Source organism: Scomber japonicus, chromosome 5 (genome assembly GCF_027409825.1).
Source record: "Scomber japonicus isolate fScoJap1 chromosome 5, fScoJap1.pri, whole genome shotgun sequence".
In the NCBI taxonomy this organism is placed as follows: domain Eukaryota; kingdom Metazoa; phylum Chordata; class Actinopteri; order Scombriformes; family Scombridae; genus Scomber; species Scomber japonicus.
Genome location: NC_070582.1, coordinates 13,692,561 through 13,836,739, shown reverse-complemented (window position 1 = coordinate 13,836,739; position 144,179 = coordinate 13,692,561). Strand labels below are relative to the sequence as shown.

The 144,179-nt window shown below is 39.8% G+C and overlaps 6 protein-coding genes across 14 annotated transcripts in view; 2 read left to right on the top strand and 4 right to left on the bottom strand.

Annotated features, from left to right (window-relative positions):
• The window catches only part of LOC128358433 (neuronal cell adhesion molecule-like), a 21,709-nt gene extending 7,927 nt beyond the window's left edge, over positions 1-13,782 (bottom strand). For 3 of the 8 annotated variants that reach the window (XM_053318706.1, XM_053318702.1, XM_053318704.1), the window contains exons 1-21: positions 13,698-13,779; positions 12,123-12,228; positions 11,211-11,404; positions 10,736-10,858; positions 9,667-9,837; positions 8,983-9,039; positions 7,651-7,762; positions 7,351-7,535; positions 7,037-7,171; positions 5,881-6,024; positions 5,657-5,768; positions 5,407-5,573; positions 4,955-5,102; positions 4,603-4,727; positions 3,336-3,437; positions 2,682-2,879; positions 2,172-2,242; positions 1,698-1,923; positions 1,444-1,559; positions 1,146-1,350; positions 94-216 (exon numbers count right to left, since the gene is read on the bottom strand). In XM_053318706.1, the coding sequence (XP_053174681.1) occupies positions 94-216; positions 1,146-1,350; positions 1,444-1,559; positions 1,698-1,923; positions 2,172-2,242; positions 2,682-2,879; positions 3,336-3,437; positions 4,603-4,727; positions 4,955-5,102; positions 5,407-5,573; positions 5,657-5,768; positions 5,881-6,024; positions 7,037-7,171; positions 7,351-7,535; positions 7,651-7,762; positions 8,983-9,039; positions 9,667-9,837; positions 10,736-10,858; positions 11,211-11,404; positions 12,123-12,228; positions 13,698-13,779 (2,902 nt within the window). Of the gene's footprint in view, positions 1-93; positions 217-1,145; positions 1,351-1,443; positions 1,560-1,697; positions 1,924-2,171; positions 2,243-2,681; positions 2,880-3,335; positions 3,438-4,249; positions 4,280-4,602; positions 4,728-4,954; positions 5,103-5,406; positions 5,574-5,656; positions 5,769-5,880; positions 6,025-7,036; positions 7,172-7,350; positions 7,536-7,650; positions 7,763-8,982; positions 9,040-9,648; positions 9,838-10,735; positions 10,859-11,210; positions 11,405-12,122; positions 12,229-12,766; positions 12,779-13,697 lie in introns of all 8 variants that reach the window. The other 5 variants (XM_053318700.1, XM_053318701.1, XM_053318705.1 and 2 more) reach the window with 5 other exon arrangements.
• Positions 13,783-66,305: 52,523 nt separating this feature from the next.
• Positions 66,306-86,467, bottom strand: LOC128358435 (calcium-independent phospholipase A2-gamma-like). Its single transcript, XM_053318710.1, has 10 exons — positions 86,348-86,467; positions 84,795-86,092; positions 83,549-83,698; positions 82,393-82,544; positions 82,045-82,139; positions 80,736-80,907; positions 80,171-80,228; positions 79,489-79,683; positions 70,011-70,206; positions 66,306-67,246 (listed from the first exon to the last, which is right to left on the bottom strand). The coding sequence occupies exons 2-10, from the start codon at positions 86,031-86,033 to the stop codon at positions 66,969-66,971; spliced, it is 2,535 nt and encodes an 844-aa protein (XP_053174685.1). The 5' UTR covers positions 86,034-86,092; positions 86,348-86,467; the 3' UTR covers positions 66,306-66,968.
• A 4,064-nt stretch (positions 86,468-90,531) lies between these two features.
• On the top strand, positions 90,532-93,607 carry dnajb9a (DnaJ heat shock protein family (Hsp40) member B9a). The gene is made up of 3 exons (XM_053318728.1): positions 90,532-90,653; positions 91,344-91,574; positions 91,703-93,607. The coding sequence occupies exons 2-3, from the start codon at positions 91,358-91,360 to the stop codon at positions 92,137-92,139; spliced, it is 654 nt and encodes a 217-aa protein (XP_053174703.1). The 5' UTR covers positions 90,532-90,653; positions 91,344-91,357; the 3' UTR covers positions 92,140-93,607.
• A 1,681-nt stretch (positions 93,608-95,288) lies between these two features.
• Positions 95,289-104,787, top strand: dnm1l (dynamin 1-like). Of its 2 annotated transcripts, XM_053318721.1 has the most exons (19): positions 95,289-95,478; positions 96,738-96,882; positions 98,192-98,238; positions 98,724-98,795; positions 98,921-99,007; positions 99,099-99,261; positions 99,377-99,497; positions 99,629-99,760; positions 99,930-100,136; positions 100,245-100,365; positions 100,451-100,606; positions 100,775-100,864; positions 100,956-101,048; positions 101,237-101,290; positions 101,494-101,565; positions 102,442-102,618; positions 102,970-103,079; positions 103,189-103,348; positions 104,101-104,787. In XM_053318721.1, exons 1-19 carry the CDS (start codon positions 95,377-95,379, stop codon positions 104,155-104,157), a joined length of 2,166 nt encoding a protein of 721 aa, XP_053174696.1. In that variant the 5' UTR covers positions 95,289-95,376; the 3' UTR covers positions 104,158-104,787. The 2 variants fall into 2 exon arrangements, with proteins under 2 accessions (XP_053174696.1, XP_053174695.1); XM_053318720.1 differs by lacking the exon at positions 101,494-101,565.
• Positions 104,788-104,879: 92 nt separating this feature from the next.
• On the bottom strand, positions 104,880-109,023 carry tnnt2d (troponin T2d, cardiac). Its single transcript, XM_053319879.1, has 9 exons — positions 108,986-109,023; positions 108,118-108,175; positions 107,912-108,028; positions 107,755-107,832; positions 107,544-107,654; positions 106,525-106,640; positions 106,315-106,405; positions 105,887-105,924; positions 104,880-105,104 (listed from the first exon to the last, which is right to left on the bottom strand). Exons 1-9 carry the CDS (start codon positions 109,021-109,023, stop codon positions 105,059-105,061), a joined length of 693 nt encoding a protein of 230 aa, XP_053175854.1. The 3' UTR covers positions 104,880-105,058.
• Positions 109,024-112,534: 3,511 nt separating this feature from the next.
• Positions 112,535-132,143, bottom strand: cald1b (caldesmon 1b). Its single transcript, XM_053319878.1, has 17 exons — positions 132,066-132,143; positions 131,583-131,685; positions 126,179-126,304; positions 123,692-124,019; positions 122,881-123,507; positions 122,534-122,569; positions 121,956-122,029; positions 121,080-121,326; positions 120,786-120,911; positions 119,352-119,395; positions 119,146-119,221; positions 118,928-119,062; positions 118,720-118,842; positions 116,244-116,315; positions 116,056-116,080; positions 114,566-114,602; positions 112,535-112,666 (listed from the first exon to the last, which is right to left on the bottom strand). The coding sequence occupies exons 2-15, from the start codon at positions 131,654-131,656 to the stop codon at positions 116,072-116,074; spliced, it is 2,097 nt and encodes a 698-aa protein (XP_053175853.1). The 5' UTR covers positions 131,657-131,685; positions 132,066-132,143; the 3' UTR covers positions 112,535-112,666; positions 114,566-114,602; positions 116,056-116,071.
• Between the last annotated feature and the right edge of the window lie 12,036 nt (positions 132,144-144,179).

Genomic DNA, 144,179 nt, shown 5'->3' with positions numbered 1-144,179 from the left:
CATTCAACACTAGGCAAAGGCATAAAAGTTTAGTTAAACTCAGCACTATGGTTCATTTACTGTCTTCAAGGGAAAAAAACAACAAACACTCACCTGGCTGATATTTGAGGGTATAGCCAGTGATGAGCCCATTGCGGTCACGAGGAGGATTCCATTCGAGGGTTAGAGAGTCCAGTTTGGGGTTGGTGATGACCAAGGAAGAAGGGGCTGCTGGCACTGCACAAAACACAAATAATACATGAAGTTCTCAGCAAAAGAAAATTAATTACAAAGTCACTGTAAACAAATGATTAAAGAGAACAGCATGTAAGTTTATGTCCAATTTTAACAGTTAATGTAGTATTAATTGACTATAATTTGAGGTTTAAAAGAGATTTTATAATGTACTGAATACCAGTCATGATGGATAACATCAACGCCAGTGTTTTATTAGTGAATTGTTAAATTTTAATATTTACTTTGGTAACTCAGCTTAGTATTATCCAGTTTCCTGACCATTTGGTTTTAAGGTACCCAATATGGACATGCATTATGTGTCAAGTGTTTGAGTTACAGGTGGAAAATGAATATATCATGTTCAACCATTCATAATCTAAAATTTACATTTACAATACAGTTACAATACATACTTGTGCATAATTGTTTTGGAGAAGTTTTAATTTTTTGTTTTTTGTCACAGATTGTGGATTTGATACTTGATGATGTGGTCATGGTTGCTGGGTGACAAGCATACAAATAAAATCTTACAGCCCCGCTCTAGTCAAAAACATGTTTTGCTTTTTCTTAATGCACTTCTTTGATGTTTGAGCCTCACTGTACAGACTGGATTAATGAGCAGAGTTTAATACAAGTATAATATAAGTATTATTTTTGCTTTTTTTCTGCTGGAAGTGGAAGGTTTCTCTGTGCTCACCTTAAATGTGAGTTTAAGCAGTGAGTTTCCAGTAGTTACATTTTTGGAATAAAAAATATTTGAATATTCATAAGTAGTAGATGTTATTTTAAGAATGTTTGACAAGATAATTGAAAGTTTTTGTGGAAAAAATATGTCAGACACAATTAATTATTCCAAGCAGAAAATGTTTATGTGTCTTAAAGTCTGCTGATATGAAAGAAAGAGTAAGACAGACAGTTCCTTCTCTTACCTCCTTCATGTGTCTCAAACTGCTGGGTGGGGCTAGCAGGGCCTTCTCCCTTGCCGTTAAAAACCTTGACGTTGAATGAGTAGAGACTGAAAGGATGTAAACCAGGCAGCATGCCGTGGGTGTGGTTTCCACTGAATGTCAGGATCTGCTTCTCTACATGATGGGGGTTATGTTTGTGCAGGCTGCGCTCTCTCCAGTAGTACACCTACAAAACAGAGTTAGTTTACAGTAAATGCTGAGCATGTTTTGACATTGGTGGGATTGCTCTACCTGTCACACCTCATTTGTAAGAAGGTACCTTATATCCTTTGAGATATCCCCGAATCAATTCATGGGGTACAGCATCCCAGTGCACCTCTGCTAGAGTGCTGTTCAGTACAACGGCGTGCACATTTTTCGGAGCTGCGCTTGGTACTGTACAATAGACAAGGAGCACAACACAACAGCTGAGTACAACAGGAAACATACTGAGTAAATGTTAAAGGATACACAGTGCATTTGCAGCCCAAGGCTCTACATTTTGCAAAAGTCTAAAGAGTCAAAATAACTTACAATCCTCTCCTGAGTAGCCGTGGGAAATAGCAGGCTCAGGTCCAGAACCATGGTCATTCACAGCCTGAACTTTTAGCTCATACGGCACAAACGTGGGCGTTTCAGACACCACAAACTTGGAGTTGTTGGCTACGGTCACTGTCGTCCACTCACTGTCTATCGACTTCTGCCTCCACATCACTCTATAGTGAAGTCCTGGACCATTAGATTGGAGGCCTGACAGTGGCTGCAGAAGACAAAGTGTTATATTTAACTAGTTGTTCAATAGCTGCAGAAGATGACTGCTTGCAAATTGTGTTGTATATGTTTTTTAGTGATTAATAAAATCAGAGAGGAAAGCAAGAACAAAAGAACAGTGAATAACAAAATCCTGCTTCACAACAAAAGCATCCTTTCATGTTTCATGGTTCTCCCTGGACAACAGTAAATGCCTCAGGATTAAAACAGATCTCAGGTCTTGTATTGCTTTATTACCTTCCATGAGATTACAAGATTGTTATTTACGGTTCCATGTCCCTGTACACCTGTCGGATTCTCGTCTGGAGCTAAAAATATATTGAGAAAGACAAAATGAAAAGTTATGCCAAGGAACACCTTTCCCTGTGGATCAGATCAACAGTGATTTCCCTCTGATATGGGACATCCAACAACCAACCATCTCCCTTTAAAATGTTTATTTACAACACATAAGACAATTTGCTCTTAGAAAATATCAACAGATTTATATTATTAGTAGTATAGTTTTTTTAAGATTTTGTTGGCATAGACACCTTTATTTAGCAGTAGATAAACAGGAAACATGGGAGAGAGGGGGGTGTGTGACATGCAGGACCTCCAGCCGGGATTTAAACCGGGGTCGGCTGCGTATATGGCATGTGCTCTAACCACTCGACCACCTGCGCGCCCCAGTATTTTTCTTTAAAGGATATAGGCAGACTATAATTATAATATATATATATATATTTATATCAGCTGAGCGACTACCTGCAGGGTCCGTCTTAAACATCCTGGAGGAGAGGCTGGGACGGCTGAAACCCACAGCATTGAGAGCCAAGACTCTGAAGATGTAGTGGACGTAGGGGGACAGTTTGAGGTGAGCTGTAGTCTTGGTTCCAGGGACCTCAGTAAGATTATGCCAGTGACCTCGATGGTGGAGTGAGTCTTCATACTGGATCAGAAATTCTGTGTGGAAAAATATGTGTAAAGATGATCTAACAGTGTATTTGCATGACTGGAATGAATGCTCTCAGGTTTTTTTCTTTAGGACAACTCAAAAATGTCTCCCAAAAAAAAAGCTATTTCCAGCAGTGCTTTGATGCTTCAAAGAAATCATGAATTAAGTCTATAGTATCTAAATGTTTTGTAAAACAGTGAGTATTTACAACATGCTGACCATAGTAATAGACAGTGGAGAAATGGCTTATGCTGAAGAAGTGGTTTGATACAATTCTGTTGATGTTTCGGTGCTCCTCCTGTTAAAACTTACCATAAAAAACTACCATACATTTTGCAGACTATATTATGGATTGATCAAAATGGAGGTTCAAGATTTAAAGATTATTCTGATTTATTCACACTGCCTTCCCAAGCAGAAGGAGAGGCACCCCCCCCACACACACACACACACTAAAGACATACTCTGAATAGGACTGTTATGTTCATCCCCAGGGGTCCAAGTGAGCTGAACGCTCCTCTTTTTCTGGTCTGTCAGCTCTAGGTCAGTTGGGGGGTCGGGTCGCTCTGGGGGAGATACAGCACAGAAAGCAACATGATCAACACACCAGTTTGGGATGACATTCATGCCGTTTTGTATAAGCATTTATAAAATGAGTAAGGTTCATGCCACAAGAACATGTAGCACAAGCACGAGAGGATATGTGGTTACATTTATTTGCGTCTGTGATACTAGAATAACAATAAATGCAAAGTATGTTGGTTCAGCCAAGTACACGTTTCAGTTTCTTAACATGTTCTGTTTGAGGATGTTATTTACCCTATGATACACATGCAGACCCTGCATCATGCATACGAAATGACTGTAACACCCTACTTGAGCATCTTCCGTAATCACTCTGCATGAAATAGAGTCTCAAGCTCACTGGAGAGGCTAAATTGATGCTCACATTTTGGAATTGTTATGATAAAGCGGAATGCATGCTTGGAATATATGAGTGATTAGGAAATGGTGCATTTAAAAAAGTTCCCAAGTGATTCAATGGGGAGATGTCTGCTTTAAAAAAAATCTCTGCATTCAAATGAGAGTGGAATTTGCCTATTTACATCAGTGCTTTAATGCATCCAAACTATGCATTTTTACTAAAATGAATAAACACCACAATTTATTGCAAAAGCTTACATAAAAACACCTGAAACACAAAAGAAATTAATGTTGAAATCAAAGTTGAAAATACAAATGTAAAGACGCTCAGTGATTGTCAAAAACAAACAGTATCTTCAGGCCATAACATGCTTAACTTAACGGAAACATTCAACAAACAACAGAAGCCCATGTCAGCAGAGCACATCTGGATGCTCATGTGCTGCAGGTTTACCGTAGACAACAGCTGGTGTTGGTGTGGCCTCTGCCAGGTGAGAGCACAGGAGCAAAAGAGGGAGTTTAGTGGTCAGTCATCCAGAAGAAAACAAAGAAGATTATCTGGCTTGCTAAGAAGGCAACAATCAAATATTCATGCTGCTGACATGATTGTTGACTAAATCCTCTCCGACGCTCTTAAGTAAACTCTTGCGCAATTAACCTTGAAGGGCTGAAAGGAAATCTGTTGAGTAAGTATTGGATAGATTCACTTTTCTGGGAAGACCTGAGGTAGAGAGAGGTTCCACTTTAATAATTTGTGAGTTTGTTTAATGCATCAGTGAAAATGAGCTCCAGTAAAGTGGTACATACCGATAACAGTGAGCTCAGCACTGGCTGAATCATGGTCCAGAGTGGTGTTCACGATGCATGTGTACACTCCTGCATCATTCTCTGTCACATCAGTGATGGTGAGGCTGTCAGAGTCTAAAACCAATCTGTAGAAACAAAGCATGTATACAGTTCAGGAACATGAGATTCTATGCCGTTATTTAATCCCTGTCAGCACAAAAAAAGAGGCATTACTGATGAAACCCAAACATCATACACAATAACAGTAAGACCTTGTTATATTTCATGCAGAGAATGCAAAAAAGAGCAAAAGCAGGGTTAACGCTATACAAAATCAGACGTCGACGACGAAGAAGTGAGCACCATCTCTGACCTCTCATCATCAGGCAGCTCTCCGTCGTCTTTGAGCCAGTTCATGGTGGGGACGAGCGAGGAGTCGTGTTTCACCTTACACTCAAACACCACAGACCTGCCCCTCTGAATCACTTTGTACTCTGGCTGCTTCAGGATGCGGGTTGGCTCTGATGGGAAGGGATGGAAAAAAAGGTCAGGTGAAGTTTAAACTGTATAACTTTATAGAATGAATATAAAAATATTTAATATTAAAACTTATAACATATCATGATATCATAACATTGTGACTTTTTTTTGGTGATAAAATAGACATAAAATAAACAGAAATATTTGATATTTTTAATTTGAATAGCAGAATTGACATTAATTACTGGTAATTTCCTTTCAATCAAATGATTGAAAGGACTGAACTTGTCAGACATCACACTGTAACATCACTGTGTGTAAATAGCCAGGTGTGTGCACACTCACCTTTGACCTCCAGGTAGACGTGATTCTCAAAGATGCCAAGGATGTTTCTGGCCACGCAGGTGTATTTGCCACTGTTTCGGGCCTGTGCTACACTAATCTCTACAGTCCCGTTGTCGTGCATTTTGTACATGTCTCCATCCAGGGTGCCAGACCGACTGTCTTTGAACCTGAGACAGAGAAGCAGCAGCTTTAATCTTTTGAAGAATCATAAAGCAACACTTAAAGCCCTGTTAAAAGTTCATTAACTCACCATGTAATTTTAGGGATGGGCGACCCGAAGGAAGCGCAGTCCATCAGGACTCGGTGATTTTTGATGACTTTGTAGACTATGTTAGGTGGTGTCAGCACTCTGGGCGGCTCCGCTGCAGTGAGGCAACAGCAATAATTTCAATGTTATTACTACCCAGAAATCAATGTAAATGGAAAACAACATTCAAATATAAATGGATCCCTGCTCATATATGAGAAACTTACAGAGGACATTGACAAAGGCGTTGGACAGGAGGTAGCCGTACTCATTGGAGACATTACACTGGTAGACAGCACTAGATCCAGTCTGTACATCTGTGAATATGATGGTGTCATCCTCCACCTTTCTGCTGAGGTCCTTAGGGGAATCTGTTCATGGACAGTAGAGGGTATAGATGTAACTATCGCTCTGTACATCTTATAGAGAAGCTTCTGTAGGATTAAACATGCTGACAGGGTATCACAACTTTACTACTTTTTCAGTATTGATCACAATTTGCTCACAGAATGGGCTGTTGAAAACGGTCAAGTACCGAAAGCTGGCACTGAATGCTGGGTCAGATTTTTCTGTTTACTTCTTCATTTCAATCATAGTTTTGGTCATATTACATTGTATTTTAAGTTATTTTAACGTTTTTTAAACTCTTGTATTGCATTGTACATTCTTTAATGGTTGCTTTTTATTGAAGCATAAAGCATATAATTTTGGGAAAAGACACCAATTTGCTTTCTTGCCAAGATTTAGAGAGGGAGATTGATATCATTCTCATAGGCCAAATATGAAGCCACAGCCAACAGCTGATTAGCTTAAGCTTTGCATAAAGATTGGCAACAGGGGGAGACAGGTAGCCTTGTTTTACCACAGGTAACAAAATTACTGACCAACATGTTATATCTTCTTTGTTCAATCTGTACAAGAACTGAAGTGTAAAAATGACAAGTTGTGGTTTAACAATGAACCATGGGTGCAGTGACTTGCAGGAGTCTCTCTGTTGGTTGCCTGGCCATCTCATGATGTGTGATGACAAGCTTTTGTGAAGAAAGTGAATAAATATTTCAATTATCAGTGCTTTGAGAGATAATTGACTGACTACTGATGTAGAATTTTTTCTTGTTTTTTGGAGGGAAAAAAAGTTTGGAGAAAAACATCTCAATATTCTTCAGTTTAAAGTATTGAAAAAAGTATTGTCGTAATTATAAAAAAAATATCCAACCCCACAGAGAAGAAAATGCTTTACAGTACCAATGTATATGCAAATCTGTATATGGAAAAAAAACTGTTTCAACTAATGAAATTAAACAATGCTCAGCTTATATGAAAATGAATTAAGCCCTTTAGACTGGAAAATGAGTTTCAGTTAGAGGGACATGGTGCACTTACTCTCTATGGGGATGCCATTCATCGCCCAGGTGATGGAGGGCTTGGGCGTGCCACTGGCCCTGCAGGTCAGCACACCGTTCTCTCCTGGAGCTAGGACAAGGTTTCTGGGAGAACCACTGATCCAATATGGAGAGGCTGAGAATAGAGCAGAGCACAGCAGAAGGCTGGAGAATTAATCACTGAGCACACTGCCCTGTTGGCATCTGTGCATAAATCAATTATGAGATGCAGGAAGAGGGAGAGCGATAAGACAGAAAGAAAGAGTGACTGTGGCCTGATGGGATAGACTACTCTGCGTTTCATCACAAACACACCTTTGACTGTGACACGGATGATGTGGTGAACTGAGCCAAGACGATTCTTGGCCATGCAGCGGTACTCTCCTGCATCCGATTCAGACACATCCACAATACGCAGAGTCTTCTGGTAGTACAGGAAGGATGTGCGCTTGGCAGGGAAATCGCCGCTCACTTTGGTCCAGGATATATTAGGGGTGGGCCTGGATTAAAAGAGGAAGAGAGGGAAGAGACAAATACAAAGAGTGATGATGACAGTCAAGCAGATGGGCACTTGAGGGATTTGGGACTGAAGAAGTGGCGGATTCTTTTACTTACAGTCCTTCGGCAATACACTCCATCTCCAGCACCTGTCCTCTCAACACCATCTTGGAGCTGGAGGGGCCATTTGGGATGAGGAAGGTTGGCCTCCTCTCATCAACTGGGTCTTCTGCAATTACACGCAAGTAAAGTTATTACATCTCCTCTGCTACAGCCCACAACGCAGTGAAGATCCAGGCCTGAACCGGTCCTTTCACATTCACACACCTGCCTTAACTGCATCCTGCAATGGGTTTGCAGCACACAGGCATTAAGCCACATCGTTGCAGATACTATTCTCATATTTTATAGTTAGATGTAAATTTTATAGCTGTGTTGTATTTTATTGCCCTGTTTTCTGTGGGTGTTTATTGCCAATTAACTGCCCTCTGGGATTATAATAGAGACTCAAATGAATATAATGTACAAAGATTTGGGAATCAGAGGAATGAAAATTAGCTTTCTGCCACTAAATTGGCAAATGAGTAATCTGCTAAACTATCTACTCGAGTAGATTTTATGATGATGGTGATGAGGATAAACATCCCTGCGTGCAAACAGTTTGATGGGAATCAGACTGCTTGCTGTTTCAGGTGTGGCATTTTGTGGGTATGCCATTAAGACAAAGAAAAAAAAATTAAGCTCTTTTAAACAACAAGAAATGAAATGAGATGAAAATCATTGGTGACAGGTGACTAACAAGTATGTGCGCTCTAAAACTAGGCGGGGTGGCAGGGAAAGAGTGATTTTGAAAATTAAGACTTCAGCTGAATGTTTGAGAGAGGCAATGGAAATGAAAAAGTATTAATTAAACATTTTAGAAGTAAAAAGTCACGTTTTGATCAAATTAATTGTTAATCGCCAATGAGAATGTAATAATTCCTTTCAATTACAAAGTCATTCATTTTCTTCATAATTTAACCAATTTGTGATTCATTATTTCAAAGCTCTGTTGTCATTTTCAGGATTGTACAGATGTTTTTACATGTTTATTTTACACAATCAGTTTAGTCAGTAATGTAATAATCATGCAGAGCTCATTTAAGTCATTAATAGGAGGAAATTAATAGTTAAGAAAAGGTTTTTGATTGGAAAGAGCAGGAGTGAGAGAGGGATAGAGAATTAACGTGGACTCTTGGGTTTGAGGGTTAGTGCTAGTGGGTAAAGGCTACAGTTTGGAGCTTTAGGTTGGGGTAAACACTAGGGGGTGCCAGATCTCACCGCTAAAGAAATCAGTGAAATTGTGAAAAGCCTTGGATTTCTGGGTTGAAGGGTTGGTGTTAGTGGATAGAAGCTAGGGTTTGGAGCGCTAGGTTGGAGGGGTTAACACTAGGGGATGCCAAAACTCACCACTAAATAAATCAGTGTCATTGTAAAAAGCTGCCATTGTGTCATTGATTGCATCCACTGTAACACAACAGAAAATCAAACACGGCACAAGTTTAAATTAATCAGGCACATGCTTTGACAACTTAACATGAGAATGTTCAAAATTAAAACTGCCAGAAAAAAAACACAACAACAACAAAAAACAAACAAATAATAACAAATAAAACAACAGCAAAAAAATTTCAGATGACTAAAAAGTCACAAATGTGTAACGATCGTCACAAAACTGTAGTGGGAGCAGTCCGCTGTCATGTTTACTGCAAAGGCTAGACTGAATGAGAGCCGTCTTTGTTGTTGGTAGAGAGCGCGTATACAGAACGTCCCATAGAAGTAATAAAATGAACGCATGCTTGGCAGATAGTAGAAAGAGCCTTGAGAGCTCTGACAATATGTCTTTTCAGCTAGATGACAACCACTGGCGTCTCTGAGGATTGAATCAGATATAGGAAATGCCATTTTCCTCCTACACAGTCATACTAGCACATACTACTGTAAATGAACCGTCTCTTGTGCACACCACACACATACACACACACACATACACACACGGACTCAATCACATCATTCTATTTGTCTCAGTTATGCTAGCTGCATTTGCCTTCCATTATCTAATTTTCTTCTGCTGACACACAGAGTCAGACTTACGGTTGAGGACCTTGACGGTGATGGGTTGTTTCTGCTGGATGGTTTGTGTGTGTGGGAAGCGGGCGTAGCAGATGTAGTCATTCCTGGAATCCTCTCGGAGTACATTAGAGAAGTAGAGGTCTCCACTCAGGGACTGGGACACTCTGCTGCTCTGAGGAAGCCTCTGGAAGTCTGAGGTGTACAGCAATTTCAAAAAATGCATGTTAAATGTGCTATAGGCTGCCTTCTTTGAAAGGTGAAGTCATCAGAATAAAGATAACACAGAGTAATGTCCTTAAGTTTTCATTGAAACAACTTTCTATTGAAGACATAGTCTCTAACCGCAGTGTGTTTTGTTGATTATCCAAAACAACAGGGATATAGTTTCTGGAAAGATTTGCTGTAATTGAGGGCCTCAGATAATTATCCAGTCGCCTCTACTGCACTGAGGTGAAAGCATGAACTTCAGAAGCTATCAGAAGACTGAGACTGAAAGTTCATTCTTGATCATGATCATATCTTCCTCAGAAATGTATAAGAGCAACCAAGTGGATCTTGTGGTGAGATTGTTTTGTCATCTGTTGTTTCCAAAGTCAAGAATGAACATTCAGTCTCAACTTTTAAGGCACAATTGACAACAAGTCCTTAAAGTGCTTCCAAGAACCCCATCAAAATAGGGAATCTGCTTAGGGAAAATGAAAATTCTTATCAAAATTGTCCAAATGACTATACAATACACTAGTAGAGGTATTAAAGCTCCTATTCGGGTGAAATGACCCTTTAAAATTCAACACTATTGCCTAAGAAAATCAATAAACAAATGACATTGACATTGGCAGTGGCACAGTTGTGTTTCTCAACATTAAGACCACATTATCCATAATCCCCATGTCACAAATGGTTACAATTATTTACACTTATTAAATTAATATCAAAGTCTAAAAATTAATGTTAATATAATGTGCATATTAAAATACCACACACAGGGCTTTAACTCATTTGACAGCAGACATAACGTTTGTCACACACTGTGTTATAATGTGTACATGTATGCAGCTAAAACATCATTTTCCATGACTGAAGCACTCACTGTTGTCCATCCAGAAAATAATCGGAGGAGGAAGTCCGGCTGGGGGTTGACACAGCAGCACCAAGGACACACCCTCCTGAACAACGATTGGCTTAATCTTCTCCTTTGACCATAAAGGGGACCCTGGAAAGAACACACACATCAATGGATGTAGTAGTCTCATAATTAGACATGAAATATGGGTTGCTAATGGACTGTCGTTGGCATGATGACAGGTGACCAGGCGAGATGAGAGGGATGATGCCTTACTGAATTACAATGTGCAAGAGGAAAAATACAAAAGGGATATTCAGCTCTAGCTCTAGTTTCGTGCTGCTTTCTCCATGCAACCTTTACCTTTCAGCAGTGCTCCAAAGATGGAAAACGCAACTTAATTGTTGAAAAATGAAAATAAATTGATGTCCATATTATGAAAGATATGAATGGCATAAAAAAATGGAAGAAAAGCAAAATGACATGTAGAAAATTAACTTACTGGATTGCCGTACAACAATGTTGTTTGAAACAGCGGCTCCATGCTTGTTCCTTGCTGTGCACTGGTACACCCCTTCATAATCTTCAGCCTTAACTCTGCTGATGTCTATCACCAGAGTCCCAGAGTGGGGCTTCACGGTCACATTAGGGTCCTGCTCTATGTCATAGTGGGTCCCATTTCTCGTCCAGGAGAAACTATGAGAGCAGCCAAAGCAGTGTCACAACATTGTAGCTAATATTCACTGATACCATATTGTGTTATGATAATCTGCTGATGTGCACAACCACCATTCGCAGTGTGCTGTAATATAGGGCTAGGCTTAAGAAGGTAATGAAATATGTTACAAGACTAGTTTAACCTTTGGGAAATGTTGGCTTTTCGGCAGGCAGTTACACGATCAATACCAATCACATGTCTGTCAGTTAATATGAAGCTATGGCCATGGTTAGCTTAGTTTAGCTCAGTTTAAGGAGTGGAAGCAGATAATTAGCTTCAGCCTACCTGGTTCTGTTCAAAGTTAACAAAATCCCCCTACCAGTGCAATAACAACTGGATGTTTATTACACTTTGGTCTTTAAACAGATTCAACAAAAAAGATTTCATGTAATATGTTAATTAAGGAGCTTCGGAGTTGGTGGTAGGTTTTGGACAGTGCCAAGCTAGCTGTATCCATCTGTTTCCAGCCCTTGCTAAGCTAAGTTAACCTGCTCTTGGCTTAACTTTGTATTTACAGTACAGACATGAGCTTAATATGAATCAAGAGAGCTTGTTTCCCAAAATGTCTGTGGCATATAGATATATATATGTATTTGTACTTCTATCCTTTTGAATAGTTTTCTCACATATAGTACACATAGTACAGTATGCAGTACCAGCATCAAGAATGCAAAATAATGGTTCACAGATTCCTACCTGGGATGAGGTTTCCCCTTCGCATCACAGTGGATTATAATGTTCTCCCGTGGGTCGATGATGTAATCCTTGTGGGATTGGTGAGTTATAGTCGGTGGCTGCGGCACTAAAAGCGATCAGAGAGAGGGTGCTATTCAATCATGACCTTTACTGCATATCTAAGCTTTTTTCTGTTGCTGTATTGACCATGCAAGCAGTCATTACCAATCACATGTGGACTTATCACGCTGAATCAAACCAGATGGCTGTTTGCTGACAGACACAAAAAAAGCTCTTACCACATGTGCAACAGCAAAAAGGCATGCAGAACACTCAGGTACATTTCACTTTATTGTAATGAGCCAATGCTTAATGCATTCCCATCAGCGCTGGGGAGATAACTAATGGACTATGACAAAACAAATGAAAGGTGAACTCATGCTGTTTACAATAAGGCTCTATGGAAAATGCTATACCACTGCAGAAACACGCAGAAAAAAACAAGAAAAAAAAGATCACTGCATGCAACACATCCACTGCAAGTCACACTCAGCATTTTGCCAAAATATAATGCAAAAATATGATAAAATATAACCCTTAAAGCACAACAAAAGAGCTACTGTAGCACAACCTCTCGGGTAAATTCACACTACTTTCAGACTTACATCCTTCCAGAACTGATAGTGTTTCCAGCAAGAATCAGCAAACAAGAAAAAAACAATGTGACAGTAAAGAGAACCAGACATTAGTGGTTAAAAATAAATCGTCCTGCATAATTTCTGCTTCAAAACATGGTTTGGACAAGGCTAGTTCCCAGTTGAGGAATGCCAGTCTCCTGTGTTGAATGGCTCCAACCAAACAATATGTAGAAGATCTACAGAGGCGCCACAATGACATCATGCTGTGGAGCTGGAAGTCAAAACAGTCTTTATTTTCCACATCAGTCACATTGAGGAAGACGTTGTTGAACAGTGTTTGCTTTACAAATCCAAGGCAACAAAATATAAACAGTCTCCCATATTAAGGGTTTAGAAACGAGAATCTAACCCTACTAAAGGTAGATACATAGATAGATTATATATCTATGGAGAGAAAGAATGAATGTGATACTGTTGAGCAGTGTTGAATAAGATTATTTTCTGACTTTAAAGCTACTTCAGGAGCAATACAAGGGGAAAAGGAGGAGTTAAAGTCAACTTTTCTCACTGCGAGAAAACTAGGGCTGCAACAAATGGTTATTATCATTATAAACTGTCAATTATTTTCTTAATTAATTTATTAATGGCTGTTTCTATAGAAAATAGTGAAAATATCCATTAACATTTCCTGGACCCTGAGTTTACATATTAAAATCAACAGTCCAAAAATCATACATATTCAGCTTGCTTTCCTTTTTTAACAAAGAAAAACTGCAAATCCTCACATTACAACCAGAAAATGTTGAAATGAAAAAAAATACTGACTGAATGAATGAATTATCTACAATTGACTAATACATTAATCGATTTGTGTTTCAACTATAGATAAAACTGAGACTTGACATCAGCTGATTTGAATATTTGAATGTGTTGTTTGGAGTGTGATCTGTTGCCTTACGGTCTAGTGGCACCTCCAGTGCGCCGGCGAGGTGACCCAAGAACAGGACCAGCAGTGCTGCATCCATCCTCCTCCTCTCCATCATCGGTGTGTGACGCAAAGGTCTGCCCCCAAATACAGCGAAGCGCCGCCTCTCTGCTCAGTCACACTGTCTGAGGACACGTGCACATTCACAACTACAGGGAGGATGGGAAAGAAAGAAAAAGAAAGCGTCAGAGATAAGAGGATAGAAAGGGGAACATAGATTACTGGGTTGAATAGCACGTCCAGTTACTGCGGCTATCAATCATAATACTGAGTTTGTTCTATTTTGTGTTCATCAGCTGGGGAGAGAGAGAGAATGAGAGAATGAGAGAGACATACACATACAGCTCTGGCCACAGATCGATGTTAGTTGCCATGCACTGCATTTTGCTGGAAGCTATCTTCTTGATCTAGAGCTCTCCAATAGAGACCAATGCAGCCCTCATGGGCTCATTTTGCTCAGCTAATCACTGCTGTGGCTATGATGCCATTAGGCCTCTGCCATATCGATCACATCAGTTGGCAGATGACATGCCAAGGGACAAGACAAGGGGACACTCACTTTACTTTCCATTTCACTCTCAGCTTTATCTGTTTGATTGACTGATTGTCTGACTGAGCCAGCAGCAAACTGATCTGTGATGAGGTCAGATTTCCGACACTGAACCATCATTCTTTCATGAGATTGTTTCAGTGGGGAACGTGTGTGATTGGATGAAACTTACATCGCTGACATCTTAGTAGAAACTGCTCAATGACAACAGATGGTAGTTCAGCAGCATGTTCAGGTTCAACTGATGTGACATGTTCACAGGTTTTAGCAAACTGGTGAAAGGCTAACTGAGCGTTGATTAACTGTTAAATACGGATTTTATTTTGTGTTAGATGGTGGCAGTGCTGGGTAAAGATTGGAATCTATGTATTAAACATAACAGGTTTGAAATATTTCCATTATTTCCAGGCAACTCTGTTGCTGTATCAATCCTTCATCCAACTCCAAGTAATTATTATTTAAGACAAAGCTAAAAAGGAATAGCAAAATGCAAATGTTGAAGTAATCACTGTCAGGGACATGAAGACCAGAGTGTGACCTAATCTCCAGAGAATAATAATGAGTAACAAGTCAAAATGACTTTTCTCAATTTAATTCTGTTTTTATTCACATTCAGGTGCATAATTCAGCGCCATCACTAAAACATGATCGGTATAATAATTTTTTTTTGTATGAATATGAACACAACTCAAAAAATCATGAGGAAACAGAACTTAGGAGGAGTCTTGTAACAACTGCAGCATGACCTGCTTTTATCTTGCTTTCGTGCCTGTCTTACCCAAGGCATCCACTGGCACAGTATTAAAATGTCACAGATTAATTTAGAGCTCAGGCAGACTAATTTGCTGTGTTATCTCAAAAGCACAGTATCAATTTTGTGATGTTAATTCTGGTTACTGTGTGAAAGAATCAAATTGAGCCCATTAAAAGTGGAGCTATGGTTACTGCTCTATCTGTGTGCTCTCCTGCCTTTGGGTGTGGAGTGGGTCAGGTGGAGGAAGCTGTGTCTGGGACCAGAGGCTAGACAGCCAGGCAGTCAATTCCTGGTCTGGTCTGGTCTTCCTTGGGGAACTGATGTATTTGTTAGTGCTGCCCTACAGTCATGTTTCACTAGTGGCCCCAGAGCATTAGTCTGGTAGCATGGGAGGAGGCCAAGGCTAACGTCTGCTGCCCTCGGCTTCCACTACACCTCTCTTGGGAAGGTCTGTATTATTCACCTACAGCAGCCAATCACACCACTGTGTGCACCATCAGACAGTTTGGCTTGGGATTTGACATAAAAAGAACTATGGAGGCAATTTCATCAAGCTTATTTGCGGGCTGCAAGAAGGGATGCTGAACTGGTGCCGAGCAGAAAAACCTACAACTTGGCGTCAATGTTTATTTTCAGTGTTCTGTTATTTAGAAATTTATGTTCATACATAATTTAATCCAAATCCATTCACTGTAATTAGTTAAGTGTTATATAGCTATAATGTCTCATTGCCAATCCAATTTTGTTAATGAAAAAAAGCCATTGATGCCAAGATCACCAGAAGTTAAAAATACAGACTGAAATTGGCAGTTTCAGGTGAAGTGACAGAAACAGAAGGACAGGCTATGACAGTGAGACAATAAATGTGTTAATTATACATTTTATGGTGAATCCCAGAAAGCCTGGAGATTCTTATCTGGAAAGGCGCCAGGGCTTTATCCTGGATTTATTTCCCAATTTAATGAGGTGTAGCAGCTCAGCTTCAGCCGGTCAGCATGTGTGTATCAGTGTGTACAAACTGTATGTGTGTGCCTGTGTGCATTTGTGTGCTATAATTATCCCTGTGAGCTGCAGTGATACGGGGCCAACCCCTCACATCCCTCTCACAGTAGGACCACAGTAGAAACTCAAGTGGGGCTCTTAAGATGAGGCTCAAACCACCAGAGCCTGAAACTACATAACTCCTGCCTTACTGAACAGTAAGTAGAAGAAATACTAATCATATACCAGCTTTAATCTACTCTACTTTACATCTTTAAATAAAGTTATGGAGTATTCATGTTCCCAAATGTGTGGCATCTGGCCAAAGCTTGCAGAATAATATTTTGAGCCTAAGGTAGCATAAGCCTTCCCCTTTAAAGGAGAAACTGCAGTTTAAAATCAATTTTGTATTTGAATATGCAATTCTTTGAGGGAACATTTAATCGAAAAATATCCATCACTATTGTGCAGCCTTTCTATGCTTCTTGTGCTGACAGAACAAGAAAAGCCAAAGTCAATAAAGCTCACTTGAGCGCAGACTGCTGAGCATGAGATAAAAGCACAATACTGATGGAAGTGCTGTTCCAAAAGATGTCAGACAGCTGATAAAAATCAAACAGGAAGTGGTCTCTTTGAAAAAACACAAAAGGTTGGTAAGGACACTTGCAGTGAGGATTTCTAGCTATTTTTCAAATGAGATGAAGCAGAAAGAATGATAAAACAATAATTAGTAAAAGCACTAGTTCACAATCACAACTTCCAGAGTACACTAACAGCTATACCATTGTTTTGGCAAGTTTCATGTATGTATATTTTTCATATAGAGTATGTAGAGTTTTTATATTTCTGCAAAGATCATTTCAGGCTGCCATTGGTTTCCTTTCATTTCCACGTGTGCCTAAATAATCCTAATTAAGGATAAGCTAAATAGGCTAAATAAGGACTTATGAGAAGTTAAGTGGTGTTAAAGCCCATTCTGTCTTCTTTTTCCAAATGAAACCAAAAAGATGTTTTTTTGTCAAAGCTGTCATACAGTTCTAACTTAATTAATGACATGTAAACTACAAACATTATCATTATATGATGCTTTTCTTTAAAATGAATCTGCCATTAAAAAGAGCATTACTATGCAACAACAATGTAATGTAAACCATACCAATGCTTACTGTGATGCATTATTCAAATTGAGCAAGTTTTTAGCGTCTTCTAATGGATATTTGTATGGTTCGAAAATGAATTGAAGTCTAGTTGTTAAGAAAAACACATGCAAACTTGAAACACAGCTGCATGATTTGCAAAATGGTTAGCTGTGATTGATTAGTGTATTTGATTAGTATTTAATTGTCTGAAATGTCCAAAACCACAGATAAAGTCCTTTACCATTTTATTGCTCAGCCTCACTAGTCAAGTTTCTTCAGTAAAAAAATTATCTAGCAACGTGAGAGGCTGAAATGTTAATTACTGTCTACAACTACATAAGAACACCTTCATTCTGGACTTGCTTTTCTCTTTCTGTTCATTTTGTCTGTGGAGAAAACACTCAGCTCTTGTGTAAAGGCTGCATTGAGCTGTCTGGCCTCTCATTCAGCCAGCCTCTTCAATTACTCCATTGTCATTTTCCCATGGCCAGCTACTTCACCATCCCAAAACTAATTGGTTTTGTGCACATGTCAGAGATGTAGCATATACGGCTATGCACGCACACACACACACACACACACACACACGCCAAAGACACACATTCATGCACGCAGTCCGGAGAACGTGAGGGTCAGGACATGTCTGAGCTCACAGATGGAGCTGACAGGGGCACGGGCACTGAGAATCGAAGCACACCACGGTGTAAATGAATAGCAGTCAGTAGGGAAAAAGCCCAAATTGAATTTTCCTTACAGCACCAGATAATGCTACACCATATGCTTTATGCCAACTACTAGCAGAGATACTGCTATTGTCTGTGCCAAACAATAGTGATGCAATATTGCAACAATGACAGAATCACTGCTGTTGCATCAGTACTGTACAGTTATAACTTCTATGATGAAAGACGAGCCTTTCTCTCATGCACAGCACCCTAATTAACTCCCATAATCAGTGCTATTGATGGCTCATGCAATCAGGGGTTTGTGAGCCTCAGTATGGCCTTAATGGAGCAGCAGGGATCCCCTACAGACGGCTGAATGCGGGTGTATAATGATGAGAATAGCTGTGCACTCAGGAAGGTGGTGATGAGAAAACGGATACGGTTGGAAGAGTTTATTTTTCCGAGGCTGCCGGGTGCTCCCACCGCAGCTCAGGATGTCACTGGATGGTATTCATGCCCAAGGCGGCGTGCCCATTTCTCTGTGCCATTAAATATCTATGGGGGAGTGGGAGGTTGCTTGAAAGGCCTTGCTGGAATGGCAGAAGAATGCGAGACAGTCCGTCATTTAGTAACACAAGTTTGGAAAGTCACAAGCATGTAGGATTTCAAAGTTATCACCCTGCTGCTATAAATAGTCCTCAGCAGGTCATTTTCAAACAAAAGCTGAAAAGAATATAACAAATGTTCTTTAATTTCTTTGCTTCTATAAACTATAGTATGGATTCAAAGTTACTGTAGAAGGCAGGCATTAGCAGTGATATGAGTTATAGCCATGATGTGAGGTTGATTGTTCAGCGACTTTGACTAATACCTCTCGCAGGGCTTTTATCTGCTACTGCAGGATCACAATGGAAATTCTGCGGGCTGGCTTCAGCGTGCGTTTCCCATAATCTTCTCATTAGCTTTTATAATTGGGGGACGGTATGCAAATAATTGGTGTGGTTAACATATGAATTGGGGTCCTGTTGCTCAGGGAGTCCCCACGGCTCAAAAACACGGCGCAGCCTTTCATCTGCACTGTACAATGCTTGACAATAAAGTGGGATCTTTAATTCATCTGCTCCAATGTAAATATGTTGTTTATCTGCATACACTAATACAAAAACTTGATCTATGACATGTTAAAGGGGCACTGCAACAATTTTCACATCAAGCTCATTAACATACATTTTTAACAGAAAGCCTGTGTTACAAACTGTCAATTTGAGAAATGGTTTTACCAAGCAAGGAAGGTGTAATGAAGAAATGCATCAGGTTCTATCATGGGAAACGTAGGTTCAAGTGTTTTTGGAGCTTGTCCTATAATAGGAAATAAAAGCCAGTACATCTTAGCCTACATGCTGCATCTGTTTTAACCTTAACTGTCACAATCCAGTCCTATGTTTTATGAAAGTGCAATATTAAATTACTGGAGGAGCCCTTCAAAGATGTGTTCATACTTCTCCACCAGCTATCTATCTTCCACAACTCTTAATGCTAATAGGCATCTGCTACTAATGCAACGTGTCCGACAATTTGTTTGGTCCTCCTCCTTTCACAGAGCACCGCACATTGGCATTCACTAAGCTTCCTCCCCCGTACACGCCAAAGCACTCCGGGATTCGCTCTCTGTCCCCTCTGCCCAAATGCTAATCACTGCCGGCGCCGGCACTTCTGAGAGGGGGCTCCTCTTTAGCATGCAGATGGAAGCAACACCGCTAGATGGGACAGCGGTGTTAAAGAGGAAATCCCTGCCTGTCCAACCTGAATGGAGCGGAAACCAGTTTCGCTTTACTCTTATCGTTGCATACCAGCTAAATATAACATATAATCTGTGAGTCACATCCTCACATTAAACAGGTGCTGCTTCTGAGAGGCTTCCTGTGATTGGGATGGTGAATGAAGCCCTCTATTTTTCCTTAGGAGAATTGCCTGTGGCTAATTGCAGGTCTCGCCATCTCCTCATGGCATTAGTCAATAATGTAGCAATGGCAGCAAGGTTGCAAAAGTTAAGTCCCCAAAGTGCATTTATACACTGACACCTGACTAGTACAGTAGCTCATTAACAGAGAATTAAGCAAGCTGAGGCACTTTTAAAATGCAACCATTAAAATGAGATCAGGAGGCTGCACAAGGCTGAATGAGCAACTATGGATCTGAACTTGACCTTTATTTGATAGCTCACACTGTAATTATTACTTAAAAGAGGACATTCTGATATCTTCAACCAGTCCAGCTCATGTGTGTGTGTATTCATACTTGCCTACAATCTATTTGCATATGCATTCTCCTTGTTTATGAGTCCATGGGTCAGTGTGGGGCGTTGGGCATTAAGAATGGCACTTTTGAGTGTGCTTGCCCTGCCACATGAGTGTGTAATGGATGAGGCCATTCATATGCAGCAGAGGTTCAAAACATGAGAATGAGAGGAATGCTTTCTGACTGGCTTCCTCAGTAGCTCTCAAAACCCTTGGCACACAACATCACAAGACGCACTTTAGCAGCAGAAACATAACAGCTTTGAAAAAAAAGACACATCCATCCATACATATGTAGAATCAGAGACAAATGCAGTTATAACTGTTATACAGTATAATCCATATGCCTCATAGTTCAGCACAGGCATAGTTTTTGATAAATGCAGGGAAATGTTTTAAAGCTAAATATAGGGACACTCCATATACTTTTCGGCAGAGCCACTCAAAACTGTGCTCCAGAAGGGCACTCTGTATCCATGGCAATCCCCTAGTGTTGTCAGATCTCCATGCTGACAAAAAGACGTCAGCCCCCATGTCAAACACAGATATATGGGGAAAAAAGAGGCCCAGATCCATTTGACATCTTATAAGTAACCTTGGAGAGAAACTGTATGCTTGACATCTGCTCTGCTAAAAAACACTTCCTCTGAGTTCCACAAAAGAGGTTTGATTAGAATCTCAGTTTGCCTCCATGTCTGCACCGGATGGCTTACTCATGTGAAGGGTTTCACAAGATGGGGCCAATATGTGGAGTTTACTTTAAGCTTAGGGTTGCAACAAAAAGAGTCTGCATGAGAACAGTGGAGGAAAAGACACAGTTGTGATGTTTTGTAGCAAATAAATTCCTATGGGCCATGTCAGCCAGGGGAACACAGAGAAACAGTGTCGATAAATGATTGCTCAACAGTTAATGCAACCAGGCCTTTCTAGAAAAGCACTACCGTATTTCAATAAACACTCTTGTGGTGGAATTTTGCTGATACAGTACAGGCAGTCAGGCAGCGATGGGTCATTTAGAGCTGTCCGTGCTTTGTGTGGTACCATTCAGTCCAGCAAAATCTGCCGACAACATCAGATAACAAAGCATGAACACTGTCTGTGCACTGGAACAATCTGTTACCACTGCGTGTTACCACAACATGTAATTTGCCAGTGAGAAAGTAGCGGTGAGAAAATCCCCAGCAGGTGGACAGAGGCAGTGAGGTCTAGTGTTATTGAGTGCCACCTCTACATTGACCACAATAGACCTCTCCTGCCGCTCCCCTCCTCCTCCTCCTCCTCCTCCTCCTCCTCCTCCAGCTCCTTCCACTTCACCCCACCTGTGTTTGTGAAAGGTCAGCGCAGAGGAGGGTCCTCACCCCCTCCCTGAACCCACAACTCCCACTTTACAATCAGTCCCAACAGTGGAGCACAGTGCCAGGAAACTCAATCAAAGAGGGGCTTCAGAGGACTCCAGACCTCTCAAAACCCTCCATTGTCTCCAGAAGGCTTCCCCACACCGCGGCCGGGTCTATATGTAACACTGTAAGAGGAGTTGCTCATTACTGCCTGTCCCCGGTTCCACTTTGTCTCTTTTGTGCAGCTGATAGAAGAATCCAGTTGCCCAGCCGTGCCAATAAAAGAGAGTGCTGTTACGTAAAAAGCAAAAGAAAGAAAATGAGAAAGGGGATTCATTTTTGCAGGAATGGATGATGACAGGACACATACGTTACGTGTGTGTTCGTGGTGTTTTCATCTAGGCGGTTTGACGTGAACAAAATATAACAATGTAACCTGTTGTGTCACCGCAAGACAATTCTTTAATGGCATCTATTTAAAATCTGCCATTCATCCCTCAAGTGAGAGTGTATTGACTGATAGACACACCACGACACAATATGTTTGAATGTCACTGCAATCCATTATCACATAAAGGAAGCACTATGTAGTAGCCCTTCTCTCTCTCTCTCTCTCACTCTCTCTCTCTCTCACTCAGCCCCTCCTCAGCTCTATTCAGATACGGCAGGTGAATACAAATCATTTCCCCTCCGCTGCTTTCCAAAAGGACTCACCATCCAATTTCAGACACAGAGGACACAAACAATAGTCCTTTCAAAGTGTGAGAAAATCAAATCATGCCCCTTTTTAAAATGACAGAGAATCAGGAGTTAACCCTTCCCAAAAAAAAAGTATTTTTCTTTCCCCCACCAAAAAGGCTGTATCAAAGAATCAATGAGTGAAGCTATTAGAACGTTTTAAAATAGAACTGTAATTAATGATTATTGTCATTATTGATTAAGTGAAAAAAAATCTGCCAGAAGTGTAATATCCTGTATTACTTCAAAATTCTGAGGAAGGTTTATTATTATTGGACAATGGAGGATGCTGATAAGAGCATACATGTGCTGTTCTACAGAATATTTAAGCAATTTTCACATTATCATTGAGCTTTTATTTTACATACATCATAATATTATGTTCATATATTACTTCTTATTTGGTTTAAGTTTTCAACAAATAGTTTTCACGGACTAAATGAATTATAATAAGTAATCTTACTTATAATCCATTGTAAACCAGCTATTTATTCCTCACACAGTTTAGCAATTTATTTTTCTTATCTTTAATGCCTTGTTGCTGTTTTTCTTTCATTTAAAATACAGTGCATCTTTGTTGTCTGAATTGTGTGTGTAATTCCAGCACCTGTGATATCTTATTGTCATGTTTTGATGGTGTTGTGTTTTTATCCTCTTGTGGCATCCTCTATCCTCTTGGACAATAAAAAAAATCTGTATTTGTAAAAAGCTATAACCATCAAACAACTGGCATTTTGATTTATCTGTTATCAGAATTGTTGGCATTTAATGCCCCATCGATGTGCGGATTAATGAACAGTCATTTCAGGGTTGCTTTGAAGTTAAGTACTGGAATATTTCAGTATTTTATCTCTTGTATATTCACTCAAACAGACAAAAGCAGTGACCCAGTAAAACAACGATACATGCAATGGCTCAATCTGTCAGTGTATAAAAACAGAATCTATATGTTTCACATAAGGCACACAGTTCACCAAATTTCAGCATACCACATGCAGAAATGTTGCTTAATGTGAAAATAATGTGTGTACCAGCTGCACGGATCCAAACACTCTCTTTTCAGCCAAGTCTGAATAAGCTTTGATTACACTGACTCGATCTATGGCCACTCTATTTCACGTCAGGTTTTCATATGCTAAACTCAACAAACAAATCAGAGGAGGCAAACAATTCAACAAAGATAGCTAAAAGTAATCTCCTCTGACTGTATTTGAACTCTAAAGCGACACTGGGAATTTTCTTTTTAAATCTTCTCGATCAAATGGACAGAGGCAGTGACTTTTGATGGGATTTGATCTAATTAAATTATGAGAAATGTGTGATATTTTACAAATAAAACTAAATAAATAACATCTCCCATATGTGGATGGAAGTATTTTTTGTCAGCATGTAATTGGGTGGCCTGATTTCATATGAAGCACTGGATTCTGTGAAATGAAAGAGAGAAATTTGGAGATTAATGAATACAACGTTAAGCCCCTGGTGGTGACTGACTGATGGTGACTGTTGGCGCCACACCAAGACTTAGTGTGAACATGTTTCTATCGGTCTCGTGGGTCTGGCTGACTGAAATGTTAGCTAATGAGTCCTAATGAAGGACTTAGCCTTATCATAGAGAAAATCCCTTTATGTGCTGCATAACTCTCTTTGCAAGTTTACAGTGTGAAACACATAAGAGAGACAAACTTAAAAAAAAAGCTTTCCTGGTGTTGTAGCTCAGAGATTTTTCCTATAACATTCATCATTTGGATAGTTTGAGTGTGTTTCGAGTGGGTTTGGTGTTTAGCCCAGAGGGCATCACAGCTCAGGCAAACAGTGTTTCATCCTTACAGATCGTCTGGATCCATCAGAAATAACGACCCTGACAAGAACTGCTCCATCAGCCCTCATTTGTCAAACTGATTCCGGAGGAAACATTGGTCCCATTTAACACTAACAGTCCGCCCGGTTTCCGCTAACAGCCCCTGTCCTGTGTCTGAGTTTGACGGAAAGAGACTGGCGCAGGCCTGGTTGCTAATGCAGGAAAAGTGTCTGCTGAGTGTTGGATAATGGCTGGGAGAGGCTTTAGTGGAGCTTGTGGTTTTTTTTCTGACTGCCGGTATTGCTCAGTGCAGGTACAGGAAAGGTCGACACTGGGAGGTCGAGCAAAGTAGCTGGAAAAGGTGTGTGTAACTCATCAGCGGGGAAGGAAACCGGGGGGGTTTCAGCGTGTTTATGCTCCCGGGGGTTAAACATGACATGACAGAGGAATGAATTACTGCCATAACAGATGATAGTACAGTATCTATGCTGGACCACCTCACCTTCACCCCACCCGTCTACACGCAATGAATGAATAAATGCTTTTCATGGTCACCTACATGTTCCAAAAGTAGCTATATGCATGTTTTACTGTCAATTATGAAAGAGTGATGAATCCCTTTGCCTACTTCTATTTTCAATCTTGCTTGAAGTTGATTAAAATGTGGATTTTCTGGTAAAAGCGTGACAAAAGTCTTTCCCTTACTTGAACATCAATATTAATATTAAAGACTCTGCATACCTGCCCAGATGTTTCCACTTATCACTGCTGATTAGACATGCTCATGGTTGAAGATGGAGGGGGCATGGCTATACTGATAGCTATATGATGTCCTGTGGCTTCCTTTATGCAGTGCATTGTGATATAATAGAGGACATACAGCAGCAACCTCAAAAATCTGGTATTTTGCAGTACACATACTAACTCTTATGCTTAATTTGTCATCATTTCAGTGTCAGCACACTGAATGTTCAAAACCTGAATTAGTATGTAGTCTGGAACTGGGACACAGCTTTTTAATCGTCTTAACTGGAAAAGCACATGTGTAACTACTAACACGAAGGATGGCTCCCTTCTATTTAAGCATCCCATTAAGGCATCCCAGTGTGCTAGCTGCATGCACAATATCATAGCTCTGAACAGGAACATCTAGTTGCTACGCTACACCTCTGCTTTTCCTGCTATGATATATTAAAATGTTTGCAGTGAAAAAGAACTTAAAATAATGATGAAGCTGCACAGTTTGTACAGGAAAAAGTTTGTTGTAGATGTGCACTTCCCAGAAAAAAAACAACTTTAAAACAGGTGCTGGACTAAAGAAACAATGTCTAAAAGAGAAGAAGATCCACACAGTGACACTCCTTTTTTCCTTCAGATGCAGTTTTAATGGGACATCCACAAGTGACTGACGTTTCAAGCTACATGTTCTCCCTCAGACCTGACCATCATAATTAGATCAAGGCTCTGGTCACATGTCAGTAACATGATATGTGTCAGACCCATTCTATATACAAGTGCCAACATATGTGTTTCTTTTCTCTTTTGTACAGGCCCACACAACAAGGAGAGGTCTTATGATTGAAATCACGTGTGAAGGTGATACCAAGGTAGTGTTGGGGATTTTAGCAATTCATAATTTTATTTAAAACCTACTGAACGCTAAACCTAAAGATATTCACTGAAGAATTCAAAAGGTATTCAGATTCAACACGAGAATTGTGGCAGGATTCAGATTCAATTGTATGCACCTACTCAAATCATACATATGCACACAGTCGCATAATGTTTGTCATGTCAATTCAAGACACATCAAATTATATCTGCGATTCCTCAGGGAAATCAAGATGGTTTTGGACTTAAATTGCCCAATCTGTGCTCCAATATATCTCGAAATGAAAATGACTTATTTTTCTAATAACAATAAACTGTACACATAATAGTTGTTGCATGTAAGGAAGGAGCTCTGGAGTTTCCTGGCTGCAGAGATGCACACCAGATGTTTTGTGTTTGAGACTTGACAGCTAGAGATAGTGAGGGGCAGAACACTTTTATTTCCACATTTTGTTGAGTTATCCAAGTTTTTCTGGCACTAAAGACAGTAAATATATTGTTTTGGTTCATGTAAAAGGCACATAGGTGTATTCAGGGTTATAACAGAAACCTAAATGTACAGACAAAAAATGTAAAGGCTATAGTCAACAGTTGAGCAAATGCTGCTAGGTGTCAATTTAAGATACATCAAATTATATCTGGGAATGAGAAAAATAATTCAAAAGAATTAGGAATTGCAGGACTTAATGTAATTCAGCTAGCAGAGCTAGAAATCTACAAACAGTCTTCCTCAGTGTGCTCTCACATTTCGTATTTACTCATTCCGTTACTCTTGCTCTCTGTCTCTGAACATACAGAGAGATTTCTCATTAGAAGTGCCTGAGATGCAGGTGAGCAGGGGGTGACGTCTAAATTCAACCATTTGTATTCCACCGAAACACCCGGGAAGCAGGCTGTTTATATTGATGAGCAGATAGACTTGGCCTTGGACCAGGACCCATGCCTAACAGCCACATAAATCATTTGGTTTCTTAGAGGCACATCCAAACAGCTAGATCCCACCAGCTTGTGACTGTGTGAGGACAATCTTCTCTCTCCTGAAGCCACGTCGATACTTGGAATCTGAAAAAACACACCTTTGGAATTCACCCACGGTGTGCAAAAGGACTCAGAGGCGTCTAAAGCAACTGGGATGAAACAAAGAGGTCTTTAAATCACGCAGTGCTGTTGAAATAGATGAGAGTATAGACATCTATGATATACTGAGAGCAGCTGGAACCATGTTTGGCTACTATAACCTGTAATATATTTAATCGATTGTTTTCCAAATGTCTAAATAAAGAACAAGAACACCAACATCTTGTTTTTCAAGTGAGGGACATCTTTGAAACAAGAAGGCAATCAGTCCATTACGACCAATACATTTAGTGATTATTGTATATTTAAATAAATCCACTGCACTGTAAACAATTAGATGAAAAGAAGGGCTGGAAGGAATGATATTTTATTCCTCAATGAATCTATTGATTGTTTTTAATCAATTGTTAATTTAGTCTATAAAATGGGAGAAAATGGGTCGTCTCAAGCCCATGGTGACATTTTCAAGTTGCTTGTTTGGACAAACTGGAAGATGTCTAATTTACAATGAGATAAAACAGGGAAAAAATGCAAATTCTCTGATTTGAGAAGAGCACATTTTCCTTCATTACTGACTTTTTTTGAATTGATCAAATAATCTTTTCAGCATTTAATACGATTTTGAGACTCAATACTAAAATAATTGCCTCGAGATGATGGATAATAGAGAGATGAATAAAGAGGAATGAACAAATATGCATTCAAGCAGTCCAAATAAGGAACATCTAAACGGCTGCACCAGATAATTGCACAGAGAGGACAGGCAGTGATGGTAATACAAGGCCTGGAGGAAGGTTGTGAAGGTGAAAAAAAGATGGAAATGGAGCACCAGATATAGAACAGCATCTCCCCACACTCTCCAGGCTGTCTACTGAGCAGTTTATGAGTCAGTTGTGCATGAAGCCAACTTACTCCACAACTCTGGAAGATGGAGGAAGAGAAGCTAAAGCCCCTCAGGAGGGGCCTCACCAACCTCTTTCACATCACTCAGCTACTTTCTCTCCCTCAATGTCTTTGTATCCATCTATTCATCTATTTGTTTATTCATGTGCTTCTTACTGACACTTTAGCTGCATGTCTCCGTACCTCCCTGCTTCAGCCTCTCATACAACCAAAGAGACACTGCAAAACACACACATCTATCCAGCCACTCACATCTATACACGGCCTCTTTCTCACATATAGTCCCACTTAAACATAACATGCGCAGACAGGAGTGTTGACACAGAACCGACAGAGGATTGTCAAACTCGTATCAAAGAGACACCTAAGAAATATTTGGGCGCGCTCATCTGAAACAACGTGTGCTGGGAGCAGCCCAGGGGCCCTCTGTGAACGTATGAATCCCTCTTCTCATCTGCAGCCCGTCAGATCTCACAACTGCTGCTGCGTTATATCACTGCTTTCTAACCACATGCCACAGAGCTGATGCTTCCACTCCTAGTAGCCGACTGTGTTCATGCGTACTAGCATTTATGGAGGATCTCTTTGAGAAAGTCAGCAATTTATATTCTGGTTTTTAGTATCTTAATATGGAGAATTCAGTGAATATACAAATGTATCCAGCCACTTTCTAGTACAGCATAGTCAGAAAATACGACAGGGGAACATTTTTTAGCTCTGATTATAAGATTAAAATGCTGACACTCAACTTTAATTTTAAGTTGTTTTCACTCAGGTCAAATGATCTGAGCAAGAATTATAATCCTACACATGCAGTTGCTCAATTTAAGGGAAATTTTAGGCACAACATAATTGGGAAAATTAAAGTTCAAATCTGGATGTGACTTGTTTTGTAGCCTTGGCCATCATTTTTATTGGTAATAATAACACTGTATTCACCATGTTAGCATCAGGAAATAAGAAGACATTGCTAGAAAGAAGTCACACTGGGTTTGAAACATGATGATACAGGTTTTAAACTCAGATTTTTCCACACTATTTTGGAAGAAAACAAAGGTGAGAGTCAAATTCCTGTCTTTTGGTCTTTGTAAAATTAGTGGAGCTAGATAAGCAGGGAAGTTGGCAGGACTACAAAGAGGACCATGGCATTCAGATGAAGCTGCCAATCAAGCTAATGGTTCCAAACAATGTAGGTTAGTCTAAACAGATACAAAGTAGATGGAAAGATGAGTCGCCATGTATCTGCTCTTTGCTTTGATGACGTAGAATTCAAAAGGCAGTTAAAAAGTATGTCAGGTCAGGGTTAGAACATGGTGTCACCTGTCAGAAAGTTCAATAGATGCACCAACTGCAGGGCCTAATGATAGCTCAAAACATCATTTAACATGAATACATAGGACTGCTTATCTAACTGCTGGTACATTTCACCACGAGTAGTGATAACTGTTACTAACATTCACTTCACATTGCAGAGACATCTTCCAGATCTCAGCAATGACTTTGGTGAGATACAATACGAAAGATGTGATTTACAGATAAGAATAATGAAAATACTGAAAAATAAAACCCAAATTGTAATGAACCAGTTTTTTTCAATAATATTCCTTCATTTTTAATATTTGGTGACAAATCCTTAGCAGATGTTGACCAGCTCAAATCTACAACCAAAGACACAGGCCAATATTCTTGCCAGAGCGCTGACGCTGTCAGGCCTGCAGCCATCTGTAGTTCCTGCTTTTGTCTTCATGCTGATATTTTAAGCAAGTGATTAGTTGGACTGAATCAAGTATATTCCAGTGTTTGGTCATAAAAAATCTCTTTTCTGTATGTTTGGATCGTTGTCCTGCTGCACAAAGCTAAGATTATTGATCTAAGGAGGGCTAAAACTGGAGTCCTCCACTGTTCAAATAGTCTGCAACCAAGAGGGGTGTAAACACAATCAAACACACTTGAAACTGAGAGTCAGCACCTTACAGTCAGTAAAGAAAAAAAAAGAAATTATGAAGTGCCTGAACAAATACGTTCTGACTGCACTGAACTGTGTAGGAAAAGTCTGTATTAAGTAATTTCATCACACAGATTTACAATGAAAAGCCTTGTGTACTGTTAACCATAGCATAGCTGTTTCTGAAGAGGCAAACCTCTGGTTGGGTAATCCTGATCTTTTTCCCACCCTCCCTGCTTGGCATCAAAACACACAAACACAAACAATAATACCACACTCCGTGTCCCTGACAGCCACGTGAGGGAAGCTAGTGAAAGACAGCCCTATGGAGGTAAACAGAAACCTCTGCGGCCTCCTATTGAAGGGCCCGGGACCTGAATGCTGCTGCTCACAATGGATGCTTCACGCCTCACTGTGCTTAAAACCGCAAATTCAGTCTGCAGCTCCTAAGTGTGGCCTTCTATGACTCGGCCATTGAAAAATGTGGACTCAGCCTCTCTGGCCTAGAGCACAGCGGTATTGACCACTGTATTCACAGCAACAACTGACCGCCACAGTGCGATGACAAGAGAGAAACGGAAAGAATGAGAGATTCAGACACAAACAGACTGACAGATAGGCAGAGAGAAAGAGAAAGATTGAAATAGGCACATAAATGGATAAACTGGAGAGAGAGAGACCCCCCCAACCCCCCGTAGGTAAAAATAAAACAACCATAGGAACCAACAACAGAGGCAGATGAGCTCAGAGCCGTCAGAGTCCCTTAACTCGCCACTCAGCTGTGCGTGCAGCCTCCCCGCCCGGCTCGGCCTGCTACGAGGCCGAGGTGGGCTACTTTCTTCACACTCCACTGGGCGGTGGGCACACATCACATCATGTCACCTCCACTCACGGAGCATTAGATAAACTCTGCGCTGAATCACAGACACACTTTGAGCACAGCGAAATGGGGAGATGAGCCAAAGGTTGTTGAGGGTCATTTTCAAAACCCGGTATGAGCTGAGAGTCAATTCTCTGGCCTCTAATGCATCCTGATACCTTGTGCTTACGGGAGCTTAATTGTACAACTGCCATTAGGGAACTTTTCTACCTCTGCATGCTCCATTATGACACATTATGTGTCAATAAAGAGAGAGGCACTAGGCACAATTTAGGCTCTAAGTGCTATTTTGTGATTTGTAAGTATTGACGCCCACTGTCACAGCAGCGGGAGAGTGTGAGAGTGTGTGTTACCTTGACAACCATATGCTTCAAACAGACAGTTGGACATTAGAAACCCTGTGTTTTTAATTCCCTGCCAAACTTTGCTGCCAAAATGGGTGCTGACACAAAAACACACTTTGCTAGTGGACAAGTGCCAGTCAAGCAAGTGGTGACCTTTGCTTTACAGCCAGAACAAAAGAGCAGGCATCACAACTGAGACTGTAGCAATGGAAAGGCTGACTAGTCGTTGGGGGACCTATAAACTCTACAGAGTGTTCATACTTAAAGGGATAGTTTGGACTTTTTTGAAGCAGGGTTATTATTAGCATGTTTACAGTTAGGTGAAGTATTGGTATAAAAGCTGAGCAATGTAGTGCTGTGGATGAGGCCAGCAGCAATAATGTATTACTGTATTACGCCGCAGCAGCACTTTCTGACTGAACCCAAAAAGCTGATCTGTGGCGTAATACATTGTGTGCATGTGTAAAAGAATTTCAAATGGTTAAGAAAATGTAGTGCCAAAAAGGAAAGGGTTGTCTGATGGCAGGATAAAGTGGTGAAAATATTCTAAATATAATGTCAACTTACAGTACACTTCCTGCTGGCCACATCCACAGTAGTACATTGTTTAGCTTACATGCCAGTGTCTGCTTGGGAGAGGGGGGATGTTGGCCCAAATCTAAAGCAGGTAATATACTGACAACGGATAACTACCTTATACAACTCCACTTGTAAAAATCCCTTTAATACATTCACATTCTGGCAGTATCATAGATGGTATTTAGACTGGAGACACTTGCCAAGCATGGCAAACAGGATGACATTTGTGTGTGCTCACATCCTGTGGGAGGAGAAATGCCTTTGAAACGAACAAGAACACTTGATTCAGAAAAGTCGGAAGTTCAGACTGTTTTGGAAAATGAAGATGTTGGTGACGAGGGGGAAAAAAGTTGAAAAATTGATTTAAAGTTCCAACTTACCAGATAAACCCAAATCCCCTCTCTCCTCCTCCACCCTGGCAACAGTAGTTGTGTGCCTCTTCTTCTTCTTCTGGGTTTTTCTTCAATCTGGTGTAAAAAAGAAATGGAAGAGAATAACAATTCATTATTCATAATTTGGATTTTTCCACCCTCTCCCTTCACGGAAACAACAGGGACTTTAAACCAACCAGATAAGAAAATCCAGTCTTTCTTAACAAGGTTTCTGGGGAGGAGGTTTTGCACAGCTATTTTCTGACATCCAGTACATCATTTTGACTTCACAATAGGCCTCCTACTCAAGGTTTGGTTTTACTATAATCTGCTAAAATCCTTTTCATATTGGGAGTCTCCTGCTCTGTCACAGTCACACCACCGCTTACACACCAGGATGTTCCCACACAAAATCTCTCCATCTCATCAAACATTTGGATTTATTAACGCATAATCATCCGTGTGTGTGTGCTGACTCTTTAGACATGAACTGTGAAAAGTTTTGGTGGTAAAAAGAAAGCAAACATCCAAGCTGTGTAAACCAAAATGTGGACGTGGATTTTCAGAGTCAACAGTGTGTAATCCAAAGTGATAGACACAAATGCCTGTGGCTGACAGCAGGAGCAGAGACGCATCTCCTCCCCTCTTGTCTTGTCTCATCTCCTTCTTCTGTCATAATCTTCTTGTCTGTCCTTCTTCTCTATTCTTCTCCTTTCCTCATGTCCTGTCCTCTACCCATGTCCTCTTTCCTCTTACTTTGTCTCCTCTTCTGTCTTATCTTCTACTCTTGTTTCATCTCCTGCTTTACTCTATAGTATACTGGATTTCTCAACCTTAAGATCAGGACCTCATGTCGAGTTGCACAATATGCAGGCAGCCTGTAAGGATGATGTAAGGCTGTCTTTTTTTCTTGGACCAGCATGATATAACTCAGGCTCTAAAACCAAGTATGTTTCAGATGAGAGTTTGAGATCTTAACATGGGGTCACAGGCCAGAAAAGGCTGAGACGCTCTCCCTTAATCCTCTTTCCTCCTCATTAATCATCTCCTCACATTACATTTATTCTTCCTATTCTGTGCTTTCCCTTTTTGTTTTGTCCTCTCCTCTCCTCAAACAGTGTCACAGTGACACACCTATTTGAATCGATGGGGAAAATGATTGAAGAAGCCAATCCAATTTACTTCTAGCAAAGGCTTATCGACTTCAGTCTGCTGCTCTAAATAAGAGTGTGGAAACCCCACAGAGAGACGCTGCTGTTTCCACTTGGTTAAATACGAACACTGCTCTCCGCACCACCACGCAGATACAATTGAAGTATAGGTTTACATGAACTCAGTTTCACACAACCACACATGTGGTTTTTGTCAGTTGTTTCACTCAAGATCACTGTATTGTTTCACCACCTGAGGTTTGACTCTGCAGCCTTTTTGCACTGCACGCTTGTCTAAAAACATTTCAGATGTTTGTCATGCTATTTTCCCAAAACCTACAGTCTTCACCTCAGCCTTTTGTACAATTCAAGGATTTCAAAAACTTTGGCACCATAGAGTAGTCAATAACATATCATTTTGTACGGATTATAACAGCAGAAAATCTGATCTTCCCACAGCCCTGAATTTGAAAAGATCCTGACCCAGATTCTGAAAAACACTGACATACCTGCTATTCTTCCACAGCATCACACTGTATTATTGCTGACACCATACCTACGCACAGAACCATCATCTCATTTAGCTCTTTCAGGACAACCTTACAGCACCATAATTTCTGCCTCATTGTGCATTTGTAAGATAGCAGAGAAACAGCTGATTTCAGCTGAGATCCATGAATAAAATACAACAACAAAGTGACCTTTCCACATCCTGTTTGAATGAGCTGAAGGCTGATCCCATCAAAAGCGGCCTCCCCCCATGACATCAAGCCAGCCATCCTTCTACCCCACCTCTGCCCTTAGACACCACAGAGTTGAGCCGAGCTCAGGCCAGCTCGGCTGCCATGGTGATACACAGAGGGATGGAGGACCGAGACTGAAAATAGCCTGAGATAGGATGTTGACAGTGGGCAGCAAGCAGCACTACAAAACACCTCACAGCAAGGGAAACACAATGTCCTCAATACCTCAGGGAGTGCTCTCGTGCCATGAGTGCTGACAAACAAAACACCTACAGACAGCTGAATGTTTAATAGATGGAGATAGCACAATAACATTTTACAACAAGCAGAAAGGATTAGCGGTAAATAGAAATTAAAACATAAGATATGTGTGTCATAATCATCAATATTTTTATATTAACAATGTGACAAAAAACTATACTGCTCATAGTGAAGAAACCACGGATAATCATCATTTTCGTGTCTTTCAGGTTTTCAGGCCTACAACTTCACTGTTTGGGTTCAGTCTCACTGCTCTCACCAGTGGAGAGCTGGAGTTGTTTCCAGCTACAATAGGCAGACGTTTTTAGCAAATAATATGTTTTTTTAATATCTATATTTATATTTATAAACTCACTGTACACAACCTCCCCAGCAACAAACAGCAGAAACAGACATATTTAATGACTCAGTGCGTGAACAGAGTTGAGCATTTAAAAGCTGAAGGGTCAAATATTTTCCCTCAGGATTTGGTGGATTAAAAAACTAAAGTAGGGCTGCAACTAATGATTATTTTCATCATCGACTAATCTCCTGATTATTTTCTCAATTAAACGATTAGTTGTTTGGTCTATAAAATGTTGAGAAATGCGGAAAAATGTCACTATTTCTCAAAGCCCAATGTCTTTTTGTCCTTGTCAACACTCCGCAACCTAACAGTATTCAGTTTACTATCATAGAGGACTAAAAAAGCCAGAACATATTCACATTTGGGAAGCTTCAACCAGAGAATACATAATCTTGGGTGATGGAATTATTACAATATTTGTGACCATACATATCAATATCAATACAAATATATGCTGCCTAAATACACTGATAAATTAACGCTCTGTTCATTTCATTTAGCTGCAATAGTATATTCAGCTCAGGAAAGTATGTCACTTAACTGTAATTCAGCTTTTATTACTAAAAAAACACAAATTTAACCATCATGCCCAACAAAATCCAGTCATGGGATATTTTTGCTTCTCCTTTGTGCGTGAGCGTTGTGCATGAGTAAAACCTGCCTCCAAGATACTTTACATCTCCATTTGTCACATCATGCTGTTTTACAAAGGTTTATGCCATAATATGACACAAAAAGTGAGATGTCCACAGGTTGAATCAGCATGGCTCGCTGCATGGCTCACTGCAGATAATGCCAAGTATCGAGGTGTTACACAATTCAGTAATGAGTTTGTTCGTTCGGCTCCAGGCTGTGATGTTTTGATGTGTGTTTTTTAACAGGGGAAAGGGGTCTCAGCATCAGCATAGCGGCCTGTGGGTTTAATTCTGCCTAATGAGAGGCAGAATGTGGCTGTAGATGATACCGCTCTCGCGATGAAGCATCATTATCACCAAAGAGGGGAGAAATAATTAGACCCGGAACTCACTCCTCCCCCGTGATGAGTTTACATTAGGGGATATGGTTCGCAGAGACGGAGATGCACTTTTATGCCGTTACACTGAAGACGAGCTGAGATTCAGCAGAGTAAACAACAGAATTAAAATGATATGTTGCTATGATAATACAGAGAAAAGAGCAAGAAATCTAAGAAAATGTTAATGACACAGGGAAAACCAGCTTTCATAGACATTCCACTGCAGAGGAGATTTTACCACACACTGCAAGAATGACCTAACTCTAAAAAAGGAACCTGTCAATGCATCAAAGGCTCAAGCTACAAGTCAAAGCTCACAAAAGTAGTCTTGTTAAAGAAACCATTAGTTTGGTAAAAACAGCAAGTTCAGTTGAGTTTGACTCTATAGTTTTGGATATCTTATCATTTGGATGCATCACAGGCTATAGCTTCTAAACAACAGGTTACTAATGTAAGATGTGATTAATAAATATACATCACCTTTATTCCTGTGTGTCTCAATAAAAATAAGTCCACTCAGTGTGCGCATCCGTTGCCTGAGAGCATGGTTCAGTTGTCATAATCCCAGTGGCTGTGTATTCCTCAGTCAGTGTGCTGTCACTGAGTGACAGTAAAGAGGGAAGAGCTGATTCTCTCACAAAATCACCCCCTCCCCGCCCCCCACCCCCTCCAACACACCCACACCCCTCCTCCCATGTCCCTCCCCTGACCCTCCCTCCTCGCTCCCTGCCTCTCACAGTGGGATTAAAACAACCTTTTGTCTCTCTACAATAGGGGTTAAACATTTCCTGGTATCACATGAACAGCTACTAGAATCCACAAAGTTACCGGGTGGGTTTTTAGAAACATTTTGTACAAGGGCATTAAATATTTAAAAAGTTATTTGTTTTGTATCACACACAACTGTCAGCAGCATGACGAGATGACAGAGCGTAACATCCTGCAATATGAATTTGGCAGAGCATAAAAGCAAAATCGACACTATAATTGCATGCTACATCAAACGCCACAGAGTGTACACTAAAATAACTGTCAGCTGCACTGATTGTCCCTGAGTCAATGCAGCTGTCTGGATGTTCAGTAGAGGGTGGAGGTGGAGCAACATCAGCAAAGCTACAGGAATAAAAGGAAAAGGCCTCAAGGCATATACTAAGGACTTCCTTTCCCATAAAGTGAGAAGGCAGAGGAAAGTGCCTACCTACACTCAACAGATGTCCCCATGCAATCTAATCTAGTTGACTCAGTGTGGGGAAGCTTATTTATGGCCGACTCCTCACCGGTATTATTGCGATCTGTTTTAAAAGAATAGATTTGAGAAAGGCCTTTTGACGTTCGTTAGCTATGGTTGCAGAGGGTAACAATGGTAGGAGCTACCCCTTTGAAAGAGTTGCTATTCTCTAGGCCCAGCCCTAAATAATGCTCCTCTCACTACAAAAGCACAGAAAATGTAACATAATCTCCCTCAAAGCACATTGTCTATCAAACAGAACAATGATTTAGCCTCCAGCATCCAACAAGGAAAACATTTTTTTACACTTCATTTTCTTTTCTTTCAATTCTCTCCACTGGTTTAGTGTTCCTTGTGGGTTTGGGCAATAGCCACTTAATATTCCTACAAAGGCATATGAATTCTGTCTGCACCAGTGGGACATGCTCAATGGCTTCACAACATGATCATTGTTGCATGCTACTGCAAGTATATCATTTCCACCCACTTACCATGATGAAATCATCAGCCTACACACTGTCAGAGCTTCATTGGTGGTCAAAGAGACTTGAAAGTTCTGTGCTGGAATTTTACCTTAATTCACTAATGAAAATCTCTAGTCGTCTTCTGTGTAAACATAATTCAGCACGTTGAGCTTTCTCAGCATCAAGTGTCACCACATGAGGAGCCATTAATTTAAAAAATGTGTCATAAATAAATGTATTCATAGTGGCAGACATCTTTCAGAGAGATGATGGATAGTGGTGAGGTGTATGGATTATGCTATGAAATGAGTCAAAGGGCCATATTTCATGGGGCGTGGGGCGTGATCGACCAAGTCTAATGGGCATTATTTCTGCACACTGACTCTGTTGACGACAGACACTGGGTGATCTCCGCCAGCCCATTGCTCCTTCAGACTCACACTGAGACAGGGCCGGCGCCCTCCCTGCTCTTTGTCACGACACCAATAGAAGAACAATATTTCAATGGCAACTGCATATTTCAATAGCAACTTTTAACTGAACAAAGTTCATGCTGCGGTCTAGACCGAGCCTTCATAACCAGAACTACATGCTGCCGTATGTGTGTATGTTTCTGTGTGTGTGTGTGTGTGTGTGTGTTTGTGTGTGTGCTTGTGTGTGTGTGCTTGTGTGTGTCCTATCAGTGGGTGTGTGTGGCAAGGACTCCTTTGGAGTTTTCTATTCAGAAATGTGAATGGGAGTGAAATATGATTGGCTTGGGGAGAGAATAAGGGGCTGGGTTCACAAGGCTATCGAGGCAGGGTGGGGGGGCACTTCACTGCTGAAAGGACAAGTGTGGATGATTTAGGCTTCTAAAATTTGCTCCTAACATATTCCTACATGGGATTTTCAACACTTGTTTATTTGAATACTCCCAACAATATTGTTTTCAGGTCATGTTGGATCAATAAACTGTTTAGATTTGCTTCTCTATCAAGTAATAAACCATGACAATGAGCTATAAGATAAGACAGAGCAGTGCTGTCCTCTGGCAGTAATTTCACTCTGTCTTCATTCCAAGTGTGTTTTAATTTTATCCTTGTTAACTCTGGCTGAACTCGTTACAACACAATAAAAGCGAGGAGTCTTGTGTCAGAGGTGTCATATAGCAAGACTACTGTGATAACTTTGTTAGCTATCAGAAGAACCAGGTAAATGAATATCACATTTAAAAAAAAAACATTTAGTGTCAAGTTTTATTGATGATGCAGGCGTTGGATTCAAGTCGGTGGACAATGAGGAAAACAAAAGGGGCCGGGGTCTTAAGGGAATTTACATGAATTACAGCAAGAGGCCCGAAGGAACGACCACGACCTCTCCTCAGCTTTTTTGAAACTAAACAAGACCCTGATCCCGCCCATCAACATACAAGCACACACACACATACACACATACATGCAAACACAAAGCTGGCACAATTACACACTGCCACACACACACACACACACACACACACACATGCACACACTGGTGAAGAATGGTGTGACTGGTTTCCATGGTTCCATGAGGCTCACTGACAGGACTGGAGTGTTAACACGCTCACAGACAACAGAGAGGATGATGGAGAGAAAAAGAAAAAGACAGAAGGAGAGAGAGAGAGGCAGAGGGAGCGCAGTAAAACAACAAAGAACTTGTAGAATAGGAGAGATTTACCACACACAGGCAGCAGACCATCCCTGAGGTTAAGGACCTGTGGTTGTGTATCGTATTTCTTTTTAACTGAAAGACCCTTACTGACACAATTCAATACATACAATAGTCCAACCTAAGAGAAACAAGCGCAACACTAGTTCCTTTTATTCTATCCACAATCTGCACTACATTTTATTAAAATTTGGGGCTTTATATTGGATTGTCCTCATCAACTGAATCACTGAGATCAAGGAAAGCAGACATCGCTAAGAATAGCCAGATAAGTTTTAAACAGCTCCAGCGCCAAAGGCAAATGGTAAAATTAGTATGCAGACTTCATTAGCTAATAAAATCTTAAAATCCTAGATCCTGATATCTGTGTGCAATCATATTTGATAAATAAATGGACAAATGCTATTTTTCATATATGTAGCCAGGAGTGCTCACTGCTAAGGCAAGTAAGGTAGGTCGAAGTCAAACCGGTGAGTCACTTCACAAGCTGGTAAACTGTTGTGGATGTTCACAGTGAACAAACAGACAGATACAGGTAATAATTACAACCTGTTGACCCACTGGATGTATTTTTTGCAATGACATTGTGATTACAGATCTCAGTAATGACTTTTTGGTGTGAATACTATGTTAACATGACCAAAAGAATATCCATAATAATTTAATGTAATGTAATAAACCATAGTTTTCTTTTAACGGTAGACATCATAAACTTTAGATATATGCTTGTCAAAGACAATGATGAGCTCACAATCTACATTATTTTAGCTTGACTGTACTGTTCTCGAATGTTGCGTGTGTGTTATTATCACTCTCTTTAGGTTGTTGGTATTGTCTGTTGCCTTCTTATTTGTTTATCTTACAAATCTTTTTGTGTATTAGGGAATTATTAATGATATTTTAGGTGCACACACATTCAGTTACCTCCAAATAAAGTGGTTTTGATTAAACTTGTGAATTGTTTATATCTTGTCTAATCATGTTTCTTGCCCCATTACACTTTGCTCCCATATTTCAGCAATTCATGTTAACATAACTTTAGATATAATGGCCAAAACTGCAAGAAAATAAGTCCCATGTTATAATAAATTTCCCTTTAAGGATATGCACCATCAATGCTTTGCAACCAACATTAACAGGCATCCTTCCTCCCTCTGCTATTGTTAGCTCACCAAGAACGAGCCAATAACTTTGAGTGACTTGCCAACAATAGCGATACAGTATATGACAATATGGCAACCATTCATGTGGAAATGAAGCAGGAGAGGAAGCTCTATAGCCTGGTTTGATACAGAGTGTGTGTGGGGCCTGCCTCCAACTGTAGAGAGCACCAGCTGAGGACATGAGGGGTGGTGGAAGAGATCCAAGTGTTTGCCGCTGCGAGGAGGGAGAGGGGCCCACGGAGCAGGTCTCCTCCTCTATATGCTCCATACTGTCACCAGTAAGAAGATCATCCTTGGTCCAGTGAGCATGTCAACAAACATACAGCGCCACACACACACTCAGACACACACTCTCTCCCAGTATGTACGTGAGCTGATCCGTGCATCCATATGTGTCTACAGAAGGTGTAGGCATGTGTGCACCTCCTTTGCTTCCCCACCAGGACCAATTTCCATCCGCCGTCTGTGTGAGAGTGTGCGATCGATGCTGCACGGGGCGCGTCATCCAGCCTGTTCATTACTGTTGGCAACACCGCGGCCATAAGCACAAACAACCTGCCCCACTGACGCATTAAACTCCAGCCACGCCAGATGAATAGACGATAGTTTCATTTTCAGAATCAGAAAAAAGCAGGACTTTGAGTTTGCTGCTCAGCTGTCACTCCTGATTAACATTTGATTACTTTTCATTAGTTTCATTAGCTAACCACAACAACAGCTGAGGGAGCTTCATGTCTCTAGAAGCCATCTTTGAAGTGCATGTTTGTGGCAGCAGGAGGGGAATGAGATTTCTCTTCTTCCCTCCTTCTCCAGCTCTTCTTCATCCTCACCCATGCTGTGTGTCCAGCTCTCACACCACCTGTCTCCTCAATACAACCCGAGCCTCCAAGCAGTCTACACACGCGTACGTATAGTAAAGCACAAAAACAAAAGTAACATACAGTACTGCTATGTATGGAAAAAGGGTATAATATTCTGGAAACTAAGCTTTTAAGCAATGGTAAACATGAAAAAAAACTATCTATATTACTATATAATAGGTGTGTAAACCAACATTATTTCGAAATATGCAGCCTTTCTGGCCTTGAGATTACATCAGTGCACCAACCTGCAGTTTACTGAATGAGCAGAGAAAGGTAATATATGAGTTGCTTTCCAGATGCTGAATAAAAGTGTGACCTTGAAGGAGAGATATTTTGCTTTCTGTGATGTTTTATCATTTATATAACTTTATTATGTCAGATATCTATGCTATGCATGGTCAAAGATCCAACACTTACAGTAGGCTAAATGTATGTAGAAATGTTCCATGCAAGTCCAGCCTTTCCTTACGAGAAAAACGACAGTATATGTCTAAAATTCAAGACAGCAAAAACAACAATATAATTAAGTTTGCTCCATCGAGCATCTATAGTAATTGACCTGAGGAAATTAGCCGCAGTTCACATGATGTCAATATAAGGTTATTACTGAGATGATTTAGTTTTATTAAGAGGAAGCTGGTTGGGTGGATGGCTAGATAGTAACATGACAAAATGTGGACCTTTCTGCAGGGGACCAGCATTTGCCATGAATCAAGACCTTGTTTAAAAACAATGTTGCTACTGTATGTTTACTGTTGCCATGGCAATAAAAGTTGCATAACTTTAAAGTAGCTGTATGTAACAAATATATTCCAAGTAATCATAAAATGGCCCTAAATGTCACCAGACATTAAGGAATCATGTTCATTTCAAACACTGATATCACTGACAGTAGTAGTCCAGCCAGAATATTCACATTTGAAAAGCTCAGTTGCAGCCCTCAAGTAATGTTTATGTTGTCATTCTGTGTTTTGGCCTGATACGCCACCCACCACCAATCTACCAATCACCAAGTCAATAGTGTTTCAGCAGCCAGGTTGCCAGTTGCCACTGAGCTGCAGCTAGGAACACTGCAAATAATGTCTGATGTTACAAAACCAAAAAGCATCGTTATGACTCTCAAATACCTCATGACAATCTGAGAAACAAAACAAGGGTATGTACAGGGGATGCCTTTGAAACAAGTTGGGATGTCTGACTGTGGGTCACTTCGCATTGTGTATGTTGCACTCGACTCGTGTGCCTGCAGGATCACGTCCAACAACTGGCAACCCGCGCGAGTAACAGCTCTCTCCAGTGTTTTGAACGTGGGCCATAGTACCATTTCTAAACGCTTGGTGTCAGAGTTACATACTTCAACTTTAAGGAAGTATAAATCACGTTTCAAGTGATCATTTGAACCTAAATCATAATCTTTCCTTAACCCTAACCAAGTTTATTACAACCTGTAGATATTATTATTCCAGCCTGAATATTAGACCCATACTAATGTCTTGAGCATCTGTGGGCAAGTCAACAGCCCAGGCTTAAACCTGCTCTGAACACTTTGTTTGCAAGGATTTTTTCTACCTTGCCAACGAGCTGACGTCAGCTTGCTGTGACTGCCCATAAACAGCTGGTGGCAGCCTTTGTTTTTGTTGTTTGTTTTTCCATTTTCCATATATTAGAGAAGTTTACATTTTGAGTAAAGAAAAAGTAGTGTAATCCTATGACTATAGTTCATAGCATGGTTTGTGGAAATCTCCTGAGTGACATCTTCCAGGAGCTGGCCAATCAGAACAGAGTGGGCTCATTGGCAGGGAGCCTTAGACAGAGATGACCTACTGTAAAACAACCTGTTTCAGACAGAAACAGGCCTGCATAAAGGGTCATTATGAGTTAAATAAGGAGGCTTTATTTCAACTGTAAATCATGCAAAAATATTCCAGTAGAGCCCCAGATTAAAATATAGGCCTGTAAATGTGCATGTGTCCTTTTTAAACACACAACAGATGTCTTTTCTGGGATGAAACAGATGGCAAAGCGAAAGCCAAGACAAACACCTTAAACCACCTGCATCACAGAAACACATCACATAAAGTACTTTTCTTTTTTCACAAGCACAGAGACATAATTATGAGCTTTTTTCGGTGAGTCCAAAAACTGACAATCTGATCTTTCGTCTCCTCCTCCAGCTCTGATGTGAAATCCATATAAAGCTCAATGACTCGACAGCAAAAAAACACAAAGGGTGAGTAAAAAGAATGACTTCTACTCCCTCAATCAAAGCACACACTGGAGACAGATATTCCTATAAAATAAATAACTTTCATAGAAGTGAAGCAAGCCACAGATAGCTGGCGGGGTGCGAGTGTCAGTGTTGTGACGTTATGTTGAGGTGTGCTGTGCCAGTGGTGAACCAGACAGCGCTGAAGGGTTTAATCAGCCTGTCTAGAGCCGACTGATGCCTTCACTCGCACACACACGCACACATCATGTTGCTGCAGGTGCTGAGATAAAAATGCAGTGGGGGGGGGGAGAGATGTGAAATATAAGAGAGGAAGAAGGTAGGCCAAAGGCAGGAGCAAATGAGAGGAGCAGACATGAAAAGGCCAGTGAAGGTGCGGAGGTGTTGGCCAGTTAGCTGCTGTGTGTGTCTCCTGAACAATGCAGTATATGTGTGCCTTTGTAGGAAGAGGAGAGTGGGTACATTCCTGCAACAGGAATCCACAAATGTTTGTGTTTGTATGTGTCCGAGTGTGAGGTTACATGTCTGTTTGGCATAAGAGTATGTCACTGAAACACTAATCTGCTGTGTGTGATTGAGCTTGTGTGTACTGAATGGCACGAATCAATTAAGGCCAAGGTTTAAAAAAAAAAAAAAAAAAAAAACATTAAAGGGATGATGAAACACCTGTGTACTGGCTCATGTGGTAAATTCAGCATCATGTACTTTTCCACAGTGTTAGCCCCTTCATCACAATAACAGTCCTGCCATACTCACCGCCAGTATCACTTTGTCATAGAACTGCAGTTTCACTCACAAATTAAAATAAATTAAAGAAACTGTTCAACATTTAGAGTTTATAGAACAACTTTATTTTTAGGCTGTGCTTCGGCTTGTGGCCTTCATCAGGTTCATCCAAGTATGGAGTTACAGAGCCAAGAGGTCATTAGCCTAGCTTGTCAGTGAACTGACATTTCTGTCTCCAACATTCAAAACTTACCAGTACCAGCAACTCTTAAATTCACAAATGAACACACTAAATCTCACTTTATCTGTACAAAAACTAAAACAGTGAACTGCTTTTATGCTAGCTGTATTCCCCTTGCTTTCCAATCTGTATGCTGAGCTACGCTAATTTCATCCTTTTCATAGCTGCACACTTAACACACAAAGAAAGGAGACTGAAATATGAATCCTTTTTTTTAACTACTGTCAATCAAACTAGATGTGAGATGTTTGTGCAGTCAGGGTCAAGGTTAATTGACAGTAGCCTAAACAGCAGCTGAAACTGTGAGGTAGCATGGTGCTGGATAATACTGAAATGATGTTGATTGAAAATAGTATTTCTGTTGTAAAAAGAAAAAAACTTGGAACAGCAGACTGGTGAGTATGACATAACTATGAATTTGTGTTCGGTAAACATTCCTGAATAGAATTTGCCCACAGCTACAGTAAATATGGAGGAAGTGTTGATTTTGTCATACGAGCAAAGAGCACCAGAAGCAAATGTTTTTAGATAAGAATGCAGCAAAGCTTCTTACTGAATTGTGATCAAATATGCTCATTGAACTGATGAAATAATGAATGCAAGCCTGTTTGCTTCAACCTAGTGGCATCAGTGCAGAGGCTGGTCCTTTCTCCTGACCCAGTGGAGAGAGACCACACAGTGCTGCGTCCCTCACAACTTCTCCATCTCTCCCTCACCCTCTGCCTCTTTTTTCCTCCTCCCTTTTTTCCTTCCACCTCTCTTCCCGGACTCCAGGCTCCCTGGTGCAGGTGACAGCACAGGAACAATGGGATGATATCATTGGTCGGCTCCTAGCAGCTTGTCAGCATGCTGCACAATAGCAGGCTGCTGCAGCTCGAGTGTGGCATATTGTGAAGTTCGTGAGAGCAAGAGAGAGAAAAAAAGAAGACAAAGAGTAAAAAAGAGGCTGTGAAAAAGATGGAGAGAAAGAAAGAAAAACAAAATGTACTTCTCAACAGAGATAGAAAGAGGGATGAGGAAATAATAATTTTCCTGTGTAGCGTACTGTAAGTGAAAGTGGACGCTGATGACCATGTGTATACAAAGTACACTAAAGCTATAGCCTGTATGCCTATAGCTGAATCTGTGTGGGCTGTACTGCAAACTACTGCCTTTTAATTATAGCACTGCTCCTTCCTCCTCTCTGACAATATCTAACACACATACAAACACACACACACACACACACACACACACACACACACACACACACACACACACACACACAGCAAACAGCACATGGCGCACCTGCCATGAGGCAGATTGGATTTACACTGCATCAATAATTCACCCTCACACATACATCCCAAAGCACACACAGATACACACAAGAACACACACTCATCACAGGTTGCCTTTCAGTAACCCATCCTATGAAGAGGAGGAGGAAGTGGTCACACACAGCAATAACAAGAATAACTGCGGTTAGAGGCATGTGCCACATGTGTCCCATTGATTGATCCTGCCAAATTACAGCACAAATGACCTCTGTTATTAAACTAATTATGAGCTCTGTAAACACCGTAAACACTGACTCAAGCCATACTTTTCTTAGAAACACCTGAATAAAAGCATACCTGGGCTTCCTATTCTCAAGATCCACCATTACACTTCATCTGAGACAGGGTGAGTACCAGCCTCACTCTCACACATGCAGCTTTCATCTCCTCCAGTGTGTTGTGCATTAGGCAGAGTTTCAGTTGCCCTTGTTTCCAGCAGCTGAGTACAGGATGCAAATTTGATTCTGTTATTGTTGTTTTTGTCTGTTGCTACCCACATTATGCCACTTCCTTATTATATCTCAATTCAGGTGGTGAAAAGTGCACACAAGACTTTGATGATCCAGTGACTTTTCATGCGGCATCACCATGAAATCGACATTTGTGGTTTTGAGTGACATGTCTCAACCAACCCAGTCTCACAGCAAAACGTTGGCTACATTGGTCCACAGTGCAAGACGTAGCCATCTCACAACTTGGGCTCATAAATTGTGAGATGGCTACGTTTTTTTGCCCTATTCTTTTCTATAGGACTGCATTCACATCACGTGACATTCAAGTTTTTGTCTGCGAAAACAAATAATGGCTGCCATTCATTTAATTCTCAGTGTAAAATGTAACATTTTAAGATAGTTTCTGCATTAAAATGTGTTGATGACATTTCTAGTGAGAAATATGCTTTTTGTTTTCACAGTCTCTGTTCAGTGAATGCATATGATGTCTAGTTTATCACTTATTACCAAGTATTTTTTCAAGTGCCCCACATAATTGTGAATGCAGTCCTACAGAAAAGAATAGGTCAGAAAAAACGTAGCCGTCTCACAATTTATGAGCCCAAATTGTGAGATGGTTACGTTTTGCACTGTGGACCAATGTAGCTGTGATACGTTTTGTTGTGAGACTGGGTTGGTCTCAACAACTATTACAACTATGGATTACCATGAACTGGAGTACACACATTCATTTTCCTGTCAGGATGAAATGAAATCACTTTTGTGCCTTGACCATGTCCAATACTAAGAGCAGTTAACTTATCTTCATGCTGATCCAAACCACAGAAGTGCTCAAACTGTGAGTTTGACCTAATGTTAACACTTTTCTGTGAGAAAAATGAATGGGATTCTTACTTGGGGAACCAGCGGTGCCCAAAATAGCACTTTACAAATCTGTTAGCATTCAAGCATGTTAGCATGTGCTCTGACTGAATGAGACTCTACGGTAAAGAATACATCTGCATAATATGATATAAACCCAGAGTGCAACATCCATAAACATCTTACTACAGTTCAAATGGTCCCTCGATTCAAGTCAACACTTAATGGATTTCAGTGCTCTCCTGGAAATGTTTTATCACTTTTGATATTTGCAGTGGAAAAGCTCATGTATTGATCAAATGAACCATTAGCACTTTGAACCCAGGCCTTTATTGGAAACACTTAGAATGGATTCCTTGGAAATGTTTAGTGAAAATGGATCCGCAGTACTACAGGCATGGGTTAATGCACTCACAATGAATACATGCTTCCATTAGGGTGAAGACTATTTGAAGAAAACATAAACTAGAATGCTTCACCTTGGATGGCCCAATCTTAATATTCCTACTCAAAGTAGTGCACTGTTGTTCCAAGTGGAACCTGAAGAGGGACATTTCTTGGTTGTAGTAATTTATTCACTTGGATGTCAAGCACAGGAGGGGGCAGGAATTTTGAGGAGTGTGTAACAATTGGGCTTTTCTTTCCCCAAATCTGCATAATTATTGAGGTTAATTCAACTCAGAGCTTGTGCACCATTGTCTTTGAATGTGGCTGCCACTGCTTAAATGAATAAATTAGCTACAAAACGAGGCTGACAGACAAGCTCTGCCTGAATGCACAGTGTCAGAGAAAGTGGCTCCGAGGATAAGAAGATGCTGCAAGAAAAAGCCTTCACTTGATTTACAGGAGACAACAGTCTTGTCATTTGCAGACATTTGGGATTGAGTTTTCTCAGTCATATGATGTTCGCTGGTATCTGTGCTACACACTTAGTTATTCAAGCCAGATTTCACACTGCTGCCACTGTATGTGTTTTGTCTCTGTGGTCTGTGTTTCCCTCTGCCTCATTCATGATAAGCAAAACTAACATTGCTGCAGTTGTGACAAGACACCTTGTACTCTTCAGGGAAATGATACAACAAAATAGGACAGATGCTCACTGCTGAAATAACTCAGATGACAGCATAGACAGCAGCATAATAAGAAAAGAGATGAAAGGGATTTTTTGGGTGAATAGATCTTTTTTTTTAACTTAAAAAATTCACTGGAGGGGATTTGTGATGATATGAATGTATTGACAGCATGCTTAAAGTTATTACTCAATTATTTATCCACACCAGATGTTTTTTATACGCAGATTAGGCAGAAAACAGATAATTGGTATGCAAGATCATGTTCTCAGAGATCCTGTGTAGCAAGTAGAGTGAAAAGGAATGCATTGCAACTAGATGCTTGACACAAATTTCCATGTTTCTGCAGTAGGTCAAGGTGCAAGGTGCAATAAGTTTCAAGATATCGCAGTCTGGACTAAACTAGTAATTTGACCGAAATACAAACTGGCAGACCACTATAAAAGTGTTGTGTAAAACAGCTGTGTGTACTAAAAAAGAAGCTCTGTGCAAACTCTTTTAACTCGGCCAAGTTGCACTGTTTCTCTGTGAGTTCAGCTACACATTTGTCCAACTGCAGCACTATCAACCCTCTGCAGAGGCAAAAGGAAATCACATTATACAATTGGTTTATACACCCACACTAACATCCTTATTTCCCATAGTGCCATCCCTTTTCTCTGTAGCCGGACCAGAACAGGGTTAATGCACTTAAACGTGTCCCTGTCTGAGCTTTTATGTGCAGTGCGGCTGTTATTTCTCCAGAATCTTGACATGACAGATGTGTGTCCTTGACATGACTGATGACCAGTCTGGAGTCTTCAGAGAGCTCTTGTCAGGGAGGATAAGCCCTCTGAGTGCTGCTGGAGGACCAAAGGGACCTAAGCTACAGGACGAGGCCTGAGTGCTGCCTGTCTACAGCAGGTCCTTCTAGACCCTGAATTCCTGTTTGGGTTGAGGAAGAGCCAGACTTTGAAGGGTGTCTGACTGACTGGTCAAGGCTCCTCTCTGCTTGAGTGCCTGACAGACTACCAGTAAGTCCAACAGCAGTGCTGATTCACTACTGTTTTAATTGGTTTATAGAAGAGAGGAGGGGGGGGGGTCTACATTATACAACAAACCCTGAGGGTAGAGAACTCAGAACAAGGGGAACCTCTTCAACTCACCCACAACAAACAGAGAGACAAGAGAACACAGGTACTGCTATTCACACAAAGCAAACTAATCACTTAACTGCAGGGCTTTTCTGTTCCGCCAGTTAAGCCTCTGCAGTCAAGCTGTTTTCACTTCACTTCTTAGTTCTTGATTTGATGACTTTCTGAGCAAGTGGTCGAAAAAGATCAGTGCCCTCATCCAAGAGAACACCTGCCACAGAAACATCAAGCTGTATCCATTTAATTATTTTTTATAGCATTTAATCATTTAGAGGATCATCTATCTGAGATGGACAAACACTTAAACTGCATGTTTCCTGCCTATTAAAGTGTTGTGGGTGTAACTGCTGACAAGCTCATTTGATGTCACAGTAATCTTTATATTCTAGCATGTATAAAAAGTCCGGCTTTGGAAGAATAGCCTGGATCAGCACTTTATACTGCATTTCCTCTCTCTATGCAGTGATCACAATGCCAGATAAAGCTGCCTGCTCCTTTTCCTTCCAGTGTGTACTCATTATAGAGTGGCAAGTCAAAAAGCCCCACACAGTGGTAGGCATCCTGATCCCGGTGTGCCTTTCACATGGTAAACAGTTTCAGATGGGCCTAGCATTGTGCTATTATAATACAGCATCTGCTTTATGGCATGGAAAAAATGCATTGTCACCCAGCAGCAGTGAAAGAGCCATTGAAGGACAGCCAGGGCTTCTCCCCACTGCTGAGGCTTTGACCGTGACACAGGCTGGTGGGTGGTGGCCAAACGACCTGCATACTACCGTAACGCTGGCCCTGTAGTTGTGAGGAAGGAGGCCAAGCCAAAAAAAATACACAAGAGTCAAGTGACAAAGGACCTTTACAGTCTGGTTGAGTTTAAGAACAGAAGATGGTGCAAAAACTAGTCAATACATTGCATAACTTCGATGGAGCTAAAAGTCTTAAATGAGCCTTTGTATCCGGTCTCAGTGTAGCAGCAGAGTGGGTCAGAATGCTGCAGTGAGCACTGGAGCTCGGCCAGGTGGGAACGAGACACTATGCAGACAGAGAGACAGAAGATGCCCCTTATCCCTTAACTCTCCATTAAACATTTAGAGCAGCACTCCTGCACTGGGCACAATTTTCAGCTGCTACTGTGTGAATCTATGTGGGAAAACTTCTCAGTGTCACAGAAGTGTTCATTTATGCCACATCTACCAACAATATCGTAAATCATCCAGCACAATGCACTACTCTGTGGGATGTTTTGCTGCATTATTTTTGTCTTTTTCTCCAAGAAAGTTTTGAGTAGGAGATGAGCTGAAGGAAGGCGATGGAGGTGAAACAGAGTATTACCATGGCAGAAGCTATTTAAATTAGTCCATGGGGATTATTATTAAGAATAAGATTTCATCTCATCTTACACACACTAGCACACACATAGCTGGGCTCAGAGTGGCTAAGTTAATCATAGTGATTCTTGTTTAAAGCCGAGCTGAGTCTGACTGTCCCAATGTTACAATCATTTAATCAGTTCATTGATACTCCAAGAGCAGAATAGTCCCACATACATAAAACTAACTTTTTGACAGTTGGGCGATATTACGATATATAACATGACACATTATACCATAACTGTGTCTTTCATCAGAGATTTCAACACCCCATTCATACCATGGTAGCTATATTAAATATCTTAATATCTTAACTAACATTGATCAACGTCACTGTAAATGTGCCAGAGTTAGCCAAAAGGCTTATTTTAAATTGATGTCCCTTAACCAAATGTTAAATTATGCATTTATGCAACAATAAAGCAAGCAACATAAAATCAGAACAAGAGACGGTGCAATGCAAGCAATGAAAACAAAACTAAAACATGTTAAGGGGATAATCAACACAGGTAAACAACAACAACATATATTCACATTACACAACAAAGTAAGGGACACCATCAAGACAGTAGTATAAAACCAACAACAAACTAGAGACACAACCTAACACATGAAGACAGGAAGCCAAGCAAATGAGAACAGCCAAGGCAAACATGCAGCGACTATAACCAGTCTATTTATTTATAAGTTATGTTGTGTTTTGTATATTTGATAACAGATGGTTGTACTGTTATCATGAGAAAACAACTAGACCTTATCCATGACAAGTTAGCAAAGTCCATCAGCTGATGGGCACAAGATGCGGCTGACAGTGCCGGGAAAACCCACAGAGTGGAGCCTGTGATAAGACTTTTTTGTCAAACTGCTATTTCGATAGTCAGGAATGAACCTTCATGCTCAAGTTTCTCTACTGTTTTACCAGAAAAAGCACTACGTAACAACATATATTGAAATTCAAATATAAAATTGATATCATGATGTTATATATATTGCCCGTTACAATTTTGCATACTGATTTTCCGACTTTGCAGAATTTCTGGCATTTTTCCAAAAATGAAAACACAAATGCAATTTGCCTGCCTCATTACCATATCAAGCACATGCCTCAGATTCTGCTAATTTTAGCATTACAAAACACAGATATGTTGAGGTTGCTCTAGTTTGAATTCACAGAGGCCCAGTGGTGAATGAAGGAGGTTAGGCATGCAATTGTCCAATGTTATGTAAAAGAGTCACTTTTATACCATTTTACCATGTCTGATGTGAAAGAAGAAGAGCCGTGTCAATCAAACTGAAGTGCTATGACTAGCTGTCCTGGGTGGTTTCTCTGTAGCTACCTACTCCATTATGCTTCAGTTCCACACAATATAAGTCACAGGGATAAAAAAGGCTGGTTTCACAAGACATTATGGGTAAAAATGGACCTCCGTCATAGTGGCGCATTAGATCTGTAGTAGGTATTATTCATTCTTCTTCTTTTCATTCTTTAAACCAGCCATTTGGAAGGAATTAATTCAGTAGTGCTGTCAAGGACGCATCCCTGCCACTGCTGCCAAAACTACGCTTCCCCTCGAAATTCATATCCCAAGTGCCATTTCGGCTGGATAAACAGACCAAGTGAAACAAATTCGAGCGCTTTTGTTTTGAGGCCAAAGGAGCATTTTCAGCTCTCACTTAAGCTGCATTTTGATTCTGGAAAAAAAACAAGTCAAAAACAAGCCTTTGAGAAGATGACAAGTCTTTGCAACTTTTAACTTTTGTGGTGATACAGAAAAAAAAGATATTTTCCATGTAGGGGCTCTCATATGATAACAATGGAATAGCAGAGCCCTGATTCACTTGTGTGTAGATCAGTGATACTTTGGAGACATGGGAAAGGTCACACTGGCAGAGGACATATCCTCAGGCCTCCAGCAGGTACTTTCTTTCCAGAATCAAAAGAAAGCAGCCATATTTCAGATTTGGCTGTATCCTGGTGAGAGAGAAAACATGTCCTGGTCTTTCCTGTCTCTTAGCCCCATCCTGACCCCTCACCCTCCTCACCTCTTCCTCACTTCAACTCTACTTCCTTTAGACAAGACACCTGATCAATAGGGGACTCCTGCTGTGAGTGCTTCTCTTCAGAAACAGACCATTAAAAATCTATGACCACAGTAAACATGTACTTTCACTGAAGGGACACAAACAAAAGAGTGACTGAAAAGCAAACCCTAAAATTCAGAGCGTACAGCCAACCCACATCCTAAACTTGGAACAATAGGGAAGATACTTTGCTGGGTTTTATTTTGTCTCAAAAGGCAGATTTGAGGTGGAGGAGGGAGGGGGTTAAATGCTCTTTGAAAGCATTTTTTTCCCCTGTTCTCTAATCTGTCTGTCGTTTCCACCCATACAGACACACTTCTAATTTGACTTCAAAGTGTGGGGGATTGTGAACGATACGGCTGAAACTCTGCATGAAATCAGTTTTTCTATCATTATCTCCCCAAAACACACTGATGGTACTGTAGCTGTATGCACTTTTTCCTGATATAGCCTCAAACATTAATATAGAATCCACTTTGGTATCTCAAGCTGGGATGTTTGATTTGAACTTAATTTACCTGTTTGATTGCTTTCAGATGACGTGACCGAAATACTACAGATCCCGTGTGCTGATGTCAGTCATTGCCTGCAGTTGGTTTAGTGGATTCAGTTGGATTTCATCATCAGCCCCCTCTGCTCTACTCTCGCTTCAGATTATGGGAGTCTAGTTATCACTCTCTCCCAGGGTTGGGTTTTGGGTGCAGGGCCAGGGTAATCCTGGGGAGTTTGACTTGGGACGCCTAAGGCTTAATTAGATTTTTTTTCACTGCTGATGGCCGTGGAGAATCCAATCAGTCCGACCTCCATGTAGTACCCTTATTCGGGTCTGATTAGGCACTATATCAGTGAACAACGCCTACATTTAAAGGCAATGTGGGAAAAAGGGAATCTATAAATTCATAAAATATGCATGGATGAAATGAATACTAGTTTGCCTAAGGCTTTACCACTCGTTAAAACAATGTAAACATGTACGTTCCCTGAATTTTAATTACCTAACTTAGACCCACATGATTGTATGCAATACGGACTTTTTTGGGGAAACCATAATAGTTGTGTTACCTTACAGTGTGTTACCTTACACACAAACCGAGCAATGGAAAATAGCTAGTGCAGCCCAGTACTGGTTCATGTAGTCAACAGCAGTAAATGCACATATGAAATACACTCTGAAAGAGATATAGAGAGAAGAGGGACAGAAAGGAAAGGAAATAATCTGGGGAACAAAGAGAGGCAGAGCATCAGTGGTAGAGATCAGTGCATAATCTGCTCTCAGGGCAGTGATTGCTCCTTTATTTAAATCACGTGGCTACAAGCTGAGATTATAAAACAAGCATTAATAATTCCATAAGCATCGTGCATATTAGGATCCCCACGGCTGGCTTTGAAAATGAAACTCCAAGTTTAAAAATTATCATTTAATGAGGGAAAACTGAGATTTTTACTGTGATAGAGATTATAACCATGATGAAAAAGCCTCAGATGTGCACTTACATTTAGCTTAAATGACATGATGCATACACAGAAGTAACAGAAATGACCACAGCAGTACACTGCAGTCCCTCGGGACTCAGTAACAATTTCATGTATTATTCCAAACCATTCATATTTGATGAAAGAGTGCCCCTGAACTCTAAGCGGAGCCTTCTACATACTCCGAAATGTCAACTACAATCATGATCCTGACTTCAAAACCAGGAGCTATATGAATTCCACCTCAGTGACACGTCGCAAATGACCAATGAGTGAAAGTGTCCTATTTTCCTCTCACAGGATCTGTAGAGGCGTGCGCTCTGTCACGCAGTAACTCCTTTGAGTAACACGTCCACCATGGCTCCGTTCATAGAGAGATGTGGTCATTGTGCCTTGAGCCCTGAGAGGCCCTAAAGCAGCCAACCTTGAAGACCCGAGCATTAGGTCTGCTTCAAGACAGAGTCTTTTGAACCTCTGCCAGCACAATACCAACAAAAACCAATATAAGGAATGCCATTCATTGCCAAGTTCTAAATATACAATGGTGTAATTGTGTGTTCAAATATAGAGAAAATGAAATACATGAAAAAGACAACTTCTGCTGCTAAAAATGACCAGAAACCTGAAGATTATCATTTGTGGCTTTTTCTTTGAGACTTTGCATTAGGTTCTTAACACCAAAGAGCTTTGGCTATAAACCATGGCACACTGACAAAGACTCATTGATATTTTCACATAGACAGAGAGGCAAACACAGTGCTGAAAAGCCCAGTGTTGGCCCTGCCAGCTTTTAACCACCACACTAGACATTTGATTGGGTTATCAGGCTAGCCAGCCTCAGAGGGGACCCTGATAAATGAAGTTGCCATTTGTCCATCCTCGCCTCCTCTCAACCAGGCCCAGCTAGCCCCTAGCAAGGAATTATCTTAGTGACAATTATTCTTCCAGCTCCTAAAGATGCTTGGCTCTGAGAATCTAACAAAGGACTGACCGTGAGGAGATTATACTGATTGCTGCTCCATTGCTAGCATTTGATCCTAAATTGCTCTGGATCACACCCTGAGCACAGTCAACTCCAAGCAATTGTCTTCTCATAGTGGTTGAAAAATTATATCCTTGATGTAAAGGGGATTGTGAAAAATGCTCATGTCTCTGTTTGTGATCTGCATTGTGGTTATTACAGGGAAAGGATGTCCTGTTGTCTGACATACTGTACAGTAAATCTGTACATTATTTTTAGGATTAGTTTAGTCTATAAAATATCAGACTTGAGATTTTTTAAGGTTTACATGATTGTCAATATAGAACATTAATCTTCTGTTGACTGACTAAAGATAAAAAATATCCAATTGGGCTAAAAAGCCCTTCAGATTTGGAAAAAGACTCAACTGTTCCTGTGTCTTCTGACGCTCTTTATTCTCAGCTTTAACTACATATCAACACATGTACACATCAGCATGGCAGCCTTGAGAAGAAGAATTTTCCATACAGAAGCTGCCCAGCAGTGACGCAGTCTGCTGGCAAACGTCTGATGCTCATTGTTGTATCAATGGATATAATGGCCTGTTTGAACTTCCTTTAACTTGTGACGTCTGGATGGCTCAGCTGACTGGTGCAAGGGAAGGAAAAAGGGGATTGGTTTGACAGCGGCACTAAATTTTATGATTCGAATGTTTTTTTGACCTCAATCTTCCCTAATCATTCTGAAGCCCGGACAAAGATTATCCGGGTATAGATTATGTTTTATACACAACACGTGGCACCGGGACAATAAAAACCAAAACAAAATGGCTTTGTTCTTTGCTTTTGATATCTCAAAGGACATGCACATTTATCTTTTGCTGAATGGAGGAATCTCAGATATATACTTGGATTTGTTTACCATCCCATTCCTTTGTCTCCCCCTGGAGAATTTTTCCCAGGATTCCTGTGGTTGTGTTTGGGGGGGCTTAAGGGATGAAAAAGAGAGAAAGAAAAGCCCATTGGTCTCAGCGCCACAGAAACAGCATCTAGAGCCAAGCTGTCATCCCACTTGGATTAAGGGCCCTTCAGTGGTGGCTGCTGGGCTGCTAACATGGTGTCTTACCCTCGGCTGGGGTGTGGGAGGGGGTAGAGGGTGGGGCAGAGGGTAAGGGCATTAGAAGGCCTGGCCTAAATAAGACCTCGAGGTCAGCAAGCCTCCTGAAGCATGGCAAAGCCACTTTGTGTTTCTATGTCAACTTTATTCATGGGCTGACAGCTAAGTGTCCCCCTCTTTCCTGTTGATTCAATCACTGTTGCATCATGTGCTGGACTGACAAAGATAATCTACGCCTTCGCTCTGCTTATCTCAGAGGACCCCACTTCTACAAGTTTAAAGGATGTAACATTCAACAACAGCCTGGTAAGAGTGTGGAGGATTGTAGTGGATTTCTTGGCAAGCCTATACTCTGTTATAAGCAGAATAAGGGCTGTGGGGATGTATTTGCTGAGCTATTAGACAACACAAGTGGGCTGCATCACTGTGCCAACAGAGAGTGGGATGTGCGGCCCAGTTTTTCTTAAGCTCTATGCAAATAGGAGGAAGATGGAGGCTTGACAACAGACTAAAAAGCATTCAAGTGCACAATCTTCCTGAATTTTCTGCAATTTTGGCGAACATACACCCTGCTGGTGGAGCAATGCCCACCTACTGTTGTTTTCAGGACAGGAAGGGGAGCACTGGGTCCTTGTTATGTGCTGCCACTGTGCCACCAACTACCTCTCCAACATCTGCTGCCCATCCAAAGTTGGCCAGAGCTTCAGCAGGCCCGAGGCTGCTCTCCCCAATCCTCTTCAGCAGGAACAACAGTGTTCAAACAGGGGCTTCAACACCCAAGTTTCTATTGTGGATCTCCTCATGCCTAACCCTGCATCACCCCCCTACACTGCAAGAAAGAGGCGAGAACAGTCGCCCCGCCAGTAGAGACATAGAAAACAGGCCCCCTTTGTTCCCCCTGCCCCTTCTCAGCGTCAACTGAGGTACATTATCCACCCCTCCTCCTCTCTGCAACCCCCTGAAAGCTTCAAAACCCTCCCGCTTTTCCTTTTTCCCTCCCTCTCACTTGTTCTAGTGGGTGGCAGCACAGTAAAGCATCTTATACGAATTTAGAAAATATACTCTGAGCGTACATCTCTAGTCTTATCTGTAAGTGCTCATATTAAGGTCCTGAACTCGAGGTTGACTGTGAGTGAGACCTAGTGTTATACAGAGCTAGTTAACCTGTCAGGCGCTCTACTGGGGGGTAGAGAGGGAACATGAAACCCACAACATTACATTCCATTATCTCAACCTAACACTTCAAAAGGAAGCTCTATTGCTGTCGGCCCCTGGCAGTTAGTTTGGACAGAAAAGAGCATCTCTAATGCTTTGTTCTCACTAAGGGGTGTAATAACCTGACATGGGCGATAATAGCATTCCCTGGGCAACCTTGAGTGATTGGGCTTGATGACAGTCATGGTGTAAAGCTCTGGTGTAATGATTCGGTCACAGTGGGCCGTCCAGGGACATCCGCACTGACCGCTACTCATTCACCATCTGTCCACAGTACCTATTGCCCAAAAATACAAGCTGATGTAATACTGCAGCACTTTATTTAATAGCATATGTCTAGAATTCAAACTGAAACTGACAGCTTGGGATCAAAAGGAACCTAAAGCAATGAAGATGAGGTCTTTCATTGTTGATTACGAGGTCAATTGCTATTTTCATTATTCTATCCATTATTTAGTCTCTAAAATGTCAGAGTGAAAATGATCTTTCACAAGTGCAGAATCCAAGTTGACATTTTCAAATGACTTTTTTGGTGTGTTTCTCCTCTGTTTTGTCTGAGCAACCGTCCAAAATGGAGAAAAGAAGAACATTTGAGACACTGACACAAAAGAGCGTTTGTCATTTTTGCAAACTGTTATGTCATTTATGATTGGTCATTGTAATTTGTCAAATAACTTGGCTACTTCATAAAACAACTTCAGTAGTTATTCAGCACAGTTCAGTAAGGCTGTGTTGTACAAGGAGATAAAAGGGAAAATAGCTTTTTTTTTACATACAGTAATTACTCTGGAAACCAGTCTGAGTCTGAGACATAAATCATCTATATTCAGTCATCTGTCACCATCCAATCCTGATAATATAATACAGGTCTAGCATGTAAACATCAACAGTTGCAGCTGTGTGCAAGTGGATTCGCAGGAACGTGTCAATCCCCATTAGACCTGCTGCCTAACTGAGTGTGAAACTGTAATTGCACCCACCAGCTTGCAACCATTCAAGGCCCCACTCACAGAGCGGCAGAGAGAAACTGAAACGTGTGTGTGTATGTGTGTGTGTGTTTATAATGAACACGTATGTCCTTCTTCTACTCATCTTCCCCTGTATATGTTTGTCCAAATTACAACCAAAGCCAGTGTGCAGGCAGCCGTGAAGCGAGGGGGGACACCCGTCCCCCTGTGGACATCTAATGAGGCACTCATCAGTCCCAAAATGAGACAAACATACTTTTGACAAGGAGGTCCAGGCGATGTCAGTATGCTGTGTGTTTCCACTGAGGAGAAAGACCCAGACCATGGTGACACTAATGGACAGGCATGGGCCACCGTCAGCCCCCCTGGGATTTAACCCCATCACAGCTGAGCAGCAGAGCACCTCTTGTCCCAACGGCTGCTGGATTGTCTCCACTCAGGGCAAGTACACGTGTCCTTGCTACACACTCAATCATTCAGTCAATCAGCTGCAGTGACCTCTGATGAAGAAATTATTATTGCAGCACTTTATTAAAGGATAATTCCACTTTTATTTCAATTTAGACTCATTTTCTTAGGTTTAATCGTCAACCCTATGGTAACAAGCTTGTACTGATTAATTCAACTGTTGAGATCTGGGAACATGGCAACTAGGGATGCAAGTAACTATGACTTTCTATATCCATTCATCTGTACATGTTTTTCTTGATTGATCGACTATAGTTTTGTCTATAAAGTGTCAGAAGAAAGTGAAAATGCCTGTTATAATTTCTTACAGCTCATTGTGACATCCTCAAATATCTTCTTTTCTTTTCTGATCAATAATTCAAAATCTAAAGATATGCAGTTCACAATCTTTTATGACACAGACAGTAAGACTTCTTTGTAACAATATCAGTGTGTGCTTAAATCTCAGCAATTCATTAGGTGAACGCAATGTTGTTATAACTGATAGAAATAATGGCCAACGCTGCAAAAATAAGACATTGAGGAAGTTGTAATTAGCCAGACATTTCCTTTAGATGTTGGGTCTTTTAAAGCCTCACAGCAGGAAGGACTTTGAGCCTCTTTTCTTAATAACACCTTTTAATGTCTACCACTCTGACTTTAAGTGCAATTTGTTGGGGTCATTGTATTATTCCTGTCTTTAAATTCATAGAATGGAAAATTAAGTATGTCCTTGGTGAAATGAATCACAGAATAGCTCAGGTTCAAATCAGTTCCTCCAAGAAATTATGTCATCACCATCGACACAAGTGACACTAAAACACTTTGTCCGGCGGTTGGCGTTGGTTGGAGTTCACAATGCCACAGACAGCCGTTTACAGAAGGAGCGTTGATCACTTCTTGCGGAATGGTCTGCGTGTTTCACCAGCCCACAGAGTGAAATTTGCGGCATTTTCCCTCCAACACCCAAGCTTTTCCCATAGCCCCCACAGCAGAGCTGCCCGCCACTGGTTTTAGGTCAGCAGTGTGACTGACTGGTGCTCTCACAATAACTCTGGCCAACGTGTGTCATGATAATCCCTTAGTTATGCAAATCTCCCCGCCCAGTACCGTTTGTGCTGAGGGTGAAAGTAAAGATGGCAGCACAATGTAGGTCAGTATCTTGTCCCGATTTTCCACATTGGTCAAATGAGCCTGAAATGTCCTGTCAGTAGAGCTCCAGCAGCAGTGAAGAAGTGGTTCTCTGGGTTCAAACAACATCCTGGCTCATCATATTCAAACATCAGCGGTCACCAAGAGTCTCACAGACAGCACAAACGCATACGTTAAGTGACATCACATGTTTTGCCGCCTGTTTCTGAATTAATGCAAAGTAGACATAAGGCAGGGATAGGAGCGATATTGTTATCTTCTTAAACAGATTAACAATAGTCTGCCTGGCGTGAATAAACATTACTAGAAAGTGTGTCAGCCTTTTCAGGCAGCAGCAAGAACAAGGGCTTCAGACAATAAAGAAGGGGTCATTAGCATTGTATTAATTTGGCTATCTGAGTAGGCAGCGAAAGTGTACAGTCAAGGCATGTGTGTTTGGGTGTGTGTGTGTGTGAGTGAGAGTGTCTGGGGATGAGTGGAGGAAAGGACAAGGGGGAGGGGTGTGTTGTTGCAGGATGGTGAGTTCCCCCTTGACTGTAGCTTTGACCAGGGTGAGACAGAGGGGGGAGGAGGGGGCAGTGAGCAGGGGATTGGGAGGGAATGTGTGTCAGAAAAGCAATGGTTTGGCAAAAAAAAAAAAAGGCATTGGGTATAATTGGTCAATCTCAGATTGAGTCTGATGAAGGAAAATTAGACCAAACAAACTGACTGGTCCATCAAAACAAGACAGAGTTGTGATATGAATATGCAGGGATTTAAACATGTGGGGTTACAAATCAGCTTAAAACACGAGGGATTTATGTGTGAGGACAGCATTTCCATCATCAAAAAACAACTGTCAAATACAATATCTATCTATCTATCTATCTATCCATCTATCTATCCATCTATCTTTCTATCCATCTATCTATCTATCCATCTATCTACCTGCACTTACAGCCTGCAATATGACGACCACCACGATGCAAGGACAGATCATGACAGAGATTGGAAGATAAGGGAATGATTTGTCTCAGCATCTTTTAAGCAACACGCCAGTGTCAAGCCTTGATTTGACAGTGGCGAACCGGAATACAATAGTGCCCCTGCACCTGCTCTCTCTGATGACCAAAAAGCCTTCAGCTACCACAGAATACGTCTTGAAAAGTGCGGTGTAATTTTTTTTCTTTTTTAGAAATTCAGCTTGCAAAGATCCGTCAGCTCTTTGCGTTCAGAAGGCAGTGATTTTATTGACAACCTTTCAGCATCCAACTCAATGTTACAGGCTGCTGTTCTCTCCACAAACTCCTGACAGTAAACTGTAAGCCACACGACACGTGTTTATTATGAATGAAATCATTTAGCTCACCTTATCTCCCTCCTCGGCGGTGCTCTACACGAAGCTTGTCCTGTATCTTCAGTCCCCTGCGACAGAGCGATGCCGTCTGCTGTTTTTATTTACGTGCAGTCCCGTTCAGCGCCGAGCCTCTTGCACTTGTCTCCTCTGCTTCAGTTCAGTCACTGGTCCTCTCATCTCCCACCAGTTCACCGACACACACAGGCGGGGGCGCGCAGCAGCACTCCGGGGCGGGCGCACGCCCATTGCGCGCACTGCAGCGCCGCTGCCGATGTATGGTGGCCTCAAGGCACTGAACCATTCCAGCAAATTGTTATCCAAATAGACACATTAATAGTGCTTTAGCCCCATACAAGCTCAAAACCACAGATGGACAACAGCTGGACGAGTTTAAGGATAAAACAAGCTAAAAGTTGTCTTTTAGTGCTTAACAGTGGCCTTTTCTGTATTTAACAGCAGGGAGTGGCTTTTTAATTTACTTGCTGTGTAATTATTGTTAGATTTAAGCATCAAATGTTATGGGCACAAATAATGTTAAACACTGAAAGCCTTGAAGGCTTAATAATCCTCTACATTTTCATTAAACAGGCCTGCAAAATAAATAACAATCAACTCACATAACAAGCACCTTCATAGACTGCAATTAGTCAAATGTGAATATTTTCACCTTTTAGACAGTAGACTTAATTGCAGCTGTTGTGGAGTCATTTCATGATATACTCCACCATTTTGCCCTGAGAGCACGATTGCTCTAATAATCATACAGTAGCCTGTGGGATCAACCAAGACTCTGGTGTATGAGGTCATGTGACTTTAAAAGGGACATTTCCTCTCAATTCAATCTGCTGCCAGCCAGCCATGAACTCTTCTCTCAGTGTATGTTGCAGAGATGCACTATCCCAGGCTTAGTGGTGGAAGCCATCTGCAGTCACAGAATCAAACTCACCAAGCAGCTGACTCAGTTAATATGAGGATAAGCCTTATTTGGCAAGAAGACAGAGTTTCTTGTTTTGAGTTGCCATCCAGAAGCTGTTTGACTGAGATGAGTTAAATTAGGTTGTGGCACAGATCAGAAGGTGAAGATGGGTTTCAGATAATCACTTAGAATTTAGAACTACAGAAACTATCTTTTCAAAAATTCAGAATCATCCCAGTGCTCATTTACTTTTCAGATCTCCATCTTTATTTGATATTTCTGCTTGACTCAACAGTCTGTGGTAAAAAAAAAAATGTTAAAAAGTGACACAATTTTAGAGAGAGAAAAAGTCACAGATATCCAGCCAAGGTTATCTGTTGGATGTAATACCCTAGTGTCAAGAGTACCAGTTCCCCTCATTGACAATTGGAGGGGGGATTCTTACCCACATCTGCCTTTCCAGTGTCACATTGGGAAGTATTGTAATTGTCCTCGCCTTTCATTTTATACCGCCTCCAGATATGTCTGCATAGCTACTTCTTGAATCTCATTAAAATATTCTCTTAATTTCCCCCATGCATATTATCCAAGATATACTCTGAGGGATTTCCATAAATTCAAGGATATGGCACCATGGAGACAAAGTACTGAACTTTGCAAGTTGCAAAGTGAACCTTGTCAGGTCTTGTCTTTGTGTTGAAATGCTCACAGGAAACCTCAGTGGTATTTCCAATCATTGTGTTTTATAACACAGTAGATCCTTGAAGTCCTTTGCTCACTGAGATGCAAAGCATCACACATGACATGGTTATTGTGCAGGAGAAAAAGGATGTTCACTTGTTTTTTTCACTGATTCCTTGCTATTTTCTTATTATTGTCAGAAGAAACTGAATAACAGATGCAGCATCAGCAAGTCAACCATGAAATGACCTAGCTTCCATCAGAGGTGATGATTAACTAACTAGATTCAACAGAGCACACATCAGAACACAGCAGTCTAATTCAACATCACAGCCATGATATGTGGATTCACATTTTGACATTTTTTAATGAGCCAGAAATTCTGAACACTGTGTATTAATTATGAATCAAAAGAATGAGTATCTGTTAGTTGGAATGTTTGACTTTGTCAAAGACAATAAGTGACATTATACATTATACATTCAATCTGCCACAATTTGGTTTTTTGCCGCCTGTCTTTGTCACTTTTTTCAAATGTGGCCATCATATTTTGGAACGAAACCATTCATATCTTATCTCAATATCAGACACTTGCTGCAAAACCAATTAAGTGCTAAAGAGCTGCATTTATTTGCTCAAGCCAAATGAGAGTTGTAATTGAGGAGCAGCCATCCCAAGGATTAACACTTGTTGTATAACAACAAAGCTGGGAGAACACAGTACCTGTCAAAACGTCCTGAAGATTTGCCTTCAACATGGATTGGACAGAGGTATTTATATGCAGAGTCTGGAGGTTTGGCCAAAGGTGCAAAAGAAATCAAATTACTAATGTGATTACTGCTGGGGGACAAGTTCATGAGTCAGAACTGTTTACATCAGAGGGGGATCCATTTCCTCTCTCTGTCTGCTCTGTAATTACATTATGACTTTTCTATATTGAGTGGGAGCAGCCTTTACTGGCTGTTGAATCGTGTTAACACCCAAGGGGCAAAAGCATGACATGAACCCACTGAATATAGCATAATGACCAGATATGGAACTATTAATTTCAGGTAATATGTTGAATGTAATCATTATTCATGTGAATGCCTGGGAAAGAGTTCATGTTTCTGTATTTCTTTTTTTTTTCCATTTCACATTTTTTAACTATACTAATCAATTTATGGCTGCTTGGAGTCATTTCTTACTATTTTTAAAGTGCTTTAAAATGTTTTTTAAATGATTTCTCTTCACATATGCTGAAAAAATGTAATTATTAAGATTTTTTTTCTCTGTTGACTAGCATGGGTTAAAATGTTACACTCACACCAATCAGTCATTCTGGGAAGTTCAATATGTAATACTGAAAACCAGTTTTAAATGTCATCCTGAGGATCGATGATTTCTCCCTTGCCATATCAGAGTATCAGTTGGTTTTGGAACAATGGGAACAAATTATACAGACTTTATTTTTATATAGTGAACTTTTACCAAAGTGATTTACAATGTACATCTCATTCATGAAAGGCTTTATCATCTGAAGCAACTGAGGTTCAGTGTCTTGCTCAATGACATTTTGTAATTGGGGTCAGGGATCAAACCACAACAGTTAAAACGTGAGAAGGGCAGTTTTGAGGGCAAGTACTGAAAATGCAAGCTATCATGTGACAGGGTAAAGAGGGTAAAGAGGAGCAAAGAGGCTGAATAGTGTGCACTTCAAAACCTAGCTGGGTGCGGATGCAGGACAGGAAGTGAGCAAGGGGAAGAGTTTTTGCTGCTTAGTGCTTTGATTAGGTGTTATGCTGGTGACTGTTTTGGTGAGAGACCAAATGTCTTCACGTAATTTATTTTTATAAAGGAAGTTTGCTATTTTGTGAGCTTTAAAAAGGTGTGGGTAGATTTGTTTTTTTAACCTTTTCGCAGAACCAGGTTAACAGTTTCCCTGATTCCTGTTTTTGTGCTAAACTAAGCCAATAGTCTCCTGTCTGAAGCTTCATACTCAGCACACACAACAATCTTCTCATTTTACTCCCAACATGAAAGTGAAAATGGCTTTCTCCATAATACTGACTTATTCCTTTATATTTGCTAGATAACAAGTTTTTTTTCTGTTAAAACTATTGTTGAGGAACAGCAGTGCCTTTTGATGATCTTCATCACCTCCATCATTGAAAGGGAAAATTGCCTCTTCTTTTTATGTGAAGTCTTCAATGTGCAGTATATTTCTGTGCTTTTATATGCATACTACGAAACAGAACAAATCTCTTTATCCGGCAATGATTATGTTGTTGCCTATTGTTCTGTTATACTCCCTTTAGCCAAATATCCTAATAAGCCATCCAGAATATTGATCACCTTATAAAATATCTTGCTCTTCTCTGCCATCTGTGTAGTTCTATTAGGACTGAAACATATTTATATACAGCCTTTTAATTCTATATTTGGTGAATGTCCACTTACTCTTTTTTATTTGCGAATGGCCTTCATCCTGCTCCATTTGTGCCCCAGACCTATGCTGATACGGTTTTCTGTGTCCATCGCTGTGTTTTCATGCGTGTAAGCATTTGGTGGAGAGCTGTGTCAGTTCGTGGTGTTTATGCTGGAGGGAAATGCGATCTATCACTGGCCAGGGCTGTTACCCAGGTGCCTGAACACAGCCTTGCAGAGTCATCTCATATCACCTTCCTACTTTTTATGATGGGGAGCTCAGGGAAAGGGCCTTCAAACTACCTTCCCCTAAAAAAATACATCACTGACTTTACACACACACACTTAGAAATATAATTGAGGAAAATATACACTCACAGGGGCTAGACATAGTATGTAACTGTAATAGTAGTGATAGAAATCAGAATTCTCTGCTAATAAAGCAAAGCACCTTGGAAATTGAGTAGCAAAGGTGAGGATACATATCAGTGCAGATCTCTGTTGGAATAATTAAGCGGCAGTGTATACAAGTTACCAACCTAATATCCGCATGTCTCTCCCTCCTGAGATGAGTCACAAGCTGTGAAAGAAGCAGCAGCTTTCCTCCGATCACAATCAGCTAATCTTCATATAATTAGGAGGCGAGATGCAGCGAAGCTCTGTGACGGGTTTTAATTACATACAGTCTTTACACAGGACCAACAGGAGAACAGTGGAATTATATTAATCTGGTAATATCTGTGTCCATCTTACCTCTGGTCCTTTAGGAGTGACTGATACATCAGTTATACAGTACTTGACCAGGTTAGGCATGAAAACAAGTGCATTTTTTAGCTGTGCACATAAACACACATGACGATCATTTTCAACCATGACAAATCAATGAGCAGCAGTCAGTTTTAAACTAGTAATTTAACTAAAAACCCGCATGATTTCAACAGACATAGTATAGCAGAGCGGGGAGTGAAACACAGCACTTCAAGGTAAAAGGGGGAAAGAGGTTTTTTGAGAAGCATCAAAGGGAAAGAGGTCACACTGAAGACCCAGCAGAAAATGTGCATAGCCTATAGGGAGTCCATAAAACCAAACAATCAAGCACACAATGATTTAAAAAAGGGCTTTTGATACAAATGAAAATAAAATACTTTGAGGCTAAAATATGAAAGTTACATCCTTATGAAAAAGAAATGTAACTTTGCATTTGGATACTAGTTAAATTGTATTTATAGATATATATATATCTGCTTTACATATTTAATCATTTGAATTTATTATTATATGTATATTAGAATGAAATATTGGAGTAAATCTTTGAAATTTAAACTTCTTCATAGTTTTCCATTAGATCTGGACTTTGTCTTTGTGTGAAATCTTAAATATATCATGCATTTACATACAACGTATACCATTCTGTAACAGTGCAAGTGGGCTTTAATGTACTGACTTCTGTATTACACAGTTGATCAGTGGCTGCACTGCTAAATGTGCAAATTGTAGTGATTACAACTAAGCAATGTCACTTGCATCAGGTACTCAAACCTTTAAAAAAATAGAAAGATTTTTTTGTCTTTTTTTTTTTTACATTATTTTATAGTGTTACATGTTGGCAGCTTAGCTTAACAAATACTACATTTTGATAATGACACAGATCCCATCTACTAATGAAAATACAGGTTTATGAGATGTTGCCTACTGGTTGCTATAACATATCTTTAAAAAGTGCTCACTTGAGTCTTGAGAAATCGTTACTGGCTACTGTCGAACTTATACAGTATTCTGCTTTTTAAAAGTAACAGTTCAACATTTTATTTATACATGCTTTTTCACTTCCTTCTTCCACCTGCTTTCAGACGTTCTATTCCTTTAGGAGTATAAGATACATTTGCTAGGAAAGCTAACAGTGTTTAGCACATCATGACACATCTTTGAATGCAACAGTGTTGAATCAACTGCTACCAACCACAATGCATTTCCACTGCCAAAAACTTAACACATTGACACCAAAATGACTACAAAATGTCTGAATGAGGAGGATGATAGTACTTGGCATGTTGGAAGCATTACCTACCTGTACATTTACACAATGCTCTTCAGAGCTACAGATCTAATAATCAACTATTGACACACCAATCATGGTAGCATGATATTCTTGACAATTTAGAATAACAGGAGTGTCCATGTGAGGTAAAGGTGGTTTGTGTTGGATCTAGAGTTTGGAGGAGTAAAAGGACACACCGTTATACATGTCAGCCTTGAGCTTGACCCACTCTGCCATCCTCTGGACGGAGCTTTTCTCTCGGGTGAGGATGCGAGCGACCTTATTCAGTTTCTCCTCGTTCCTATCCAGGTAGCGCATGCCCTCAGTCTGCAGCAGGTTGAGCTTCTCCTGCCGGTTCTCGTCCATGGAAATGTCTTCACTCATGTGGGGGTTGAAGCGAAAATAAGCATCAGGAGGGAGAAAGGCGTCGAGCATGGCGTGAACCTCTGGAGGGGAAAGGCGTGGGAGAAAGGAAGGGAGGTGAAAGTGAGACCACACATGAAACAAACATGACATTTTATGTACTGAACAAAAATAATAATAAACACACAATTAACTTAGTAATTGCCCCAATATATATAAACATTCAAATATTGTGTTAGGAGTGGGGAATGCCAAAGCTGTCTGTCAGCATTATGACAGGACTACATGTGTTACTGCTTGGGGCTGAAAGTGTGAGGTAATACCAAGTGAAGTGATCTGCCTTGTCTGTCTGAGACATTTAAAATCAACAAAATACAAATGCATACAAACAGGCAGTGGGTCACAATAACAGGGTAAATATGCCCTAAGGATCCAAAAAGGTGATGACAAATTTCCCACACAGCCGGCGTTCCCACAGCAGTTCAGCAGTTCAGCAGTTCAGTCCAAACATGGATTTTATTAAAACAATAGCTGCCTCTGACACCGTGAAGTAAAATCCCTCCAAAAAGTTATTTATCTGAAGGTTGGCTGGAGTTTAAGATACTTGTATTTAATTTATTTTAATAACCAGTCAAAGTACTGTATTAAAACAACACAGTTTGAAAAGTTATACACTAATGAGTTAAAGAAAGATAAGTAAAGCTACAAAAATCCTAAGATAAGATAAATCATTGAATAGATAACACGGGTGTTTAATTCTAGAGGTTAAATATGTTCCCCTATTGTACAATAATTCATGCTGTTTTCAGCATTTACTGTGTTCAATCACAGACTGCGTGTTTCTGCTCCTATCAGCTGCCAGACCTAGCAGCAGAACACTAAATGTTAAAAATGCATAACCATGTGCGTTTTGGGATGTAATTAAAAAATAATCAAACAGTCTTTCATTCATTGTCTGCAGCTGTACAAAATGATCACATCACAGATTTGAGTCCAGGATCTTTACTAGATAGTTTCTAGGGGGGAAAAAATCAATTTACACACTTGACCAGATAAATTACCCTTCCCAATTCTTTTTCCTTTTCTTGATCAGTATTGCCAAGTAAATATTAAGACTACAGAATGATTGTATTTCATTCATTCAAATACAGAGAAGTCTGCATCACTTATATCAGACCCAGGGACAAAATACATTATTGACATACTTTAATTAACATGAATGAGGCTGGTTCAGAATTGTGATTATTTTAATTATTAGTTGTAAATTGTACAGATGGTTAAAGTCCAATATAAAGACGATCATTTTCAGACAATCATTTTCAGTAACACAGGTTTTGATTTACATGACAGGTTGTTGCCCAATGCTATCCACTACAGAGAACCTATAACGTGTTTCACTGGTTGTTCAGTAGTAATAACATCAAATAGTAGTGTGTTCCACGCGCAGCTCTTTAAAGCAACAACACAAGATGTAAACCTGTAAACTGTAGTATTACAGTATTACAACAGCTTTTACTTTCCTTGCCTGTAGGTGGCTACTGTGACATATCTACATTTGCAAAGTCCAAACCTCTGCTGTTGCTTTCCTTTCTTAAGGTGGCACAGGTTGGTAGATGTAGAACTGGTCTCACAATGACCGAAAGGGAAATTTAATCTGCAGCCTACAAAACACGACTGAGTACATTTGTAAGTGAGTAACAAGCCATGTCCATAACAAGTTTTGATGTATCTACAGTTAAACCCCCCTTAGATGAGACCTTCTGTCCACAGCAACAAATGGAGCTCTATTAATACACCTACGACAAAGTAGGAGGTTTGTGAACGCTGGGACAGGAGGGAAGCTTTTGAAAAAGAGAAAATCTGTGATAAAGACTCTTGCTAATCTGCGGTTTTCTAAATAACAAAGCCTACTGAAGAGCTGAGGGGAGTTTAATCCCAAATACAGGAGGAACAAGTGCAGAGTAGCATCTAGGTCACACGCTGCACCACAACTGCAGCAACAAGGAGGGGACTGAGCCAAAATTAGGCACAGCAGAGGTGCCCAATGTCCAGAGGTGATAAGAAGATGGAAGAGGATGCCACGACAGACTGCCACAATGGGATTTATCCACACCAAAGTCAACCTGCAGTGCAGTATTTTCCTTACGGTTGACATCAAAACCCAATTCCTTTACTCGGAAATAAACAGGGAGCACAATACATCCAACTCTTAGAGCATTTTCATTACAGTAAGTAACAATTTAGTCTTCAGGAATAGACCTAAATCAACACTGCAAACAAGTCCAGCTGGTCATCAGTTATCCATCCATCCCTAACCTGTATGTGTATGTCATACTGGTGACTATCAACTTTTGCTTTTCTTTGTTGATGCAGCTGGTCTGTGCTTCACAGGTAACGTCATGATTTCTAGGACTGTCTTTGACACATAAAATAATATTTAGATTTGTTTGGGGCGCGCAGGTGGTCGAGTGGTTCAGCAAGCATGACATATACACAGCGGACCCCGGTTCGAGTCCTGGCAGGCGAACCTTTCTGCATGTCACACCCCCCTGACTCTCCCGTAATTTCCTGTCTTGCTACTGTCAAATAAAGGCGTCTATGCCAAAAACAATCTTTAAAAAAAAAAAGCACACTGCGTAAAATCAAGTGCCTGGGTCACCCGCATGGTTTAGGGGTTAAGATGCTACAACATTCCTGGTTTGACAGAGGACCTTTATTGCATTTCATTCCCCATCTTTTCTCAACCCTCATTTCCTGTTCTTTCTCATAAAAATTGAGCAAAACAATGAAGATTCATCTCTAAATCACACAAGTTACCTTTAAGAGACTGCAATGACCGTCACTTACCCTCAGTGTCTGTAGCACTGCTGATGACATTGGTGAGTTTGGTTTTGAGGCTCGTGTAGGTGGTGCTGTTCTTGCCGGGAGTTTCGTAGCGGCCCGTACCGAGTGAGACCACACACTCCAGAGGTGTGTTGGGCCACAAACACTTACACTCATGGATAGCCAGCGCTGTGGGGTTGTTAATCAGCAGACCTCCATCCTATGCACAAAACAGAAGAAGTGTCATGTTATTCAGGCCATTTACAGGCTTTCAGTCTTGTTTTCTGCCAAGAACACAGTCAGCGAAACCAATTAATTGGCATTTGAAACCCTGGAACCTTTCATGGACAGTCAATACATGACATTTTTGAAGAACATCTGACGAAACAAAAAAAAGTTCCAGAGCTGCCTGTAAGTCTACAGAGCACAAAGCTAAATTGTTGTTTTTTTCCTCCTTTTCTCTCTTTCCTCACAGTTTCAGTCACACTGGCTTTGATATCAAAAAAACTACCCAGGAGTGCTTTCCTTTGGATCCATAGTGTACCCAAGGCAATGGGGGAGTAACTGGAGAGGCTGTGGGGATTGTTGAATAGGCATGAGGCTGAGGGGCTGCGGGGCTGCGGCTGGCAGCAGGATCAAACACACAGGGGCCAGTCCTCATTAAAGAGGCCAGGCTGGGGGGTGGGAGCCTCAGGGCCCCAAGTGTCTTGGGACACACTAGGGGGAAGAACGCCTGTTTATGTGACTGTGGTGTATGTGCACGTTTGATCGAAAGCTCATGCCTGCTTAGAGTCAATGCATATAATAATGTGGGTACATGTCATATGGATTCATACACACTGAGCCTCAGGGGGGAAGGGGGTGGGAACATCCTATCTTTCCAGCACACTCCAGCAGTGTCACAGTCTAACATCAATTCTGTACAAATCTGTGAGAGCACACAGTGTGATGGGGAATATGAGGGCTGCTTTCCAAAGCAAAGGTCTGCTTATCATCTGGGGAGGTGGACTGAGAAATTCATCAATCATCTATCTTAGGAAAGAAAAAGTAGCAGTAGTTAGGGTAAAGTGCAGCAACCAATAGCTCCAATGATTGCAGGTGCTTTGTGAATGACTTGTTGCTGCTTTTAATACAGTCACCCCTTTTTCAAAACTATCAGTAACATTGTGAAATGGAATGAAATAAATCAGCATTAGATAATAGTTTAACAAGACTAACAGTCTGCAGACACACTTGCAGCTCTGAGGCAGTAGCTAAATGCTACCATCAGCATGCCACTATGCTCACAGCATGTAAACAGTGAAACTAATATGCTTATGTTTTGCAAGCATAATGTTTACCGTGTTTACCATATTTCACTGTTTTGTTTGTGAGCATGCAAACACTGACTAATGAGCACTAGACACAAAGTACAGTAAAGTAAAGGCTGACGGGTACATCATACATTCTGTAGGCATTTGATCATAAACCAAAGTATTATAGAGGACAAGTTAAGATACACACAGAGACAGATAAACAGACAGATAAGATAGATATAACTATCTACTAGGTGTTGACATATGTGTTTCACTGAATAGTTGAAAACTTTAACTTACTAATTATGCTAGAGGAAAATTCAGACAATCACCAAAGTTGTTGGGATTTATCCTCTGGGCATCATCAATATCTGAATCAAATGTGAATCCATTAAATAGTTGTCGAGCCATTTTACTAAATAACAAAAATGTCAACCTCATTGTGGCACAAGAGGGACTCAGGTTATCACCAAAGTCATTAGGATTCATCCTTTGGGGACCATAAGTATTTGTTCAAAATTTCAAAGTGTTGGACTGACAACAACAACCAAAGAGCAATTCTTCCAATGTGGCTAAAAATGGGAAAAAAAAAATACCAAAGGCAAATATCTCTAATCCCACTGAGTCACAATGCCGGATAGAAGCCTGTGATCTCAAAGAAATCATCTGACATTGTACAATATGAATCATTTAAAACCTTATAGTTACTTATTAACTGGGAATTTCCTATCCGAGCCAAAGTCTCAGGGAGCATCCATCTCACTAGCCAAGATGGAAGTCACACAAAGAGGGTTTTTCTCTGCCACATAGCACGGAGGAACTGCTGAGGTAGCCGTTTGTCCAAAATGTGCCATTATGCATCAGGAGGGGTGTCTGGCAGACCAAAAAATTAATCACAGAAAAGGGAGAAAGTGCCCGGATTGGAGTTGGTCCTAATGGAGACTTAGAGGGACTTGGGCTGCAGTGAGCACCAGATGAACCCAGCTGGAAACAAAACAACTAAGCAGTTTTGTTATCACTCACACAACTGTGAGTGAGTCCATTTTCTGAACTCAGTGGCAATTATGGCAGTATGGGTCCAGTTATGGGTTCTTTGTGCCGATAGCTGGGGGCGAGTTTCACAGGCACAGTGGCCGTCCTTGCACTCAGAGCCAAGGCACGTAACATTAGAAGCCAACTGCACAATGCTCTTGTGAGCTTGGAGTTGAATGCTATAACTTGTCTCCATTTCAGCGCACCTGCTTGAGCAATTCAGAGCTAGTGAACATAGTCGAGACCTTTAAAAGCAAAGTTTGTTTCTGGCAGTGAAAAAGCTTTGTGTTGCCACTGAAAGGCTGGTGGGTTTTCTTTGTGTGGTGTTGCTCATAACTTTTCGAAGAAGCAATTATTTAGAAGAAGAGTTGCATCTGTCAGCTTCTTCCACAGCTGTCAGGAACAAACAAGTCTCCTTAAAGGTACTGTACCAGGCTCAACCTACAGTGAGGGCAGGTTGGCAGATGCTGGCGGTGTCACTTTAAAGCCACTTTTGGGGTCACACATCTACACTTGGCCCACGTCCACATTCTCAAACAAGACTTTCTTGAGGCCAGGGCATATTGTTTGAAACAATGATCTACTTAGGACAAACTGCAAATGAGCTTTGCACACAAAATGGCCAAACTCAGACTGTCTGTCAAACACAGCATGATGCGAGGCAAAGGTCATTTCCATTTATAAGGATTTAGAGCTGTAATGCTGCTCGTACTTACAATGTCCCAACGTCACTGTGAAAAAGTGCCATGTGGCAACAGATAAATGTCCTTAAAGGGTGCAATCCTGTCAGCTGTGACCATCTGATGGATGTTTAAAAAGAGAGAGTTTAGAGTTTTATAATAGCAAGTTCGAATTCTGCCTTCCTGAATGGCTTAATGATTTCCTCTGACAACGACCCTTGATTCCGGTGGGGCGTGTTTGTTGATACTCGAGAGGATCGTAGCTCCTCTGGCCTTGTTTTTGCCCTTTAGGGACTAATGGCTGGTTCTGAAATCAGCTCTTCATTTTCCTGTAGCTTGAATAAAGCAAATTTGCAACTAATTAGGCTTCCTACACCTTTGGAAGCATGTTTCACATCTTCAGACGGCCAATTAAAGTGAAATCTGGCTTTTAAAAGAATTTGTTCTTACAGCGTATTCCCAAATGAAACTATTCAGATGATATGAGCCACAATAAATAAACAAAAAGAAGACATGCACAATTTATAAGTCCCTTGCATTGCTGTTTGAAATGTCTCGGCTGTCATTAACTTTTAGAAGCTTATCTTCATTGTGCCAGTTTAAGCTGTCTTAGAGGGGGAGTGCTGATTTGAATAGGAAAGAGGTGCTATCGTCAGGATCAGTAAAAGTCATTTCACGCCCCAGTGTATGTCGGCTCCCATTAGCTGGGACAGAAAACTTCATCCTGTGTGCCTCTGTATCTCTCTGCTTCTCTAACCCACGGGTAAGCTTCAATGCTGTCTTGTGAAAGGGTCATTATGAGCAGCCACAACACATAAGAGAGCAGGGTGCTTGCTTAAATCTAAATGATGTGAGCCTTCGACGTACATCTGGTGTAGCAGTCACATCACAGCTCCAATGAGCAGCTGTAGTCACTACAATTCTTTCTTTGGCTTCTTTGACAAGGCTGGACTGAGGGGCACTGAGCTCTCTCATGATTTATTATGTGGCTCTGCCAATGAGGCTCCCTGCCCCCAAAAGACTAATTAGGAAACATTACATAAGTCATGGACATCTGACTATGCCTGTCACAATAACCAGACTGTTTTCCCTAGATGGTCAATCAATTGAAAAAGTAAATAATTAGGCTGCTATAAAAACTTGTGCACTCTCTTGTATACTCTGAATATTTTGCAAAATCAATCCATGATGTTTACATATCAGATAAATAAACTTGCTCACTGAATTCAATCAATTGCCTAGATAGCGTCTAAACCACATAAAAGCCACCACCGTCATTAGCAAGGATGGGAATGACAAAAATGTTACTGTGGTGAGTGCCATTGCTAAATGCTGGCTAGGTCAAGTCAGAGGTCTTCACGCCATATTATGTGATTACGTTGCTCAGTTCTCCTCTTTGCTTTTTTGCTTTATAGGCCCCAGAGGTCACATTGGAGTTCAAGTCATCTTCCCGGGCTGTCAATGGAGGATGGACACATCTGTGTGAGTGCCAACTTTGCCTCAGGCAGAGAGAGCAATTGAGATCTACTGTGCACAATTACCTTTTTCCCACACATTCCAGTGAATACATGACCACACATGTACAACCAGTATTGCAAAAATCAATCATCCCTGCTGACTGTAACCACTGAGATTAAACTGTGACAATTTTTGCAATGATATAAATGGGCACAGAACCCCTTTTCTCATATTTGCTTGGTCCATATTCCCTTGAGGCTTTATGTATATTTGACGACTTCATATTCTGAAGCATAATTTAGCTGTCAATCATGTGTTGGGCAATTTACAGCTAATTTCCCTGCTGTGCAAAGGAGATGTGACTGAACAAAGACTTGCATATCAATACATTGTAATGCATGGCTTAAAGCTGTGACTTATTCCATGAAATCTCATCTGGATTCACTGCAATGTGCTGTGCAGTCAGTTAGGCAGTGCTGTGAGAAGACAAGGGAGTTAGAGACAGTGGAAAAGTCGAGAAGGTTTTCACACAGCAGTCAGTCAATGTAATCAGTGGACAGGCCTAATCCCCAAACAAGTGTGCCAGTGCAATCAAGTGTGTGCCTATGTGAAAACATATGTGTACAACAGAACAAAAAGAGCGTTCAGTAGAGGAAGTAGAAGTAATGTGACAATGAGAGAATCTCTGTGTGTGCGCATTTAGACTCAAGGGACAAAGATCCTGCGTCTGTCTGGGGTGAGGAAGATGTCTGCCTCAGGGCTCAAAAGTCTGAGCTCCATCCTCCAACAGCCTCCAGGCTGAGCTCTCAGGGTTTAACACAGGAGGAGCTAGTTGGGATGAGGAAGTAGCTAAAAGATCAGACTTATCCTTTCTTGTCCCCTCCTTGAATCCACCACCTCTCTCCTCTGTGCTTCATCTGAGTGGCACTGTGGTGCTGAGTGTGTAATTTATGACCAATAACTTCAACTATAGTGGCCTTTATGAAGAAAAAGAAAAAAGTGAGAGAAAAAAAAAGGAAAAAGCTGATCCAAAAGGTTACACTTTCTTGAGCTCCATTTTTGAAAAGGCACTGAATTACTGGATAGCCTCTGCTACTTCTCACATAATTCAAACAGTCTGACCCAAAGCTGCCATGTTTTAATGACTCACTCTCTCTCTTTCTTTCATTAGTGACAAAAAGGATGGGATTGCTGATGTGACCTACTCCGTTTCTGGCTGTGTGAAGTCTCTCTGCTGAGCATGGTGCCATGTTGAGGCTCTCAGGAGCTCGTACTGGGGTTGGTGGCCCAGTAATCCCAAGCCTCTCATCAAATGCTGGCAGAGGTGGGCACAAAACATGCTCCCATTCCTCCCCATCACCTCAGGAGACACCATGGCAACTAGGCGGAAAAAATTGGGCCCTCTTCGCCATTCCACGCATGCTCTGGCAGCCATTGTGAAATGTCTGAAGTCGTCTACTTCTGTGTTCTTTAGCGCAGAGATAACTGAGAAAGCTTTAATGTGGAACATGCATGTCCTCCCTCCCTTCATCTCCTCTATTTTTTGGCTCTTTTCACCTTGTTCTCTCTCACTAAAACATCCTCTCCATGGCTCTGGTAGCAAGTGTGAGGCTTTGATAATGCCATGGCTGCTCAGCTTCAAAAGGTCTTATTTCAAGTTACAATTTCCCCAAGTAACCAGTGTGAGTTCTGGCACCACAAGATTTCTATTCCAGCCTGCAGAATATGAGAAACATCTACAAACAATCATAACTTTCTGGAAACGCTGCTTGAAAATTCCAGCATTTGTTTAGCACATGGTGTGGCATCTCTCTTGCACTCATTGTACAAAAGAGTGATTGTTTGGGGCTTGAATTAACTGGAAAACTCTGTGGGCGTTTGTGGAAAACAGTGAGCAGGCTCTCTCTCTAGGGAATCCTGACGACATCACACAGACGACATCTTGGTTTTAGTGGCGCAAGTAGCCAGTAAATAATGTCATCAGGCTGGGTGGCATTCTGGAGGTGGCTGGACATTCACATGGACAATAAAAGTGGCTGAAAAGCGTGTGAAACTGGATAATAAAATGGAAAACTGCACAGTCGACGTATGTTTAAAAAAAAACATATCACAGGTATTTTTAAACAATAGTTTAAATTTGTATTAGCAAATTATTGTTTTCTTTGTCATCAAAAAACTGAAGATAAACCTAATATCAGCTTATTTTATTATGAGCATAACTTTATAATTCATCTTTTATAGACTAAATTTACTCATTAAGACAAAAGTGTTGATTCTGTAAGCTTTCATAACATTAAATTAAATGTTTTCCTTGGCTTTAATAAGATTGTAAGATTTTAATTCATAAAATCCAGATGATTAATGTTTTTGAGCTGCAGCCAACAGAGGCAGAAGTTGCAGAAGTTATGAAGGGAGCTCCTGTCATAAAACACAGAGACATTTTGTTTCACAAAGCACAAACAAGCTTCTCTCTTCTGCCTCCTTGCCACTTTTGTGCTACTATGAAAAGCCTGATATTACTGTTCTGATGTTCACATGTCTGTCATTGGGAATTGAATTGAGTGAATGAAGCTTAAAATAAAGCAAAACTAAAGCTAGTTTATCTTCAGTTATGATGAATACAGGCAAAAACAATCCCAAAGATAATGGGGATAAAAAGAGGAACAACTGAGTAAATACGTCAAGGTCCCAAAACACATCCTGAAAATATTCCCTTAAGATTTATTATCCTGAAAAGAAGATGAGAGAGTATGGCAAAAAAATACTTCTTACAAGGTCATGAATGCTGATTTTGCGTCAAATGTGTTCAATATATAAACTACTGATGGCATCTCATATTCTCACAGTATGAGGTTTCCTGCTGTCAGCTAACTAACAGTTTGGAGTAGCGGTTCCATAATTAGATTGTCTTTTCGTTCTAACGAGGCAGACGTAGCAGTCAAACAGTTGCGTGTGATTAGGGAAGCACTTCATCGGGATAATTTATGCTTCTCGCAGTAGAGTGAGACCTGGAATACGGCAGGCTGGGGAAATCTCCTACCACAGGTGGGTTTTTCATCAACCAGTCTCTTTCATTCTCTCCCCCTACACTTCCTCATTCACCTACACAACAAACACAGCTACCAATTAAGAGTGTGGGAGCGTGCCGACTGAGGATATTGCCTTTGATGTAAGCACATGCTCATTCACGTGCTTATGTGTGCCATGCTGCGAGTATGGTGAGTTTTGTCAGAATCTGTACATTACATGTGTGGTTTGAATGTCAATTGAAGGAGATATCGACATCTTGACATGAAAACAGTCAAAAACAGACTACATTAACCAAATACTGAAACAGGAGTAAAACATAATTACATGCTCTCTGACTAAGCTCTTATTTAAAAGGTAAAGGCAAAGTGTAGCCATACATATTGATCTGTAAAATGGTGGAGGGGACTGGAGGTTTGATATGTTACTGATGGCTAATGCATACCTGTTTAATGGAGATGGATTTAAGTATGTCTCACTGCAACTTTACCAATCATTCCCCTGTCAGAATGAAATTGATTAGAAATAAACACCGACAGGAAGGAAATGGAGTTCCTCCCTCCTGCTTGCTTTGCAGAGGATTTTTCTCATTAGGCTTTTCAAAATCCTTGAGACTCTCTGCTGTCAACATTGACTATAAAGAATTTAAAACCAGCTGAACCAACAATAAGCTGCATTACTGCAGCAGGGGAATGCAGTTACGTTGTCACTCGGTGTGTAAATATACAGTGTGAATGTGTAGATGGATGATGCTGGAAGAGAGCCTGGGTATAAAATAAACCTTCACAGAAACAGTAAACATAAACTATCAAGCAGCTATTGTAGCTGAAATGAAAAAGTCTTTAAGCATCACACAGTGCACACAGATACCCCTGAGGTCTTGTCTGTGCACTCACAAATTATGATTATAATAACTGGCAGAGCTATATTGCCTAATGCTTCCACCTCTCTGCCACAAACTTCATTTACACATCATAGCCAAACCATTCAGATTAGTCAAATTGAATAGAAATGATTACAGGGTGTAGAATGGAAGAGCTTTTGAGGAGAAATATTATGTTTAGCTAATTGAAATTAGTAAGTTAATTGACTGAAACTGACCAAACTTTAACTGGGCTCGTGATGACACAATAAATAGTTTGCTGATAGATGAGGTGGTTCAAGAGTTACAGGTCAACAAGTGACATCACCTTTGACTCGAGGTTAGCCCAACAAGACCTGTACTGTAAATATACACACAACTAGTTAAGAAACTTGACTACCTACTGAGCAGGTTTGATATCATCAGATATACAGCTCATGTCCAAGATTTGGTGACATCAATACTGCATCTGAACTATAGTGTTGAGTTTCAAAAGTGTGCTGAACGTCAATATCCATCGATTTAAAAAGAAAATTACATTTAAAATGGCACAAAACAATGGATTTGGCAAGGACTGATGGAGCTACATTTGTTGGATCACTCTTGAAATGAGGAATTCAAATATGAAGTTTGGAAAAACATTGCATCTTCACTTTGATGTTCAATGATGTTACAAGCAAAAAAATGAGACTTTTGCCACCAGATGGGTTGTTACACTGACCCCAAAATGTGTGTATGAATTGTAATGGAAGACATGTCTTGGTTTGAGCTTTACTAATGTACCAATTTTTGTTTAAAAAACCCCCCGACCCATTAGCTCTGACATCTGCCAATGAAGCGTCAAAGACAACATTGAGTATTAAATATCCTCTGTAACTCTGACACGTCCTCTTTGTCTACAACGGTGGTGACCTGGGAGTTAACGCTTATGTAACAGTTGCGCTCATAACAATCATCCTTCATAAAAGCATCAGCTAAAGGCTTAAAATCTAAACGAGGAATGTAAATCCACTGTCATGCCTCAAAACAATTTAACCTCCACAGTAAAAAATACTGACAAGAGATATTTTAAAGATAAATGAATCAATGATTAAGGTTTGTCATGGCTCGTGACACCCTTCTCTGCTACTGTTGTGAATGGGACTGACCTGGTGGAGATCATTTCCCAAGGTGAACTCCTGGAAGTACCCAGGGGCTGCTGAGCTGGCACGGATGGCCTGCCAGAGCTGATGCTGGCAGCCCCCCAGGTAGTGAGGGCGCACCCCGGGCAGCAGGTTGTAGTTCCTGAACACATACGCCTTTAAAGGGGTGCCCCTGTTCACAATGGTGCTGACTGCTGCCACCTACAGGTAGAGGAAATGACATACAGCTTGACCGTCAGCCAGTATGAGGCAGCACTTTACAACCTAACTAAATAGGCTGGTTGTAAAAGTCAACATTTAAATAAAACCATGAACAGAATATGCAGTCAATAAGTTGTGCGGGTGCCAAGTATAGTATCACCTACAAACTCAAATTCAGTCTGAAGAATCAAATTCAGTAGCATAATATCTGGAACAATGTTCTGACAGATCAATTTAATATAATGTCTGCTCCCGAGGCTCAGGTGAGTCTGCTGGCATATACAATTATTATACTTTTTGATCCACACAGTCTTATCTGGCTTTAGAGTGCATTTTTTCTTCCACTGGTCATGCAGCGGTATGTAAGACTGAGACAGAAATGGGAGCTTCCTGAGTAATATAACAGTAAGCGGGGTTGGGTGAAGGCTCAGTGGTCAGCGCTGGATAAGAACAAGCAGGAAGAGTGAGTCAGTCTTTTAATACTCACCTTGGGGCATTCAGGGTTTCTCACAGTCTCCACCAGGAGATGTGAGCCCATTTTCTCTCTGTGGAGAGGAAGATAGGATGATGTGATATTTTATTTTGTGAATTTTGAATAGTATGACTTCTTACAGTTTTTTTCATGAAAGCTACACTGCATATCAGTTATTACAACCTGAAACCCATTTATGATAAATTATGTAAACCTGAGCATGCAGTAGTGTTTTTCCTAATTTTCTTGTCAGTCGAAACTGCTTTCCACTCATGTTATGTAAATGATCTTACTACTATATATTATGTGAAACATGAAATATGCTTTAGCTAGGTCATCCATCATATTTGAAATCAAACAAAAATATGAACTTTAATAGACTTCCTAATCCATTATCCACAATTATTGTTCCTACTTTCATACTGTAGTGACAATAATGTAAGAATGGCTGCCAGTATCACAAATTAAGACATTATGGCTATTGAACTGTTCTACCATGTCCCCATTCTGGCATTTAACATGATTCCAGCTGATCTCGGCACATGCCCCCTCTGCCACTAACAATAACAGTGGAACTGACTTGAGGATGTTCTCCCAGGCTTCACTGTCATAGAAAGCATGGCTCCAGCCCATCTTCACAGTGCCGACAACCACGTTCTGCTTGAAAACATCGGAGCCCAACTTCCGGTAAAGATCATCACACTCATCCAGTGGGATTTGGAATATGCCCAGCATGAATGCTAGGATAGCACCTAGAGAAAAAAAAAACAATATTAACATTTAAAAAGGGTTGAGGGACCTAAGATGTACTGATAAACCATTATACAAATGTGAAAAAACAACTTGGCAACACTAAGCTGACTAACTGGAAGAATCTTGTGTATTTCAGCTATGCTTTTGGGCACAGGGTCTTCGACAGGGTGCTTTACTATTTATACACAAACATACTTTTGAGAGCAGGATGTACCAGTATAAGAGTTTCAGTCTCCCTCGGGAAAGAAAATGAGGTCATCCAAGTTGGTAACACAGAAACAAACATTTAACACAGCTAGCTGTTCTGTTACTCTCAAGGCTGGCTGTGCTCTAACACGTAGCGACAGAGTTGATGGGTTGCTAATTGCCTGAGGGATTATCTGTTAAGAGTATAATTATCCTTGGCTGATTCATCCATAGGAAGTGTGTGTGATTCACATGGTTATTACACTACAGTCAAAGACTTCTCAACATTATAACAACTGTTCTCTTCATGATTAATGATTCCTGACTGGATTAACAAGGCACAACAGTGTGTGTGGGCAATCGAAAGGGCCAGATGTGGCCCAGATGGGTTTTTAAATTTGTGAACATCATTCAATATAAGCTTGACAACTTTCATTAAATCTGAAAATGAAGTATCTCCAACTGGTGGAGAATTAAGAGTGAGAGAGTTGATATGAGTCGGGGACAAAGTAACTTCTGGTGGTGATTAAATGCTATGTGCTGTGCAAATAAAATGCAGTTTCTCAATCTGCTGTGAAATGTAAACATCAAAGCGGCATATGGAGAGGACAGGTTGTACATAGTCCACAGTACCCCCTTGTGGTGATTTTGCATACTGAAAAAATTATTCAAAGCGTCAACCTTCCAATTCCTGAGGTATAATCAAATCCATATCAGTAATATCATTTTCTGAATTATTTAAGAATCTGGACCATTTTAAATTATTCTGGGCTAGCTTGACTGCATATCAGCAGGGTTGACATTAGAGCAGTGTTGGTAGAAATATTGAGGTCAGAACAACAGCAGAGCAACAAATGGGTCAGTGTGTGATCACTGCTGCCAGTCCAGGCAGCTCTGGTAATCCACATGCACGCATACACATCCAAAAATAGGGCAGGAAGACAACACACCTGTGCTGACACCACAAATATAATCAAATAGCTTGTAAATGGGTTTGCCGGTCAGAGCTTCCAGCTTGCGTAATGTCTGGAGGGCAAGAAGTCCCCTGAAAGTACAAAGTCAAGCACAAACACAAAGAGCCACAGTTTGATAAGATGACAAGCAAAGCAAAGCATATAAACTAGCTACAAGACTGATTAAATCTTTAATAACAAAGGCTAATAGAATACAAAGCATTATCTTTGTAACTGATGAAAGTGGTAATAGAGGATTCATGTGGTCTTGGCTGAAGTAAATGCTGTTGTTTTTAATATCAGTGAATCACACCTTACAATAAAGAAAAAAACTCAGAGCTGTACCTTAACCCTCCTCCATCTATAGACAAGATCCGTATGCCCCGGCCTTTAACTGGTTTTTGGTAGCCCACCAGAGCGAGGCTTTCTCTAACTGCTGCCCTCAAGCCCGGGTCATTGGCCTGTTTCAGGCGTAGTAGGCAAGGGATAACCCTCTCCTGAGGAACACATAAACATATAGTGGTGGTCATAAATAGAAAATGAGAAACACAGATGGAGGCAGATTTGTTTGCACACTGTAATACTGGCATTTCTCAGTCTGAAAATAATACATTTCTCATGTTGTTGTCTTGCCACTCTATCACTGTATTTGTCGTCACTGTCAGTGATACTGCATCCCGACTAGTCTGCTGCTTGTTGTCTTTCAGCATGCAGGACACAATCAATCAATGATTCCTGAATGAGAGGTTCTTGCTCACTGTTTCATTCAAGCTGGCTGGCTACTAGCAAATCTTGCCATTTTGTAGATGATAATTTAATTTTTACTTTTACTTTGGCAAATGAATGCACTCTTTGTCATTAAAATGAATGGGGAGAGAGTATTTGTATGATCGCAGCACTGAGGTGTTTTCAGTCTGAATACACCTTTAAAAAACTTTGGTTATGACAACATGATATTTAAAAAGAGGAAGACAAATCAATATAGACAACAGACAGATGTGACACATTAATGAAATATATGAAACTGTAAGAGTGTAAACTGAGTGATTGAACTGAGGAGAAGTTATGCGAACAGTCACCTTCCTTACAATTATAAGAGTGGCCTTGGTTGGAAATAGGTTAGTACTAAATGGGGACCTGACGCCTTCACAGGTAACACTCTGACATGAATACATGCTATGCAGTCTGCATGTGATGCCGAGCTCTGACATTAAACAGAGAGCAGCACAGAACCTGTTGTCACAGCTGACAAACTGACATTTTGCCTGGCATGGGAAATTCCCCAAACACAAGCAGAAGTCCATTATCTACATATTTACATGGTACAACTGTTCAACAATTCATGCCAGATATAACATGATAATATATGAATATAAAAATATGCTGATACTGTACAATGTCAGACACTCTGCTGACAAAGCCTCAATGTGTTAGAATTCTGGGGGAAATAAAAAAATAATAAAGGAAAAAAAAAAAGTGCTCGCCTGTTCAGATTACTCACCTTGACTGCAACACCCCGGGTCTCTGGAAACTCCAGGAGGTGGTAGCTGAGGTCTTCCACCCTGCTGATATAGACCCTTACATCTGATGCCCTGTGAAGAGCCTGCACCAAAGCCCGAGTTCGATTGTCCACACTAACCCTGGCAATGATCTGACGGACAAAAACACCAACAATGTGCAACCTAGTTAGGTCTAAAGTGTGTATGGGCCCCTATGAATCATTTATCATAAAGAATATCACACAAAAAGTTTTGAATATTGCCATTTCATTATTGTCATTACTTTCTGTGTTCCCCTCAAAATTCGGGTTCAGTTCATTCAGTAATCTGTGAAAAACATTTATAAATGTCCGCTAGAAGTAGTAAGTAATGTTTCTAATAAAGCACTAAACTAAAACACAGGGATTCACTTAAAGTTGTAGTCAAACAAAGATAGTTTTATTTGCAAAATGTCAAATACTTTTTGGAAAGACAAATGTGTGTAGATAATATTTCAGTGACAGCTATTGCTAATAGACAGATTCGTTACTGCAATCCATGCATTTATTTAACCACCATCAAAAAATAAATTGGGTTGTAATAACAAATTAGTAAATGTTCTGAAATTCAGCTTAAATATACTGTAGCATGCAAACTCCAATTCACTTATTATACATATATACAAAATATTACCAACAGTGCTTGATATAAAAGTCTTGTCTGACCTATAGACGTAAATAATGTCTATATTTCTGCTATCTTTGTATTTACATATCATTAGTTTGCCAGCCCTATCATATCCCTATCCAGCCCTGTCATAAACTGGATGTGGGGCGTGTTTACATATCCAACATAAACGGCTGCATACAGCACGCAACTTCTGTGGACCTCGAACTTCATAAGGGAGTTATTTTTGAAAATGGATTCCCAGAACTCAGGCAGCATGTCAGCACTTTACACTACTACCATTAGACATATTGAGTAGCAAGAGCTCTGCTGGTCAATATGTGGGACAGTGGGCATCCTGCCAAAACATACCAGATACTCTGAACGATCTGATGTGGGCATCGTGTTTTGCTCCAACACAGACTGAGATCATATCAAACAAGGTTGGCATCAACAAAAACAAAGTCCCGAATAGACTCTTTAACTGTAAAGTAATGGTTGGATCATTTTTTTGCTGTTTACTAAAATATGTTCATAATGTGATTCTGTTCTTCCAACATATGGCAAATTCCCAAATTAAATAATGCATTTTTGTAGACTTACCTTTTCCCTTTGGAGTAGAAGCTTCTTGGCTTTCTCTTCAGCCGCCTTCTGCTCCTTACTGATTGTGGCTTCAACCTGTTTTACTGGTTCATCCTCAAGCTTCTTCTCCTCCACAGTAGCACTCTTGGACTCTCCTGTCCTGAACTTAGGGACCAGGGGGGCGATGTAGCTCCCTAGAAAGGCCTGCACAGTGGGAGCTGAGTTGGACAGGTAATGTCCTAAACCCTTTTTAATGGGAGCTGGGGCAACTGAAGCAGCAGAGTTTGGTTTATCAGACAGTGGCACGAGGTCACTAGTTTGTTGACCCTGAGAGGATGCAGACGAAACGTCAACATTGTCCACTTTCTTGTCCTGAGTCTTCGTACTGCTGCTAAAGTATGAATTGATGTGATGAGCCAGGTAGTTGTAAGTTTCATCCAGGTTGACTGAAAAAGTGCTTGGATGGAAAAGTGCTGCGGTTTGTTTGGAAGACGTGCTCTTGCTCTCTGTATCACTTGATGATGGTTTAAGCTCCTCTGGCTTCCTGACACTACAAGTTTTGATTGCAGGAGCAACACGCCTCAGCCTTTTCTGCTTAATTTCTTGCACAGCCAAAGCTGTGTCAGTGATGGTTGCTTGGGCAGAATTTGTGGAGGTAGTAGCACTTGGATCAAATGTAGCAGCAGGCGGTGGAATAGGGGGACTGGCAGAGGATGAGTTTATTACCGGTTTGGGTGTAGTAGATGCAGAAGGAGAGGCAGCAGTAGTGGAAACAGGAGTAGGTGTGATCTCCTCAGCTTTTAGTGTTGATTCAACACTCGTCTCAACCTTATTTGTAGCCTTGATAGCGTTAGGTTTAAGTCTAGCAATTTTGGAAAGAAGTTCAGTATGTGACCCACTCACAGCTTTAGAAACTGTGTCCAGGGTGTTCCTGACTCGTGACATTTGTTGGCTTAGACCAGCAGACCAACGTGAGGCTGAAGTGTTCAAATACAGGGTGCTGGTGTGAAGTCCAAGTTTGTGTCTATGTTGGTTCGCTCTACAGATCCATCCCTTACGACTACTGCTCCTGGTGTGGTGGATGTGCTTCCAGCTGAGATAGCCAAACTTGTAGCAGTGAGGTTGTTGTACATGAACCCTGCAGTGAGAGGTACCGGACAGGTGAAGTGGTAATGCTACGGACTTGCGAGCATGAGTTTGCCACAAAGGAAATGCTCTGCCTACTTTCACCAATGCATTTGGAGCCCATCTATGACTCATTCTTATTGGTTTATTCCGACCACAGGAACATGAGGTCTATGCTCTCCGTTTTCATTAACCTAGTGATGAAAAACAAAAAGTTGATGTTTAAAAGAAAGACAAAAAGAAAATGATGAAATGACACATGCATGAATACGTATGGCTAACTTTTCTCCACAATGAAACATGTATCGTTACTGATCCTAACAGAGAGGAAAACAAACTTCTTCTCAGAAAAACATATTTCAACATCAGCTAGCAGCGCATACACCGACTACCGCAGCTAGCTAACTTGCTAACATTTATATAAACACACAAAACATAATAAGCCGTACCGGTCTGTTTTTGTCTTCGATTCATAAAAACCAGGAAGCTTTAAATAATTTCATTAAGTCGTCTCTCTACGTTAATGTTAACATGAAATATAAGGACGTATAGCGGTACTTACGGTCCGACCTGACACTTGATGTCCCGAATGGCCTGACGTCAGTCAAGAGAAAAACAATGATCACGTGATCATCATGTGCTCTGCGATTGGTTGTATATCAGTTGGCCCCTTAAATGGAGTTTGTTGATTGGCCGAGATATTTCTCCCCACCGTTAACTGTGGCAGAGGATCATCTTCTTATATTCACCAGAGTACGCCGTTATTTTCCCGGGTGGGCGGAGATACAACTCAATAGTAAAAATGTGTCCCGACCCGCCTACGGGATTTAGATATGCACAAATAGAGCACCACGCAGATACTTAGAAATGTGATGACAAACTCTTTACCCAAGTGTTATGATATGTGGAAGCCCATTTCTGTCTCAAAATAATTACTTTGTAACTCAAAATAATGTGATATTGTCTCAAAATAATGACTTAATATCTCAGAATAATGACTTAGTATCTCAAAATAAAGAGAAACTATCTCAAAATGAGATACTTTCTCAAAATAATGACTTAGCATCTCAAAATAAAGAGAATTAGTATAACAATCTTCAAGCATGCAATTTGCATAGATCCATTTTTCCTTATTTGCACCAAAGCAACAGAAGCAAGTGGGTACAAGGTTAGTAGACCCAAATGGGTGCCATCACTGAAGACTATCAATCTAAACAAATTGCATGGGAATCATTTTACTTAAAATGCAATAATAAAGCTTTTTGTTACACACTGAATCTTTTTCTGTTGTAAATTCCACATACATAAGGCAATATTCTCTAAATATTTCCCAAACATAAATGTTATTCTGGTTAAATTGAGTTTGTATATAGATGGATAATGAATAAAACAATAATATGAATAAAACAACAGACTAGAATTAACTAGAAAATTCTGCAGTCTCTGAAGATATTACATGTGAAAAAAAACTGCTGGAATTGCGTTATGATTATATATATAGCCTACCAATATTAAAGTTTCCCATAGGTGACATCAGATCCATGACCTGCAGTTTGTTTGACAGCAGAGCAAAACCTGAACTATCATGACTCGGGTAAAAACATCAGTATAATTAACTTTTCATATGTGGATGTTAAATGGCACAATAACTGAGGCTTGTAAATCTGATATTTTATAATATGAAGGGGGGCTTGAGTAGCATGATCGTGCACTAAAAGCATATCAAGAACCCAAGATGTGTGCATCATTAGTGATTCAATATTGGAAGCCCAGCTGCAGTACTTGCTGACAATACTTAAAACATACCCAGGGGCACTAACTGATAACATGAAGCAAGTTGTTGACGCACAAAATTATCTAAATGTATTAAAAACTAGAAGTTCTTGTACTGAACTCAAATGCATGACTCATACTTGTTAAAACTGAAAGTAATAGCGTATTGTTCACCATGTCACCAACTACATTCCACAGAGATTATGTTATTGCAGAGGTCAATTAGCAAAGGTCATTTTCTGTGAAAGAGTTAGAGGTAGAGTGTATGTGCAGAGATTCAACTAAGGACATGTTTTGGTTGCCAATTGTCATCTTTGGCATGAGCTAGACATGGTATATATATATAGTTTCTACAACATAATTGGCATTGTTGGCAGGATTTTAAAGTGGTGAAGAAAAGGCTGAGACAAGGTGATAAAGACAGGAGACCCACTGAGTGTGTGCTTGTGTGTGTGTGTCAGTACGAAATAAGCATATCAATCACATTCAAAGATGAAAGTTGGCTGCAGGCAGGATCTATTGTTTAAAATATAAAAGTGTTAAGCCAGAACTTTCATAAAATAAGAAATCAGTTTGATAGTTTTCATATGTAGAGTTTAAAATTGCCGAGTAATCGCACAGAGCCCTGCCAAGGAACATCCCAAACAATACACAAAACTCACAAACCATAGGTTGTGTTGTTGAAATGTGGTTAAAAATGGCTGAGAAGTGTCACATTTGTGCTTTTGCTCAAGAGTTTAAAAAGAAATTGGAGTCAACTGTAAGGCTCTGTTGTTGCTTTGAGGCAGAAAGTGCAAGTTCTATTACTTAAAGCATGAGGTCAGACCAGTGCTGGTGGGACCACTGCCCTGAGCTGAGCTCACAACCTTGTAATCTAAAGCTCCTTTCACACATGCAGTCTATCCCTGAAACGTGTGAATTGGAGCAGGGATTGAAGAGAAGCTGAGCATGAGTAGGGTTTAACCACAGAGCTGTCAACGAACCCTGAAAAACGGAGCACAAAGTCACTTTTTTTTATTTTAAATAAGCCTGCAGCTTGTATTGAAGACAGTGCACTCACTATCAGTAAAGGTTAAGATCTCAAAAACTATATCCATTGGGAAATATACTTACATTTATAGAGACAGAGAAAGCTTGTGGCAACATTTAAAGGTTAATTAAGGTTAATGATGTGTGTTTGGAGAATTAAAACTGCGAGAATTAGACATGTTGAAATTTTTTGTCAGCTTTTTGCTTCCAGCAATCACACAACTAAAGACATTAAAAACAGTACACTCATTAACAGTTCTAACAGCCTTCTTATTAGTGCAAGATTTAATAGTCTGTAAGTAGCTCACACTCTTTGTGAAAAACAGAAAAGAGGTTTTGTTGTTGGCAAACTTATGAATATGAATCTTTGTTAAAGAATAATTATAAGACTGATGATGTATGCTTGTTTTGCCCAAACAGTACATAGTTATATGCTTTTACACACACACACACACACACGGTGTCTGTCCGACAGCTGAGGAGGGGGTAGTTCTACATTGTCCGAAAGCGGGCAGAAATCTAACTGTCCCCTCTGTGAATAATACTGTGTTCGGTTCAGAATCAGGGCAGCCATGGCTAGTCTCAAACACACCTCCTTAAGATGTAGACAGAATGTTATCTATGAAATTTTGCAATCTTTAAATAGAATTATTAAAGGCTACAAATATATGTACATTTTTTATAGGTACCAGCTCATAGGCGTCTAAGAGAATAACCAGAAAAAGGATCCGCACACTGTATTAAAAGCTCCCAGCAACTGTAATTACAAAAGTTTCGATCTCACATATCTTCGTCAGTCAAATCAACACCACAAAGCAAGGCAGGCAATATAGACACAGGTATCATTACACAGGTGATTGTGATCTGCATCATTGAGAGTGAAGCTGTTCTCAAATTGGACCAATCAGAACAGACCTGGACAACACTGTCTGATACTCCCATATGGAAGACAAAGCAAACCTCTGTGAAAAGAGCAAAGCATACCTCTTCTGCTTACAGCTTTGTGATGGCTTTTCAACAGTACCTGATGAAGATCTGTGAAATCGAAACAATGCTTTTGTAATTAAAGTTGCTGGGAGCTTTTAATGAAGTGTGCAGATCCCTTTTCTGGTTATTGCCTTCAGTTGATTTTTGATCCAGCACCTGTGAAAGTTTTTGGATGTGCGTATCCTACACCCTGTTGGTGCAAGTCCAGGAGAGCTTTCATCGCCCTGGGGAAGAAGAAGAAGAAGCTGTTTTTCAGTTTTGGCATCCAAGGGAATAAAACAGTAGACTCTCTGACCAAAAGTGGATTAAAAGCAAATCATATAGAGTTGGCAATACCAATAATTAAAGCAGAAACCAAAGTTTTCATATGGTACAAAATTAGGACACAATGGCATAGGTTAAACTAGGCTATAGGATAAGGTTAATTATGGAAGGCATATCAGATCCTGCAAGAAGTTGGACAGTGAAGTAAGAAAGAAGAATGCCTAATTAGATTGGGACATAATAAATTAAATTCATATCTACTACACCTCATTGGGAAGCATCCTAACAGAACATGTAATGTCTGCAATGAAATAGGGACTGTAATGTGAATCATGTCATTCCTCTGTCCTAGCTATGCAAATGAAAGTCAGAACGAAGAGGGATTAAACACACATGGACCATAAAACAATCTTCGCAAATAGCTTAATTTACAGCATGTCTTCAGCTATCTACAAAACACAAGACTGTTAACTAGGTTGTAAGAAAAGTGTAATACGGACAGCTGGTGGCGATAAAGCTCCCAGCGGTAGTAATTCACCATTAAAAAGAAGAAGAAGAAGAAGAAATGGAAACGATGCTGCTGCTAACAACTGCCTCTCGATAATATCCAGAACCTAAACTTACACTGGGCATGTTTAGCACTGGTGTGAAATAACGTTACTTTAGTGAAAGTGCAGGCGACCAGGTTTGTCCCTCAGAAAGGTAAGTGTGATGTGGGTCTAAAAATATGGAGGATAAATGTAGAATATTTTGTTAGCTAACGTCAGCTAGCCAGCTATCTGTATTGGTGGATTGTACAGTAGTATGACGATGACATAACAGTGACACACTCAAATATAATATGTCATTTAGCTTAGTTATTTAAACATGGCATTTGCATGGGAGTAGTTTCATCTAAGTAGTTGTGTATCTATACAGTGGCTTTTAGCTATGAGGGAGTCTTGTTTATCAGACGCGTTAACATATTAGTAACACACTTCCTTCATTTATTACTCAAAATGTATAATATCAGGATATTAAAAAAAATTGTGCAATGGTGTGGGGGAAAAACAACCTACTATAAATCTGCATAGTCTGTTATATTTAAGATATACAATCACCAGCCACTTCATTAGGTACAGTACACCCGTGCAGTCTAATGCAATCCAATACAACTCTGCCATAAATTATGTTTTTAAGAAGCTTGCAAATGCACATTTTCAGTTTTTGTTGACATTGTAAAAAAGGTGATAATTCTGCTTTATATGTTTATTATTGAGGTTGTAGTAGGTGGTTATGGTGTATGGGGGTGTGTAATGTATGGTGCCTCTAATATTTTGTCTACTCCATTAACACATATGAAATATTTGATTGCATGAGATCACACTGAAACTTTTCTCTTCTTGAATGCAGGGGACAGTGGAGCCATGGCAACTGCTCAGTCAGCTGTAACGTTTGCGGTTTGCGTCCTCATGATAACAGAACTGATCCTTGCCAAGAAGGACTACTATGATATACTGGGTGTGCCTAAAGATGCTAGTGAGCGTCAGATAAAAAAGGCTTTCCACAAGCTTGCAATGAAGTATCACCCGGATAAGAATAATAGCCCGGATGCTGAAGTGAGATTCAGGGAAATTGCTGAAGGTACAAGAGAATTATTCATCAATACTGAAAATAATCGTTATTTGCAGCCCTAAATGTGTACGTGTTGTCAATTTAAAGCAGAGAGCTCACACTTACTATTTTCTTTCTTTCTTACTTTTTTATTGCAGCTTATGAGACTTTATCAGATGAAACCAGAAGAAGAGAGTATGACCAGTATGGTGGCAGCTCTGCATACTTCACTGGGGAGACGCAAGACAGACATCAACAAGGTCCTCAACAACCTTTCAACTTCAACTTTGACAACATATTCAAGGACTTTGACATCTACAGCCAGAACAGGCATGCCCGTCACCGAAGACACTTTGAGGAACACACCAGGTCTTACAAGGAGACCCACAGCAGACACAAGAGACACTTTCAAGGAGGTTTCGGAGCAGGTATCTTTGATGACGTGTTTGACGATATTGAGAGGATGTTTACTTTCGACAGACACACAAAACAGACTGAAAGCAGGTTTCACGGTGCATCAAAACAACACTGTAGAACAGTGACACAGCGCAGAGGAAATATGGTGACCACATACACAGACTGCACTGCATCGTAAGATGCAACATAAAATGAATTTCAACAAAAAATTGCCTTAAGAGGATACAATACTGTTGTACTGATTTATGTTACAGAAGGCCACCAGTTCAAATGCTATGAAATTTGAACACTGACATTGTGAGTTGACATGCCAGCACAGAATAGCAGGCAGTGAATATTGTTTACTTAGCGTAGGTCTAAACTCAAATAAGCTATTCTTTGGTCAAGCTATTGACTGTGTGTGCTCATGGACTCTCTGATTGTTGTAGTTTTTCACTTATTGTTGAAGAAAGCTGTTGACAGTATGTTTTTAAAGAACCTCCTTTTCATAGTGGAATATGAAAACATAGTTCATTTTGCTGCGTGGAGAAATAAAGCACACCTGGTTTATTTTGAGCAGAAATACTTGTCAGTTAATCACTCGCTCACCAAAAACCCTCTGATGTTTCGTGCCGTTTTTTAGTTTCTTTTGTGTAGGTTTTGCCTATTGTGGGTCTGAGCATAGCTGAAGGCAGAAACAATAGCAGCATGTGGAGTTTTGCTTATGGTTGACAAATGGGGAGCAATGCCAACAAGAATCTGACCCTGCACCTGTTGGCCTGTTATACTGATGTTTTTGAGTTTGCAGAACATCCTTCTGTACTCTACACTCCATCATACATTTTGGCATTTGTGGTTAGATTATTATAAATGAACTTAAATCAGAATATATAAGTAAGAAAGAGGTATAAGGGAATGTAAATTGAGTATGTTAGTGACTCAGATCCCTGCATTAAATCACCAAAATGTGTATTCTATTGTATCAGAGAAGTCTTGATTCAACTTTTTTTTGGATTTTAGAGGCTGCATTTTGGTGCTGTGCTTGGTTATCCTGACAAAATATTAGGTACAACTCTGAACTATCACACATTTTTCTAACAGAACACCAGGGCACATTGAAGCCTCAAGACTCATTGAAGTTAAATCAGCACCCCTCTGACACAGACTCAACACAAACTGAACATCATAAGTTTTAGAAAGGTATTACAGGGTTATTGCTATTTGATTGCATTGTACTTTGGACAGAACTGCAATTGGATCACATTTTATTTGGCCTATGCTCGTTTGTCAGACCTCTTACATGAAAAATGCTGCAGATCACCATTCAACCTGAAATGACCCATGTCTCTCAATCTAAATTAAAATAGTTTTTAATTAAGTATTTACTTTGTTAAAACTGTAAGAATATCAAGGCCACCTTCAGTACGATAAAGTCACAAGCATTTCTGAATTGAATCCTACCAGTTATTTAATTATACTATCTAAATGCAGGTTATTAACTATAGGCTTACAATTAAACTGCTTGAAAGTGAACCAAAAATCTGTAAATTAAAAAGATTTTAAACTTTTGACTGTCATGTCAGACGTAATACAGAGACCGCTCTATGTGTAACCCAGCTTGCAGTAGACCATTTGAACCTTAACCTGACTACAGAATGTACTAGGGGTTTCAAAACTGTATATTTTACCTGTAAAAAAAATGTCTCTTGTTCTTTTTTAATGGAAAGACTTGTGTGCAGCATGATAAATACAGCTGTCCATTTTTCAATTCGCTTTTGACTGTGTTAAATACTTAACCTTTATATAAAGAAATACTCTGTAAAGTGTAAGAATAATGCCATACTACAAACCTTACACAATATTCTACAGTATTTCTCCTACTTTGTATAATTTGTATACTTAAATACAATCATTGCAGCTCATCTCTTTGGCTCTGTCAATTTGGTGAGGGCTACTCCCCGCAGTGTTGATGAGTTGGTGAAACTCCTAGTACATACTGAGAAGATGAGACATTTTTCCTCACATATCATCTGTTACTTCATTCCTGACAAATAGTTACTGTGACATGCTCCTTTGACAATGTGGTGTGCAATATTTATTTTTACTATATTGATGTTGTATTTGTAAAAAAAAATAAAAATCCAGTAGCACTTTTCAATTTTGTATAATTTTCTGGATATGTGTGTAGTTTTTAAAGAATGTGTTTAGAGAAATAAAACGTTGACATCAATAACTGAGCTTGCTTCTGTTTTGTTTATATTTTATATGTTTTATGAGTGTGAGAGTGAGTTTTTATTTTCATTTTGGATAAGCGAATCAACTAAATACTTACTTAAAACAAAAAAATGTAACTGTGACTCCAAAATCTGGCAGATTCCATCTTCTTTAGTGAACATTTTATAACACTGTAGTTAGTTGTTTGGCTCGAAACTCAACTCTGATGCCAAAATTATCAGTTATTAAAAAGGGCAGTGGATGGGTGAAAATAAAATAGTACATACAGTTAACAATCTCATGTATGCAATGTTCCTGTATGAGCGTGAGATTGAGTATTTTCATTTTGAATAAGATAATCAGCTAAATACCTAAAAATCTGAATGTAAAGACAAAACATGGCATCTCCTAGTACCTCCCACTCCCAACTGAAAAAGACTGATGCTGTCCTTATTATGTTTATCCCAGGAACATTACACACATGTATGTAATCTCAGGAATTATATATCATATTGCACATTTACACATATTGCAGATTTATTTACACAGAGATTGTTTACTCTTATATAGAATTTTATTTTGTATTTATTTGATCACTTTCATCTTTACGCTGCTACTTTTTTCCCCCACTATATTGCTTATGCCAATTTGAATTCCTTCTAAGGGGGATCAATAAAGATACATCTTATCTTATCATAAACAACTCTGATTATGCCTAAATGACCAGTTATAAAAAAATAAAGACATATAGGACACAGCTACCTTACTGGTTAGGTCAACCTTTTGTTAAACTTGTGGCTGACTGACTATCAAAAATTCGTCAGTAAAAATTTCCACAGCCCAGCCTACGTTTGTATTATATACCAGTTGAATCATCTATGTATGCATTCACGTACTGGTTTCACATAAATATTATGGTACCCACCTTAGTTACTGTTGCGTTGGGAAAAAATAGTTATCTTTGTTCTTATTGGTTCAACACGAACACGATGTCATCTATAGGAAATGTAGTTCAGCAAACTAGAACTCCGATAGTAGCACTGTTTGGCCGCGTGTTCCTTAAACTCCAACTCCCATGATGCAACACTGAGCAAACTGTTTGCGCAGTTGTTAGCAGATTCCAAAGAGAGACGCGAGTAGCTTTTAGCTGAGGGACATTGAATGACTTTGTGCGGCAGAGTGAAGACGTCAATTTGACGGGTCGGGATCTGTATCGGAGCTAATGGAGGCCCTCATACCTGTCATAAACAAACTGCAGGATGTATTTAACACGGTCGGCGCAGATATAATCCAGCTGCCGCAGATAGTTGTTGTGGGGACTCAGGTGAGAGACGTCACTTTGCTATAAAAGGCTAGCACGTTATAGTTAGCCTGCGCCAACTTAATGTTTTGGCTACTTCTGATGTCTGAACTGCAGTTTTCTTTCAGTTTCAAGTGCAGGAGGAATAGCTGTATCAGAATATAGTAATTTAACCCACAATTATTTCGGCTGGTTTAAGTTGCACACATCTGAGTTATAATCAACTTTACGCAAAACTAAGTTAGCTTTAACTTAGCTAATTTACATCTGATTCCACTTACAAACTCATTGGAGCATTGTCGTAGCTGACAGCTAAGTGACAAGCAACTAAACCACAGAGTAAACTGCTAAAAACAAAGTCTTATTGTGTTTTACTTACACTAAGACTTAAATCGCTGAACATAACCACATTGCGCTCTTCACACCTCTCACGCTACGTGCGTAGACACATGCATGTAGCTATAGATAGAACATTTTTGCAGCAACGATATCCTTGTTTCATTTATATGAAGATATATATTGTTGAAACTGTCTTAGAGAGAGAGATTATTATTATTATACATAATCATACTGAAGTTAGTCTACTTTCGTTGATATGAATGGGAAGGACACATTTTTTTTTACAAATACTTCTCAATATGTAGCAGCACCACAAACTACTAGAGACCATAAAGTTTAATCAGCAGCTCTCCTTAATACAGTTTCACCCTTTCTCAACCTGTCTACTAAACTACCTTGCGTATACTCAGGAGGACTTAATTGGTTTAATGTAGCAGGTTTGGTCTAGCACGTTTTACTTTCACTGGTCTCGCTAATAGGATGTGGCTGTCTCAGACCTATTGGCAGGCGTCTGGGGGCGTTACAGGGAAACAAGGCAAGCCAAAGGATGTTTTGAATGCCTTGATTGTTTTGTTTGCCCTTGCCATGGCTCCAGATTTGCAAAGACCTTCATAAAGACAGCTGTGACCTGATGCAAAGTATTAATAATGAGTTAGTCCTGCTGTCGTGTCTATAGTTAGGTCGATATCAGTCAAAACAGCTTTAGGATTACCGCTACAGAACAGGTAGAAGATCACATTCCTAGCCTTCATCTCCTACTGAGGACATCAGTCCATTAAAGAGGAATTGGTGGGCTAAATGAGATATTTCAGTTTGGTTGTTTCTTTGAAGTTACACACAGAAAATGTACAAACGTCAGTAGAGTGTGTTTTTTTTTTTATTTGTATGAGTCATGCATATTCAAGTCTGCACTTGTGGTTTTGTTTTGTTGTTGTTGTCTACAGAGCAGCGGGAAGAGTTCAGTTTTAGAGAGTCTAGTTGGCAGGGACATCCTGCCACGGGGCACTGGCATCGTCACACGGCGGCCCCTCATCCTACAGCTAGTACACATCGACCCAGAAGACCGCAGGAAAACCAATGAAGAGAATGGTAACATCACTCTACCTGCTGTTGCCTCTGTAACTGTGGTGCCTTTATGGTTGTTATGAAGTTTGTGCACATTAACTTCTCCAAAATACTTTTTAGTCATGTGTGTGCATTTAGCAGTCAAGCTGAAACCAGGAATCAGGAAATGCAGCCTTTATCAGACTGAAGTACACTTTTATAATGAATGCATAGGGACGACTCAGTTATTACATGATTGAGATGGGCAGCTAAAAAAAACCAATATAAATCTGAGAGCTGTAGTATAGAGAGCTACTATATACTCTCTATAGTCATTAGACTTTAGGCTTTTATAATGCTACAACAACTCTGAATTCATAACTATGAAATGTCAATCTGTGGTGAAATGTACTGCTTTTCAACTCAGTACCAGCACTGATATCTTCAGTTCTGGGTGAAAAGAACAGGGGACTTAAATGTGCCAATATCCTGCATTTTTTCAATGGTGCCTTCTGAGAAAGGTCTCGGAGTAAGTCTGCATTGTTGCAGAGTCTCATGCAGGAGCTGCAGATAGCCAGGCTAACTCTTTTGTCTCCTGTCATCTCTCTTTAACCACAGAATCCAAGAAAAATGGACGCCTTTACAGAGGTCTCCTTTTCCTTGTTCTTTGCCTTAATGTGTTTGTATATTACATAACCTCCCCGTTTCTTTTGCCCATTCTGCCCCATCCTGCCTTGTATTTGTGTAGCTTTTTAAAAAGCTGCCAAACCATGTGCCTTCATTTTATTCAGCTCATGCCCTCACCTCCATTTAAGCTGGTCTCTGTCAGTCGAAGTTAGACAAAGAAAATTAGCAGAATGCCATTGTTCAGTTTGTACTTAGTTTTACTTTTTAAAAGTTGGTAGTTCTTTAAACATCTACACTGATTCAAACTTCCTTGCAAAACACCTATAATGTCCTCAAATACCAGTTTCCTCTAAGATGACTAACAGACTCCACCCTTGTAATGTTGTTTCCTTGTTTTGTCGCAATTTCAATTATTGCAGCTTAAATCATTTGTTTTTGAAAGACTCCCTAGGTCTCTGCTTCCCCAAATGCACCTTGCTTTATTTTGCTTTAGAGTATGATTTGCTTCCGTTATTGTTGTGTGAAAACAACTGTGTTTGGGGGGGGGGGGGGTTAAACGATCTTCAGCTGTGGATCTGAAGAGTTTTTCCGTCCCATTTTAGCCACCAGAGAAATCTTCCCTTGAGACATTTAACATAGTTACAGTGATACAGTAACCCTAATCTTAAGGCCACATCTGTCACATCATTAACTGAGAACATCTGTTCTCAACTCTGTATTTCTGCAGGCATCGATGGAGAGGAGTGGGGTAAATTCTTACACACCAAGAACAAGGTAGAGATTTCAGCCTCTTGCCGCAAAACATGCTTTGGAGTAGAGTTTCCCACCACTGCTGTATATAGAAACATCTGAATATTTAATAAACTGGATTGGATAGCCTTGTTCTGTATTCTGTATGATTCATTGACATTTCTGGATTTGTTATGGGGGACGATTATCAGTTTTTGTGGTATGTTTTGTAATGGCAACATCTAGAATCTGTACTGAGATCAGGTACACATTCTTTCAACAGCTGAAAATATTCATATAGCCTCAAAGGTTAAATTGTGCTTCTTGAACGCAACAGAATTCTTCCTGTCTAAACAAAGAAGCCTCTATGATACCCTGATAACCTCATGACTGTGTACAGGACAAATTATCCTTCTGTCATTTCCTATTTTACTGTTTTGTCACCCTGTGTTGTCGTTCTTGTTGTTTGATTATCAAATACTGCAACTTTTATCAGATTACGATATCTAAATGTATATTGCTGTTTTCAGCTCTATACAGAGTTCGAGGAGATCAGACAAGAAATTGAAGCAGAAACGGAACGAATGTCTGGCAATAATAAGGTATGCTAATTACGGCCATTAAGAGGGAAAAGTTGCCAAACAAAAAAACTGTGGAGAGAATAGAAAATCTTTAAATGTCAGCATCAACCTGAGATTTTGAATCTGTTGTTGGTTTTTTTGTACAGGGTATTAGTGATGAGCCCATTCACCTAAAAATCTTCTCGCCACACGTTGTGAACCTGACACTGGTGGACCTTCCTGGTATCACAAAGGTTGAGATGGTTTTACTTTTTGCTTCCCCATGTTCCAAACATATTTGATATGATTTCATTGTTTGAATTAACTTTGTCTTTGTTGAAACAGGTACCTGTGGGAGACCAGCCCAACGACATAGAGATTCAGATCAAAGAACTGATTGTGAAGTACATCTCCAACCCCAACTCTATCATCCTGGCTGTGACTGCTGCCAACACAGACATGGCAACATCAGAGGCCCTGAAAGTGGCCCGTGAGGTTGACCCTGATGGTAAATGCCCTCCATAATTATTTTGTAATACCCACATACCCTCGTTTTAGTTTCTTCGACCATGCCCTCTGCATCATTAGTGTTTACAGCCAGGTGTGTATGTCTGTGTGTTCAGGCAGGAGAACGCTAGCAGTGGTGACTAAGCTGGATCTGATGGATGCTGGTACAGATGCCATGGATATATTGATGGGCAGGGTCATCCCTGTGAAATTGGGGATTATTGGAATAGTGAACAGGTAACACTGCATTAATTTGCTACTTTAGCCTCTATATCTAGTCAGTAAATAAAGCTGTCACTTGGTGAGTGGTGGCAGTGGTAAGACTGACCAACTACGATGTATTTTTTTTTATCTGTTTATTTTGTTAGGAGTCAGCTGGATATCAATCAGAAGAAGTCAGTGGCAGATTCTATTCGTGATGAATACGCCTTCCTACAAAAGAAGTACCCCTCCCTCGCAAACAGAAATGGGACCAAATATCTTGCCAGGACATTGAATAGGTAGGAGTTTCATCAATGGACTTTGCTTATTTTCTCTGACACAGATACACTTACTGAATAGTTTACTGACACATAATCTCTGAATCCTCCACATTACTACAGTCTGTAGATAACCCCTCACCATGTTTTGTAATCCAGGTGTAAACTGTCTTCTTCTACTTTGTCACAGGTTACTCATGCACCACATCAGAGACTGTCTTCCTGAGCTAAAAACAAGGATCAATGTGCTTGCAGCCCAGTATCAGTCTTTACTCAACAGTTATGGTGAACCCGTCGATGACAAAAGTGCCACTTTGCTGCAGCTCATCACCAAGTTTGCCGCAGAGTACTGCAACACCATAGAGGGCACGGCCAAGTACATTGAGACAGCTGAGCTGTGAGTTACACAACTCCTGCATGTACCTTGACACGCCACTGAGGGGTGCTGGTATCTCACTGAAAGTCTGCTGGTATGCTTAATGTAGCCTCTTCTACTTCTTCTTAGATGTGGTGGAGCAAGAATCTGTTATATATTTCACGAGACGTTTGGCCGCACATTGGAGTCAGTGGATCCTCTGGGTGGTCTGACAACCATCGACGTGCTCACAGCAATCAGAAATGCAACGGTGGGTTTCTGTTTCTTCTTTGACTTGTCTTTTTTGTTTTAAATGACACTTTTCTGAAGAGTTGTTGTGCCGTTGGTTTTCACAGGGCCCGAGGCCTGCTCTATTCGTGCCTGAGGTTTCATTTGAGTTGCTGGTGAAGAGGCAAGTTAAGCGTCTGGAGGAGCCCAGTTTACGCTGCGTGGAGCTGGTTCATGAGGAGATGCAAAGGATCATCCAGCACTGCAGCAACTACAGCACACAGGTGATAAATACACTCACACACTTCACACATACCATTAAACACTAAAACACAGAGGTGTCGTGTTAAAACACAAAATTGGAGTCAGCTCTTTTCATGCACAGGACTAACCACATCACTGGATTCAAAATGTAAACAGTTGCTTATTATGATCATTGTTTATCTCTGCAGGAGTTGCTGAGGTTTCCAAAACTCCATGATGCCATAGTAGAAGTTGTCACCTCCCTCCTCAGAAAGAGACTCCCAGTCACCAATGAAATGGTCAGGAGCCTGAACAAAACGCATTTCAAAGGGACTTTTATTTATTTATATCCTCATCTGATTAATTAATAATTATTTATTTCCTTTTCAGGTTCACAACCTGGTAGCCATTGAGCTGGCCTACATCAATACTAAGCACCCCGACTTTGCCGACGCTTGTGGCCTCATGAACAATAACATAGAAGTAAGACATCTAAACAAACAGATGGAGTTAAATTTGTTTGATTTCACATTGTGCCATTATTAAAGCTGTGGACCATGAAAGATACAGCCAGTATATGGGTAACTCTTTAACTGTGCAGCTTGAATATAAAATGTGAAAGCTCTGTTGTGTTGAATATGTGACTGAGTTGCTGTTGTACATTTTCATAGGAGCAGAGACGCAACAGGATGAGAGATCTTCCCTCTGCTGTCCCCAGAGATAAGGTACATTCACTCTCCATGATACTTTTCTGTTTCCTGATAATAGCTTTACAGCTTTATAACAGGTTTACTCTGTTTTCTCTCAAGAATTAACCAACTTCAAACTTCTTCTAAATGAAATTTAACAAATCCACATTATGTGAAGCTCATGCCTGCCTATCAGTTTTCTGTCCACTTTTTTTCTTCCCGATGTTTTCTTTCTGTAGTCCTTTAGAGGCCCAGGTGGGCAGTCTCTCTCTCCCATTGAGCCTCCTGCCCCCGAGGGCGAGGTTGCTAAGGTGTGTCCCGTTCACTCACTGCCTGCCTACCCCAAAGCCTTAACTGTAGTCCTCTAAAATGTGACTGAACCCTGTCGCAGCAGGTGGTTGTTCCCTCAGTGTTCTACAAATGCAGTGGGGCAGTTACACTTTAAACACCTAACTAATATGACCTTTGACCTTCACTCTGTGTCGTGCATCTAACCTTTTGTATTCTGCATGGTGGTTTCTTTATCAGAAGAAACACAACACAAGAATCAGGTGGCATGTGTTGGTTGGTGTTGGTGAAGGAAACAAGAAAAGCACGATATAGTGTTGGTGAGGGTGGAAAATACGGACAAAATTGTGTAATTTTGTACCAAACTAGATGGGAATGTCTCTTTTTGATTACTCCTGTAAATGAAATATCAATACCAGTTACATTCAGGATTATGTTTATATTCTGTTACTCCAATATAGACAAAAAGCAGCAAAATTACCCACATTAAATACAACTAAACAAGTCACCACTGGGGTAGAATTGGTAGAGCAACAATATCTATCAGTTGAGAAATCTCTATTATCTCATAATATCATATTGTTATATCTCCCAGCCTGAAGCCTGGGATTAATTAGTAATTTATGCCAAATGTGAGTATTTTCCACCAACTCTCATTCAGTTTCATAAGAATGAACAATAACGTGGATGAACTTCTGCGTACAGTAGTGAAGTCAAAGAAGGTCTGAAGCATGCTATCGTTTGCAAGTATTATCTCTGTGTGCTATTTTTAATATAGTGCGTTAACCTCGTTGATTTAGCCACTTTTCCTGACTTCCGATGTATGCGTCTGAGCGTGTATCCCTGACAGATCCTCACCCCCCCTCCCCCCCCTCCCTCTACCTCTCTCCTCGTTGTAGGCAGCAGCCAGTGGCCTTCAGAGTGTCTCTGCCCTCGAGCAGACAGACGGTGGGACGGGGAACTGGAGGGGCATGCTGAGGAGGGGAGATGATGGTACGTTTCCTGACAGGGCCATGCCCCAGACCACTCTCCCTGCAAGCCCACAGAAGGGCCATGCTGTCAACCTGCTAGATGTGGTGAGTACTCTGCCTTTGTAAACTCATGAGGGCAGTCAGTTGACTTTGTAATAGCACATACACTTGTTGTATTGTAGTTCAGAAAGTCTCACTTGCTTGGAGTATACTGTTTATGTATTAAAAAAACTATAACCCTCTTTAAACCTTTAATGTTGTTCTATAGCAGTATTAGCTCACGAATATGAAAAGAGTTTGAGACAGACAGAAAGCCTAGAAAGTTTCATATTTGTAGGCTACAGCATCCATGAGCCTGTTTCCTTCTTTTTTTAAACTGTTTTTATAAATGTATTTTCCTGATTCACACCCCACTTAGTTCATTAACAGACAAATTTGACACCTCTTCTTTGCCAGCCTGTGCCAGTATCCAGGAAGTTGTCTGCTCGGGAACAGAGAGACTGCGAGGTCATCGAGAGACTCATCAAGTCATATTTTCTGATCGTACGGAAGAACATTCAAGACAGGTACATAAACTCGCAACTGTTTTTTCATCTCACAGTGATTCATTTTTAAGATATTTTACATGAGTCATTTCTTCATTGCTTGATTTTGTTGTTTGTTGTTTGGCCACAGTGTACCGAAAGCAGTGATGCACTTCTTGGTGAACCATGTGAAAGACTGCCTGCAGAGTGAGCTAGTGGGTCAGTTATACAAGACTGCCCTGCTCAACGACCTGCTGACAGAGTCCGAGGACATGGCTCAGAGACGCAACGAGGCTGCGGACATGCTCAAGGTAAACGGATTCATCAAGTGTCACTCTGGATCGCCAAAACAAGATCCAGTGTCAGTCACAGCTCATAAAAAGTGTCAGGAACATGCGTACTTTCTTTAAGCAGCTATAATTGATATTGTTATTTTTATTTCTATCAACTGTAAAATGTATGTTAAAAACCTACTTTACACTACCTGCTCAATACCAGAACAGCATACAAGAAACCTCACTGACTTGCTGGTGACACATATTTTTTCTCAGGAGTTGGTAGAGGCCAAATACAGATCTTAAAAAGACAGTGACTATTAGACTTATGGTACTCAGGTGACAAAAACACAACTCTAAAATAACATTAATGTTGCTCTGTATCTGCTGGATGCCTAAATAGGTCACTGTATATCGCTAACACGTTTCACTGTAAGAACTTAAAGGGTGATAAAATGTCAGAGTTGTGTTTACAGCTTGTTTGTATTGCCCCCAAGTGGCGAAAAATCACCTTTTGCAGGTTTATATTGTACCCGTACATACTGTATAAGACTATATTTGGTTAATTCAGATACAATTGTCCCTCATTGATTTCCCATATCAGATTTTTTATGAGTAGAGGGACATTTTAAAGCTTTAAGATAATGTATTGAACATTAAGTGTATGTGTAGTAGTTAATGAAGAAATGGCATACCCCCATTATTAACCTAAAATATTAACATGGTGGAGTATAAAACTACTAAAAACTGAGTGCTTGACTTGACTCCTGTTTCATTCCTGTGTCCAGGCCTTGCAGAAAGCCAGTCAGGTGATAGCAGAGATCAGAGAAACCCACATGTGGTGAGAGTGGCCCCTCTTCATCCTACGCGGATCCTCACGGACCTCTCAAACGCCACAAATCCCTGTTGTGTCTCCCAGAAACTTCAGAGACCACTTGAAAATGCACTGGTGTCGATATGTGTATATCCAGACATAGTTTTAATGTACAGTAAAGACTTGGATAAAATGAAAGGCAGTACTTATCAATCTGTCACTCTCTCCATCATAAGCATCACTCATGCTCATGTCCTAGATTATTCTATTTTTCTTATGTAATTAAAACAATAAATATAGAGATAATGTTATGCGTCACCACTGTGTGGAGCCTTGCTGAGGAATGTGTGCTCTTAATTTAGGTTTGAATTAAAACTAGAAATGACAAACTTGTGTAGATGCTGTCTTCATCACGATGTCAATTATTTGATTAGATATTGATAATGTGTGTACTGCTAAGTTTTCCAAAGAATTGCACTTAATTTAGATGTTTTTATTGTTGTTTGTTTTTCAATATGAATAGGTTTAAAGACAATTTTTACAGTGTTCTGTGTCATGTGAATAGGGGTAATACTTTTATTTAGACAGAACAATTCTACATCAGAACCACGTGTCCCTGTGTTTACATGTCATTATTCAACAAGAGCTCTTACAACATTTTTAGAGATGTCAGTATCTTCATTGAACTGTTACTGTATCATTTTTAGCTGCTTAACATTTTGTTTAGAAGTTCTGCTGCATGTTGGATAGAATTACAGAAACAGACAATCTTTGTAGTATACAGAGAGGCACGAGAGTTGGATGCAATGGCTTATTTATTGTCTTGATATATGGATAATTCACATGTAACCCAATACAACAGAACACTGAATACACACACATCTGCCAATCTCTGGTGTCATGGTCTGCCACATCCCTGTCCGATAGCTTCTTTACCTCAGCCTGGCAGACGACTTGCCCTTGCCACGTCCTTTGGCGCTGAAAGGGTGCATAAAAAAAAAAAAGGTTAACGTAGCCACAAGCCGCAGTTGAACGGTGCAGTCAGTTGGTTCAGGACAAGTGGATGTCACGTGAATGCAGCATTTAGCAAATCAATTAATAGGTTGCATTTTTGGGGAGTGTGTACCGATGGTGAAAACAAATCACAACCCAACTGCATTTAGTATTTTCATCACTAAAGACAAAAAAAATGCATAAATTATATAATCTGTGGTTTAAGTGCTGAGACTGCAAAAATAATTCACTTTTGGCATTATGATGCCACACAATATAAAATTTGAGCATGTTCTTCATCTTTTATTCTCTGACTTTTTGCCTCATTTGTGACAAAAAGTGTAGGACTTGCTGATGATAAAACCAAAACAAGGAAAGTTTCTCTCCTTAAACTTGCAACAATCCTGTTTATGCTCACAGATGAATAATTATGCAGCTCCTCTGGGACATTAGTGCTTATACTGTAATTCCAAATCATATCACGCCTTGTGTTGCGATTAGTTTTGTTTCAGCCCACTTTAAAATGCATGAAATGACCATGCAGAGTTGGCTCCATGCAACATAAATGACAAGTTAACAGGAACATTTGCATGCAGTGGTAACGATGGGTGGAAAATGATTAACTAATTTGCAATTTTAGTATGTTATGATTCATTCAGAATTCATCTTTTTAGTTCAGTGAAGATTTGGAGAAGAGACGAGATCGGCATCAATTCTCAATAGTAATCAAAACTGCATCCACATATTCGAGGGCTACGTGTACTTACCTCTGGTGATCCTGGACTCGGGCAAGAAGCTGGTTAATCTGAAAAGATACATACATCTTACTAAGTATTTAAAAATCACAGATAGGATATCTGAGAAGTCCTGAAGAGGAAACAACAGTATTCTAGAATTGGAAAACCTATTGACTTAACATATTAAACTTGTCACTTACCATTAAGCCAAGAATACCAACGTAGACTGACCTTATATAATATGACACATTTAACCCAATAGGAACTACTGAACATGTTGAAGAGCCCTAATTACACTGGAAACTATATAAGTGTATATATATATATAGAAGAGTCTGATTTAGAGAGCAGAAACATGACAGACTGCCACATACTGAGATCATTTCTGATCTGATTTCCATCATGATCGAAAGAGATTTTCTTCTTGTTATTGCAGGTCTTGCAGTTGGAAGACTTACATCGTACTTTTGCCTTTTGAGTTTTTCACCGAGGTCAAACTTCTCACCCTCCAGCTCCATCAGCCACTGCCACAGCTCAGAGGCCTTCTCCCTAAACACAAACAATCAGCATGTTTGAATCTAATGCCATGACTGTACATTTACTTCATTTATCTTAGAGTTAATATCTGTGTTGATTTTGAAACAGACACGAGAACAGCTCAGTCATACTTGAGTTTGTCGTCACTCATATGATCGATACTGAGAGCCTTCCTGCGGTCAGCCAGGATCTTCTTCTTCTTCTCTCTCTCAGTTTGTTTCTTTGCTCCTTTTCTGCTTTCACCACTCTGTGTTAGAAATGAAAAAGAATAGGTCAAAACCTAGTGTGTGACTAGACTGGGAATTGTCAATGTGCAAAATTGTGGTCAATTTGTTAGAGGGACATAACACATATATAACACATGTTTTTTGTTGTTGTATATTTAGCAGTGTTGCTTGTGAATAATCATGTTTCATGTTTTATTCTTTAACCTTTCACCTTTATTTATGAATTAGGTTCATTTTATGTTGTCTATTTTAATTATGTTAACTCACATTTATAAAAGAGTGATCCTGTACCTGAATGTGTTATTTTCCAGTGTAAATAAAGTACCAGTCAAAAGTGGACACATCTGCCCATTCACTTGAATAAAACAGTGAATGAAATGTATGTCCAAATTTTTGACTGGCACTGTATATATACTTATATTGTAGATATAGTTGATGTGTTCACAGTGTATATAAAGAGATTTTTTATGTCGTGGGAACATTAATTGTATTTTGTTGGGTAATTTAATCTGCAAAGTAAATAGTACCTTAAAGTAAATGTAAAGGAGATGTAAAAAGTACATTTGCCTTGTTTAGCCTATTTTTAAGTACATTTTTACATCATTACTTATCATACTTATGTACAGTAGGTTTTGTGCTCAAAATGTTTGTTGGAAAGACGGGAATGTCGAAGTAACTGACAGTAATGCTACTATGGTAAAACCATGGAGGATATTACATTGAAGTTTGACTTTGTTTTGCTTTTTTAAGGCTATTTGCAAAGCTAGTCATCACTCTAGAGTGGTGAGGTTAGTTTGCATTCTGAAATGGAGACAGTCATACTGGCCTTTTTGGTGAGGGTTTGTAAGAAGTAGTAGCACAAGTAAAAAAATATCTAATATAACGTGATATTTCACACTAGAGGCAATACAGAGTTGAATGACCTTCTGCCCAGCACTGTACTGCTGGGTCATGTTTGAAAGGGCCTTCTTCTTCTTGGCGTCATCATCAAACTTCTTACGTTGCTCCTCCATCTCCCTCCGCTCCTTTTCCTCCTGTATCAGTACAGCACAGGTGCATCAATTAAAGGAGGAACTGTTGGTAATAATATTCTGTACATTTGAGGATATAAACTGATGTACACTGAGACCATACCGCAAGTCTGGCCTGCCTCTCCTTCTCTCTCTCTGCTCTCTCTCTTTGCTGCTCTGCTCTCTCAGCACGACGTTTCTCCTAAAAGTCCACAAACACACACAGTTACATTTTTTCAACCAACACCATGCACAGATTCTTCATTGATGAAAACACTCACAATTCTGTTAACGAGGGCGATGAGATCCTCTTCCTCTTTCTTCCTCTGGATGAAGTGAGCCTCGATCAGTGACTGCAGCTCAGCCAGATCTTTCTCCTGACGCTTCCTGCTGATGTCCTGCCGTCAGGAAAACAAATCAGTGTCACATATGAATAAAAACTGTGTCTGCTACTGTAGAGCAGGATCTATTAATAAGTTCAACTCACATCAAAATCCACTTTGTCGCCATCAGGGATCTTTGGAGCCGAAATATTTGACATGAATCTGTGGAAGTGAACAGTTTAGTATTGTATAATCTGCACTGAGTGGTGTTTTAACCTTCGTGTTGTCCTCCCGGGTCAAATTGACCCCGTCTGTTTTGACTGTTCCTTCTTTCCTCTCTTCCTTCCTTCCTTCCTTCCTTCTTCCCTCCTTTCCTTCCTTCCTTCCTTCCTTCCTTCCGTCCCTCCTCCCTTCCATCCTTCCTTCATCTCTCCCTTCCATCCTCCCTTCCCTCCTCCCTTCCTTCCTTCCCTCCGTCCCTCCTCCCTTCCATCCTTCCTTCCTCCCTCCCTTCCATCCTTCCTTCCCTCCTCCCTTCCTTCCTTCTTCCTCCCTCCCTCCCTCCCTTCCTTCCTTCCTCCCTCCCTTCCTTCCTTGACTCGAGGACAACAGGAGGGTTAATGACTTAAAAAAATGACTAAAAAAAGAGATTAAAAAAACAACAACTTACTTTGGCTTGGCTTTGGCATCTGTGACAAGAAAGAGAACATTGTAGGAAATATGAATGATTTGACATGAGGAAAAAGGTAATGTTCATAAAAGGTTATATGAAAAAAAGGTAAAGAAATAAACTAAAATAAAGGATAGTTTTCTCACTTGTTGCTCCATATGATCAGTAACATAAATAATTAGTCAAACATTTAGAAATGAAATAAGATGCATAGAAACATGTGTAGGTGCAACTTTCTCACCTTCCCCTCTTCACAGGAACAGCAGTATTGATGGAAGAAATAAGAACAAACAATCTTACAAACAAAATGAATATGAGATAATCAATAAAATTATTAAAACAATTAAATGATGATGACATACCGAGACTCCTCCTCCACGACATCTTCTGTGTCAGACATTTTGTTATGGATGAGCCCTGCAAAATGGATCCCTATTAAGTCTATTTTTAGACTGACAAATATTTCTGATCATTAAACAGCGTAACGGAGAATGTGATGGCAACTGTTCAGAAATGTACAATGAGTGTAAGTAGTGACACAAGTATTTTTGGTCTCTGTGGCAGAGGTTGAAATGACACTCTGGAAAATGAGCCTGTTATAAGTAAACAGTCAAAGCATTTACTTAGCAGTTAATATTAGCAGGGTAATGTACTGAGGAGCCTGTTCAGGTCCAGGTGCTGCTGCAGATACAAATTATTATAAATTAATATAATTGTTGAAACTGCAATCTGAAACGTTACTGTACAATAAAATATAAGAACAATAAATATAAATCTCCCTCTGAAATGTAAAGCTAAAATAATATTTAAAAAATAACATAAAATGGAAATCTTCCAATAAAGTATAACCTTGAATTTTTACTCATAGTTTTTGATTACAACCTTCACAAATGTATCTATTAATAGCTGTGCCACCAACGAAAAACAAGTAATCTTAACCTTTGGAGTGAGTGAGTAGTTATGGATATAATTCAGTCACATTGGTTTAGACCAAAAAAAATTTTGTTCTAATGAGAAAAGACTGACACCAAGGATGTCAACATATTTCTTTTACATGCTGATGGTGGCTTTAAAAATGTTAACACACAGTAAACACAATATAAAACATGATATTAACTTTTTTAATCTCCAACTTTGAAATGGAAAAGTGAGGAAATATTTCTCATTTCAGGATTTATGACTAATCAAAGCTTTAATCCAAAGTAGCGACATCAACATAGGAGAGTCCTTACCTGTAATTCAAACAGAGGGAGCTCAGAGATGGCTGACAGGCTTCAGCTCCTTGAGGTTCACAAACAGGTTGAGCATCAAGGATACATAGTCCAGCCCTTATTACTCATGTGACTGCAGTGCCCTATGGCTGGTCAGCATGGAAGGGAGCCGGTCTATTGTTAGACAGAGCTGGACATCAGGACTCTGTCTCAGACACACATACACTGCAGGTACAGTCATGTCCGTCCTGGTAAAATGTCATTTATCCATGCAAGCTTTCACCAGTCACTCAGATTTCAACACTTCATAAATTATGAAATGGTTAGTAGGAACAACATCTCCTCATAGTTACTGAAATCAAAACAAGCAAAACTACAACAGTTTTTTTTCTTTTTTTCTTTATTGCTGAAGCAAGTACAAACAATAACTTCAAACATTCAAATAAAGTAATTCCACCACAATGTTACTAAAAGACTCATAATGGTCTCTTTTTTTTGGCAGGATTGACCTCATGTGCATTACTGAATGTTTATTACAGGCATGCAGCTGTGAAAATAGGTGCATGTAAACTGACAATAGACAAGAACTCAGACTGTTACCTGCTTGCATTTGGTCACTGAATAGTTAATGGATAATCTCATACATATTCATAGATGTTGTCTGTGCTTATATTACATAATAATGTGATTTTTTTTTAAATTGCCAGTCAAAAAACTCAACAAACCCAGATGTTGTTGACAGAAACATTGAACTGCGTGCACACTGTGGTTCTTTGGCTGCAGTCTTGGGCAGAATGTGTCAGTGATATTATTTTCTGGTTTGAAGTGGTGGAATTTTGGGTACCAGTTTCTGATAAGGCACTCTTTATAGTATTTAGGGGTTTATAGACTACCTAACTGATGGTGTTTGTTTCTAAAAAGCCATCAAATCTGCAGTAATCGATGCTAATAAGTTATTAATAAAGGGGCTTTAAAATAACACACAAAAATCTAACGCGGCATGGCAGGAGCTCTGAGCGCCTTCGCTTATTTATATTTTTCTTTTTGTCAATAAATCTCATGTGAAGAGCCAAACCGTCGCTGTAATAACTCTTTGGAGCCATTTGTAAATAAGCAACGGTAAACAAACCCTTCAGGGATGAAGGACCATGTTACCAAATGTAGCAATGTGACTAAAAGATGTCTTTTTGATAGTGTTTGGATAACAACAAAGCTCCACAGCACAGAGAAATGCAATATATCAGACTTTAGATATACGCACAATACTTGTAAGTAGAATGAGTTCATTATTGGTTCGGCTCTGCACACGAGATTTGTTGAATATAAGAAAAACAAAGAAAATCACCAGCCTTATCCTTTAAAGGGAACATGTGGTAGAAAGAGAGATTTTTATGTGCTATATATATACTGTGAAAGTATCAAAATGGTATTAAGAAACTGAGCCTTTAAACACTGGACTTGAGTAATGTTGTGATGTCACAACTACATGTTCAGAGTTTGTCTTGGAGGGTCAGCCAATCCGAATAGAGGAGCAGACATAAAAAAAACCCATTTAAGGCTGAATGAGACAGAGAGGCTGCATCCATGGCTCACACAGCTGTAACTAGGTAATTTTTGACTGTAACACATGCAAATGAGAAGAAAATTAAAATATTAAACTTGGAAAGGGGTATAATATGACCTCTTTAAGCACAGCAGTACTTTGAGTTAAATGGTAATGTCAGCAGGCTAACATGCTGATGTTTAGCAGGCAGTGGTGTGCACCCCCTCATGGCCCAATTTTGAAAAACGCACGCTAAAGTGCCCTGTTGGGAGCCAAAACACGCGCTAAAGTGCCCTCTTGGGAGGCAAAAACGTATGCTAAAGTGCCCTCCTGGTTGGCGAGAATGCGCTGTATGTGCCCTTTTTTTTCTTTTCGCCCCCGCCCTTCAAAAAGTCTGTGCACGCCACTGTTAGCAGGTATAACGTTCACCGTCTTAGCTTAAAAAGAACCCAAATTTGTTCTTATTAATGGCTGAATTGTGAAGCATTAGTCAAACACTTATCAACTACTGATGAAATTGATTATAAACCAATGTTAAAGTGTGCCTTATCATAAAATGGTACCAGCTTAAGAAACAAATCAAATATGTACAGGCTAATCATCCAGCATCCAGCTCAGTGGCAGTATACTGTACTTAAACAATTCAATGGCTGTGAGAGGGATGCTACATCGAATCAAAACAGTGACTATCATCATAAAAAGCAGTGAGTGTGTATGACAGTAAAACACAAATGCATATGACTGCGTGTAAGCTATGTAACAATAACATAAGAAAAAAAAAAGAGGACACATATTGGTGTGGTTTGAAAGCAATGTAACATTTAAGCATCCTGGCAGCACATCTGAAACTTGCTGTAGCTCCTATTTAAACTTTGTGAATGAGACACTACAGTACTGACTAATGTTGTTTAAATGGATGATTATGATGGACATTATCCTTTAAGCATGTAATGTGAGGCATTTTGCCCTGAAAAACCCACACTAGAACTAAAAAATTAATCAAGTAAAATCTGATGGAAACATTCTTTTTAATATTTCTGTGGAAAAGGAGGGCTGAGCTGAATTACAGGACAGTGCAAAAGTTACTCATAAAAATATAGCTGGAAGACTTTGATGCAGAAAACCTTTAATGTCACTCAACCTGGTCCTTCCATCTTCTCCTTGTTCTGGTGGGAATTTCATGCAATATACAGGTACGTCAGGGGGGGGAAATAGATGCACATACAGTAGCAGAGTCTTGTATTTGGTCAGGTTAAGCTTGGATGTCAATGGTTAGGGTCTCACGCCTGCTGAAAGAGAGATAAAGAGACACGGAAACATCTATATTAGATCTATTAGTCGATTCATCTGTCAATGTTGAATTTAAACCATTTTGACAATAAAAATTTTCTATATCAAAGTTTATTAGGTGTTGAATTAGATTAATCTCAAACCTTCTAACATCCATTCTTCTGTGTATGTGCTGTGTGCGCATGTGTGTTTTGTGCGTCTGTACATCAGTCCTCCTCTGCTGACACATAACAGTCAAAAGTCATGACGCTTCTTCGTGTGATTGAAAGCTGTAACTTTGTCATTTGCCCTTCACGTCATTCCTCTGCGGTCTATTTCTGATGAAGAACCGGGGAGGTTACAAACAAGGATCGCTATTTACGGGTCGAAGCTGACACTCGATAAACGCTTTTCCATTCCTATTGTTCACACTCTGACTCGAGCTTTTGCTGCTCTCTATGAAACGTTTGACTTTTGAATGGAGAGGAGGGAGAACAGTTTTACTATGCCAACATCAGTGAATGTCAAAAGTCTTTTAGTTGTAATGTTGCGCATTGCAGTGTCTTTACAGGCTGTAGTAGCACATTGGAAGACTATCATTAGCATTGAGTGAATAAGCCCGGTGATGGAGCCCGATTTGCTGCTTAAACAGTTAGTAATCCTCCCCAGCAGTCAGTTGTAATGTGAAAATCAAGCAGCTGCACTCTGGTATGCCTGTCAGCTCGCCGACACACTGCGTGGTATTGGACAGCCCAGGTGGCACCGGGTGAACCATGCAATGCAAAAACACGACAGCCATCCCGGGTGCCTGGAAGGTTCTTTATACTGGGATACAAGGTCAGGGTGAGGATTTTTTTAAATATAGACCACAGTGCCACAGATCTGAGCCAGTGCCCAAACATTTCCAGCAATGGATTTGATTTACAGCCAGCAGCTTCTCTGGCACAAAGGAAGGTTGGTGGGTTGCAGTGGTTATGAGTTCATAGGGGGGCTATAAATCAGTCAAAGCTTTCACCCCGAAAATCGTCTGAAGGACAGAGACACCTTTCTTAAACTCTCTTTCCCCCAGGACAGATCAGGATAAACCTTGGCTTTACATGTAGCTTATTCACATTAACAGTTAGTGTAGGAAGATGTATTCACATAATGTACTTACATAAAAGTGGAAATACCCCTATATGTATCTTTTATTAGTGGTAATAGTTTATGGGGTCCATTAATAGCAGAGGGACTTTGCTTGTTAAATCATTCCTCCTGTTCATACTGACCACAAAAAGATCCTTTCCAATGTAAGTGATGGATAAAACTTTTATGTGTCCAATGTTTGTCTGAAACTTAAATGAAATGAATAGTTACACAAATTAAGTGAGCATCTTCCAAAGTCTTTTTTAGTATGAAATTCCCACTGCAGTATGGAAACTCTGTCTGGGAAAACACAAAGAGAGAATTTTGTACTAAAATTATGAATGAACTTTGACTGATACCTACTTGACTTGATGTTAACTTAACTACTGCTTAAATTATCTCCTGAACAACAACTTACATCAGATATTATTAGGGGGGTATTTTAATGGTCAGTTTGACCAGGAGGAAGGATTACAGTATGCACAAGCATAGCTTAGTATGAGCATATGGGTATTATTTTAAGATATAATTGAAGAAATTTTACCCTACCACAACCTTTAAGGTAAAGTATCATGAGCAAAGTGTACTCATTATGCAGCAGAATTGCCCCTGTACCTGTTACATGATCATATTTGTTGATAATTAGTTAATTCAATTTGTTTGTATGTTTGGTCAGTCAGTGGTGTACTTGTTGAGTCTTGATGAAAAATCAATACGTAATAGCATAAGGTAGTTTTAAAGAACAAGTACTTTATAGGTTGTACTTAAGCACTGCAGTCAATTAAGAAACTTACTATTAGTGACGAACTTGCTCTTGACTCCAACTGGCACCTGTAAACAGAAAGAAATGAAGGAAAAAGAAAATAATAAAGGAAAGGAGAAAGAAAATTTCAACAAAAAGTTTAGCATCCAACTTCAATCAGCTAATAGTTCTTTAAAATTTCATTTTGGTGTTTGGGCCCCAAGAAGAAAAGCTTCTGTTTTATTACAAGTGGTAGGTATGAAAAAAAAGGTGGATTTAGTTTGTCGTAGTTTGTTGTGACGGATATATTCAGTTTATAACATACTGTAAATAGCAAAATGCAAAAAAAAGTGCTTGTACAGTTTTTCTACAACATTCCTACAAATATCAGATATTTGATATACTTATTTATACTACTATACTTTAGAGACTCAAACAGAAAAATGGAGTGAAATCATATATCATTTTCATATATTCCAAAACACATCAACCACAGCATTCAAACCACATGCACATAATATCCTCTCTGTAATACAACTGCTATCTTGGCATTAAAAAAAGCTGTGCACAGTGCAGCCAAAATGTCCTGCAACAACTTATAAATCACATTCACCACTGACAAAAAGATAATCCTTGTTCCAAATAAACAACCATAAAAGACTAAATGAAACATCAGACCCAAAGAATACTATTTATGTCCTTGAAGCAAGCAAGCTAATGATAGCGTAATACAGTGTATATTTCAGTATGTGTGTGAGAGGGTGGAGGAGGGGGATTATCACTTTCATACCAATCACAGCTTTCCCTTTCATCACATCAAAATCTGTTTTTCCATCTCAGTTCAGGCAACTCTGGTGGAGATTTGAGAGTCGAAATACATCATACATTTAATTTCTGAATACAGACCTATCAGTTAGGGACTGTATGGAAATTATGTGGGTGGAGCCTGAACTGTTTATTGCCTTTATTTAAAAAAAGAGAGGTCCTGCCTAGTGTTATTTTTCTTTCTTGTGCCCCATTATTGACTTGAAAGAATTTGTTTACCATTAATACACAGAAGTACATTAAGAATTTAGGCTGCTAATATATTATTTCGGGTGGAGTAACAACAAACTAACAAACAAAACAGAGTTAAATGCATCAACTTAAAATAACATACTCGAAGCAAAAGTAAACAAAAATACAAACTGTGTGATATGGCACCAGTTGCCCTTTGCATGTTGCCAACTACACCTTTATGACCTATGGCTAGCAAAAATGTGTTGTTTAAAGTAACAACACAATTTCTGAGAAATGAGAAAAAGTTAAAAGGGTCTATAACCTTCCTTCAACAAATAGATGCGTTTGTCACCTTTCCTGCCCTAGTAATTCCTGTACAGTCCCTTTCTGAACGTCAGGTTTACAGGTTCTGATTGAATTAAATGTTTACCTTTTGAATTGACTGAACTGAGAGAGCAAACACACAGTGTAAACATCACAAACATCACTCAAACCATGCCTGGTGGAACGTGCAATGAGTGTTTCCACAGATCTACAAATTACCTCTTTCACCCATTGATTAGGTAGACTGAATGAAACAGACAAATAAACAGGACCAGGTCACTAAAAAGCCTCAGAACATTAACGTCACCCTTGTTGACAGTAGATATCTGTGTGTGTGTGTGTGTGTGTGTGTGTGTGTGTGCGCACACATGTGTGTGTGTGCATGTGTGTGTGTGTGTATGTATTACCTTGGCAGGTGTAGAGCTCTTCTTGGTTTCCCACATGCCACGCTTGTTACCAACGTCACCTGGTTTCACATCCTGTGGAGCAACCATGACTATATTAGTCCTATGATGTAGTGGAAGATGCATCCAGGTCCTTTACCACTACAGTAATCTAAAAAATAACTGTACAAGTAAAAGTCTTGCAACGTTTTTTTTTTTACTTTAGTAAAAATACCGTCAAGTGTTCACAGCAAAATATACTTAAAGGTGCAGTGTCATCTTCCATGGAGACCGTCATGTTGCACGGCCAAGTTTCTACAGTTGCCCAAAACGGACAAACCAAACACTGACCCTTGAGAGGGCCTTTCACATTTTTCGCAAATGCTCTTGCATGTGTGGAAGGGGAGGGGGAGGGAGGGTGTATTCATTTGGTTGCAATCTGTAACCTCACCACAAGAGGCCACTTATCCTACACACTGGTCCTTTAAGTATCAAAGGTAAAATTTCCCTGTCCCTGTGAATTGTAAATTAGATAGTTAATGTTTATGTATTAATGTGTAACCAGCATGCTCTTGTTACTGGTAAAAGTTAGAACATAAGAGATGTGCAGCCAGAGCCAAAAACACGTGGCTCCACTAGAGGGGCATCAAATTTCATCACCAGCAATATATCTACAATCAACATTAATGCGCTCATCTGTGCAAACCAGAATTTATAATACTATTCAATAAAGAAAGGTACTAAGAGTTTACAAAAGTTTACAATCTTAACATGTTATAATATACAGTATACAGCTGGGAATTTGATTCCAGATTCAAGGATCCCTATCAGAAATTTGACATAGCTTTCTCTGTGAAATACTGAATGATTTTCCTGTCTGATGATTTTAAGTGACTTATGAAGTTAGAACTGTAAACATCTCATCTGAAATGTGACAAGATGCTTTTGGGAGGAAGCCACAAGCCCAAAAGATTTGGAAGTACTGGTTTTATCTTTGACAATGCGTTGTTTGTTTTATCAGCTTATCACATGTATTTTATAATGTAAAATCTAAACACTAGCAATAAATAGGCTATAGCTGTCAAAAAAAAGTAGTGGAGTAAAAAGTCCAATATTTGCCTCTGAAATGTATTGGAAAAAGTAGAAAGTAGCAGCAAATGGAAATACTCAAAGAAAGCAGGTCAAAATGATACAGCAATGAGTTAAATGTACATAGTTAGTCACCATCAGTGGTCGTATGTAATTGAGATTTTACACACATATTTAATATTTATAATTATACTGCTGATTTTCAACTGATTAGTAGTAGTTATGGTGAAATGTATGTAATGTGGTACCTTCAACAGTTTGAGGAGTGGACAGCAGGAAAAGTTTGAGTGAGGAAAGCTGAGAAAAGGAGTGCAATCACAAAGGGATAGAAAAGGAGAAAATAATTACAGTAAAAATACATAAAACTGGAAAAAAAGAAGCTCAGAGATACAAACACTCAACTGCTATACAACTTCTTTCCATCAGGGGGAAATGTTGCCACATGAGTAAAGCCTACAACCACTCCCCTGGTCAAGACGTTTGACACTAAAGATATCTGGCTCATAAATTTCCTGATAGAACAATGTCACACGTCATTCAGCAGGCAACTGCATTTGGACATAGTGCAATGTCTCCAGAAGACCTGGAAGAATCAACAGCTGCTGTCCTACTTTAAGAAAGGGACACAGCGTGCAACAAGTACCCAGTTACAAGTGACCTCACCGATCTAACAGTGACTGACATGATATCAGATGAACTAAATTCATAATTCAACAAGTACTTACTTGTTTTTGTATTTACTGTGTTGTGGAGGAGGGCAAATAATGACTTTGTATGTGACAAATTTAAAGGGACGTGACCTTTTACCCTTGCCTGAAGGAGACTTCAAAAATGGAGTCACAGTGAGAATGAAATATGTTTTGGCACAGAGAAAACAATAAAAACAAGAGATTATTGTTTGAATGAACTGTGTGGTTCATGGGCTGTAATATTATATATACCTCTTGAGGTCAGAGTAAGTGATGTATAGACAGGCGTACAAACGTCTGTCCAAACAGTCACTTTGGCATTCAGCCACATGCCACATAACTGCAGCTGGTTGGACTGTTTTAAGCAACAATGTGGAGTACTATTTTACCTCTATGCAATGTTTTCTCAAAGGTTTGTGCTTAAACAAAACATACAAACTTTCACATCATGTATAGAGAGTAACACAAAGAGGGGGTTTTGGTAGCAGATGCTGTTAAATGAAACATCCATGTGGTGTCACTAGACTCCAGACAGCAACACTGTCCAGTCTTAGAGAGCTGATATAAATGCTGCAGCCAACAAAAGACTGGCATGCTGATGTGCAACAGAACTCATTAGCATGTACAGAATATCGAGGGATTACTTTACTGAAGTACTACTGGTGTCTAATTCACAATAGTGTGTATGGCGTATGTACAAGATGAGGATTTATCAGCCTTACTGCGGGCTTTGCTGGTGATGCTGCTGGTGCTGCTGGTGCTGGTGTTGTCTTCTCCGCCTCTGGAGGCTTTGCCATCCAACTGTTGACACGTCCAGCGACGCCTCCTTTGATACCGGCCAAGTCCTGGGAAAAGAGACAGCTCAAATACTCAGTCACAAATCAGTAAATGTGTCCATGCATCTTTTTATCTCTTTCTTTTGTCTCTCACCTTATTTGCAGGGGATGGACTTTCAGAGGAGCTGCCAACGTTGCCTTTCTCCCACATGCTCTTGATGCTGCGAGTGCCTCCTGTTGGAATATCTGCCATGGGAGACTTGGGGGACTTGCCCACTTCTTTGTTTCCCTGTGGAATAAGAGGACAGAGTTTTAAGGGCAAAAACATCTCTACATTGACGGAAGACTGTGAATTACACTGTTGAGTCTCACCTGGATGGCAGAAGCGTACTGTTCCATTCTGTTGCCTATCTTGGAGACAATTGGAGTATGTGACACTCTGGGTATGCTGTTGCATGGATGATACAACACAACGGATATTAGTATAGCTCACCAGTATAGGACAGCCTGGTTTATTCATTTATTTACTTTTTTTAACAGATCAAGCACTGGATTATAAAATACCTTTTGTTGCTCACCTTTTCTGAGCTGATTTGCTCAAGAATCCTGCTTTTTCTCCAATCTGTACACAAAACAGCATGGTTTAATTATAAACCCATCTGTCAATAACATGCATAAATACATTCTGCCGTGTTTAAGCTGTCCTGCTTGTCTCCCAGATGACCTCACTAAGAGGCAGTCCGGTCCGTCCCAGGGGAGGTCTCTCTGTTCCTGAATGCTGCGTTGAGGTTGAGGCCTGAGTGATTGAGCTGGATAGTTTGGCTGTATGGAAGCCAGGATACACACACTCTCACACACACACACACACACACACACACACACACACACAGACACACACACGCGCAGACACAGACACAGCCTGGCCTGAGCTCCGGGCTGAGAAATGCTGTGCAGAATGAATTATACCTCCCATGTACACGCACAGAGTCACACAGGCACACAATTCTCAACATTCCTCCAAAAATACTCCAGCAAGAAAATTGCCCGGTCATGGTCTTGTTCCACTGAAGCCATATTTGAATACAGCACAGATGCCAGATTACATCGTTTTCTTTTTTTGTCCTTGCCCACTAACAATATGCGGTAAATATCAGAGGAATTAAAAACAGAAATAGCAAAATAAATACATTTGGCCGCAAAACACATTTGACCATATAGGGAAGAATGTGTCACTTTTAGTGTCACACACTTATGTACAAACATGAAATAAAAACCTTTGTAATGTGATCAAGTATAAAGACATGCTGGTAGCAATGTTTAATCAACTTTAAATTTAATCTATTTAATTGAACTGGGATTTACAAACATCTGGCCACACAGATGTTTGTAATATAATAGAGACACAAACGTGTGTGGCTCTCATAAGCTGTATTGTACTGAAAGAAACTGCACAAATAACATATAACTGTGTTGTATAGCCTATTAGAGTGGGATCATTTTAGAGTCAGTTCACACAAACAATAAGAAAAATGTTTTCCCTATTTATGTCACAGATAGTTTTGTTCTTATTTGTCCTATCTCAGAGATAGTAAAAAATTACATTTCAAAATGTAACAGGGACATCTTATATAGACACAGTGCAGATAATCCACCAAACACACTCTCAACAGTTTTCATATGGAGTCATTTTAGTTAAAGTTGTTCAAAATAAAAGAGATTAAAAGAGAGGTCTGTGAATCAAAATCCAAAGTAACCAAGATATTGTTTCTGGAAATGCACCTGAGCATTTTTAATTCTGTGAACACCTCATTGGAGTGAAAATGTAAAAGACAAATATCTCAATATCTTGACAAGTAAAGCCAAAGCTATTTGCAGAGCTAGCTACAATTCCTTCTACTGTAACTGAAAACATATGTTATTTTGTCATTCTGGTGAATTGTCATTTTAAGTTTTAAATGATGGTGAAATGAAGTTGTTCTCTGTTGTGCTGTGGAACAACTTTTAAACCTCACCTTAGAGGAGCCCTTGGGACTGACAGTGAAGCTAATTTTGACAGACTCTTCCTCCTTCTGCTTCTTCTTCTCTGCCGCCTCCGCCCTCCTCTTCTCTATCTCCTCCTTCATCCTCTTCCTCTCCTCCTGTTACAAAAAACACAACTTTCTGTCATGCTTTTGTCATCAGGCACAAAAACATTGCTCTGGGATTGAGTCTTTCTCCCTTACCCATGATAAATGGCATAACTTCCACCTCTCACTAAAAACAGCTTTAACAATGTTGAATATGAATTTCTTAAACTCCATCCTCACCTGTTCTTTGGCTTTCTTGTCCTCCAGCTCCTGTTTCTTCTGCTTCTCCTCCTCCTCTAGGATCTTCTTCCTCTCCTCTCTCTTCTTCTTCAGCTCCTCCAGCTCAGCCTCCGCACCCTGCTGCTTCTGCTTCATCTTTTCAAATTCTTCGCTTTCTGCATCGTTTCGCCGGCGTTTCAGCTCCAGCAACTTACGCTCAGCTTCCTGTCGCTCCACCTCTGTTTTAGAGAGGGAGGAGGAGGGAGCGCTGTCCCAGGTTGCAAACACACAAAATTACTCAATGCAACACACATGCACACACACTCACATGCTCTTTAAATATACTGAATGAGTTGAATCTAAAAAAGACTTCATCAATGAGAACACCCAGGCTGTATTTTTCTAGGAATGAAGTCATTAGTTTTGCAGGTATTTGGCCAAACATTGGACAAATACAATTTTGACCTGATGATTGTATTAAATGAAATGTTAGAGGATCACCAATTTATCCTGGAGGGACCTGAATGTCTGTACCAAATTTAGCAGCAATCCATCTGATAGTTGTGGAGATATTTTACTCCAAATCACAAATTTAAATGTCATGGTGGTGCTGGGGAAAAGTCAGCGGAGCCAAAGTCATTAGAGTTAATTCTCTGGGGACCATGACTGTCAGTACAAAATGTCATGACAATACATCCAACAATTGTTGAGATATTTTAGTCAAGACCAAAGTGGTGGAATGACCAACTTTTCCATTCACAGGGCTTAAAATGTACAATTGAATCTGCCAAGTTGGCCTCTTATCCAATGACATAGATACAAAGATGAAAAGTATTAGTGTTTAAAACTTTTAACTGTACACTGTAATGCTGATTTGAGAGATTTGGCAAGCTTTACCTTGATGTCTTCTCTGTTTTCTTGAGTTTATTCTCAATGAAGGCTCCGTTCTGTTTGGTTTGGTTTGGTTCATTCTTGAAAAAAGGTGGAAAAAGTTAGACATCAAAAAACAGTTCCTAAACACATCTTGATATTGACTTTTATATTAACTAGGGATACATTGATATATCAGCCAAATATCAGCATCGTCCGATAATCCCCTTGCTGACTAACATCAGCCTATTGGTAAAAAGGTACAATTCACTGATGTCAGTGGCTTTGGTTATTTGCGGTCGGACTGTCAGGCTCAGACAGTAGCAACAGTAGCTATGGAGATACAGAAAATTCTTATTAAGTAGTAATTTTCAAGCAGGCTGAAGGGATTTTGAAGCAGCTGTTTTTTAACAAGAAAAAATAATTTATTGGGAAAGTTATTAAAAATCGCTGCATGAATTTGTGCTCATTTAAAAATGTGAAAACGGTATCGGTATATATCGGTTATCGGACAAATTCTTATTTCAAAAATCTGTATCTGCCCAGAATTTCACATCCAGTGCATCTCTAATTTTAACATTTAACTTTAATAACTTTTGTTTTACCTTTTCTTTGAACCCAAATTTCTTCAGCTTCTCCTCCTTTGCACAGAAGACAGAAGTAGAACAAGATTAATAAAATAATGAAAACAGCTGGATCCGTTGAACCACATAATATCAGACCAAGACCCCACAATAAAGTAGTAGTAGTAAAGTAGCAGTATGAAACAGTGACATCCACTTCTTTTATCCTCATGACAAGCAAAACACTGTGATCTGTAACCATAGCAAATATCTAAACAGTAAGAGCAAAGTCTGGACAAATGAAATGTGGTCCCCAGTATCAGCTAATCTTTACTGTACAAATGGGGACATCAATTCAGTAGAAAACAATCTATAAATCACATCAATACCTCGTCTTTCTTCTTCTTCTCTTCCACCTCTTTCTTTTTGCGCTTGTCCTCCTCCTCTTTCTTCTTCTTCTCTTCAACCTCCTTTTTCCGCTTCTCCTCCTCTTCTTTCTTCTTTTCTTCCATCTCCTTTTTCCGTCTCTCCTCCTCCTCTTTCTTCTTCTTCTCCTCCAGCTCTTTCTTCTTCAGCTTTTCCTCCTCCTCCTTTTTCCTCTTCTCTTCCAATTCTTTCTTGTGTTTTTCCTCCTCTTCTTTCTTCTTCTTTTCCTCCATCTCCTTTTTCTGTTTTTCCTCTTCTTTTTTCTTGTTTTCCTCCATTGCCCTCTTCTGTTTTTCTTCTTCCTCTTTTTTCAGGCTCTCTTCCATTTCATTTTGTCGTTTTTCCTCTTCTGCTCTCTTCTTTCTTTCCTCCTCCTCCTTTAGCTGTCTTTCTTCTTCTTCCTTTTTGAGCTTTTCCTCCATTTCCTTTTTTTGCCTTTCCTCTTCCTCTATCCTCAGCTTTTCTTCATTTTCTTTCTGCTGTCTTTCCTCTTCTTCTTTCCTTTTCCTTTCTTCTTCCTCCTTATCAACATCAGGAACAGCCTCCTCTTCCACATCTTTCTTTGCTAAATCAGGCTGCTCAGTTTCCTCCTGTGAAATAAGTCGGGTTTTTTGTCAATTTATGTACAAACATCAACAAAAAAAGATTCCTGCCAAGAGAAAAAAAACACAATCTAGGAACAGATTAATATCACCCTATACTTCTGCATATACCATATTTCCACCATCATAATTATGCATCCTGATATAGATAATGCCAGAATATTATCTTTACCTTCTCCTCCTCCTTCTTGTCTTCTTCTTCTTTCCTCCAGGAGTTAGTCTCAGCATCTGCCACCTCTTCTTGGGATGGTTTCTCCTCCTTTTTCTGCTCATCTTCCTCTGTGTGTTGCTGTCTGCTGCTGCTGATGGAGGACTGCTCTTCGAGTGTGCTATCTGTGCCGTTGGTGGTGCCAATGGTGGGGTCGAGCTCCTTCTGTCTTTCCATGGCCTCCTGCATTCTCCTCTTCCTGCGCTCCTCCCTCTTGGCAAGGCGCTCCAGCAAAGCCTGGTCATCATCTGTCCCCTCAGTGGCAGTGGTGGAGGATTCAGTCTCTGTCACACTGTAAAGACATGAAACCACTCGTTCATGATCCCAATCCAAGTCAAATCTCCAAATCCCCCATTGCAATCAAATCTCTTGTACGATGAAGCATGATGAATCCACATCTTTGATTGGATCTTTGTGTTGTGGCTAACCAGGGGAAGTATCAATCACAGAACCACTCAACCACTGAAAGAAGTTCCCAAATCTGAGGCTGGAGGCGATTATCAATTCCAAGAGTTTAAAATTGGTACTTATGTTGCTGTGACGACTGTTTTTCCCAAACTATGTCCAAGACAGATTGAATTAATATGCATAAAAGAGATACATTTTCTCAGTGTGAGATACATACATTTGCCTGATTTAAAAACATTTCCCAGCTTTTTAAACTGTCTTCACTATAGACTTTGGGACAGTTAGGTTGGCCATGATTAGTGCTGCAATTATTAGTCAATTAATAGATCAGTTATCAACTATTAAACTAATTGCCAGCTATTTTGATAATTGATTAATCATTTTTTAAGAAAAAAAGTCAGAATTCCAACTTCTCAAATGTACATTTTTCTGGTTTCTTTAGTCTTCTATGTCAGGAAACTGAATATCTTTGTTTTATGAGAAATGAGAAGTGTAAAAATATTTTCACTTCATTATGAAGGGGTTGGACTCTTGGGCTTTGGGAAAGAGTGAATATTCAGATGCTTGCAGTCGAAAGCTGTGACCCTGTGTGATAAAGTCTAGCTTCAAGCAGTGCAAGTTGTAACTGACTGAAAATTAGTTTTTCTCTCTGGGTGACTGTTCAGCAAACTTAAACTTATTATGCTCATTTTCAGCTCAATATTTTTAGCTTTTACATGACTCACCTTTCAAAAAACTGCTTATTTAGTTTATACTGGCTCTTTATGCAGCCCCTCAGTCCAGCCTCTGTCTCTTAACAGGCAGTGTTAGTCCCCCCTCCCAATGAGCCCACTCTGTTCAGCCAGCTTTCTGGAAGCTGGTGAGGGGCAGCCATATCTGAGTCGAGTTAAGTTACCCAACATTTCTTGCTTTACTGCTTCATATTAAAAGATTTGAAATGATTAAATAACAGGAGACATTTATTGTGAAGAATTTAGAGGAAATTAAATGCCTTCCTCACTGAATTAGTGGGGCTTTGTTGGCAGTAAAAACTGGCCTAGACAACAACAACAACATATTTGGAGCTCTTTGTTCGGCAGATCAGATAGAGACGAAGCAGAGAGGAATAGTACAAGCAGAAACTGGCACAGTGATGATGATGTTTGATGAAGAGCTGCAGACGTCCAGCACACCTCCAACAGGTAAACAACTTATTTTACATTGCCCTGCTGTGTAATGGAAAAACACTCATGGCGTGCCAGCTCGACTTGAGTCCTGGCTTAGCGTGACTACTCCCAAAACAATGGAAAAACACCATAATGTTAGCGGAGGGGATCAGTGAACTCACGTGCTGTGCCTGGAACGATGACCATATAAAGAAATCTGTCACAAGCCGACATGTTTAATGTGAACATCCGACATTGTTAAATTATATGTGACTGAAAATCAAGGCTGGATTAGTACCCCACAGGGGCCCCTGGGCACTGAATCTCATTAGCCCCCCCTGCCCCCAATTCATTTATGTTCTAACTTGTTCTTAATTTTTGGCATTTTTTAAAAGGATACTTTATTGTGGCCTCTTCTTTCTCTTTGTTTTTTCTTCCTTTTGGCAGGCCTGTCGGGCTTTTCATTTTCGAACATTGATAATTTTTTCCCACAGACTGACTGATACAACCTAACCACAGTGCACTGTGCCCTGCTAACCAATCATCACTTGCCCAGCTGTCAAATTTACAAATAAAACCATTAATCATGAAATTTGATTTTCTTGGAAACAACTTTTTTTTTTTAATATGATTGAATAGTACTGCTGTCGGGTAGAAAAACATATTTAGTTTTCCGATAGCAACCATAATTATCAACATAAAGAGAATTGGTCAATCTTGTGCTGTATTTCTGTGGAACCCAACAGGCTTTACTCTTAAGACTGCAATAACAAAGTCCACAATCTGTCTATCTGTTACCTGCGTCCATGGTGTCTTAAAATATGAATGATGCCTCTAAGTTCCCCTGGTTTGCCACACTATATGTGCTGCATGTTTGTCCCTCCATCTCAATTTGTACCTGTTAGTGTTGATCACATCCCCAGTTCCACAATCCTCCGGGTCCCTCATCTTCTTCCTCTCCTCCCTTGCACGTCTCCTTCGCTCTCTAGCTTCTTCCTCATCGTCATCATTGGCGATCCCGCCCCTGAAACATCACACATACAAGTTCATATTACAGTACATGTTAATATACCATGACTTAGTTAAAGAATTATGTTGTATTTTACTCTAAAATGAGAGTCATTCATTTGAAAAAACAAAACCTTAATGTGAGCTGAAAATACTGAAGCTTGGTTAACAAATATAAATCAAGTTTGTTTATATAGGATATTTCTTAAACAACAGCATACATGTCAGCTATTGAAAGATATTTTTAGTTTATAGCTATGTAAATATGTTGGTAGCACTGTACCAAACCAATATCCTAATTCACTTAAGTGTTTTTGGCTTCAATCCTTACATTTTTTTACTGTCTAGATTAGGGTCGTGGGAGCCAATCTCAGTTGACAAGAGGTACTGTAAGAGATGGGGTAGACTCTGGTCAGGTCACCTGCCATTTATAGGGCTAAGATAGATAGAGATAGACAACCATTCACACTCACACCTACAGTGTGGGCAATTTAGAGTCACCAGTTAATCTAATCTGCATGTTTTTGGTCTGTGGGAGAAAGTTGGAGCAACAGTGCTAACCACTGCTCCACCACCACCACCATATCTAGATTATGATACCCCTTAAAATAAAAAGTATGTTTACTTTTGAACCCTGATCCCAGGTTATGGTGTTTGTGTGGACATGCAGCATGTTGTAAGCAGTTTAACCAAAAACTGCTTATCTCTGATTATTACATTTAAATAAATAGCGGTTTATTATTATGATTATTACATTTAAATAAATAGCGGTTCCCCCCAAATTGGGAACCACTGATATAATCCATACCGTCTCAAACTGACCTCAAAGGACATGATGGAGATGGGAGATGCCACAACAGAGAGAAAACAGACGAAGAAATAATAAGAAACACACTCTCTATATGTGTCTGAGATCCAAATGTCACATTGGAGAAATTGAGAGTCCTTGAACAAAAGGTGAAGCAGGTGAGGCTCACGGTTGTAAACATCTAGTCACGTGTACTCTGAGATAGACGTGCAGGTCAGGAAATGACATAAACGGACCGTGTATGGTTTGTTATTTGTGTTATTACGTTACGTGTTGGACTAAAAACATGTTGACATATTGAGGAAAGTATTTCGGTTTTATGGAAACGGATTTCATATTTCACAAGAATGGATATTTGGCGAGCTGCACAGAAAGTCCTGAGTCATAAGATGATCGTTGTGAATAAAGGGAAGACTTTGAAGGTATGTAGCATTATAGCTGTTCTTACTTTAGCTGAGTGGCTAGCCGAGCTAATTGCTAATACTATTACGGCTGTGAGCAACCATACAATGTGTGAGTGGTCTTGAATGAATCAGGACAATCTAAGCTTTCTAACAATGCACGGCATGAATATATATGTTTAAGGGTTGCTGTTTAAAACATTCAGAAGAACGTGTCGCTACCTACTAACATCCGTCCCGTCCCGTCCCTTAAGAGGAACAGCGTGCATTAAGAGGATAAACTGCTCTTCATTCATAGGAACATACACTCTGCCTTTTCACTCTAGAATACGGTGTGTAATGTGTGTCTATGTGTGTGTAGTGTGTGTGTTTAATCCAAGACATGATGTAGTCATGCATTGAAGTGGAGGAATGTTAGCATTGATGTGACAGGTACAGAATTACGAGTTGGTTTTTTACATTGATCAGAGTCAACTGACTCACTTGCGTTGCTGCTGCCTCTACCGCTACTCGTTTTTTGTTTTCAAACGACGCATCGACGCACAGTTTTTGCGTCGACGTATTTTTTGTGTCAGCGTAATCGATTACGTCGACGCGTCGCCCCAGCCCTACTTTGAAGCTGATAAAGACATATATGAGGTCCACCACGAGCCAAGAGAGGCTCACAGGACTGGCCGTTATGTCAATTTAGCGTGATGTTCGCAGGTCTTTGGACATGGAGGACATTGTGGTTGCCTTTGCTGAAGCTAAGGATCGCAAACAGCAGATGTAAATATTTTGCATATTTTTTAACGGTTAATCTTATATGTGTGTGTGTTCTTTTATCTATGTTGGATTTTATATTTAATACCGAATTTGCAGTTTGTTTATATGTTGATTGCAAATGTTCAAATAAAATAAGTAAACATACTATGTGTGCAGTAGCCTATATGCAACATTTGTAAGCAGTATTTGCACTGTTAAGAAATATTGTATTGATATAATGTGTGGTTGAACTTCAACAGTGTGTCTATGCTGTGGTTCCTGTAGGCTTTGGGCGGGCGGGGCGTAGGTTTTTTTTGCTGTGGTCCAGGGGGTGTCGGCGTCGGTGGGCGGTGGTGGTGGGGGGGCCTCCAAGTTAATTTTGCTTGGGGCCACCAAATTCCTTGAAACGGCCCTGAATGCAACAAGCATATAAAATTGGAGACAAAAACACTGTCGGCAAGAAACAGTTAAAAAAAGACACAAGGTGATTTTTTAAATTTTCTGTGAAACAAATTTTCTCAATTATAGAGATGAGAAGGTTTGGAAACGGTGCCAAAATCTTTGCCCTATATCCTCCCCATCTCTCTCACATCCTGCTATTGACCTTCATCCAACTGTGAGCACATCTACACACAGTCACAGTTTGAGCATGCCAGGCTGTATCTTTCCAAGCATTACCAGGCTTTATGAGGCAGGGAGAGAGCTTGAAATGGCCCATTGATAGAGCGCGGGTATTATTTCCCTCTGCTCTTCCTGAATCCGCAATACAATGATTTACAGATGTTGCGTGAGGAAGAGGTGGATGGGAACCACAAGAATCCTTTCTGTCTTTAAAACAGAAACAAAGACCCAAACGAGGCAGAAATCCAACAAATCCTCAGGCAAGGCACATCCAAATGGAACAGGTCGCCCAGAGAAATCATTGAGGAAGTAATTCAATTATATGTTACTCCACCCAAAGCCAGAGGCCTGCTGTGAGGGGTCTGTCAAAATGTTACATTTCCAGATGACCAACCCAAGGGATGTGAAACATAACAAATAGAGGGAAACGTGTTGAGGTCCACTTGGCTAATAGGAAGACTGAGTGAGATGAAGGAAAGAGACTAAAAACTCCACTCAAGCTGTCAGAGTCTGAAGCGTTCAGCAAGGGCTGAAATAAAAATGGCAGTCAAAACATTCCAGCGTCTGCAGCATTTCCTTGGGCTGCAGAGAAGAGCTCGGAGGCAGGAGAGGCTGAGCTGGCATAACTGGCAGGGTTGGCTGCAAAGACTGTGAGAAAATTGTGAGGAACGTTGTTTTCACTGGCATTCTGATGGTTGATATGATATGATGCAGTACATCAGTACACTGACAGGGCCAAAAACATCACAAAAGCAATTGGCATATACATATCAACATCTATGCACCCATATGCCATAGTAGAGGAGCCTGGCTTCAAGTATTTATTAAAGGCGCTTGAGCCATGCTACAGTGTCCCATCCCGTGCACACATCAGCCAGTCTGTGGTCCCTGCCATTTACAAGCGTGCACGAGCAGTGGTGGTTATTTTGCAGTCAATTGGTGTCTGTTCAAAATAAATGAAAAAAGCTAGTCTTTTACATGTGATTTTTTGTTTTCCATTGTACTGAACCGTGACCCCCATACTGAGGTACATACTGTACCGAACCGTGACTTGTGTGTACGTTACAGCTATAGTATGTAACTATCATCATATCTGTGGAGGACCTAAATGTAAATCTGTAAAAACAGGTCATAAATACATGTGATATATCTTTAAAAAGGCAAATTTATTCCCCCAAACAGATGGATACTGTAGTTTTTAACAAAGATTACTCAAACATGAGCAAATTGTGCTTTTTTGGGGACTATTTTCAGCTGTGGATCAATTTACATTCAGTGAACTAGTGAGTATTTACAGCTGTAGGACAGTGTATGTGGGTCTGATTTAAATTATATCAAAAAGCCAATGTTGATTGTAATTAAGGGACATGTCACCCATGTAACCATTGATATAACTCTTTCCCAAAGATAAATAAACTTTGACTGAACAGGCAGCACTTGGTTCTGCTTTTTAATGGGATTTAATGGGATTGGTTGACAATAAGAAAAAGCATACTCACTTGAATTTGAATCATTTTAGTATTCCGACCACTCAAAGTGCTTTACACAACATGTCAACATTCAATCTTTCACACAGACTTTCATATACTGATGGCTGAGGATGACATGCAAGGTGCTAACGTGACTTTCTAACACTCATTCACACATACACTCACACGCCGATGGCACAACTTTTGGAAGCAATTTTGCGTTCAGTATCTTAACCAAGAATGCTTCGACATGTAAACTAGATGAGCTGGGGATCAAACTGCTGATTTTAGGATTAGTAGACGATCCACTGTACTTCTGAGCCACAGCTGCCCCCAAAGCCATCAAATCCATTTGCTGTTTCTCTTTGATGTTGAGAATTTTTTTATTCTTATTTTTAAGAGGCTCAGTAATCAAGCAGCAGCTTACAGCTAAAGGTGTCAGCAATTGTTCTAATTACTCACTTCATTAGTTACTCTGATATGAGGTCCCAGGTGTTTATAGTTTCATTGTCACTGTAGTTCATTTTCCTTTGATTATGTGAGATACAGTCCACAGAATAAAATCACCAACTTTACACTCATCACTGCACATTCTTAAACTACAGCAAATGTCAGCAATGACTTTATAACAGCGCTGTAATATTTATTTGAGAATAAAGAGAGAGGGATGGAGAGACAAGAGGGAAGAGAGATTAATCCAAACAACATTCTGCTGCATCATGTGGAGACACACAAATGATTACAGCTCCCTCATGCAAATATGCATCAACCAAAAGAGACACACACACACACACACACACACACACACACACACACACAAAAACGTAATTGCAACATCTGCCTAATGCCGCTTTACACAACTAATATGTCTTTAATGCAGAGACAGCGAGGAGAGGTTCTTGATTGAACACCTCTAAAATTGTTCACTGTGGTGAAAAAAATTGTTTTCTAGATGCATCATAAAGTTTATGATTTAACTTTAGGATATTTTCCACTAGATTAAAGCATACCTGCACCACATGACACAGTAAATGTAGGACTTTCCTGCAGCTGCTGTCTTATAACTTTGGCAACAACTGCAGATGTGGTTTATAAAAGTGAGAAATGTCATCTCCTGCTGATCCAGTATGGTGCACTGAACCAAACACTGATAAAACTAATGAGACTTTGTGTCTCTGTGTCTCATTAACTCTCTCTTCTTTTGTGTATTAACTGGTGTTTAAGTGTTCTGTTACAGGCGGAATCACTCACTTTTCAGTATCGGTGCGCATCTGCTCTCTCCTCTGCCTCCTCTGCTCCATGCGGCGATCAAAGTCATCATCCATGATGTCCAAAAGATTCTCCTCTCTTTTCACTGAAAGAAACAAGTTCTTATATCAGATCCTAGGTCCAAAAGTCACTTGACCCCTAATCAGTCATCAATCCATCCGGCCTATATCTTCTAACATTCTTCTCTACATCTAATCTTCTGATTGCTACAGTAGATGACACATTTTTGACAGTCTGAGTACATCAGATCTCTGCAAAGAACTGATCTCAATTCATCATCACAGCAATTTCAGTTTTGTGGCATTTTTCACTATCTACTTTTTTAATACTACAACTCAATAAAAACACTATTAATAAAATTAGCACTAATTCAGAAGAAATACATCAGAATACAGAGGACCACCCAAGACAGCTTCATGACATGAGTAAAACATAAAAAATACAGTTCCTGTTGGTTTACAGTACCGTAGCAGTAGCTGAAGTTTAGACCATGGACAGCAGCGTCTTCCCTCTCTTCATATATCAACTTCTACAGTCTGGTTTATCTCAGCCCTTCTCTCGCACAAAGAATTCCTTCTAGTTCTTTCAGTGACTTTAACTACCAGAAAAGGCAAAGCCTGCCTCTCTGCTCCCTCACTTTCTTTCTCAGCCTCCCTCCTCCTCCTCAACTTGACTCCTTCTCTCTCTCTCTCTCTCTCTCTCTCTCTCTCTCTGATTTTGACTTCAGACGCTCTCACACTATTTCCCTTTGTTTGTGTTATTTTATCTTGCTTTCTGTAATCGCTCTGTCTGTCTGATGTGCTTTAGCTCTTGTCAGATGTGTCTGTTATTATTTATTCTGGTTTCCCCTCTTCTAAATGTATCCACTCCTAAACCTGCTTCCTTATAGGTCACTTTGTTTATAGAGCCAGTGCATACTCATCTGACTGTGCCATGCATGTGCCACCAAATATAAAACCCGCTCTGATTGATTTTAAATGAACCAATTAACAATTCAAATACCCTGGCAGTGCCTCTCTTGCCTTTTTGTTCCAAACCACCAGTCAGGTTCCCACAATTTTATTGTAGCATATTTTTATGGTTTCTGTCATGCAGATCTAGACCCTGACCTGGTTTTTAATCAATTTTATATAATTGTACTGTAATACAAAATTATGGAAACTAAAAAAACTTTCATTTCTAAACTTTCAGTGCTAAAGATGAAGTCTGAAACAACTCAAATCTGCAGAATCTGAGACCACAGAGGAATTGTGTATAAGAAAAACATAAATCTGATTATTTTTGTTCTCTTTTTGCAAACACTTCTTAACTCAAAATCACCTCAGGACCGGTTTCCCATAAAACAAAATCTACCATGAGAAGAACTTGATCAAGAAAAGGGTTTTTTAGACGATCTCCGCTCTTTAATTTTGTACATTTTGGACATGTGTCTCTTTCTAAAAATATATCCTTATTTCTATAAGACTATTTGTTTAAATAAAGAAGTAACTAACTACCTAACCTCATTTCCTGAATGGAGATGGAGGCTAATACATCCACTGGGCAGCCCAGGCTACAAAACAGCTCCATTTGAATTGTAGGGGCTAGACAGACAAAGCACCCCTCATTCATCATAATAATCTGTGAACACTTCACTCCCTCTGCTTCTGTTTAGTGCAGGTTTACTGGAACTTCATGGCATCCCTCTGACTTCAGACATGACAAAGCGTGCATGTAAAATTCATTACAAATTCTGTGTTAGAGATAAAATTTACTGAATGACTGCCAAGGTATATAATCTACAATCCAGTGTGCATCTACACCAATCAATCTACAACCTAAAGCCTCTAATAAAGTGAGAGTAAATCTGTATTTTGGCCTGTACTGGTAGGGGGTCATTTCTCAACGCTTATGAGTAATCATTTTAATGTAAAGACAACATCATCCTGTGCCAAGTCACTTACTGCAAAACTCCTTGTGGCGCATATAGAGCACTCAGGGATGATGGATATCTGCGAATATGACTGTACAGTATAGACTTAGATTTAAGCAATTTTTTGAATTTAGCATTTTTCCGAAGCCCTTTAAACATTTATGTGTTAACACTTTTAGCCTCGAGCGTCAATTCCAAACCCCTGCCAATAAAAATCCTTTATCAACTGATCTTTTTTTCTGACATGGAACATTAACCGCCCGCACAATAAGCAGCTGCCATCAACCATCTTGTTTAAGTCTGTGAGAACAATCTGCCAGCAACTTCAGCCAACAGATACAGTATGCAGCAGTGTGAAAGTGGAGTAACTGGAGGAAGTGTGATTTCAGAAAAGCTAGAAATTCTGTCCCACTCAGAGGATGAAGGAAAATGCAACCCCGACAAAAACCTCCAGACATTCTGGCTCAGTAAATGTGATGAAAATAAATCTAAAATGTTTCCTTTACACTCATAATTTCCTGTGTATGTTTGAACTTCCCAAAAGAGTTTAAGAGAAAATATCGATATTGGATCTTGATTAACAAAATATTCACCTTGTAACTGCTGTAATATTGCTGCAATGCAGTTTATAACAGACATTGCAGTCCAGGCAGTGTCAGTGAATTAAGATAGTAGTTCTGATTAGTACTAGTGAGATAAAAGTCTTTAACAATGTATCTGATGTAGTTTGGACTTATACATTAAGTTTAGCATAGTTTAGCTCAAGAAATGCACTTCTAGCTCAAACAAAATTGAAATTTTCCCCTAAGTTTATATATAATATAAACTTATCTGTACTGTAAAAGTTCAAATTTCACCATCAACAAATAAATACATGTATGACTCACCTATATGTGCCCACAGCAGTAGAGTCAGCTTTACCCAGCTAATACAAACAGAAACTTACCCTAACCCACTGCATAGCTTCACTATTAAGTTATGAATCTAGGAAATTCATGTTTTATCAAAAACAAAAAAAATTAAAGGATATTTTAAAGATTTTTTTCATATGGACACCTGTTATAAGATGAACTATCTTATAACAGGTGTCCATATGAACACTGAAACAGGTTTGTTTGAATTTCTGTAATCAGTCCTCCTGTCCTCCTGCCATTAGAAGATACCTTACTGACATGCTTTCCGATATAAGAGATGGGGGACAAAGTCCACAGCCCTTGTTCTGTACAAAAAAAAAAAATCTCAACTCAAGTTGAAGCAAATATGAAGCAGTTTGAATAAGACAAATCATATGGCTGTCTTCCAAAATCCCTCTTTGGGTCACTTTCCATCTGATGCAGCTCGGTAGGGTAATACTAAGAAGGAACTACATTTTTGTACTAAATTTGGACAATACCCACTCTGGATTAACTCATACATTTCTGCACAGAATGTGCTGTGGATTTTGTCCCCCATCACTTACAGTACATTGGAGACTCATTAGGAAGAGATTGTGGCCAGTATGAACAGGAGGAATGATTAGAGGAAGAAGAAAAAAAAGATTTTAAATATAATAAACCTCACTATTGTTTTAAGACTTTAAGTCTTGAAAACATGCAAACCCATATTTTTTGGTTCATAAACGCTTTGCTGATGATGTTTGTTAAAACTCTAAGCATTAGACAAATTAGTTTACACTGATCTCAGTCATCCATGAACTGAACTAAGCTGGGCTACGCTAACGACATACTTTAGAGAGACAAAAAGAAAGTTTGTCTTTGGGTGAAAAGGAGAAATAATTGGTTAAACCAAACTATGCTTTTAAGATTTAAAAATAAACTAAATTAAAGCAACAAATCAAAACCTAATTTATGGTTGAGGCCTGTTGATCCAGGAAACATTATTCAGTGTTATTTTCTGTTAGCAGTCTTTCAATTTACTGAAAAGGAGTCTAAAAAAAGTGATGACAGAAAAAGAAGTCTATCCAATTGAGTGCATATCCAAAACGTCTATCACACACACTCAAACACATGCCTATACACACACACACACACACACACACACACACACACACACTCGATCATTCATTTGACATTTGAGAACATGTTGACAGACAATTATACTGACAACATTTCTGGGCTGTTTCATGAGTACTTCATGCATCCGTCTTTTTCTGTAACAACATACCAAATAGTGCTGGGAACTGAGATGACGCGAACTCAGAGTCAAGATGACATCACACTTTAATCTGTTTATATCATGCACCATTGTGTGTGTGTGCTTTCTCTCCTGAAGTTTTCCTAGTTTTATGTAGCAGTATGCATAGTTGTAAAGATGGCCACTTCAGTATCACAGCTCGCACGCTGCAGGACTCCAATGTCCACTTATAAATTCTTGCACCAAGGTAACGTTTTGAGCCCTGCTGCTCTTTATCAGACTCAAGACTCACTTTTGACATTCACTCACTTTCAGCCCAGCACCTGCCCTGTTTGGCTTGGATGTGCATACATACCCCCACTTCAGTATCACAACTTTATTTTGGTATCTGTATCTTCAGATCTGAAGAGGAGACCACCAACACTGAACAGTGGGTTATAATTGGACATGACCACATAACAGTTTAGTTTTCATAATGGCTGATACCATTTACAGTCACAAAGGCACACAAACAGAACTGTCCAAAAGAGGCTTTTTTTTTAAAACAACCACTACATTTATAATAAGACAGTTTAGGACTTTCCTGGAAAAAGACAACGCACTTTTATTCTTTACATTCCTGGAAAAGAGGAAAGTGATTTATTGCAAGCCATATGTCTTCTGGACAAAGCACTTTTGGAGGTTTGGAGAGGTGGTTGTGGCTAATGTATAAACAATAATGATATGTAGAGTCCAGGAATGACGTCATTTTTAGAAAAGGGGGGTAAACAAAGAATCACTGACCATAACAATCATAATAGCTTTTTGTCTCAATACAAACATATTTCTGAACATTAAATACCCATACAGTATTTGATATTTTTTAAATCATCATAAATGCATGTTGCATGCTAAAATGAGCTAATTAGCACTAAAAAACTGATGTATAACTTCATAACGGATGGAAAGTTTAGTCACGCGAAGTAATTTCCTACAGCAGCTGGGCACTGTAGTGTTTAACAAATGTTACTTAAATTGGAATAAATATTGGGTTTATTTTTAGCAGCAGATGAATACACATTTGGTGATCTAGTGAGTTTTTAAAGCAACAGGACAGTGAGGTGTACAATGGTCTGACTCAAAATGAACTACAGTGCCTAAGTTCCTTGTAATGAAGGAACATGTAATTGCAACAGTGTGGCTCATTGATGTGTTTTTAATAGTGGACAACTATGGAGCTCCATGCTACAGAGGAAGAAGCTATACCAATCTTATGCCACATAATCAATACCTAGGATCAAATTATTCTTGGTTTTGGTCTTTAAGAAAGATACAGAATATCACCAGATTTGAAACATGCTACAATCAAGTCTAAGCACTTTATGATACCTACTGTATCTTCATAACTTATACTATACTATGTGTAAGCAAAGTAAACTGTTTAAACTGAAAAAGAAAATTTAGCTTGCCCTGTGAGAGACTTACAATCCCAACACACAGTATTCAGTATTTCAATACATATTCAATATACTGTATTCAAGCTGTTGCTAGGTGTTGCTGATGTCAAAATGTTTGCAGGATTACCACCAGATGTGTCCAAGACAACACTCCCATCATTCCCACATCTTTTACATGTAGCTTTATTACACTATAAGAGGTATTTCAGCTATATGATTTCTGGTCTCGTGTATTAGTCATTAGACAGCTATCCTATCAAAGGCTGCTTGTGTTCTGTCAGTGTTCATTTTGTCCCTTTTGTCATTACCATCACCTTCATTGTGAATGACCTCTTTTGTGTAGGAGGTCATTTTCCAAAACTACCTCTATTTCTCATAAAAGTATGACAATGAACCTTCTGCTTTCCAGCTCTTAGTTATAGAGCTCTGCTGACATAATTCCTCTTACAATCATACATGCAACAAACTGCTATCCATCATTCCCACACATCTGTTCTTACATGGGACCCATTCAGGTCTGTGGATGACAAAGGCCGGTTTGTGTTTCAGGGCCCAGAGCTGGAGCATTATGGACGCTGTGGAGCACCAGACAAAGACTGACTGACCTGCAGGCTCACAGCTCACAGACATGTCAGAGCCGTGATCCAGCACTGTTTGGATTGGCATGAGCCCAGCAGGGGCAGCCAAGTCCTGCATTTCTAAAGTTTGAAACTCACCACTCTGTCAGCTAGAGGTGATTGCCTTCTCACCCCCCACTTTGCACATAAATGTAAATGCACACACACAGTCACACTTAAGAACTCCCATAACAGCTGCTCCATCAGTCGCCAGACAGGTAATTTGTCTGGATTAGAGATGTGTTGCTGGCACAAATAATTCCAGCTCTACAATTTCTATCAATTGAAATAACCCAAATGAAAAACACTGCCCTTTAGATGAAAGCATTGATTGTATTTTAATTTAGACACAAATGTCTACCTCTACATACCTCTGACATGCGAGCAGTCCCTCAACGTTCATTACAGAGGTTCTTGTAATCTCATTTTTACATAAACAGCATGTTATAGACTTCCCCTGTTTTACCACTCTTCCTGTCATAAGGTGGAATCAAGTTTACAAATCATTCCCACATGACAAGTGCTCAGGACAATTTCTTATTCATACATCTGTAACTGATTTGTCTCATCTGGATAAGCTTTCCTTTCTGTGGCCTGCTCAGACTCTAACACTGGTGTTGGACCTGCGCTCTCTCTGGTCGCTGTGCTCTCATGCAACTAGCAACTAACCGCTAACACTCACCAGACACTGTGCATAAATATTCATATAGATGTTTGCAACAAATAAAGTTTCACAATAGAAACAAGAGCAGTGACAAGGAAACAATTTGGGATTTTTGCTGGTGGAAATAACAGGGTTGGTTTACTGACAGCATGTAATTGTCACAAACATAAAATACAGGCTGGCAAAAAAATATCTCTGCTTAGCATTCAGTCAAAGGTCTGAATACAACATGTAAGTGTGTAACAGATGATCATCTAAAGCCAGCCTCAATTGAAGGTTCAGATACACAAGGACATTATGGCAGAATTTGGACTTTAAAGGTGCAGTGTGTAGTATTTAGTGGTATCTAGTGGAGCAGACTGAATATGATATCCATGAGTATGTTTTAATTAGCATATAATTACCTCAAAATAAGAACTGTTGTCTTTTTGTTACCTTAGAATGAGCCTTTTATATCAACATGGGGAGCGGGTCCTCTTAAACACTGGCTCAACACAGGGCCTTTCACATTTTTCGGGTGTTTCGCAGCCACCGTAGATGCTCTTATATGCTTGTAAGGAGAGGGGGAGGGGAGGTGTATTCATTTGTTTGCAATCTGCAACCTCACCACTAGATGCCACTTATCCTACACACTGGGCCTTTAAAGGAAAAGGTTGACGTTTTGGGGAAATGCAGAATTTGATGAGAAAAAAATCGATGCCAGCAGGCAATTAGCATAGATTACAGTAGCTGTTTCCCTCTGCCTCCACACTTTATGCTGAGCTAATTGTCTCCTGATGTACCTCTGTACGTCACACAAAAAAATGAGTCTTGTCAAACTCAGAGAGCAGAGAGTTTGGTAAATGTATTTCCCGACATGTTCCTTTGATGTACTTTCTTTCTTACCAATGCTAGCCCATGCTACTATCTTAATAGTTCAAATCATACAAGCAAATACAGACATTAAAACCTGATGGCTATGATATAATGTATAGCATAAAGGTGACATATCTGATCAATGTGGATTCTGCCTAATATATATAAACCCTACAGTCACTTTACATGGAGAAACTGGAAGCCATGGAAAAAAAACGGTTAAGACGTGAGCCACAGCTGCAAACTAGAAGAAATAAAACTCTCTGAAGGTTGAGCAGGTTCAAAGGAGCCTACCAATAACATGCACATTTCCTTCATATTTAAAGATAAGTAATGATGTGTTTATAGAATGATGTATAATAGTGTTTTGTTCATTCTTCGGCACTGTGTAATATTTGAGTCCTGAATTAATGAATCATACTGTGAATAAAATGATTAAGAGTAATTAAAGTTATCTACAGTATATGACCTCTTAATTGTGATTAATGGATACAGGTCTGAAAAGGTCTTGCTTTTGGAAGTATCTGATGCCAGCATTGCCCAGCAAAAGGAGCTAAATCACTGTTAAGCTCTTTGTTTCTGAAGCCAACTACGGTTTAGCCTGAGAATTCCTCAAGTGATCCACTGAAGTTAAGTTATAATAAGTCTTATAAAACATTAATGCTTGGTATGCAATACAAAAGTTAAAAAGCTTTCCACTTAAAGTCCTGTAATTACTTCAATTGCCTGGCCCTCCTTTGTGTCTCTGTTTTCTCCAGCCTATGTACATGCCATGTGTTATTTGTATATTGTCTGGTTTTATAATTACTGCTCTTTAAAGAGAGTCTGCCAATGTATTAATCAAACATCAAAGGGGGGCTTTATGTTCCGTTAAAGACCGTTTCTAATGCATGATTTACATTTGGTTTGGCAAGTTACAGTAGGCCTCACATCTTCAATCAGGAAAGACGTGCAGGCAGCTGAATATTAGAAGATGTTCAGCTCTTCCCCTCTCGTAATCATCCCAAAAGGTGGGAGTAACAAAAAAGTATACTGTTTGTGCCAAGCACTACTTTACCTCATACGACCCTTCTAGAGATACATTAATATTTGTTACGTTAAGTGCTATGGATCCTTTGACTTTGACTTGTTTGGTTACTGGTTTCTTAGTTTGGAAATTGAGCAATTTTCTTCTTCAACCCCACCCTTTCCTACAGGCAGGACAGTTAACACAAATGCATGCTAAATCATATCTACATGCAGATGTCTACACACTACAGACACCTTAGCAGCTCTTTGAGGTAAATACTAAAATCACCATGATCGTTAGCATGCTGATATTTGCTATTTACAACTAAACACAAGGTACAGGTTAATGGGAATGTAATTAGTTTTACAAGTATTTGGTCATAAACCATGATGTACTGGATAAATTAAAATTTGGATCTGATGATGCCGCTAGGTGAAAGATTAAAGTGTCACCAAAGTTATAGCAGTGCATCCTGAGGGCAACATAAATGTGTGTACATGGCAATCCATTAAATAGTTGTTGAGAAAATTTACTCAAAATTACAAATGTCAATCTTTCAGTGCCAATAGAGGAAACATCAGTCTGAGAAAAAAGTTACCAAAGTCATTATAAAACATGGTACAGGAACTATGAATCTGTTCATTGGTTCATTTAATAGATTTTGAGATACTCCACCTGATAGGTGACAACCTTGACCTGAAGGTGGCACTGTATTAAAATTTAGAGACATGTCATTAGGCTTCATCCTCTTTAGGGATTTGTCTGTATAAAAGTTAATGCCAATTCATCCAGTAGGTGAAATATTTTAGTTGGGACCAAATTGGGAGACCAACCAACACTGATTATTTAAAATATTATATAGCGTCAATGAGAAGTTGGTACAAGCTGATCAGAATATACATGTGCTGTTAGGAAGATGATTTTTTTAAACCTTAAAATTAAGTTGTGTAATTATTCGGGGGCTAAAAATAGACTCTATTGCTCCTTTTGTTATTTGTACCAAATAACAGCATGAGCTACATTTACCATATATGCATGTATGCCCCCAGATAACTACAGATTACTTAAGATTCTTCTTATAAGATAAAGAAACTGCTTCAACACGCTTATAGATAAACAGTTGCCAGAGAGGCGTTTGCAATCAATCAAGAAGCCTCAGCTGCTTACTCCACATAACCAAACATGGTCACGTAAGAAAAAGTCCCTGACCAGGATACAAGTTCCACACAGTTTACAAGCCATAACATACTGTAGTGGTGACCTTTTCTGCTGCTCATTAAAATGTTTATGTACAGTTTGGCTGACAAGGAGGGTGTGTTGTTTTGTGGCCGATAACCATTGACTGATAAAGTGAAGGTTTGAGTTTGCTTATCCACTCTATGCAGGATAACAGGACGCTCAGTCTGGCTCTCACTCACACTTCAGCTTTCCACTCAGCGCTCTACAGCTCAGCTTTGTTTTAATAAGCAAAAAGACACAAGTGCTCAATCTTCAGCTGACAGGTAAGTCTTAAAGCAGACATGGAAAGTGCTGGTTGCTTGCTGCATTTTGTCCACCATAACTACTCTGAGTGGTAGATGAATAGAAAGACAAAAGAGGAGAACATGTACATTCATATTAAATTAATCCAAATTCAAAGCTGAGTTAGGTCTTTCCCCTTTTGACCGGGGACTCAGATGTTACTATGTGCACTCCCTGTTCCGCATCCCATCAGCTGAGATGGTGTACTCGGCCTCCTTTTAAGGAAGAACACAGCCTGTGTTACTTGTAGTGTCCCAGCTTGGCAAGGTGCAAGGCCATGGACAGAGAGCATGGTTTACTCTAGGAAATACCTGCTGCTATACAAAGTGGCAATCCCAGAATAACTTATTTCCACTGTGATTGCTATGAATCAACTTTCCATAATGTTGCTGGGAAGCAGAAAATATGATTGGAAGGCTGATTGTCTTTGTTACGGTCAATAAATAGCAACCAACTATGGCTGATATTATACATTAGAACAGTGGAGTAGGCATAACCGGACATTTAAACTAACATCAGATGTTACAAAGACAAAATAACCAAAATCCTCCTTCTAAGTGGTTCTAAAATTAATATAGGGCATGTTATTATTTCTCCATTAAATTTAACTAGACCTCATGGCAGACTGATTGCTGATGAATGACTCCATTAATGTCAAAGCCACTAACACTCGCCTTTACCCCTCTTGTAATTTGCTCATGTGGAAAACTATTTCCTCTCCCATTTAGAGTGTCCCACCTGTACAACTAGAGAACAGACAGCCTCCCTTTCTGTCAAATCACACCACTTTTCAGCTACAAACACTCATTTGTACTCAGACAGACTGGAACATTATAGCAGCCACATCTCGTCTGTATCAGTTTCTCATTTGGCAAATTTGATTCACAAAGTCTTGCTAATGATATTTTAAACTGTGCTGGTGTTATGAAGACAGCTCATGTTCCACTTTGTCTTTTTACAGGTGTCATACAGCAGTGTTTGGATCAAGATAAATTCATGTAAGTTTTTTTTTAAAGGAGAGTTTTAAAGTCATTAAATACAAATGTGTTAGCTGTTGTTTTTTATCATTATTTATGGCTCACATTTCATCATGAAATCTATGCATACTGGTGTTTTTATGGCAGGTCTGAAGTCACATTGTATTATAAATATATATACATATATTTATTATTATATATTATATATTATATAGAAATAAATAACTTTAACACTCAGTTTTATGAGTCTTGATCACTTGCTACTGTGGAAATACAGCTGTAATCATTCTCAAAATGATTCAAATTTCATTGATAAACAAGCAGATGATGCTCTGGAAACCCAAACACATTTCAAGTCCCCGAGGAGATGAGCCCATGGTCATGCACTCACACACGCTCCCACCCATGTGTTTATAGCCTTTATCTTCAATACCATCTAAGGAATAGGAGTCTGACTTGGCATGTCCACTGCAGCAAACAATTTTTCCGCAGTCAGACGTCTGCTTAATGTATGAGTAGCAGAAACTAAAGTCAAATTATAATATTCACTCCAGCCTCAGGAAGAGTGAACGCAGGTGCTTACCCTCGAGGAAAAGGGGAAAAAAGAGGAATTTGGGAGTTTGCACAAACCAGCAAAATCCACAAGATTCAACATACGTTTACATCATGATTGAAGAATTTGCCATTTCTCTGTCATCACCTTTTCTTTCACCTAGCTATGCTATCATTTTTGAATAACGTTTATGTATCCAACTTGGATGCAGTGCCTCTCCAAAAACATGCTATATATTCAACCTTCCAAGAAGTTTAGTGGATTTTAGTTTTTAGATTTTATGTATTAGATTAAATTCTGTAACTTGTTTGTACTGTAGACTGTGCAGATCAAAAAATGTACAGTTAAATTTAACATCTAGTTCCCTTTATGGAGCAGTACTTTACTACAGTAAGAACAATTTGTTATGTGAATGTATAGCTTTTGTTCAGAGAATAGATATTTTTCATTATTTCATGTTATGACCCTTCTCTCCACTTAATGCACATATGTAAATAAAGAGGGAAGACCTCATATTTTTTCTAGTCCTTAAAACATATTCATATAGATCAGGATCTGCTGGTCTATGCTTTAGTGTTTTTCTCCACTGAATTTCTCACCTGCAACTTTTCACAAGCAATGCATCTTTGAGACAGTTAAAGTAGATTCCTTTAAAATTAGACATATTTTTTCCCCTTGGAGGGGTATCTGTATAACTAACATGCTGACAACAGATAAGTTACAATAACAGGTCTTTGAATTCAGAGCAAATGTCCCTTAGTGTTAATCAATACCAGCTCATACTAGCCCATCTCTACTTCTTCTACATGGATCACTCATCTCTACACATTTGCATTAACTAAGTTATAAAAGGCATCACACACAATCATCATTAAAACTTACCAGGCCGGCAGACCAAAGTG

Excerpts from the sequence above, each read along its gene's own strand:
- LOC128358435 (XM_053318710.1), bottom strand. The coding sequence starts at position 86,033 with ATGAGTCATAGATGGGCTCCAAATGCATTGGTGAAAGTAGGCAGAGCA. Across the intron at positions 79,684-80,170 it reads GAAACCCTGAATGCCCCAAG|GTGGCAGCAGTCAGCACCAT; the intron begins GTGAGTATTAAA and ends CTCTACCTGTAG. Across the intron at positions 67,247-70,010 it reads CAGTGCTACAGACACTGAGG|AGGTTCACGCCATGCTCGAC; the intron begins GTAAGTGACGGT and ends TTTCCCCTCCAG.
- dnajb9a (XM_053318728.1), top strand. The coding sequence starts at position 91,358 with ATGGCAACTGCTCAGTCAGCTGTAACGTTTGCGGTTTGCGTCCTCATG. Across the intron at positions 91,575-91,702 it reads ATTCAGGGAAATTGCTGAAG|CTTATGAGACTTTATCAGAT; the intron begins GTACAAGAGAAT and ends TTTTTATTGCAG.
- dnm1l (XM_053318721.1), top strand. The coding sequence starts at position 95,377 with ATGGAGGCCCTCATACCTGTCATAAACAAACTGCAGGATGTATTTAAC. Across the intron at positions 99,262-99,376 it reads CCGTGAGGTTGACCCTGATG|GCAGGAGAACGCTAGCAGTG; the intron begins GTAAATGCCCTC and ends CTGTGTGTTCAG. Across the intron at positions 101,291-101,493 it reads CTGCTGTCCCCAGAGATAAG|TCCTTTAGAGGCCCAGGTGG; the intron begins GTACATTCACTC and ends TTCTTTCTGTAG.
- tnnt2d (XM_053319879.1), bottom strand. The coding sequence starts at position 109,023 with ATGTCTGACACAGAAGATGTCGTGGAGGAGGAGTCTCG. Across the intron at positions 108,029-108,117 it reads GCGACAAAGTGGATTTTGAT|GACATCAGCAGGAAGCGTCA; the intron begins GTGAGTTGAACT and ends TCCTGACGGCAG. Across the intron at positions 106,641-107,543 it reads AGTACAGTGCTGGGCAGAAG|AGTGGTGAAAGCAGAAAAGG; the intron begins GTCATTCAACTC and ends TTTCTAACACAG.
- cald1b (XM_053319878.1), bottom strand. The coding sequence starts at position 131,656 with ATGGATGATGACTTTGATCGCCGCATGGAGCAGAGGAGGCAGAGGAGA. Across the intron at positions 119,222-119,351 it reads AGCAAATCAGCTCAGAAAAG|CATACCCAGAGTGTCACATA; the intron begins GTGAGCAACAAA and ends TCCATGCAACAG. Across the intron at positions 116,316-118,719 it reads CATCACCAGCAAAGCCCGCA|GATGTGAAACCAGGTGACGT; the intron begins GTAAGGCTGATA and ends GTTGCTCCACAG.